Source organism: Pinus tabuliformis, chromosome 6 (genome assembly GCF_031772625.1).
Source record: "Pinus tabuliformis cultivar Carrire ecotype Pingquan chromosome 6, CPIR1, whole genome shotgun sequence".
Classification (NCBI taxonomy): Eukaryota; Viridiplantae; Streptophyta; class Pinopsida; order Pinales; family Pinaceae; genus Pinus; species Pinus tabuliformis.
This window is the reverse complement of record NC_142292.1, coordinates 10,447,584-10,591,762: the sequence shown is the minus strand read 5'-3', so window position 1 is coordinate 10,591,762 and position 144,179 is coordinate 10,447,584.

The window sequence follows — 144,179 nt, the reverse complement described above, 5'->3', positions numbered from 1 at the left end:
CTTAGTCCTCTTATCAAACATCCTTTTGAGCTTCTCTTGCATAATTTGAGCTCTATCATAGACCTGCTCTCTTGTCTGCTGCAAATGAATTGTTTGGTTTATCCTCCTTTGTATATCATTTGGCTCAGCTTGACTTTCTTGCAGCATCTTGATAATAGGAATGCCCAGTGATGAAGCAAATCTGGCCTCCATGCCATATACTAGCTCATAAGGGCTCATCCCAATGGATTTCTTGGTTGACAATCTGTCTGCCCATAGGGCATTTGTGAGCTTTCTATGCCAGTTCTTCTTGTTTTCTTCTAAGATCTTCTTGATAATATTGATCAGGCTCTTGTTAGATGACTCAGCTAAGCCATTACCTTGGGGGTAATAGGCTGTGGAATGGCCTAAAGTGATATGGAATTTATGGCAAAAATTGATCATCTTTTTGGATTTGAAAGCAGCGGCATTGTCAGTGATGATCTTCTTAGGGCAGCCAAATCTAGAAAGGATATTGCACTCAAGGAATTGGATAATGGTGGTGTCATTGACCTGCCTGCATGGAATGGCTTCAATCTACTTGGTGAAATAGTCGGTGGCAGTTAGAATCCACTTATGCTGGTGTGAGGAAGAGGGATGGATTTCTCCAATGAAGTTGTAATGCCCGACTTAAATCTTATCCTACAAATTTTGTTAAATTTACATTATCTGAAAATATTGAGAAATATTGGTCTAATATAAATTTATGATTCCCATTATTCAAATTCGCCACTTACCTTCTCAAATTGAATATTATGTAGGATATGGTCTCCTTCCATTATTTCAAAATATATGTATTCATTTCACATTCCCCAATGTACCCTCACATTTACTTGGGAGAAGACATAGTCCTCTCCATCTTATCATCAATATATATTTATTCATTTCACATTCCTCAATGTACCCTCACATTTACTAAGGAGAAGACATGGTCCTCTCCATGTAAGTACATTTCACATTCCCCAATGTACCCTCACATTTACTTGGGAGAAGACATAGTCCTCTCCATCTTATCATCAATATATATTTATTCATTTCACATTCCCCAATGTACCCTCACATTTACTAAGGAGAAGACATGGTCCTCTCCATGTAATTACACTTCACATTCCCAAATGTACTTTTCAGATTTACTTGGGAGAAGACATGATCCTTTCCCATTAAATTCTCAATTTTATATTCATGACACAATTCCAAATGTACTCCTAGCTTACTTGGGAGAAGAGAAGTCAACTAAGGATGGATGAGAAGTTAATGACATTAATGAGAGGTGGTTGAGGAAAGAGGGTATAAAAAGGGAAGGGGGAAGGAAAAGGGGGGGGGGGGGGGGGGTGTTTGGAGTCTTGCTTAGGATTGTGGGGGTTGGTTGTGATTGTTTGGCCTTGTCATGATTTTGGGAGACCTTGGAAACCTGTGGAGGTTTCTTGGGTTTGAGAGGAGGAAAGTATCATTATCTAGTTTTGCACATTCTTCTTGAGGACACACTATATCTGGTTGGACTTGGGCACGGAGGGCTAGGAAACCTGTGGAGGTTTCCTGGGCTAGGAATTTATTTCCTAGTTGGCTGGGAGGTAAATCCAGTTGGGTCGGTCAGAAGGAGCGTTCAGCTGGAGCTATAAGACAAAGGTATCATCATCAACCGCCGGAACAGGTATTTTTCCCTGGACTACTCTTGTTAAGTTGATATCAATGGAATGCTCACCATAATTTATGTTGATTATAATGTAAATGACAAAATTTTATTTGTTTAAAAGCCGTGTAAGTAAGTAAGTTATCACCTCTTATCGCATTTAATTCAGAAAAATTAGATCTATTAGCAGACCCTAGGATAGGGTTCTTACACATGGTATCAGAGCCAAGTTCAAAATCTGAGGCCTAACAGTGGCTCTCCTTCATCTAATTAGCCATGATGCCTAACAGTGGCTCTCCTTCATCTAATCAGCCGTGAGTAGGGGGTATTTATTTTGCTAAAAGCTCTGAACTGTCCATCCAAAATGATTCTCATAGCTTCTCTATGGTCTTCACTTGAACTTTCCTTGCTTTTAAATTTGTTGTTGTTAAAACTACACAATACATCCCTCGAAATACCTGTGTCGTCATGCTTTTACTATAGACCATTGAAGGGATTAAATCTCGGCCTTTCACAATGTCAGTTAGGGGATTAAAGCATTTAGCAAAGATAGCAACAACCTCTGAAAGTAGCACCCTGTTGTTAGGGTCCCTTGTCTTTCCATGAAGAAGCTACCAAGATATATTGGCACTAGAACTTCATCGACATCTTTAGGGTATGCCCATCTCTCTCCATCCCTCACAGTTTTCTTAAGAAGGCCTCCATATTTGCAGACATCTCTAACAGTTTCCCACGAGAACATTTGCAATTCAAATTGGAGTGTGGTGTTGGTGGAATGAGGGGAGGAGACCCTGACTCTCCATACCCCAACTCTGGAGTTAATGTAAAGATGACTTTCGCCCATTTTCATACTTGCAATGCCCTGTTTCCATCCCTTTATAACTTGACCTTGGCCGAGTTGAAATCTAAAAGGGGTTGCTCTGTCTAAGCTCAAATCAAAACTCGTTCCATCCAGGAGGGTGACAACGTAAGGTATTGCAATTCAATACAAGAATCCGTATATAAACCTCAGTGCACCTTAATCATCTTCTTCTTCTGCTTCACCATATAAACCTCCTCCTCGTAAATTTCTGCTCTGTAAAAAAAAAAAAAAAAATCATTCGACAATCAACAAATTCATATGTGTGTAAGAAAGCTCACCTTCTACTTCATCTATAGAGAATGGTGTTTGCCACGGTGAAGGTCCCCTTGCTTCTATGGATTTGCCCATAGCTACAACGCAGGGGAAGTGAGTGATGTGTTTGTTCATGCAGTTAAGAGCGTGTTTCATGCATTCCTTGCATTGTTCATGCGGTGGTGGACCTGTTAGTCCATTTCTGCCTAATCTGATGCGTTAGGTTTGATCTTACACAATGAGTTCGCTTATGAGTGAACCTCTTTGCCAACACTGTGAACCTCTCTACCTCACGGTGAAAGGTGGTTCCTGTTGGATTGTGGAGCGGCCTACTTGTATGTTCATGGGTGGTGTTCTGGTGAGTTGATTTTAGAGTGGTTTGTGGAGCCGCCTGTTCGTGCCTCTGCAAGTTCTAACAGCCTATTCATGCCTCTGTAGATTTGTTTGCGTTGGTGGTGTTGTGGTTTTCCTACAACTTTGGTGGTCTGTGTCTTCCTGAAATCGATTAATTAAATTGAATATATTTCCATGGTGGAGCGTTGACTTCCAATCTGTGCCGAGTCATGCCTCTATTCGTAAGTATTGCCTCTATTTGTAAGGAATGATAACAATTTATGATCTATTTGTGCCTCTGAGCAACGTGGGAAAGTAGTGTGGCACCACCGCATCCCCTCCTAGAGACTGAGGTTTGTTTACAGTAAGGAAACTTACGAAATTAAATTTCTTGCTATGCAACGTTTCAATTCTCCTTCGAAACCTGCGGTGATATACCTTTAGGACAAACGAGTAGACTAGTCTGGCGGTGTTGGTTCTGACAGTCAAATGGGGCAAGCTTTGCTGGAAGTGGATGGAGTGAGCACATTTTTCTTATTATTCTGTCTGATTGTGGTGGTGGAGTTGCCCCATCATGGGACTTTTATTGGAGAGAAGAATTGCCGGAGGGCACTGCAAGAACTGGTTTCACATGGACCAGAAATCCTACCTTCTTTTATAACTGAAGAGCTTATGAAGAAGAGATGTGATAAGGGCATGGAAGAACTTTCTAGTGTCAATAATTTGGTATGCTTGTTGACCCAAAAGACAAAGGTATTACTCATTTACCATCATTCTCGCTTAAAACTTATCCTCTTTGGCATAACTCTGAAATTGGGTAACCAGATTATAGTCGAGCAGCCGATTACAGGAAGTAATTGATGAAGATGGCTACTGATTCTCATGTTGCAGAAACCAAAGAGTTTTTTCCTTACATGAAGGAAATCGGTCATCAGGGTCTAAGAAGTTGATCATGAGAGAAGGGGAATCGTGGCAATGTTTACCATTGTGGAGAGACGTGAGAATGTGAACTTCGAACCACCAACTGGTTATTCAATGATGGCTAGCTATTCCACACCACCAACTTTCACTGCTTTGTATGAATGTGGGCTGGTCCACAAATCCACCAAATGGAGCTCAATCCACGATCTCCCTCTTTATCAGAACGCTTGACCATACAACTCTCCTGCACTTCTCTCAAATTCTTCAATTGAACAATTCCAAAACAAATAGTCACAGCCAGCTTCTCTCATGTCTTCCACAGGTTGAAATCTTACTCTGATACCCACTAGAAAGAAATAAAGACAAAAAAAATGAATGACGTTGGAAAACCTTAGGAGAGGAATCCCTCAGGTTACCCATAGCTGAAAATACCTTATTGAATTAACATAATCGATTACAACGTTATAAAGCTGCACAGGACTGGGATAGTTAGAACTAATTCCTAGAATAAGGAGCTAATCCTTAGTTGAAGAAAACATATAAACAACAATCCTTTTCTCCATTATTTTCGAGTAGTGTACCTGATAGGTTTGATAGGTTTGATCTTTCGAGTAGTGTACCACGGTTGGAATTTGACGGGTATTTTTACCTGTGACAACGCATTTTACCCGTATCTTATGATTGATTTTGTTAAGTGACTGCCTACCTTGATGCTGGTTGAAATGTGCAAGACATATTTTTGACCGGCTAATTTTTTTTTGCAAAACGTTATTGAAACACGTTAGTTTGGGGGCAAATCTGCCATGCCTCGTTTTCTTAAACAACTGACGTGGAACTCCTTCTCACAGTGGTCTTAGAGTATAAAAGTGTGATTCCCACATGCCGTTTATCAGAATCGTGAAGCCTGCATAGTATACATCCACTTGTTGTTTTCTCTAGGGCATTGACAACATGTGTACAACGATTGGATGGCTTTTCTTGAGACCCAAAAGAGGTTGCCTTTCCATAAAGTTTTGGCTCTTTTCTAGCATACAACTTTCTTCTTGTTCTAAAATGATACTGACAATTAACGCAACACCAATCACCTACCGGAATACGTAACTCTCCAACACAATCTGTGTGGAAGGTCCTTGGACAACCATCATAGAGAAGCAGATCACCTCCATCTCCACATTCTGTATAGATATCTTCATTCTCAGCACATGATTTTTCCTTAAAACTTATTTGGTTTGCCGAAGAAAGTGCCACTTCTTGCAGGGACTGCCCATCCGGAAGTTGAGTTTGGATGACAAGAAATTGGACGAGTGGCGTGGGAATAACAACAACAATGGCTCAGGCTCTGCAAGCATCATAGATAGATGGAGCTTCATGCTTATCTTCCTATGACTTCTCAACCAAACATGTACAAATGCCTTACCACATTACTATCTACAAAGTTTCCTCCCCCCAAATTCCACCCAAATTCCTCCTCTTCTGATCATTCTAGAATAGGAAATTTCACACCAGAAGAAGCAAAAAAAATAATAATTTCTGACCAAAAATAGCTTCATTTTCAATTGTGCTCACAAGGCACCTAAATAGTTGATTGCCACATCCGCCACAGGTTTACATTCCAACGAGGTGCGGTCACCTAAAAAGGGAGAGAAGGTTGAGGAGAGGATTGTGAAGAAGTGGCTGAGGAGCTATCCCTTCAATGAGATAGAACCGCATTGGCAGTAGTACTGGGAATAGAACCAGACTCTCCACACCCCTGATGAAGTTGACACCACCGAACCCAAGTTCTATGTCTTGGAAATGTTCCCTTACCCCAGGTCGAGTATTGGATTTTCTCTTTCCTTCGACTACTTATTTAATGAAATTCCTTCATGGGAGTTGAAGCGCTAACCATCTCATTCGCAAACGAGTCATGCGTTATATGACAATTTTAACAAAAGCAAAGCGTTTTTCTTGGCTTTCAATGGGAGAAAACACAAGAAATTGTTTATTACAAAGTGTTGCAATCAAGGAAAACATCAAGAATTCAAGAATTTTAGGCTACTGCGGTTGTTGAATCTCCTCAAGTTGAGGAATTCAATATCTAAGCATTATAAAAATGTAGGATAATTATTCACCATTACTTGACACAAGTTTTGAACAATACATAGCTAGTGACTAGAGCTGGAAATTATTATGAAACAGCTTGGGTGTTGAAGAATTCTTCTTTATTTTTCTAATCCTTCTTATACTATGCTTTCCGTTATCACTATTTGCTAACTTTGACCTTTTCTTAATCATGGAATGGCTTACAGCTTTATGGAAAGATCCCTTTGGCCAAGAAGCCACTGGTGGGGGTGGGGTTATCTATTCTACCAAAGACTCCCAGGACTTGGCACCTAGTCCCGATAGTTTGACACTACCCAATTGCACTGATGAGATGGCCCACAAGAGGCAAAACGTCCTTCTGGGGATTTGAACCTGGAAGTCGCTAACATCTCTCGGTGTGAAGTATTAAACACCCCACTTCTCCCTTGGCTATATTTTTCATGAAAAAAAAAATAATAGTATCTGTACATTTGACCATAAAAAGCTAACAAATATTTCCCTACTGGAAATGTCCTCATTTCCTTGTGTCAATATATAATCTCAAATCTTACTGAAATGTTTACACAAACTCAAGTCAGTGAAATCTTACTAAAATGTTTACACAAGCTTCAAGTCACCGCAATTATTTCTTATTGACCAAATAGACTAGAAACCTATGGATACGTTACTACTCTGCATAAGGTTCTGTCCACAATTTTATTAAAGGCAGGGTTTTGTAGCTTTGACTAATTTCTGTTCTCTTTCCCCATTCATGTTGTTAATATTTTGACAAAAGAAAAAAAGAAGAAAAGAAAAAAAAGAAAAAGAAGAGAGTGATTTACCATTTTATCCATTGGATTCCATAGATGCAAAATAAAGATAGTTACAAACTACAATATTGTCTTAAATTCTAGCCAATGAACACAGTGGCATTCGTAGAGAGCTGGTATCTTATGTGGATGCCTCTTTATATGTAGTCTACTCAAATTGTTACACCTTCACGGAAACTACCTTTGGAGACACATGCATTCAGTTTGATGTGATGGACTCTTTTGCTCATCTTCTTAAATTTAGACCTTCTCTTCCACTTTCCATCAAATACATACATGAGCTCTTTTAGACAACTCTACAATGGTAATATCATCTCACTTGTAAATTTATTTGGATGGGAAAATGTACATACTACAGTGTAATTGATGTGTTTTAGGTGTTGATGAAATTTAACATCAGTGTTAAAGATGTGATAGGTTTAGAAAGAAATTAAAGATTTGGACAATGGTGGTTGACTTTAGTTCACACCATCTTTTCTGGTTCAATTTCAATTTACTTAATTCTGGTTGAATTTTGTTGAGAACTTTTGAGAAACGTGTTGTTTGTATATCTTGAAGTTTATCTAGAGCGTATTCAGAATTGTAACTATGGTTTAGTTGTGCGTTTATTTTGCACTTAAAGATCTGCCGTATAATTGGTATATGGAAACATTTAGTCATCAATTTATTCTGAACATAAGCTCTAGAGTGCAGCTAGTGTATTCTAAGTTTTGGAGAGTTTTGGCATAAAACGTTAGTTTATTTAATTCATCCCTGTTTGTAAATACCATAGATTTTCTGTATTCTATTTTTCTTTCACTTGTAGCTGCAATTCTTTTTTTGGTAAATGTTACTCATAGAAACTTGCAGCTGTCTCTTTGGCTAAGGTGCCATGCTATTAGGGATGTACCTAGGTTGCCAAGATCACCAAGGGCTTGTATCTGGCCCCATCTGCATCCACTCAAGAGATTTTAAACCTGATTCTCCACAATAATAGAAGGCAGATTGCCTCATTGGTCGCCACCAGAATAAAATCCTATGGGTTTAGCTGCAATTTCTTCCAGATTACATAATGAGATTTCTGCCAATATTTATTTGTATGGGTTCAAATTTGACTGGCCTACTTTTTCTGTGTAGCACTGGAGATCTGTTTTTAGTTTTTCATTTTAGCTTGGATCTCTATTTTGCAGAGGCACCTTTGCTTTAAAATATATATATATATATATATATATATATATATATATATAGATATATATATATATATAGATATATTTAAGGCTCCATTCTAAGTTGTAACCAATGTCCGTTTTCCATTCTTTGGACTTATTTTCTTTGAACTTGAGACATCATTTGAATTAATCTCTTCCTACTCATTCTTGTCTTTTAGTGGAGTGGTTGAAAGAGTTTTTCTTTATTTTATTTTATTTTTTAATCTTTTCCTACTCATTCTTGTCTTTTAGTGGAATGGTTGAAAGATTATTTTCTTTATTTTATTTTTTATTTTTTTTGAAAAAAAAAAAAAAAAAAACCCCTCAGCTAGACAGCGCATTTTCCCAGGATGGTAAAGGTCTCCAACATAGTTCCTAAAATCTTTGAATTTCTCCACAATTCTCTTTGAAGCCATTATTTTGCTATAGTTTGGAAAAATATTAACATTTTGGTTTATGAAACCATTGTGATATTGTTTCTTACTCTCTAGTTCGAGATTTCTGATTTCAAATTCCATCAATGGTATTGTTTCCACAATATTATTTTACTTCCAGTGAAGTTATTCCAGGAGTTTGGACACTTAAGACACCTCTTAAGCTTGTTTAACGATTGATCTATAACCCTGAAATTGGCAAGGAAACAACAAATTCTTACTCTATATTTGTTAACCTCATTATAGAATTGCAGGCTGCATATATTACTACTTTGTTGATTTTTGCATGAAATAGTAAGAAACTTCACTCCCATAATAGAATTGCCAGCTGCATCTATTATTGCTTTGTTGATTTTTGTACAATATAATAAGAAACCTTACTTATCACTGGAAATTCTTGCCAAAAATTCAAAATCTGTGTGGTATTCAAGAAGTAATAAGATCTTGATGTTGAAATGAATCAATACGTTTTCTCATAACACAGTATGTCGTCATATTATATAATGACTAGTGTGAAACATTTGAGGACTGAAAGCTAGCAAGAGCAATCTCAGTACAACTTTCGTTATGATGACACGTGTTCAGTCCTAAATTATTGTCTTCAATTAATTAGTCAGTAACATCAATATGTAGTTCAAGATTTTCAGAGCTATGTCTCATGCCGAGTCACTACTTTTAAAGTAGTATTTTCTTTTTGTTAACCAAAGCATGTTCTTTCCTAGGAAATCAACAAAAAGTTAAACTGGAATAGAAAACTTCTTGATGAATCATACAGTGGGATACAATGCCTATTTATGTCTAGGGAGATAACCTCTTCTATTCTGCCATCTCTTAAACCTATACTCTATAGGTTCTTCTTTTTCTTTTTAACCTTATCACGGTCCTTTTAGTGTAGATTGACATAGTTGGGAAATTTTTTTCCTTGTCACTTCCTACAGAAACAACTCTGTATGTAGGCATCTTGGTCCCATAAGCCAGTTCACCTAATGGACTGTTTGATCATATTTCCATTCTATTCCATTCCATTTTGACTCCATCATTTATTATTTTCATATCCACAGGTCGGGATACCTAGCTATGAAATTAATGAACATTGCAATTCATAGATGTAACTATTTTGGATTTCATCTACATTCAAGTATCATCTTTTGTTGTATATTAATTGATTGCTTTCATTCTCCACTATGTCACTTATGGTGCATGCATTTTAAGAGAGTGATAACCTCCATTGCATTCTAAAGAAACCATGATTACTCTTTCATCATCTTTTCTGAGATATCCATTTTCAAAAGCTATCCTTCTTTAAAACTCTTCTAATGGTCTTAAGAGGAGGAACAAGTTAAATTCACCATCTTCTTGAAGGTCATATCTTAATTCAATAATTTTTCAAAATCTTATTACAAGCTTCTCTGGAACAATAGATCACTTCACATCGGTGCCAACATCATGTAGCAAGGTATTCATACTATATGCTTAGTGACACCCCTACAATTGCATTAGATTGAGTGTGAATTGGATGTGATCCTTAGCAGTGGTGCTTTGATTGCCTGCATAGATAGATGGAAAATATAACACAACTTTGTTTGGAAACTTTTAAAGCCCACAATATCATGGTGAAATCCTAGAGAAAGGTTTTCTCCATTGTGCTTATACAAATTCATCAAGATCATCAACACAATGATACTAAAACTACCTTGCACATGTTTAAAAATTCATTTTAACATGAAGACAAATCCATAGCCAAAATTTCTCTCCCTTCCGAGCCTTAAGACTAGGTATACTTATTGCGATAGTATCACCATTATTGTGATAACATTACCTAAACCCCAAAGTGTCAATATTATTACTTGTATTTATCACAATAATTTGAGGTTGTGCCAAGCCAGAGCAATCTAGTCAAGTAAACATACATGACTGGTAAACTGAACCTTTGCATGAATTTTCTAGTCTCATTACATATTCTATGAAGCATGGGAATTTAGATTAGGATGTGTTGAAATATCCTATATGTCACATTAATGATTATTCTACGGGTGGTGGAATTTTCTAGTAAAAACATAGACTGAATACCATGGACTTGTGTAAGGCTTACTGTGATAGTTGTTTTTAATGATCTTAAATTGAATGAGAAGATCAATTCGTAGAGAATTTGGGATTTTAAAATCGAAGCTTATTTAGTCAATAAAAGACAAGTGAAAATATTAGAATACACTCTTACCCTTATTCTAGTGTTGAATAAAAATGCCGTGAAAAATAATGTGTTTAGTTTTGGATAAAAGGACCCTCAACTTTCTTCGCAACTTTTGTGGTCACTGGCCACTTGTGAAAGGAGTAGGCATCTTTAGAGATGCGGTGCCATTTGGAAGGGAAGTACTAATAGTAGCAGAGCAAAGGCAATTATTCCATTCATTTAATTATTTCTCATTTGTCTAGTTATATTGTGAGCTACAATATATATCATGAGATTGTTTTAGTACTAGTAAACAATGATTAAATATATAATAAATTTGAACCCTTTGACATTTAGAGGACATTCTCTCAATTTACAAAAAAAAATATGAAAATCATGTTGGAAACAATTTTTGAAGTTTTGAGCCTTTTATTTTCAAGATTAACTAAATGGGTTTGGAAGAATGAAAAAAAACCATCAAATTGGAAGAGTGGGACTTTTATATTCACTAAGGTTTTAAAGAAATTATATGCATAAAACTTATACTAACACCTTCTAGTGGAATTGATAATGCACTAATCCGTTTCTTGCCATTATTTTGGTTTGGTACCACCTTATAGGATATTCGGGTTCAAATGCTATTTTCCATGACGGATAGTTGAATCTATTTCAACTCTAATTGTTATTGAAGGGTTCCACAAGGATGTCACATGAGCATTTATGATGCCCCCTTTTTAACGTAGATAGCCACCTATGTTAAGTTCCATGTTGTTATTTATGAACATTATACACATTTGGTTGGACACATGGAAATCAATTGATGGATTCGGTATTGATGATGGAAATGTTGGATGTATGACCAAATGTGTGACTTACTTGGTTACAATTTATCTAGTGCATGACTTGTCAGAGTTATTGTTGCATCGTATAGGCTTATATAGATATTATTTATCTAATCAATGACTTAGTGAAATTATGATTTATCTGATGTAAGATTTATTTCCAATATGAACAACAAAAATTGACACGTGGACACTGGGATTAATAAACATGATGTTTAAGATCATGTATCTATATCTATTTTGTGGTTGTATATATGCATGGATGAGAACTAAACTACAGGTTGGAAAGAACCGTATGATAACCAAGATCTACTATTCCATTGGGGAAGGTCGAGACGACCAATGAGGAAAGGTACGATGTACATTGTTCTATTACATTTGGTTATCTACTTGATATGCACTCTTATGACATGAGTAAAATGCAAATGACAGGTGGCAAGATGACCTGACTGGCTTATTCGATGACAAGTCCAACCAGCTCTATAGTGTGGTCCGTGCTCTGAAGGAGGGGTGGAGGTGTTTCCCACCGTGTATCCTCCGAAACCTGGAATTGTGGGGAGGACAGCTGAATGCTCCCCCTAGACGTGTGATGACGATTGCCAGTTGCCTGTTGGGGAAGTTAGGTCGATGTATTCGACGCTTCCACCATGTTGGTTTTATTAGTGGTTAGTATGGCCGTTGCCACTGATAAAGCAGCAGAGGATGGATAGGGTGGGAATGGAAGTAGGCCAGGGTGGATAGGAAGATATAGATCAGTTGGAGACTATTGATGGGGAGTAATGTCATTGTCTGACTTATCGAAATTTAATGTTATAACTCTCTCTGGTTTGCTATGCTTTCAAACTCCTTGTATCTTTTCATTCTAACTTCGGGACGAAGTTTTCTGAAGGAGGGGTGTATGTAATGCCCCACTTAAATCTTATCCTACAAATTTTGTTAATATTTACATTATCTGAAAATATTGAGAAATATTGGTCTAATATAAATTTATGATTCCCATTATTCAAATTCCCCACTTACCTTCTCAAATTGAATATTATGTAGGATATGGTCTCCTTCCATTATTTCAAAATATATGTATTCATTTCACATTCCCCAATGTGCCCTCACATTTACTTGGGAGAAGACATAGTCCTCTCCATCTTATCATCAATATATATTTATTCATTTCACATTCCTCAATGTACCCTCACATTTACTAAGGAGAAGACATGGTCCTCTCCATGTAAGTACATTTCACATTCCCCAATGTACCCTCACATTTACTTGGGAGAAGACATAGTCCTCTCCATCTTATCATCAATATATATTTATTCATTTCACATTCCCCAATGTACCCTCACATTTACTAAGGAGAAGACATGGTCCTCTCCATGTAATTACACTTCACATTCCCAAATGTACTTTTCAGATTTACTTGGGAGAAGACATGATCCTTTCCCATTAAATTCTCAATTTTATATTCATGACACAATTCCAAATGTACTCCTAGCTTACTTGGGAGAAGAGAAGTCAACTAAGGATGGATGAGAAGTTAATGACATTAATGAGAGGTGGTTGAGGAAAGAGGGTATAAAAAGGGAAGGGGGAAGGAAGAAAGGGGGCGGGGGGGGTTTGGAGTCTTGCTTAGGATTGTGGGGGTTGGTTGTGATTGTTTGGCCTTGTCATGATTTTGGGAGACCTTGGAAACCTGTGGAGGTTTCTTGGGTTTGAGAGGAGGAAAGTATCATTATCTAGTTTTTCACATTCTTCTTGAGGACACACTATATCTGGTTGGACTTGGGCATGGAGGGCTAGGAAACCTGTGGAGGTTTCCTGGGCTAGGAATTTATTTCCTAGTTGGCTGGGAGGTAAATCCAGTTGGGTCGGTCAGAAGGAGCGTTCAGCTGGAGCTATAAGACAAAGGTATCATCATCAACCGCCGGAACAGGTATTTTTCCCTGGACTACTCTTGTTAAGTTGATATCAATGGAATGCTCACCATAATTTATGTTGATTATAATGTAAATGACAAAATTTTATTTGTTTAAAAGCCGTGTAAGTAAGTAAGTTATCACCTCTTATCGCATTTAATTCAGAAAAAATAGATCTATTAGCAGACCCTAGGATAGGGTTCTTACAGAAGTCAAGACCCCATTGTTGAAAAGGCTTTTCGGTTGAGATGGGCTTAAGAGGCAAGGGCAACAGCTTTCTTTTGCCCCAAAGATTTGGCATTTGTGACATGAGATAGAAAACTTCTTTACATCTGCAAACAAAGAGGGCCAATAGAATCCAGCCCTTAAAATTTTATCAGCAGTGGACTTCCAATATAGATGTCCTCCACAGTCCCCTGCATGGAATTCTTTCATGACATTGTTAGTTTCATTCTTGGTCAAGAAATTGAGCAATATGCCTTCATGATTTTTCCAAAATAATGCACCATATACGACATAAAAGTTCAAAGCCTTCATTCTTAAAAATCTCTTCTTGGTCCTGGACAATCCTGGGGGAGCAAACAGGTTTAACAATACAAAGCATATATCAGCATACCATGGGGATTGCAGAAAGGTTTCACTAATTTGTGGAGTCGCTAGCTCCTGTTCATTGTCCAGTTGGTTGATGTCTAAGGCTTGAAAGTTTGTTTCGGACATCAGTTTGGCTAAACCTTGTCCCTTTATTAGCTTGGTTGGTTTTATTTCAATGTCATACTCAAGAATGTTAGCAATCCACTTGCCTCTTTTGCCTTCTAACCCCTCTTGGGTTAATATGTCTTTTACAATAGCATTTGGCACATAGGCAATCACGTGTGAATATAAAATGTAAATTCTGAAGTCTTTGATTGCTTTAACAAGGGCGTAGGCCTGCTTCTCCATGATTTGGTACTTCAGGGATGCATCTCTTAAGGCTCGGCTGAAAAAAGCGATTGGCTTTTCATTTCCTTGGTCATCCTTTTGCAATAGGACAGCAGCTATGTTTTTATCAGATGCAAATGAAAATATGATAAAGTCCCTATCAAATTGAGGACTTGTGAGGACTGGGGCTTGAGTTAAGGCAACTTTGATACTTTCAAATTCTTGCTTGGTTTCAAGAGACCATTTTACCTTGGCATCCTTCTTTAACATGTTGCTCAACAGTCTTATCATCTCGGCTAGATTTGGGATAAATCTCCTTAGGAAATTGATCTTTCCTAGGAATGCTTGTAGCTCTTTTATGTTTCTAGGATATTGGATTTGGAGAATGGCTTGGATCCTTTCCGGATCAATTCTAATCCCGTCTTTTGAAATGATATGTCCAAGTAATTTGCCTTCTTCAAGGCCAAATAAAGACTTCTTGGGGTTCAAGGAAATGCCATATTTCCTACATGTTAGGAACACTTGTCTCAAATGTCTTAGGTGGTCTTGGTCAGATTTGGAGAAAGGGGTAAGATCATCAAGATAGACAACCAAGAAATCATGGATTTCCTTGGCAAATGCAATGTCCATGGCCCTTTGAAAGGTGGCACCTGCGTTCTTTAGGCCGAAAGGCATTTTCACATATTTAAATGTTCCCCACGGTGTGGTAAAGGTTGTCTTGTCTTGGTCATCTGGGTGAACCAGTATTTGATTAAAACCTGAAAAGCCATCTAGCAAAGAGATTCTAGATGACGCCACTACTCTTTGTAGGATGTGGTCCATTTTGGGCAATGGGTAGTGGTCTTTAAGGGAGACTTGGTTTAGGTTTCTCAAATCTACACAAAGCCTAATCTCACCTGTTTTCTTTCTTGTGGGAACAAGATTGGATACCCATTCAGAAAATCTAATGGGTGCTATGATACCTGCTTCAAACATTCTTTGCACTTCTTTCTCAATTAAAGGGAGAAGCACAGGATTGGTTCTCCTCAGTTTCTGTTTGAAGGGCTTTTGATTTGGCTTTAAGGGAATGGTATGTTGAATAATTGAGGTGTCATAGGACTTCAAGTCCTCATAACTCCAAGCAAATACATCTTGGAATTCTTTGAACAAATCCACATACTTTGGTTTTTGATCAGCTAGTAAGTTTTTGGACAGTTTGATCATTTTCGGGTTCTCTGCTGTCCCAATGTTGTGTTCTTCTATGGCAGTGTTTATAGGCTGCATTTTTGGCTTTTTGGGCACATCATTTGCATCAAACATATCTTCTAACGGAGTGAGGCCAGCAGGCAGAAAGTTATCCTTTAAATCAATGATTTCGGCCTCTGTTTTGGCTATTTCCTCTAAATGCATCTATTTCAGCTCTTCTATGTTTTCTCCATCAAAGATGGTTGGCTGTAGCAATTTTCTGGCTGTTTGAGCTGTTACAATTTGCTGGATTTGGTTTATTGCTTGTAGTGGATCATCCATGGCATCCATATCAATGTTTAGGCTTGAAAACTCATGCTGTAAGGTAAGAAAATTGTTGATTTGAGCATCATACTCAAACACTTGCCAATCCTTAACATTGTTAGGGACAGCAAGCCTGTGCTTTATTTCAGCAGTAAAGTGGTGATTGGGCTCAAAAGGAAGCTTGCAAGTGCTAGCAAAAGTAGCTAGGCTGTGAGCATGCATGTTATTGTTTTTAGAAACCTTAGCAAGTTTGGATTCAGTGAAGGTATCAAGTATTGCAGTGGCAGCAGTCCTATAAGCTCTTAGCCTTCTATCATTGGTAACAAAGTTTCCTTTCATTTGTTGGATTACTAGGCCTGAGTCACCTAGAATGGAAACTTTGGCAGCTCCTAAAGCTTTGAGCAGCTTAAGGCCTAAGAGGAGTGCCTCATACTCAGCCATGTTGTTGGTACATCTAAAGTTAAGTCTGTAAGCATGACCCTCTGCATGGCTATTATGTGTATTGTGAATCCATATTCCTGCCCCTGCTCCTAGCTTATTAACAGAACCATCAAACTCTAAATGCCATGTGATTTCTTGCTTGTGGTTAATATTAAGAGTTTCAGTCATTTTAGGATTGGGCAGACCTAGGTTTTGTGCTTCATGTGGTTCTTCTTGTATGCTGGTTGCGCTGACTGTTTTGACATTTTCCTGGGTATGAGCAACCGATTCTTGATTGATGCATGTTTCTTGTTCTAAAAGCAAAGGCCTCTGATTAGTTGGAGGACTTGTTTCATCATTAAACAAAATAAAAGAATCCATATCAGAATGGATTGAATAGATAGGGAAGTTTTGGGGCTTTTCCTCACTACTTACCACATACTTCATCGATGTTTCTCTATACACTCTCTTTGGTTGCCCAAAGACTGAAATAGTGGCATAGGAGAGGTCTAATTGGAGAGACCCTTGGAGTTTTTCCGCCCAAGATCTTGACAACAGCATGTCATACTTTGGTGGTATGTCAGCAACCACCACATCCATGAGGATTGTCTTGTTTGGGTATTGGACTAAGGAGACACACAAGTCTTTGATGAGGCCTAAACATTTGACTTGACTTGAGTCAAAGGAGAATAGATATTTGTAGGGTCTTGTTACATCAAGGTTTAGCTTCTCCATTACAGCTTTGGGCATAAGGTTGTGTGAGGCACCTGAGTCAAACATTGCATTATGTAAAACTTTATCATATATGCGCAGACTGACATAAAAGGGTAGAACAGCTCCATGTGCTGATTTGCCATCAACTTCTGGACCAAAAAGAAACTCAGGTGTATCATCTAAAACATTCACATCATCCTTGACCTCTGGCATTTGAAGTGATCTTTGAATTTGTTGCCTATACACATCATGTTTGGCAAGTTCTGAGAGGGGGATGGATATTTTAAGTTTTACAATCTCTGCTTCTAAGTTAAATGGCTTTTCCAATGGAGTCTTGGTGTTGATGACGGCAGTTTTTTCTTTTTCATTTGAATTATCAGCGATTTTCTCTTGTATATCAACGTTGTGGGAGTTGATTGCTTGCGGTTTTTCAGTTTTAAGAGGGATTTTTGGAACGTTGTTCAAGTTCTCTTTCGAGGAAGAAGGTGGCAGAGGCTGATCAATAGAAGGTTGTATGTCTGTTATGTCCTCTACAGTCACTTGGTGCGGGTTTGGGACAGTTATATCAGTTGTTTCTGTTATAATAACCTTGCCTCTAATCTGGTTGGGTTGTTTGCCCTCCTTTGGTTTAACTTTTTCGGGCACATCTATGGTTCTTGTCCTCAGCTTATACTGTTTGTGGACTTCATAAACAGCTGAATCATAACCTTGTTTAAAGTCAAAAGACTCACCAGACTTAGTCTGAAATTGATTTATCTCATGGTCATCTTGGTCTTCTTGAGTTAGAAATATTTTTTTCTCACCCTTCACATCTATTAAGTTCATGTGAGTGTCTTCTATTGGTTCATTAGAAGTGGATGCCTCTGCGTAGTTTTCTTGAAAAGGAGGTCTTATATCATGGTCTGGGCTAGACCTACCAGCGTTTGGAATTTGAGTTTTTCTGAAATTTGGGTTCCTTATGGTATTGGGTTGTTGCCCTTCCCATGATGATTTCCTCTCAACACTCTCTACTCTGTCTCCCAGCCTGTGCATGCCATTGATAATAGCATCTAGATTTTGATCTATGGCTGAGGGCTCTTCCTTGAAGGTGGTTCTTCTCTCAGTTCTAGCTCTGTTTCTTTTGGCAATTAAATTTGCCTCCACAGTGACAACCACGTTTTGCATGTCTGCAAGGCTGTTAGGGGCTCTTTCTTTTAACTGGTAGGCCATATCTGGGTCGAATCCATCAGGGAGTTTATATAAGGCAAGGTCAGGTGGAGGCCTTAAGTTTTGTGGGATAGCATTATAAACGGTATTGAATCTTGCACAGTAGTCCAAAACAGTCTCTTGAGGGCCTCTTTTGATTGTATCATATTCAGCTAGTATGTGCAAGGGGTCTTTCTTTTTCTCCCATCTGTTGATAAATGACTGGTATAAGGCTTCTGGGTCCGCTATGGAATTAGCTGGGAGTGCTCTAAACCAAGTCCTGACATCGCCTGTCAAACTTTGGACAAAGATCTTCATTCTCACACTATCATCGTCAATCTCATAGCTTTCAAAGTAATCCTGCATTTTCTTTCTATGTTGAAGGGTTGTGCAGGCACTTGTGCCATCAAAATATGTGATTTTAGTTTGGTAATCCTGAGGCATAGCTCCAGGATTAGCAGGTAATTGCAAAGGTGCATATCGGTTATCCATATTCACAGGGATAAGAGGGACAATAGGAACAACTGGGATAATAGGAGTAGTAGTGGTATTATGTGCAGTGAATGGAGGTGTGGAAGGAGTGATTTGAGAGGTGGATGAAGAACAAGGGGAACTAGGGGTTGAACGAAATAAAACTTTGACAGGGGTTGGGCCACAGTGTGGGTGAACTGCTTCAAGACTATTATCAGCAAAATCCTCTCTTCGCTCTAGCTTCCTGAGGTTCTTTGGGATTATATTGGGATTTTCAAAAGGTGCTGGGGGATTTGGGTCTGGAATTGACCTTGTATAACGTGAATTCTTTTTGGGAGCCAGCTTCTAGCTTGTTTTTTGGGGATTTTCTAAGAATGTATGGGTTAGAAAGAAACTTTTGAAGGTCTGGTTCTTTCCCAGTGGAGCTTTCCAACTTGATTTATGAAATTATCTGAGGATGGTCCCCAGCGGAGTCGCCATTATGTTATCACTCAGGTTTTCCTTAAAGCTCCTTAAACGATACGGCCGAGGTAACCACAGACCAACTTTGGACTGCAGGTTCTAGCCAACCCGCAATCAGAGAGGGCTCTCTCTTTATGATTTAGCTTTGTTTGAAAAGGATTTTAGGCTAGGTCTGATTTTCTTGGGTTTTGTTTTGATTTTGGTGGGATGGAGGATTCTTTCAAACAGAGTTGGGATGCATAGTGTGAGAAGTTCAAACCATTGGGCATGGAGTCGTGGATTAGGCTTGTTGTTGCGTTTTCTTGGTCACAAGAGGAATACAGAGCAGGATAGCTACACATAAAACAATATCTCGCTAGAATAGACATGGAACGAAGGTCAGTGAATGAAAGGCAACTAAGTAGCTCTCATTATGCTAACAGAGGGAAGGTGAATGAACATTTATATAGGAGCAATCAAGGATTCCTAAACAACATTCATATATGAAGGGACTAGTGTAAATATGAGCAAATCAGTATTCATATTTAGGACTAATTCAGAGGAAAACATAGATAAATGACAGAAATTGAGAACAGAATACAACTAAGTGAGCTCTGAACTATTCTTTCTTTCTCCTATTTAGATAGTGAAAAAATGATGACATAAACACATATAAACTGTAAACAAAGATAAGAAACACTTATTGGGCTATGTAGAAGCGTTAGGATTCCATAGTCACTCTTCAGACATTAAAACACAACAGTCAGTTCATCTCCCCAACATTCTAGCGATCTTTGATTATAGAGACTCTCAGAAAATACAGTGCAAGTCTAGAGAGGAAGTTATCGATCAACCAACCCTTAAAACAATGCAGAGGGTGGTTTAAATAGAAAATATTTACAAACTTCCCTTGAACATGTGTCAAGGGAGAAAATATCTCAAAATATCTATCAAAATAGATTCAAAAGAGATCTATGCAATAACTGCTTCTAATGCTACGTTGTGCTGGAAATAAATGCAATAAAATATCTAAAACAGGTGTTCATGAGGGAGCAGCCTCATCAAAATGGCTCTTTAGGGCTGCGCATGGTCCTACAGCTTCAAAAATGGACTAAAAGAGTTCCTTGAGCCACGCGCTGTCCTCTGTGTGATAACTGCGTAATTAAGGAAGCAGCGCTGCTCCAAAATGCGACTAGGATCATTGTACTTGTCATAAATCTGCGTTGAAATCCTTTAATCTACCTTCAAGTGGTCCTGTTGCCTTAAATGGCCAAAATCTGTGAGTTGGTAAGCTATTACAGCTCAATGATGCTTTGTTAGATCTGCTGGGGCCATTTTGAATTCATCTGCTTTGAACTGCAATACTGATACTCTCTGCCACTTTCCTGATACTCTTTGACATGCACTTGAGCCTTCTCTGTCCTCTGATACACTTTACGCTGTCAAATCGCCCCTTTTCTTCCTTTTAATGCAAAAATAACTACTGCTAATGTCCTCCGTGGCCTTTGGGTGCAATCGGCGCTTGGTCGATCAAAAATAGCATTTAAACCTTGCAAAAAATGTCGCAAAAGGAGGATTTGTATGCTGCTAACTGTACTGAGGCCGAAACTGGCTATCTGAAGCAAAACTGGGCCTTGGAGCAATCTCAGAAAGCTTAGGGATGCATGAATTCCCTTATCGGGAGCCGGGCGCGGGCATATATGTGAAAATATGAACAAATGTCGCCTTTTCTTTTACACAGAAAAAGACCAATTTCTATGTAAAATTCGTGAAAAACATAGGCGGGAGCAGCACTGTAGCGGAGATTAAATCCTGGCCGTTGGATCGCGCGAAGGCAGATCCAACGGCTGGTGCTAAATTGCATCGGGGCGGACCATTGGTCCCAACACATAAAACCTCCGAATAGCGATGAACCTGGCGGACCCGAAATGCTTATAGGCTCTTTCTTTATGGAGATCGGGTCCGGCCCATCGGAGCTTTCATATCGGCGGATTTGGTAAAAATGGGTGAGCGGACCCGATATACTATATGCTGCACTTTATTACTTTTCGGCTCCGCTAGTCGGAGCCATATAGGAGTGATGCGATTAAATATGGGCCGTTGATCTGGGGGCCTGAATGGGCGGCTGAGATTAACTCAGCAATTCGCTATCGGCGAGGTCATGGGTTGCCACATAGAAACGCCGAAACCCATCGGACCCGATATGCTATATAGGCCCTCTTTATTTTATTTCGGGTCCGACCCATCGGTGGAACCCAAATCAGCGGTTTTAACAGTGGAATGGGTCCGCGGACCCGAAAACCCTTAACACTGCATTTGATAACTCATCGGCTCCGCCAAATCGGAGCAGTATATGGGGCGATGCGAAGTGGGGGGCCGCGCGACAAGATCTGGACTGTCAGATCTGGGGCCCGATCCAACGGTCCTGGATCCGTCGGCGAATCGGTAGTCGGAGGGACCAGAGGGCGGCACATATGGAATCGTCGAACTGCGCGGACCCGATATACTATTACCGGTCCACTTTATATGTTTTCGGGTCCGGCCCATCGGCACTATGCCCCATGCCTTGAGACTTAGCCATTTTCGCTTATATATGCCACTGCCCCCTCCCGATAGTGATATCGCATCGGAGGGGGATCAAACAGATCTTTATCTCTTCGGAGCACGCTTTTTATGAAAAGGCAAGGCAAATGAATTCAGAGGGGTTATATATGATGTTTTAAACATATGATTGCCCCCTCCCGATAGCGATATCGCATCGGAGGGGGTCCAAATGAAACTTTATTATATCGGACCCATGTTTTTGTGAACTTCCAAGCCTTTTGGGAAATTGGAAGGGTTCCTTTATAGTTTGGCATGGATTCTAAGGCATCGGAAGGGGTCCGATAGCCAAAAAAGGGAGGATTTTATCCTTTTTTGAAGGTTTTTCATGGTTTTTGTATTCTTATGCCTTGGAAGGAGTCCAAAGGCACTTAGGGGGAAAGTGATGTGGTTTTGAGAGGGGTTTAGTGGCCAAAGAGGGTTTCATGCCTTATAAAGTCAAACCAAGGCCAAAGAGATTATTTTTATACATATGAAGGGAAACTATGCAAAGGAATGAGTCCTTATGCATTTGGAAAGTAGTTAGGGGGGTGATGAAGGGTTCTATGCATCGGAAAGGGTCCAAAATGCATGAGAAGATGGTTTGAGGGGAGAAGTGAGGATTCTTACTGAGTTTCAGATAAACTTAGCAATTTCCAAGGATGTATATGGTTATTTTCAACCAGGGGGAGGGATAAATATATAGGGGAGTTATATACATAGTTTTAGTAGGGGGAGGGGAAATAGATAGGGAGCTACATATTAGTGTTAGTAGTTAATATGACAATGATGAGAAAAAACGCTAACTATGATGTCTTAAGCTATCAATGGGGGAAAATGACTGATAGAAGAAGTGTGAACATTCCTTGAGTGAAGCAGATCTCCACCAAGGCAAATGATGTGGAGAATGATGAATTTAAGAGGTATCAAGTAGATCTTGACCTCTTTAGGGGAAGTTAGTGAGTGATTTGGGAAAGAGGGAGAAGGGGAAGTTAGACATGCATTTCTTGAAGTCCTCTAACTGAAAAATCACCTTCAACTTGTGATATGATAGATATAACACTTGACAATATGAAATGGATCACAAGCCATGGTTCTGCAACCACAAAGCTACTTACCTGGCCTATTCACCTAGCATTTTCTCTTCCTTTTGGTTTGGGTGCACTTGAACTAGCATACCCAGCTTTTTGTTCTTTTCTTCTTGCTGTCCTCCTATCTACAACTACACTTATTGCATCCAGGGGCTCAGATTAAGCTGTTAAGCACCCTTGTTTCTCTACCTATCTACAAATCTGCCAAGATTAAGCTGTTTGGATAGATGTTTATTCTCTATATTCTAAAACAGGAAATTGAAACCTAGAGAGACCAAGATTAAGCTGTTTGGACCTCCCTTAGCTGAAAACTCATGAAAATGGATCAACTCATCAAAAATGGAACACAACAGTGGCATTTAGACTAGCACACTCTCATGGATACTTCTCTGGCCATCTGTAGCAAATATGGAGCAATGCAGCAAGCAAAGTATGACAAATTTGGCATGTAAAAATGTCGATCATGAAAGATGATTAACTCACTGCAGCAGGAGGCTAACAGAAGGTTTGAAGGGAGGTGGGACAAAGCTGCTACAAGAAAGGCCCCCTAATGGTGAAAAGGTAGTAGAGGAAACTCATGATGACAACAAAAGTAATGTTAATCATGATTTCATAGAATCTAACATTGGATTGAAGACCCAGAATATTCCAAAAATAGATTTGAGGAAGTTTGATGGCAAGGATCCCGTAACATGGATACTACAGATGGAGAAATATTTTGATCTACATAATGTACAAAACACACAAAAGGTATGTATTGCATCTTTATATTTAGAACCGAATCAGTTTGTATGGTATAGAGGGATTTGTTCTCATAAACAACTTGTCACCTAGTCAATTTTCATGGAGGAAATGATAGCACATTATGAGGATACAAAGAGCAACATCTTCTTTAGCCAATTGATAAATCTCAAACAAAAGGGTTCAAAGGTAGAGCACATTGAGGACTTCCAAAATTTGAATATAAGGGTAAATTATATTCCAGAGAAGCATAGGATTGAAGTCTTCATATGGAATTTAAATGATAACATCCAACATGAGGTTTTCCTTTGGGAACTTGATTCATTGGAGAAAGAATACAGGTTGGCAAGAAAAATTGAAAGAAAAATTATGGCAACAAGGAAGCCTACCACTCATAACTATAAATATGGAAGTGTTGATGCTCCTAGCATTTCACCACATACAAGGTTGACACCAAAACAATTGGAATAAAAAAGAGCAAAATGGCTTTGTTACAATTGTGATAGAAAATACACTAAAGGTCATAAGTGTGATGAGAAGAAATTAATATACATAGATGGGGAAGAGGAGCAAGAAAAGGAACAAGAAACGTCAAAAGAAGAGCATATAGACTAGGAACCAATCCCAGAGAAAGAAGAAATGAATATGACCATATCTTGTAATGCATTGGCATGAATTATCACTCCTAAAACTCTCAATATAGAAGTACATATCAAGAAGAAAAAGGATAACCTCACTTTCATGCAGAATCGAATGAAACAACTGGTAGATCAACATCGCAGCGAAAGAAGTTTTGATATAGGCGACTGGGTATCTTTACAAATACAACCATACAAACAAATGTTCCTCAAGCAAGCTAAGAACGATAATAAATTATCACCAAAGTAATATGGTTCTTACAAGGTGCTGCAAAATATTGGTACTATGGCATACAAATTGGAGCTTCCTGCATCTTCCCGAGTGCCCCCATTTTTCCATGTTTCATGCTTAAAGAAGGTTATAGGTGACAAGCTCCCAATTTAAACAATATTGTCAAAACTTGGCAAGGAAGGAAAAATCATATTGGAACCTAAAGTATTCATGGAAACAAGAACCCGATAGCTACGAAATTGATCAATTTCAAAGTATCTCATCAAGTGGAAGAACTTACCCACTAAAGATTCCACATGGGAGGATGATAATTTTTATACAAAAGCATACAAAACTACTCAATCATTGAGGAAAACACTTTTTGGAGGAGAGGGGCATGTCAGGTCCCTATACTACTAGTGTAACCCCTTATTGTTATTAGTGCAAACCCCTTATTATATTGTTGTGCCCATGTAGTCCCCATATTGTTATGATTGTGCCCCATAGAAGCCCACTCTTGTTATTGTTGTACCCTTACATTCTTATTGTTATGTCAGCTCTGATTATATTATGACCCCTTAGAATCATATATATATAAATGAGGTCTTGTCATTTGTATCATCCAAGAATTTTTTATTTGTGTAATGTAAAGGAGGTTGCCCCCTCGAAGAGCCTGATTTTTAAATCATTGTTCTACCTTTTCTATCTTTTTGTGAGCTAGTTTCATAACATATTGGACATAGGTTACCGAGGGGCCTATGCAAAGATTACTGAACACTTTATTTTAGTGTTGTATTAGATGTTATTTGATACTAAAGCACCATGTATGTCTAACAAAGCAAGAGAATCCCTTCTAGATATTGCATATTAGTTCACTCCTCAATATGGCACATTCATCTAAGTCTTTGGTGCATATAGAATTCCACATTTATTACATGTATTTGTGACAAATAAGGTGTTAATGCAGGGAGTGGCCAACTAACTTTTGTAGCAGCTACAACACCCTCCAAAATTTTGGCCTGCATCCAAATTTCAAAGCCTTCCTTGGTTTTTCCCCTTGATGGTCACAAACACTCGGTCTCATCCCATGAGCTCTTGTCAAGTATTCACACCCTCTTTGCCTGATCAAACATCGGTCATCTTTGGCATTTTGATCGTTATGTCATGCTTACGAGTTTGTTCTGGCATTTTTGAAGGTTTGTCTTTGTGTGCATTAGTTTTTTTCGCTCTATCGACATCGATCTCACTCACACACAAAGTTGTAAACATTGTCGCGCAAGTCTCATCACGGTCGTTCGAAGACATATCTCAATTGTCACACTTGTCACTCTTAACCTTTCAGTCAGTCGCATTGAGCACATATTCATCTTTTTGGTTTGAGGTGTCTTGTCGTCGAGTCGTGCTAAGTATGTGAACACATTGTCATGTATGCACAAGTACACTTGCTTTCACACTTAGTCATTCTCCTAAAAATTTGTAGACCGGACAACACTCCATCAACCGAACACCAATCTCAGTGACCTTGCACTGATTCCCAAAATTGCGCAGAGCTTAAGGCTATCCTTTGGGCAGTCTTTACTGTGCAATTCTGGAAATGAGCCAATTAACTATCTCCCAGAACTGCACAAAATTTGTCCCAGAAACCGATCCAATCTGTGCTTCCCGCAATATCACCCATCAAGCCTCCCACTGGTCAACCAAAAAAATTGACTTGAGTTGTGACCCAAGGCTACACTAATCTCCAAAACTGCGTAGAACTGTCCAACCTGACTTCCTTGCATTGCCTAGGAAAATTGCACAGATATGTGGGACATGCCTTTATTGCCTGTCACTTCACTATCCTAGGAAAATGTGCAAATCTGACGGGCAGGCTTCCCTACTAGCCTGCTCTGTCATCAGCCTAGAAATTACACAAAGTTGTCTAACACTTGCCCTTTTTCCCCGTTCTGCAATCAACCAGAAATTGTACAGATCTAACATGCAGGCTTCCTTACTAGCCTACTCTGCTCTCACTCAAAAAATTGTGCAAATCTATCTGTCACCTACCCTTTTGTTCCACTCTATAATCAACCCAAAAAATGTGTAGTTTATGTCCGGGCCCGGACTGCCTCCCAGAATGCACAATGTTTATTAGCAGCTCCTACATACCGATCTTTTCCTCCTTTGGAAAACTGCACAAATTTTCCTGCCACTACTTCCTGCTGCCTGCACTGTCTTCCCCGGACAAACTATGCAGATCCCAGCTAGATGACCTGCCCAGTGCTCCCCTTGAAAATTGAGTAGATTGGCCCAACAGTTCCCCAGCACCCTGCCTGGTCTTCCTCTTGAAAACTGCACAATTCTTCCTCCCAACAGGGTTTTGCCTCACAATTGTCACTACTGTGCTAGATTGCACAAATCTACCTCCCAATGACATCTACGCAATTTTTCCTGACAATGCTCTGGAGCCTCACATCTCGGCCTGAGTTGTGCTCTACACAGTTTCAGTTCCTTGTCCCTCTCCCGATCACCTACATAAAAACAGAAAACAATGGATCAAGTTAGACTATGAGGTTTTTGGATTTGATTTTGTCTCATCATGAGTGATTTCAGGAACAAGTACATCAATTAAAAATGGCGCAACGACAAACGAAATAGAGAAGGAGTGCATGCTAGAAGACTTGTTCACATTTGAATGAATGCACGAATCACATCGAGCAAGCGAGCGAAAGGGACACATACACATGAACCATCTAGAAAATACCAAGACCATCAAAGAGCCCACGCGCTTTGCCATGTCGAAGGGAAGACATGTTACACCAAGAGAATACCATCACTCAGTAGCACAATAGCTCGACACAGACACCATAATTAACCAGTACATGTCAGCAGTGTCATGTCGAGTTGTGTCATGAATTATCTCAGCCACATCACTATTATGGGCCATACTTATTGTAATCAATGTAATGTAAAGTGGAAGTCCAAGAGACCCACATATGAAGTTGAAGAGTCATGTAAAGTTGAAAATTCATAGGAATTCAAACAGTCATGAGGGAAGGCGAAGAGTCACAAGGGGTCAGTTATTCCCCCTTGGCTATATATACCCCCTAATTGTATGAGCAAAGGACTTTTCACCTTGGCTTCTCCCACATAGCCATGAGAGTCTATAGTGTGTTCTTTGAGGAGCAAGGAGTCGCTCATTGTTCCACTCCTGGGGCTAGTGATGTATGGTGTATAGATGTGTCTTGGAACTTTTGCTTAATTCAGAAACATGTCTCAAGCCAACATGTTTTCATGTATGTTTTGTATCTATTTGTAAGACTATTCTTTAAACGTTTGTAATGTATGTTTGTTGAACCTGTACTAAGATACTTGAACTACTTCGGTTATTTTAGTACTTACATTGTTGAATATGTGTTTTATTATTTATCATTGTTGTCTTTCCCGTGTGGAATACTTCATCGGACACTAGATAGACCATCCTTGTGATTTCTTGTTTTTAATGACTGTCACCCCCGTGTGGACTATTCCATTGGATAGTGTACATTTTTTCCCTTGAACTTTGATTTTAACGACTACCGCATCCACTGTGGACTATTCCACTGGATGCTGGATAGACCCTTGTTGTTCTCACATGCGTTTCTTCTTGGTTTGGAACTACTCCCTCTCATTAAGAGGTTCACTTCACTCTCCCCTTTTATAGTAAGAGAACCTAGACACAAGTTACATTACTCATTCACTAGGCACACGTACTTTGTTGTTTGAAGATACTAGTGTAACACTCTCACAAGCTAATAGCTAGAGCCAAGGCAGATATTTAAGACAATGGCAAATGGGTCATCATACCAAATGGGACTCCTACACCAAATGGTGTGAGGTCCAGTTGGAACTTCATACTAGGTAGATCGCCTTTGTTGGCGGTTCGAGCACCGTCAACAAAATGGCACTAGAAGGAGGGTCAGATGATAAGTTGAGCCTGTTGCATCTAGTTTGAATCTCTTATCTAAAATGGCTCATTTACCAATCGTGCTCCCGGGGTGTTTCTCCAATTTTTCCCTTGATAAAATTTCACTCCCTGATGAGCTTCTCATTCACTTTCCCCAATTAAAGTTTGATGGTGAGGACAAAACGTCTATATCCAAGCACATTTATAATTTTCTTCAATTTTTCCAACCTTATGAAATTTATAATGAAGAGTCTTCTTGTGTGCTTCTCTTCCTCACCCTTGAAGATCATGCTAATCGGTGGTGGCATACCTTGCCATCTGATTCCGTCCATTCCCTTCTCCCTTTCCTCAAGGAGCTCCATCAAGCCTTCGGTAAGTATAACTACTGAGATGTTTGTGGAAGAATCAACCTATTAAGAATGGAGCCTAATGAATTAGTTGAGAAATTTTTGATTGATTTCTTCACCTTTGCTATGAAATTCCAGAAGAAGATTTGAACTAGGATTCCTTGAAACAAGAGTTCGAGCGCTTGGTCCATGTTTCTTCATACAGTGAACCTAAACCTCCTAATTTTTTTTCTTCCCCAACTCTTGCGGATCATGAGGCACCTCAAATTGTAGAGGAGGAGCCCAACACCACGTTTGTTCCTTTTCCTCCTTCTTTTATGGTCCCAATGTGGGTTCCCCCTTGCGATGATTGCAAAGGTGAGTAATTTGAGCAGCATGTCCCCAACCCATCTTATCATTTGTCTCCTACTTCAATGGAGGAAGTTCTAGAATGGCTCAGAAATCCTATAGCCAAGACTCACTCCTCCATTCCACAAGAGGACATCACCATTCACAACTCAAGTCTCGAAGTTGATCTGCCTCTCTGCCATCATCCATCATTCACAAGCCATGACTCCTTGTACCATGATTCGCTTGATCAATCTGTTTCACCAACCAACTGTGCACATTCTCTCGATTCTCAAGTTGTTGGCTCAAATTGCGATCATGTGCAAGGCAATCACATGATACTAGCAGAGGAGTAGAAAGGTGAGGGCACTATCAATTCCCCCTATCTAATTCAAAATTGTCTACATCAAAATAATGGGCTTCCATTCTCTAAAAATTATCAATTTTCTAATCTCGGTGAAACATCTTGTATAATTAATTCTTTTGATCAACCACCAATCTTAGGTAGTCATCACTCCCATGCTTCCATATGTCGTGATGAACGCCCAAGCACATCATGTGATCTTCCATTTTATCATGAATACTCTAACTCAGATCTATAATTTCCTTCGGTCAAAGAAGATGTTCATATTGAAACTTCCTCTTCACCTCACTTTCCTGTGTGTCCTACAATTCAAAACACACCCACATGCACCGAAGATACTCCATGTTCTCTTACTTCTTCATCCGATGAGTTATCTCTTCAATTAACACAACGTAGTGAGGTTGTCCATGATGAATTTGAAAACAGTTTAATCGTAGAGTGTAATTTTCATTCCCCGTCATCTCTTCTCTTGCATGATGACATCTCTTCAAGTCAGCTTGCTGAAGCTAAAAAAATCTGGTGAAACCTATGAGAGAGATGGTTTCCATCCTGAGAGAAATTCCAAAATTAGCAATAGTAGCCACCCTTAATCCATGCACGATCTGGTTCAAGCTTCAAAATATGATTATGAAATTCTGGAAAGTTCTGGGACATGCCATGGAGTCGAGGCACTTCAACGTCTATTGATGGTTATGTTAGGACCTCACAACACTCGTAAGCTCCCAGAACCCAATCATATCTGGTTTATCACACACAATTTTTCTATCTACGTGTTTGCACTCGATGTGAATTCACATGTAAAAAAATTGGTATTCCAAATGTGATCTCTCAAATTTTCAAAATTTCACTTATCGTCGAATTCGAAAATTTGTCACAGCGCATATGTCTTCATGCACATCCCTTGCATCAAACTCAGGGCGGGAATGTCCATCCCTCTTGAAATCATGGAATTATGAAGTTGATCATCTCAAATATTGTATTTTCCTGTGATCATACATATCAAATTTTTCATCTCATGATCAGCTCCTCAATTTCCTCGCGAACCTTGTACTTCAAATCTTCTCGCTCATCACACCAACAATCCCATTGTGTGATGATGAGCGCACAAGCTATCATGTGACTCAAGTTCCTTTCATTTCACCGTTTGTAGGAGGGTGGCTTGCCATGTCTATTTCACAGGGAACTTGGTTCCATTTATCAATGCGTTCGCAAGATTGTTCAAATGAATTTGTCTTTGTTCATTTCAAACTGGAAATCTGATATTTCAACAAACTCATCTGATCATTTCCCCATCTCGGGTGACTATCATGTAACTTATCATTTTCCCAACATCACATTCAATGACAGTTACTTCATGCTCTCCGATCTTCACTGTTTAGAATCCTTCTCCTCAGATTTCTGTCAAGTGAGTGAGGCACTTCAGCTTGAGTTGGTCTCATCTCTCAAATCAAAAAGACATATTTTCACAGGTCACGAGACCTTCCAAATAGCCATTATGAATTTCACAATTCAGTCACTCAATGGCTGGAGCAATCTTAATTGGCAAGCCATGTTGTAGGCAACAAGCTTCAATCCTTCATCGTGCTCGCTAAGCAGCTCATTGCAGGTGAACACATGCTCACAAGAGGCTTCCGAGGTTTGTTGGATAATAGTATCCATCGAAAAGGTAAGCATGTGTATTGGGTGGTCGTGACACATTTTTCTACCCACATGCAAGACCTTCCTTTCCGTGTGCAAGATTTTCAAGGTTTTGTATTTTCTGTTGCACATTATTTGTTATTTGTTTTATCGCTTGTACCTTTGTGGTTGCAGGTTGGGAATGACCACAGTGGCTTCATTGGAAATTTCATGTCATGTAATCCCAACTGTTCAACTGTTATGATAGGAGTAGGATTAGCTGCATCTTAGTTTTCCTTCCTTGCACTTATATTCCTTCATGGTTTTCTTATTTTCATTATGCTTTCTTTAATCATTTTGCTTTCTTTTCTTTTGGTTTTGTTTACTGTTGTGTACTCATTTCCTTGTCTTGTTTTTCCATTTTGTGTTGAGTTTTCCTTTTGTTTTCACTACGTGCATCTATACTTTGTTCTAGCTTTGGGAACAAGTATGTGGCTAAAGTACAGGAGTCTTGTGACATTGCAGCGCTTGGCCTGTCCTATGTTCGTCTTCTCTATGCTTCGTTGTAACTTTTGGTAGATGAAGCCTTGACAAAAAATATGATATGTCTATAAGGGAAGCTTTGGTCAAACCATGAACCTATGTCCAAACTGGGAAACCTCGTGCCTGTACTTAGTCTTCTGCTCTGTGTGTTCAAGCTTGTCCAACTAGTAGAAACAAAGAAGGGGAAAAATCTAAACGACCAAACCTAAATCAAAGGTCTTACATGCTTCTCTTAAGGAACAACCTCTTATGTTCTAAATATGTTGGGATCCCTCTTTCGCCCCAAAAATAAATAAGTGCCTATGCACAATCCTCTTTCAAAAAAATAAAAAGGCGAAAGAAGAGAAAGGATTCCTACGTAGAGAGGTGAAGCAGGCAACTCCACTGGGGTACTAACTAGGGTCGCTGGCAGTGGAGCGATGCTTGTATTCCTACGTGACTCCATCGGGGTACTGTATGGGCCTGCTAGAAGTGGAGCAACACCAAATATGAAAACTTATACTCTGCAAATTTTTAAGCTCGTGAACTAAACTACCCTTCCCAATTTTGAAAGATTGTTATCTAGCTGAAAATTTTGTGGTGTTTGACTAAGTTGGTACAAGGTGAACCATGTTTTTCCATGGGGTAAGTGGGGAAGCCAAAGTAACCTACACAATGAATCAATACTCCATGAAAGGCCAAGGCTCTATGCTATAAATGAACTGAAACAAAGAAGCTGGTATTCAACCAGTGTGTTGCCAAGTGTTGTAGTGGCTGCAACACCCTCCAAAATTTTGGCCTACTCCAAATTTTGAGAGCCTTCCTTGGTTTTCCCCCTTGATGGTCGCAAACAATCGATCTCATCCCATGAGATCTTATTGAGTCTTCACACCCTTTTTTCTTAATCAACCACAGGTCATATTTTGGCATGTTGATCACTATGTCATGCTTATGACTTTGTTCTGGCATTTTTGAAGGTTTGTCTTTCTGTGCATGAGTTGTTTTCACTTTGTTGACATCAACCGCACTCACACACAAAGTTTCAAACACTGTCACGAAAGTGTTGTCGCTGTCATTCGAAGACATATCTCAATTGTCACACTTATCGCTCTTAACCTTTAAGTCAGTCACATTGAGCACATGTTCATCTTGTTAGTTTGAGGTGTCTTGTCATCGATCTATGCTAAGTATATGATCACATTGTCATGTATACACAAGTACACTTTCTTTCACACTTAATCATTTTCCTGAAAATCTGTCGACCAGACAACCCTCCGTCAACCGGACCCCAATCTTAGTGACCTTGCACTACTTCCTAGAACTGTGTAGAGCTTGAGGTTTTCCTCCAGGAAGCCTGCACTGAGAAAATGAGCCAGTTAACTATCTCCCAGAACTGCGCAGAATTTTCCCTAGAACCCGATCTAGTCTGTGCTTCCCACAAGATCACCCATCAATCCTCCCGCTGGTCAACCAGGAAAATTGACTTGAGTTGTGACCTAGGGATGCACTGATATCCAAAACTGCGCAGAACTTGTCCAGCCTGATTGCCTTGTATTGCATGTAGAAATTGCGCAGACATGTGGGATAGGCCACTACTGCCTATCACTGCACTGTCCCAGGAAATTGTGCAGATCTAACAAACAAGCTTCCATGCTAGCCTACTCTGTCATCAACCCAGAAATTGTACAGATTTGTTTGTCACCTTCCCTTCTACCCCATTGTGCAATCAACCCAGAAATTGCGCAGATCTAATAGGCAGGCTTCCCTGCTGGCATGCTCTTCTTTCACTCAGAAAATTTTATATATTTGTACGTCACCTGCCCTTTTTTTCCACTATGCAATAAGCACAGAAATTGTGCAGTTATGTGCAAGATTGAACTATCTCCCAGAATTGCGCAATGTTTATCAGCAACTCCTACAGCTCGATCTTGTCCTCCTTTGGAAAAATTCACAAATTTTCCTACCAATGCTTCTTTTTTCTCGCACTATCTTCCTCAAAGAAACTACGTAGATCCTAGCTAGATGACTTGCCCAGTACTCCCCTTGAAAATTGTGCAGATTGGTCGAACACTTCCCTGACACCCTGCTTGGTCTTCCTCCCAGAAACTAGGTAATTCTACCTCAGAGCTGGGTTTTGCCCCGCAACTATCACTATTGTCCTGAATTGTGCAAATCTGCCTCCTAATGACATCTACGCAGATTTTCTCGACAACGCTCTAGAGCCTCGCATCTCGGCTTGAGTTGTGCTCTGCACAATTTTAGTACCTTGTCCCTCTCTCAGTCACCTGCATCGAAATGGAAAACAATGCATCATGTTAGACTATGATATGTTTGTATTTGATGGCGTCTCATCATGAGTGATTAGAGGAAAAGGTACATTGATGAAACATGGCATGACGACGAACGGGATGGAGAAGGAGTGCATGTTAGAAGAATTACTCACATTTGAATGAATGCACGAAGCACATCGAGCAAGTGAGCGAAAGGGACACGTATAGATACACCATCAAGAAAATGCCAAGACCATTGAAGACCCCTCGCACTTTGCCATGTGGAGGGGAAGACATGTTACACCGAGAGCATACCATCACTCAGCAACACTGTAGCTCAACACAGACACCACATTTAGCCAATACACTTCAGCAGTTTCATGTAGAGTTGTGTCATGATTTGTCTTAGCCACATCACTACTATGGGCCATAATTATTGTAATCAATGTAATGTAAAGTGGAAGTCCAAGAGACCCACATATGAAGTTGAAAGGTCATGTAAAGTCAAAAAGTCATAGGAAGTCAAACAATCATGAGGGAAGGTGAAGAGTCACAAGGGTCAGTTATTCCCCCTTGGCTATATATACCCCCTCATTGAATGAGAAAAGGACTTTTCACCTTGGCTCCTCCCACATAGCCTTCAGAGTTTGTATTTTGTTCTTTGAGGAGCGAGGAGTGGCTCCAATGTCCCACAACTGGGGCTAGTGATATATCGTGTATAGATGTGTCTTGGAACTTTTTCTTAATTCAGAAGCCTATCTCATGCCAGCATGTTTTCACACATGTTTTGTATATGTTTGTAATACTATTCTTTAAACGTTTGTAATGCATGTTTGTTGACCCTATACTAAGATAGTTGAACTGCTTTGGTTATTTTAGTACTTACATTGTTGAATATGTGTTGTATTATTTATCACTATTGTCTTAATCGTGTGGACTACTCCATCGGACACTAGACAAACCATCCTTGTATTTTCTTGGTTTTAATGACCGTCATTCCCGTGTGGACTATTCCGCTGGATAGTGTACGTGTTTTCCCTTGAACTTTGGATTTAACAACTGCCACATCCGTTGTGGACTATTCTGCTAGATATTGGACAAACCCTTGTTGTTCTCGCAAATGTTTCTTCTTTGGTTGGGACTACTCCATCTCATCAAGAGGGTCACTTCATTGTCCCCTTTTATGTAGGAATTTACAGGGTAAGTTCCTCAGAAAGAATACCAAAAGGACACCGCTCACAACCAGATCTCAAATCAATACACCAGTATTTTTGACGTGGTTAAAACCCTCAGAGTGCAAGGAGGGAAACAGTCCACGGCCTGTCCCAACGTGGGTACAGACAATTTATTAATCAAAGAATGAAAATTTACATAAGCTTCTCTCATGCACGGATTACCCGAACAATGACCCTCCATGCGCTTTAAATAGAACTCATGGACCAATCGGGTGTCAAGCCACGGATCAAGTGTCGATAATACCGAGGTGAGAGTGAACCGTCGGATCACTACATATCGTGACCGTCGGATTGTAAGTTACAATATGTACAACGGTAAAGAAAGACACTTTACCTAACTCTATACCTAACTCTAAACTAGACCAAGTTGATCTTAACTATATCCTATGTGTCGGAATATCCTAACATCCCCCCTTAAGAACAACTTGGGATAGGATTGAAGGATTTACAAATATGACACAATAGGAGAAGGAAGGAGGCACTAGAGCCTATCCCCCCTTAGTGACAACTTCCTGAACTCTAAGCATATATCGAAGTTTAGTGAACTTCGCCTCTGTGAGAGCCTTTGTGAAGATGTCTGCAACCTGATCATCTGTTGGACAATATTGCACTTCAAGAGCATGGTCATGAATGAGTTTTCTGATGAAGTGCATGTGTAGTTCGATGTGTTTGCTGCGCTGATGCTGGACTGGATCTTTGCATAGCTGAATGGCACTTTGATTATCACACCAAAGGGAGGTTGGATGCTGCTGCTCAAAGCCAAACTCTGATAGGATCTGACGAAGCCACAAGGCTTCCTTACTAGCTTCCACGGCACCACGATACTCTGCTTCTGCTGACGAAAGAGAAATGGCAGCCTGTTTCTTACAAGCCCATGTAATAGGTCCTGAACCAAGAGTGAAGACATAACCGGCAGTAGACTTCCGATCATCAGGGTCACCAGCCCAATCAGAATCAGTGAAACCAACTAACAGAGGAGCTGCTTTGGCACTGTAATGAATCCCAAACTGTACTGTACCTCGAACATAACGAAGTATTCTTTTGGCTGCTTTCCAATGACTTTCACAGGGGTTTTGCATAAAACGAGCAACAAGGCCAACAGCAAAGGAAAGATCAGGACGAGTATGGGTTAAGTACAAGAGTTTTCCTACAAGTTGACGGTATAAGGTAGCATCAACTTCAGGAGAAGAACAAGAGACTGAAAGTTTGACTCCAGACTGAAAGGGAGAAGGGGCTGGCTTACAGTCTTCCATGTGAAAATGACGAAGAATATCACAAGCATACTTGGACTGGGAAAGGGAAATACCCTCCTTGGATTGCAAGACTTGAAGACCGAGAAAATAGTGTAAGTGTCCTAAGTCTGTCATTTCAAATTTCTTTTTAAGGATAGACTTCACATGGTTTATAAGGTTGGGATCACTACCAGTAAGGATAAGATCATCAACATAAAGAACAAGGATGATAAGAGAGTCACCCACTTTCTTGGTGTAGACAGTATTGTCAGAATGACACCTAGAAAAGCCAGATTCTAAAAGAAAGCTATCCATTTTGGCATACCAAGCCTAAGGAGCCTGCTTGAGACCATAAAGGGATTTCTTAAGTCGACACACAAGGCTTGAGTCTGTTTGTATGAAGCCAATGGGTTGTTCCATATAGATTTCTTCCTGCAAGTCCCCATGCAAGAAGGCAGATTTAACATCCATTTGATGGACTTCCCATTTTAAAGAGGCAGCAAGGGAAAGAACAAGGCGGATAGAGTTCATTTTGGCAACAGGGGCGAAGGTTTCAGTGTAGTCAATTCCTTCAACCTGTGAAAAGCCCTTAGCAACAAGACGAGCTTTATGTTTATCAATTTTGCCATCTGGTCCATACTTGGTTCTGTAAACCCATTTACATCTTACAAGTTTTCGTCCCGTTGGTAGAGGAACAAGATCCCATGTATCATTTGTCATCAATGACTGATATTCTTCATTCATAGCTGCTTCCCAATGTGGATGGCCTGAAGCTTCTGCAAAAGTGTCAGGATCATGATTTACTGGAGCTTGAGCCAGTAAAGAAGAGGCTCTTTCAAACTGAGAACGTGTACGTCGCTGATCTGTAGGATCACCGGCAAGATCACCTGCTGCATCTCGAGTAGCACGGACCCATCTTGGAAGTTGAGGATCCTGAGGAGGTGGGGGAGGATTGTCATCCTCACTTTCATCATCTGAAGAAGAAATGTTTTCAAAAGTAGAAGAGATAGGAAGAGGTGGCACATCCGCCGGACTAGGCTCGCAGGCCGATTTATTTTCATCAAATTTTACATCTCTTCTAATGATAACATTTTTGGACTTAAATGGAATAAGTCTATAACCTTTTACATCTTCAGAATATCCAACAAAAGTACATTTCTCACTCTTAGGTTCTAAAGCTTTATGCTTTTCATCTGGAATATGGGCCCATGCTTCACTTCCAAACACACGAAAGTGACTTACATCTGGTTTAATGGAACTCCAAGCTTCTTCTGGAGTGATATTCTCTAGAACCTTAGTAGGAGTGCGATTGATTATATAATTTGCACAATTAATTGCTTCGGCCCAAAAACTAAGACTGAGTCCTTTAGATTGCAGCATACAATTAGCCATTTCCTTTAAGGTGCGATTTTTCCTTTCAGCTACACCATTTTGTTGTGGAGTGTATGGAACAGTATGTTGCATTTGAATTCCATTTTCAGTGCAAAAGTTGATGAATGTGTTTTTAACATATTCTCCACCATTATCAGTTCGTAGCTTAAGAATTTGATGTCCAGATTGTTTTTCAACAAAGGCTTTGAAGGCCAAAAAAGTGTTAAATACTTCGCTCTTGAGTTTTAAGAAGTATACCCAAGTGCGTCTGGAGAAATCATCAATGAAGGTTAAGAAGTACTTGCAGCCAGAGAATGAAGCAACAGGAAGAGGACCACATAAATCACTGTGCACAAGCTGTAAAGGGGCTGAGGCGTGCCAAGAGGCACGTTTGTCAAAACTGTCCCGATGATGTTTTCCGAGTACACATCCGGAACAAACACCATCTCTGCAAGATACCATAGGAAGACCTGTCACCATATTTTCTTTACATAGATGCTGAAGGGAGCGATAGTTTAAGTGACCAAATCGCTCATGCCAAAGTTTGCTCACTTCATCATTATGAGCAACAAATACTGAGGGAAGATTTGATGACCCAAAGTTGTGAAACTTATACAACCTTGTGGAATCATCAGCAAGACCAGTAGCTAGAATCTGTTTAGGATCTTTTAGATCCTTGATTACAACATCATGAGGTGAAAATTCAACAATTTTACCTTCACCTGAATGAGTTATCTGATAGACAGATAGAAGGTTGCAGGATAAGGTTGGAACACATAATACATCATTAAACTGACCATTGTCTAGATGAACAGTTCCAGTCCCTACAACACTAAGAGATCTATCATCACCAACATATATATTTTTGGTGTTACAATCATTTAAAGAAGAAAACATGGCTTGGTTTTTGGCCATGTGATAAGAGGCTCCAGAATCAATGAGCCACTCATGAGAATGAGAAGAAGAAGAAGATACATTTAAAGCATAACCAGACTGAGATGATTGACAACGACATGCAGAAAGTGCCATTCCGGAAGTTGAAGTTGAAGTAGGCTCCACATGGATGTTATGTTTCTTCATTGCGGCTTCCAAGGCTTCCATCTTCTTAAAGCATTTAGATTCTAAGTGGCCATCTCGATTACAAAAGTTACAATGTCTGTCAGTCCTCTTCCATTTGTTTTTATTGGTCTTGTCATTTTGCTGAAATGATCTTTCATCTTGAGGCTGAGTTGGTTTAGGACCATTCCTTTGAGGATAAGACTTCTTAGGATTCTTTGAATTTGGTTGCTGCTGGGCGGCTAACGCTTTCGAGGAAGAGTTTCCAAGATTAAGAAGACCAAGGTGTAAGAGTTTTTCTTGTTCTCTTATTAAGGAATCACAAAAGGAGTCAAAGGAAGGGGGTTTGTAGTCTTTGCCTTGACAAATGAAAGCTTCCCTTGTAGAATGGAAAGTGGAAACAAATACAGAGTAGGCTGGTCCCAACTTAGTAAGGATGGAATAAATAAGGTTACCATCTTCTTTCTTAACTTTAACACCTTCCAAGAGATATCTAAGGGTCTTGAATTTGGACAAGAAATCTTCAATGCAAGAAAAATTATTAGGATCCAAAGTAAGCAACTCATTCTCAAGTTGATGGGCTCTAATTTCATTTTTAATCCCAAAAACTTTAGCAAGTTTTTCTAATGCTTCATGAGGAGTTTCAATTTCTGCAATGTGGAATCTAAGATCAGGAGAAACAGACATTCCTATCAAACCACGTGCTTGATCTTGTCTATTTTCCCATTTTTCGGCCTTGTCTTCATCTTTGGGTTTCTTCTCTTTGTCTGTGGCTATTCTGAAGAGACCTTTACTTCTAAGTAAATCTCCCATGTGGGCTACCCATTGGAAGTAGTTAGTGCTGTCAAGAATGACTTGGCATGGACTTTCCATTTTTTGAAAAAAAACTGAAGCTGAAGATGCTGAAAGTAAGTGGTCCAATGGATAGATCTCGAAAAAATAGGCGGTTTTAAAAAAAACGGCTCTGAAAAAGGCTTCCGGATGAAGAAGTTATGGCTTTTTGAAAAAAAATTGTTGACGTTGCCGGCAAAGTGCGCGAATGTGCGGGAATGAAAAAATCCGCCCCCACAAAATGGAGACTTGAACCCAAGACCTCTACTCTCTTAAAAAGTCTTTGAACCAATTGATCTATACAAAATATTTGAGAGAGAGAGAGAGAGAGAGAGAGAGAGAGAGAGAGAGGGGGGGGCCTCGATTTGCGTGCTTGCCTTGGGAAGGCTCTTTTCCCCTACAAAACACAAAACACAAAACCCAACACGAATATGCAAAGAAAAACGAACCTTACGGCTCGAAGTTAGCTTTAGCCAAAAAACTAGAATTTTAAAAAAAATCTCAAAGTTAGCTTTTAACCGAAAAACTAAATATTTTTCTCAATGTTTCTGATTTTCCAAGATCACACTAAGGTGCAGGGAAAAGAGCATACGCATGAGAAAAATCCTTTCTTTCTGTTTCTGATTTGCCCAGATCGCACAGAGTCGCAGGGCAAAGAGCATACGCAGAAATGAAAGGTATAGATCCGGGAAAAAAAAAGGCTAAATAAACCGAAACCGAAATAAGCAGAGAGAAAATGACAGTAAACTGCAAAAAACACTGTATACCTCCCGATCTGAAAAATGACGCAGCTAGGGCTACCGGAAACCTTTTCGCGTGAAACGAAAGGGGTTCCTCACTGAAACAGATGCTCCGAACGCAACAGAGCAGTCCTCTCGGCCCGAAAGCAGTCAGAAACAGCAGATCTAGGAAACGACAGCCGCATGCAGTTCTACCGGCTTCAGATTTGGATCACCAACGGACGCGGCCCTCAAATAGCTCCGATACCATGTAGGAATTTACAGGGTAAGTTCCTCAGAAAGAATACCAAAAGGACACCGCTCACAACCAGATCTCAAATCAATACACCAGTATTTTTGACGTGGTTAAAACCCTCAGAGTGCAAGGAGGGAAACAGTCCACGGCCTGTCCCAACGTGGGTACAGACAATTTATTAATCAAAGAATGAAAATTTACATAAGCTTCTCTCATGCACGGATTATCCGAACAATGACCCTCCATGCGCTTTAAATAGAACTCATGGACCAATCGGGTGTCAAGCCACGGATCAAGTGTCGATAATACCGAGGTGAGAGTGAACCGTCGGATCACTACATATCGTGACCGTCGGATTGTAAGTTACAATATGTACAACGGTAAAGAAAGACACTTTACCTAACTCTATACCTAACTCTAAACTAGACCAAGTTGATCTTAACTATATCCTATGTGTCGGAATATCCTAACATTTTACAGCAAGAGAACCTAGACACGAGTTACATTGTGCATTCACCAAGAACATGTACCTTTTTGTTTGAAGATACCAATGTAACAATCTCATGTGCTGATAGTTAGAGCCAAGGCAGATCTTAAGATAATGGAAACCAAGCCATCGTACCAAATATGACTCCTACACCAAACAGTGTGAGTTTCAATTGGGACTTCATACCGAGGAGATCCCCTTTGTTGACAGGTCCAGCATCGTCAATGCTAACTTTCCACGGGGTTGTCTAATTCACTTAAAAAGGCTAAGAAGTCACCATGTCCGATCTTTCCACTATGTATAGGGTCATATAGTTTAAATAATTTGAAGGAAGCAAAAAACAAGTCACAAGAACTAGAGAAGTTCAAGTTCAGTGAGGATCTTATAGGTGTGACCACTCAACATTGTGCGAGAATAAGGTATAGTTTGATGTATGCTTCGACCTTCTAGGTAGATGAAGAAAATATTAAGAATTTATACAATGTTACTAAAGCGATTGAAGCAGACAAAGGTGGAGGTCCATCCAAGGTTACATATTATTAAAATGATTAGGAAGAAGAAGCTCAGGAGGACATACTTCTGTTATTGGTCCATTCCACACCATGTGTACAACATCAGGACCCCATGTGCCATGTTGTCTGTTGGATTTTGTCCTTGGAAATAAAAAATTGTGTTCCTTTGGAAATTTCTAAGATTTAACTGTCAAGGTTATGTGTCCTGGGTTGAGCCACACTATATCTCTCCTAAGCTTCGATTGGTTTGTTTCAAAAGCTCTTTCAGTCCCATGTGCCATCTCATCTCGGTGACCCTGTCCTTGAGACTTTGGACATGGGTGCACTTTGGAAATTTATGAGATTTAATCATTGAGATTATGTGTCCCAGGTGGACTCGTGCGATCCTCTTGAGCTTGCCCCACACCGATATAATTTTTCCACTGGTGCACCATGTTTCTTTCACTAACTAGTCCATGTTGTCAAGGGTACTACAGAAGGAGGGGTCCTTGCCTTTTTTTTTCAATTAATTTCTTCAAAAAAAAATTATAAGGGTTAGGACATAGATTTCAAATGCTTGAACGATAATTTCCTTCAGTGATAGACATGGATTTTCTCATTTCTCGGGGTTTTCCTCCTCATACTTTTACAATGAAGCTACCTTTGAAACTTATAGGGAAATTCCTCTAGGGTGATGTGTCCCATGGGGTCCCCTACTCTCCCTCCTAAGCTTTTCATTTGACTAAGACTATGTGCCACTTACTACATCAATGTGCCATCTCACCACAGAATGGTTTCTCTGGGACTTTGACCATGAGCCAGTCTTAGAAACTTCCCGGGATTAAACAACTAGAGCGGAACATTGAGCCTATGGAACCCTTCCTTGGTTGACCATTGTATTCCTTCTCACCTACAAGCTTTGACTGCAAATAAATTTTGATCGTGGAATCCTTTTTAGGACTTAAACATACCATTATAAAGATCTTTCCCAACATTATCCAACTATACTGATTCTAGGAGCCTCTGAGTTAATCTCTTGAGGATGAAATTCCTTCAAAGCCTCGGACTCCCAACTACAATTGTTATAAGATTGTATAGATTTCTCCATTTAACCTGCTACTGTGATGGTTTTGTACCATGTGTCTTTCACTAACTAGTTCATGTTGTCAAGGGTACTACAGAAGGAAGGGTCCTCGCCTTGGTTTTTCAATTAATTTCTTCACAAAAATTATAAGGGTTAGGACATAGATTTCAAATACCTGAACAATAATTTCCTCTGATAATAGACATGGATTTTCTCATTTCTTGGGGTTTTTCTCCTCATAATTTTACAATGAAGCTACCTTTGAAACTTCTAGGAAAGACATCTAGGGTGATGTGTCCCATGGGGTCCCTTGCTCTCCCTCCTAAGCTTTTCATTTGACTAAGACTATGTGCCACTTACTTCATCAATGTGCCATCTCACCACAGAACAATTTCCCTGGGACTTTGACCATGAGCCACTCTTAGAAACTTCCCATGATTAAATGACTGGAGTGGAACATTAAGCCTATGGAGCCCTTCCTTGGTTGACCATTGTATTCCTTCTCACCTACAAGCTTTGACTGCACATAAATTTTGATCATGGAAGCCTTTTTAGGACTTCAACATACCATGAGAAAGATCTTTCCCAACACTATCCAACTATACTGATTCCAGGAGCCTATGAGTTAATCTCTTGAGGATGAAATTCCTTCAAACCCTGGGACTCCCAACTACAAATGTTATAATATTGTATAGCTTTCTTCATTTAACCTGCTACTATGGTGGTTTTGTACTGAATACTGCAGCTACTAGAAGACTCCCCCTAAACTCGATACACCATGCATCTACGATCCTTACCCATTGGACATCAATGTCAACATTATTCTCAACAGTTTTAGAGCCATTTATGTTTTCATGAATTTAGAAATTATCATATGTATTTCATTATATGGCTTAAGTGATAGTACATGCATGGAATATGGGTATAAATGTCCTTGGGAAACTTGGATAATTTATTTTGTATTCTCTTTCAATAAGATAACATCCAAACTATTACTAAGTTGAAGTGTGTGAAGACCTATCAAAATATTGGAAGAAGTTAAGGCTTAAAGTGCCATAAATGGGGTCATTTTTGTTGCAGTATGGAAGGAAGTGTTATACCACCATTCAGCTAGAGGCAAACATTTGACTCATTGTGTCTGTTTATCATATACAAAGCAACGAAGATATCCTTCCAAACATTTGTTTACTATCTCCATTTGCCCATCAGATTGAGTATGATAAGATGAGCTATGAGCTAACTGAGTACCAAGACAAGAAAATAATTCTGTCCAAAAATTTCCTGTAAAATGGGATCTCTGTCACTTACAATAATTTTTGGGTTTCCATGTAGCTTTTGAATTGTTTCCATAAATGCTGTAGAAACTGCACTGCCTTTAAATGGATGTGATAATGCACAAAAGTGTGCATACTTGGTAAGTTTGTCAATTACCACCATGATGACACTCTTTCCCTCAAACTTGCGTAAACCTGTGATAAAATCCATTGAAGCCTCCTCCCAACATTGGCCTGGAATGGATAAAGGTTGTAATAGACCTGGTGTCTTAATTGTTTCAACTTTATTTTGTTGGCATACCAAACATTCCGCCACAAACTTTTGAATATCCGATTTAAGGCCATCCCAAAAAAATTCCTTCTTAACCCTATGGTAAGTTTTTAAAAATCCTGAGTGCCCTCCTAAGGGAGAAGCGTGCAATTCCAGAAGAATATTTTGTTTGATTTGGGAATTCTTACAGAGGTATAAGCAATCTCTGTACCATAACGAATCATTTTTCCAGCGAAATGTATCAGATGTACTGGAATCTTGTTGTAATTTTCGAATAAGTTCCCACACTTCTTCATCATTCTTCCATTCCTCCCTTGCTTCGCTTATCCAATCTGGTTGGATAATAGAAATGGCACACAACAATGCTTCCACATCCTCATCCTTTCTTGAGAGTGTATCTGCCACAACATTTTTCTTCCCTTTTTTGTATATGATTTCAAAGTCATAACCCAACATCTTTGTGACCCATTTTTTTTGTTCTTCAAAGGATAATCTTTATTCTAAAAAGTATTTAAGGCTATCATGATCCGTTTTTACCTTGAAGTGTCTTCCCATTAGGTAGGGTCGCTATTTCTTAAGTGCATGTAATATTGCCAACATTTCCTTCTCATAAATAGCTTTGTGTAAATACTTTCCCTTGATTGGATGACTTTTGAAAGCAATGGGTCTTTCATCTTGCATTAAAATAGCACCAATTCCATTTCTAGAAGCATCACATTCCACAATAAAGGTTTTTGTGAAGTCTGGTGTAGCTAAGACCGGTGCTTGGCACATTGCCTCTTTAAGATCTTCGAAGGCCTTTGTTGCTTCTAGAGTCCATGAAAATACATATTTCTTCAACAATTGTTGTTAGAGGTGCTGCTATTTTCCCATAATTCTTAACAAACTTGCGCTAATACCCTATCAACCCGAGAAATCCTCGCAAATTCTTTATGGATGTGGGGATTTCCCATTCCTTAATGGCTTTAATTTTGCTAGGATCTACCTTAACTCCTTCATGAGATACAATATGACCCAAATATTCCACCTCTTGTACTCCAAAGAAACATTTGGATCTTTTTTCATATAATTGTTTCTCCTCCAATAGTTGTAGCACCCTGTCAACATGTTCAACATGATCCTTCCAAGACTTGTTGTAGATTAGTATATCATCAAAAAATACTAACACAAATTTTCTAAGGAAGGGTTTGAAAATGGAATTCATCAAACCTTGAAATGTAGAAGTTGCATTGGTAAGGCCAAAAGGCATGACTAAAAACTCATAGTGACCCTCATGAGTTCTAAATGTTGTTTTCATAATGCCTTGAGTCTTCATTCTGATTTGATGATATCCTGAACGAAGATCTAACTTGGTGAAGTAAATTGATCCATGCAATTCATCCAATAATTCATCAATGATAGGAATGGGAAACTTATCTTTAATAGTGAGCTTGTTGAGCTCCCTATAATCCAGACACATGTGCCATGATCCATCCTTCTTGTGCACCAATACTACTGGAGCAGAGAAAGAACTTTGGCTAGGTTGAATTATACCAACCTCAAGCATTTCTGCAACCATACGTTCAATTTCACTCTTTTTTGCATAGGGATATCTGTACGGCCTGATGTTTGGAGGAACACTTCCTGGAATCAAATGAATGGCATGATCATGATCATGAATAGGTGGGAGACCTTTGGGAGTCTCAAATACCTTGGAATGATTGTCCAAGACTTTTTAGAGATCTATAGCAATAGATGAATTCGATGTGGAAACATCTAGCGAACATAATTGTGCAATTACACCTCGTTGTTCCTTTTTTAGAATCTTTTTCATACCGTTAGAGCTTATTATCTTTCCTGGTTTCCTTGCAATATCGCTTAATTCAAATTTCATTCCTTCCGCATAAAATTTCATTAAAATTTCTTGAAAGTTAAAATCTATTGTACCCAAGGATTGTAGCCATTGGACTCCTAGTACAACATCAGCACCTCCCATTGGAATGGAAAGCATTGGGCTTTTCAATACATATTCTCCCATGGATAGCTTGATATTATGGCACTTTCCAGAGCAATTTATCGTTCCTCCATTTGCAACCATCACTTGACACTCTGGTGCTAGATATAGGAAGAAATTCAATTCTTTTCTATCTTACAATGAATAAAATCGTGGGTACTTCTTGAATCAATCAACAATATTACCTTTTTCTTCTTGATTTGTCCTTCTATATTGATGGTTTGAGGAGTGGAAATTCCAAACAATGCATTACAAGATATGGTCGGATTCATTTCTTCTTTATCTAGGCTTTGTTCCTGGAGTATATCCTCTTCTTTTGACCTTTCTTGCTCCTTTTCTTCTTCCTCTTCACAATATATGTAGAATAATTTCTTCTCAGCACACTTATGACCTTTAGTGTATTTTCTATCAAAACTATAATGCAACCCTTTTTCTCTTTTTTCTTCCAATTGTTGTGGTGTCAACCTTATAGGTTGTGGAAGGCTAGGGGAAACAACACTTCCATCTTTATAGTTGTGAGTGGTATGCTTCCTGGTTGCCATAATTTTCCTTTCCATTTTCCTTGCTAACCTGAATTCCTTCTCTAATGAATAAGGTTCCCAAAGGCGAACATCATGTTGGATATTATCCTTTAAAGTCCCTATGAACACATCAATCCTATGCTCCTCTAGAATATTTTTTACACTTATGTTCAATTTTTGGAACTCCTCAATGTGCTCCATTATTGAACCCTTTTATTTGAGACTTATCAATTGGCTAAAAAAAGTGTTGCTTTTTCTATCCTCATAATGTGCTGTCAATTCTTCCGTAAAAATTTCCCAAGTGATAATTTGTTTACGAGAGCAAAGCCATTGATACCATACAAACTGATTTTGTTCCAAATATAAAGTTGCAATACGTACCTTTTGTGTGTTTTGCACATTATTGAGATCGAAAAATTGCTCCATCTGTAATATCCATGTTGCGGGATCCTTGCCATCAAACTTCCTCATATCGATTTTTGGAATATGGTGGGTCTTTTATCCAACATTAGAGTCTATGGAATCATGATTAACATTTCTTTTGTTTTCATCATGAGTTTCCTTTACTACCCTTTCACCATTAGTGACCATTTCTTGTAGCAACTTATTCATATTTATCTTCAATTCTTCCATCTTATCATCCATGCCATCTATTTTAATGTCCATGCCATTCATCTTAGCTTCTATTCCTTTCTTTAAAAAATCCATCTTAGCTTCTACACCTTTCTTTAAACCATCCATCTTAGCTCTACATCTTTCTTTAAACCATCCATCTTAGATTCTGTTACTTTTTGTGCAAGTGACACTTGTTACACTTGGTCTCGTAATTTTGATATATCATGTTGCATTTCTTCCTCTTCTTCATGAGTCATGCTAGAGCTTTCAGGTTGCTTACTAGGTGTTTTCATTTTCTTTCCTTGGGGCATCAATTATCGATAATAATGCTTTACTATGCCCTTTTAATTCCTTTAAACTAATTTTTCAAACCAAGCTTATGCAAAAATTTAAAAAAAACTACACACCTTTTTCACTTTGTAGGAGCTTGATATTGAATCTAATGTATCTCTGTAATTTCGAATCATCCAGTTCTGAAATTGAGACTTGTAGTAGTCCTCTGTGTCCTCTTTCCAATGCCACCAGTCTGATTGAAATTAGATTCTCCAAGAAATAGTTATGCACAATCTCCCAAGATGACCTGATTATACACCTTTTCAGAATAGCGAACTTGTATGACTTGCCACGTGTCACTGTTTTGACCTTTGGATCTGAAAAATACATACAAAAAACTACACTCCGTCCTGTTTTTATAACTTCTTACGAAATTTCAATTTGATGCCCAGAGAGAAAGTTATGACAATTTTCCCTAGGTCACCTGTTTGGAATGTAATTGAGGAGTCTGCAAAAATACCAACTTCCTCGGATCATATCTCCACAAATATAGCTCGACAAGCTTTGAAATTTAGAACCAAGGTTCAAAAGGATTTCGACCCAATTGGGTTTTTTTGTTAGCAACTAAAACGTCACAAAGAAAAATTTATAGCACAAATGTCACGATAACCTGTTTGGAGCAGCAAAACCCTAGAATCCAAAGCTCTGCTACCAAATGTTATGAAACTAGCTCACAAAAAGATAGAAAAGATAGATCAACGCCTTGTAATTCAGCCTCTTCCAGGGGATAACCTCCTTTACATTACATGAATGAACAATTCTTGGATGATTCAAATGACAAAACCTCCTTTCTATATATAGGAGTCTAAGGGGTCAAAATATAACCAATGCCGACCTAACAATAATAATATAAAGACACAAAAATAACAATAGAGGGATTCTATGGGGCACAGTAATAACAATATAGGGACAATAGGGGCACAACAGTACTAATAAGAGATACAACTACAATATTAATTGGGGCATCACTAGTATTATAGGGACCTAACACATAGACTCTAATGTTGGATGGAAGACCCACCATGTTCCAAAAATCAATATGAGGAAGTTTGATGGCAAGGATCCTGAAACATGGATACTACAGATGGAGCAATTTTTTGATCTCCATAATGTGCAAAACACACAAAAGGTACGTATTGCAACTTTATATTTGGAACCAAATCAGTTTTTATGGTATCGATGGATTTTCTCTCGTAAACAAATTGTCACTTGGGCAATTTTTACGAAAGAAATGATAACACATTATGAGGATACAAAAAGCAACACCTTTTTTAGCCAATTGATAAATCTCAAACAAAAGGGTTCAATGATGGAGCCCATTGAGGACTTCCAGAAATTGAACATAAGGGTAAAAGATATTCCAGAGGAGCATAGGATTGATGTGTTCATAGGGACTTTAAAGGATAATATCCAACATGAGGTTTGCCTTTGGGAACCTGATTCATTAGAGAAGGCATTCAGGTTAGCAAGAAAAATGGAAAGCAAAATTATGGCAACCAAGAAACCTACGACTCACAACTATAAAGATGGAAGTGTTGTTGCCCCTAGCCTTCCACAACATACAAGGTTGACACCACAACAATTGGAAGAAAAAAGAGAAAAAGGGCTTTGTTATAGTTGTGATAGCAAATACACTAAAGGTCATAATCATGCCGAGAAGAAATTATTCTACATAGATTGTGAAGAGGAGGAATAAAAGGAACAAGAAATGTCAAAAGAAGAGGATATACTCCAAGAACAAACCCTAGATAAAGAAGAAACGAATCTGACCATATATTGTAATGCATTGGCTAGAATTACAACTACTCAAACTATCAAGATAGAAGGAAATATCAAGAAGAAAAAGGTAATAGTGTTGATTGATTCAGGAAGTACCCATAATTTTATTCATTGTAAGATAGCTAAGGAATCAAATTGCTTCCTATATCCAGCACTAGAGAGTCAAGTGATGGTTGCAAGTGGAGGAACCATAAATTGCTCTGGAAAGTGCCATAATATCAAGCTATCCATGGTAGAATATGTATTAAATAGCCGAATGCTTTCCATTCGAATGGGTGGTGTTGGTGTTGTACTAGGAGTCCAATGGCTACAATCCTTGGGTACAATAGCTTTTAATTTTCAAGAACTTTTCATGAAATTTTGTGCAGAAGGAAAGGAAGTTGAATTAAGGGGCATTGCAAGGAAACCGGGAAAGATAATCATTTCTAACGGTATGACAAAGCTTCTAAATAAGGAACAACCATGCGTAATTGCACAATTATGTTCGCTAGAGGTTCCCATATCAAAATCATCTATTTCTCGAGATCTCCAAAAGGTCCTGGACAATCATTCCAAGGTATTTGAGAGTCCCAAAGGCCTCCCACCTATTCATGATTGTGATCATATTATTCATTTGATTCCGGGAAGTGTTCCTCCAAACATTAGTCCGTACAGATATCCCTATGCCCAAAAGAGTGAAATTGAACGTATGGTTGTAGAAATGCTAGAGGTTGGTATAATTCAACCTTGTCAAAGTTCTTTCTCTGCTCCAATAGTATTGGTGCACAAGAAGGATGGATCATGGTGCATGTGTCTGGATTATAGGGAGCTCAACAAGCCCACTATTAAAGATAAATTTCCCATTCCTGTCATTGATGAATTATTGGATGAATTGCATGGATCAATTTACTTCACGAAGTTGGATCTTCATTTAGGATATCATCAAATCGGTATGAAGATGAAAGGTATTCTGAAAACAACATTTAGAACTCATGAGGGTGATTATGAATTTTTGGTCATGCCTTTTGGCATTACCAATGCACCTTCTACATTTCAAGGTTTGATGAATTCCATTTTCAAACCCTTCCTTAGAAAATTTGTATTAGTATTTTTTTGATGATATAATAATCTACAGCAAGTCTTGGAAGGATCATGTTTAACATGCTGACAGGGTGCTCAAACTATTGTAGGAGAAAAAATTATATGCGAAAAGCTCCAAATGATTATTTGGAGTAGAAGAGGTGGAATATCTAGGTCATATTGTATCTCATGAAGGTGTTAAGGTAGACCCTAGAAAAATTAAAGCCATTAAGGAATGGAAAATCACCACATCCATAAAGCATCTGTGAGGATTTCTTGGGTTGACAGGGTATTATCGCAAGTTTGTTAAGAATTATGGGAGAATAGCAGCACCTCCAACAACATTATTGAAGAAAGATGCATTTTCATGGACTCCAGAAGCAACAAAGGCCTTCGAACATCTTAAAGAGGAAATTTCCCAAGCACCAGTCTTAGCTACGTCAAACTTCATAAAAACTTTATTGTGGAATGTGATGCTTCAGGAAATGGAATTCGTGTTGTTTTAATGCAAGATGAAAGACTCATTGCTTTCAAAAGTAGTCAAATCAAAGGAAAGTATTTACACAAAGATATTTATGAGAAGGAAATGTTGGCAATACTACATGCACTTAAGAAATGGCGACTCTACCTAATGGGAATACACTTCAAGGTAAAAACGGATCGTGATAGTCTTAAATACTTTTTAGAACAAATATTATCCTCTGAAGAGCAAAAAAATGGGTCACAAAGATGTTGGTTTATGACTTTGAAATCATCTACAAAAAAGGGAAGAAAAATGTAGTGGCAGATGCACTCTCAAGAAAGGATGAGGATGTGGAAGCATTTTTTTGTGCTATTTCTATTATCCAACCAAATTGGATAAACGAAGCAATGGATGAATGGAAGAAGGATGAAGAAGTATGGACACTCATTCAAAAGTTGTAGAAGATCCCAGTTCAAATAATATTGCTAGAACTTAACGAGGAAGGAAAAATCATATTGGAACCTAGAGAAGTTATAGAAACAAGAACTCGACAGCTACGAAATCAATCAATTTCAGAGTATCTCATCAAGTGGAAGAACTTACTCACTGAATATTCCACATGGGAGGACAAGAATTTTATACATAAGCATCAAGAACTACTCAAGCGTTGAGGACAACAGTTTTTGAAGGAGAGGGGCATGTTGGGTCCCTATACTACTAGTGTAACCCCTTATTGTTATTAGTACAACCCCCTTTATTATATTGGTGTGCCCATGTAGTCCCCATATTCTTATTATTGTGCTCCATAGAAGCCCACTATTGTTATTATTGTGCCCTTACATTATTATTTTTAGGTTGGCTCTGATTATATTATGACCCCTTAGACTCCTATATATAGAAAGGAGGTCTTGTCATTTGTATGATCCAAGAATTGTTCATTTGTGTAATGTAAAGGAGGTTGCCCCCTCGAAGACACTAAATTCTAAGGTGTTTATCTATCTTTTCTATCTTTTTTGTGAGTTGGTTTCATAACATAGAGACAAGGAGTTTGTATGGGGTATTGATATCGAGATTGAAGTTGCTCATATTGAGAACAAAAATCTCACCCATAAAGAGTAATCATTTCCTTTGCTGGAAGAATTAGGGGTCTTTTATGAGTTTTATAGTGGCTAAATCCATGTTATAGTCAATGAATTCATAGTACAGCATAGTAAAATCTTTGAATAGTTTCCATCACTCCATCATGATTTTGTTGGCAAGGTGTAATGTTCCAAATTTGAAATTTATAACAAATAACAAAGACATGTACAAGGAAATGGCAGCAATAAACAAATTCCAAACATGAACATCGAAATACACAAGAAAGTGAGCCAAACAACTGAACCATTTTATTAACATAGAAATCTAAGTACATAAATGGCAAGGAATGATATAACTTGGATCTACTATGCAAACCAAACAAACCCTAGGTGACATCTCATTAATCCAAATACTGGAAATGGCTCCCACAAAATCTACGTATTGCCCAGAAATTTTGCCAACAACTACTGGAAGGACACTGAAATTTTGACCTCAATAATAGCTAGATCTACCTAAAATTGCAGCCACGGTCTCCTCTCCTATAATCCAAAAATACCCATAAAAGGTTTGGCCTAACTCCAAGCCAAATTTGAAACCACAATGTGATGCAAAATGCCAGCTAACTAGCAATACGACCTACTATAAGAATGTATGACTTTGGCCCGAATACTGCCCAGAAAAGTCTATAAAATTAGTTATAGGCTCCTCACACTCAAACCAACCAAACCTATAAATTGTTTGGGCTAATTCCAACTGACTCATAATGCCCAATATAGAGCAAATTTCCATCTACATAGTTTTCCGCCCAACTAGAGAGGAACTGTTGAGAAATGTTAGAACTCTCCTACAAATGGCTGAGAAATTGTGAACTTATATTCCGCTGCAAATAGCTATCACTCCCAGCAAATACCAACACCAAACACCATCAAACATTTCTTTCTCCAACCCCTGAGTAGACTTTCTAAGAGAAAATTAGGCTGAGCCAAAAGATATAGGAACAACTTTGGAAAATGGTGTCAAACACCTCTAGCCAATAGAAAATCTCCTACAAATACCTAGAACCAGTAATATAAATATGTTGGTCGAAATAACCTTCAGGGTTTGTCTTCTGTGCCCATATATATCAGATTTTTGAGTGAATATTTTGCAATGAATTCCAATCAAAGTCTTAAAATAGACTCCCCCAAATCCTCACTAGGGAGACAGTCGAAGTTCTATGAAAAGATGATGAGTTTAAATTGAAACTCTTGAGCTAAACAACTATGATTTTCTTGTACTAAACAACCTCCAAGAGAGAGTTCGATGTTTAGAAAATAATTAGAAAATGAAGCGAAATTGGAGCCCTAATGTGCTATTTATAAATGTTGGTCATTTTTCCCTTAGAGGTCCCCTCTCTCCATAAGTTCAAACTCCCCTTCTTTTCTCTTTCCTTATCCTAGTGTGAATTTGAAAAAGGGGCCAGATTTACCTCTTTGGTGGTCCCCATATTTCACTTAACAAAAAATATTTATTTTTCCTCTAATGTTTATTTCTCCTTTTCCTCCAAAAAATAAGTGGGGCCTCCATAACCCACTTTTCCTAAGTTTTATTTGTCAAAATATTCCCTAACGCCAAAATTTAAAAAATGAATATTTTACTTAGAAAACTTATTTATTGGAGACATAATAGCCCTTCCCGCCAAAAATTACTTGTCCTCAAGCAATGCCTAAACAAGCACCTTCTATAGCATCTGACACAAATGTATACTGCAATTGGCCTCGGGGTCCCAAATATACCACTAAATCTATCCCTGTCCCCAACATTATCCTATCATAAAGGAACTTCCCGACACTAGGGTCCCGAGCCATCTAGTTCAATGTGAAGCACCCCTTGCTCCTCTCACTATCCAACCTGGTATAGGCACCTGAAGCCATATGCATATCATTAGTAAGTAGAGCATCATGATAATATAAAGTCTTGGCTAAATCCTCGTGCAAATACTCTACTAAGTCACCCATCTCATGGTCTCCAAGGGTGGACTCCTCAAGATACATTCCAACCCTTGTGGAGATGAATCTTCACCCACATGAGCTCCCCCTGATCTCCTCCTATTGATCATCTTTCCATGCTGGTGAAGTTCCCCATGCCAACAACAAACCACTAAAACCCAATGGAAGATATGAATGATATCTCTCTATAAGTACCAGCTCATCCCTAAGGGTAGCTGAAATTTTGAATCTTGTGATGCCGGGATCCAATGCCCATTGTAGTATGATACTGCCCTGCTCACACCACAATACACTAGTCATGAATGAATATCCAATATGCTCGTACTAGACCCTCCTCCCTTGTAACTCTCGGGAACAATATTTGTCATGATCAAAGTTATGCCCATCCTGCAAGGACAACTCACTAACACCAGAGTCTACCACTCCTTGGCTAGTCTCGATCCTGAGCAACAACTAGCCTCGCCATATGATGAAGGCCGCAACAATTCCCCATGTGTCAACCAGAGAATGAATTGAATCACCTACTATCATGGGCATACTCACCACAAAGTGGAGCGATCCATCAGTCAATTGGATCCCTGGATCCCATAGACACATTGGAAGTTCACAACTCCCACTCCTCACTAGCTTCCACTGTGAAGCCCTATTATCTGCTAGAACCCATTTGTGCCTCATCTCTGACTCATGTATGTAATCAGATGACCACCAGTCATCAAGAACTAGTCTTGTACATGCCAGACTGCCCTGGTCCTACCAAACCACATAGAGAACTCTATTATCCCAACTCCTGATGATGCACCCGAACACTTCCTAGAGTTTGGACACTCTCCTATATATGAATTTTACGCCCTTTGTACCTTATGCTTATATATTGCCTCAGTTTTTCTTGCTAAAATTGTATCATGTGGATCCCTCGCGATCATCTCCCTAAGTGTGGGCTCAGAGGCAAAACATATGATACCTCTTCTGCAAACACAATCCCTGAGCTTATATCTATCAGCTCACACCCTTACCAAAGGCCATTGTTGAGAAGTCTCCCTATAGATACATTGTGTCCCATCCAAATGTCTCAAGTAAGCCTCTCGTATTTTGTCGCTTTTTACTGAGAGAATCAAGGGGAAACAACCAAACTCTATGTAACCGTGAGAAATACTGGAGAGTGATATTTGTATAGGTACCCAAGGGTAGGATCAACATCCCTTATGGATACTATTGAATTGGCTACAACACCTTCAAAATTTTGTCCTACATCCAATTTCAGAGCCTTCCTTGGTTTTTTCCTTGATTTTTACAAGCACTCGAGCTCATCCCATGAGCTCGTGTCGAGTCTTTACAACCTCTCCACTTAACCACTGACCGATCGTCTTTTAGCATGTTGGTTGTAATGTAATGCTTGTGGTCTTGTTCTGGCTATGTTGAAGTTTTGTCTTCATGTGTACAAGTTATGTTCACTATGTAAGCATCTGCCACACTCACACACAAAGTTGTATGCAATGTCACACAAGTGTCATCATGATCATTCAACGATCTATCTCAAGTATCGCACTTGTCGCTCACACCCTTTAGTCAACCATACTGAGCACGTGGTGTCTAGTTAGTTCGAGGTGTGTTGTCGTTGAGTCATGTTGAGTGTGTGTTTGCAAGGTCATGTATACATGAGTTCACTCACTCACACACTTAACTAGCTTTCCGAAGATATGTCAACCGGACCACCCTCCATCATTCGAACCTCCATTGAGCTTCATTACACAGTATCAACCCTCGATGACCAAGCATTGTTGCCCAGAATTGCGCAAAGCTTGAGGCTACCTCTAGGCAGTATGCACTGCGCAATCCTGGAATCAACCTAGCTGAATTTCACCCATAATAGTGTAGAATTTTCCCAAGAATCTATCTTAATATGTGCTTCTCGCAAGCCTATCCATTAAGCTTCCCACTGGTTAACCGGAGAATTTGACTAGGCAATGACCCCAAGCTTCGCTCCTCCCAAAAATTGCATAGAAGCTGTCAACATGCCTGCCTCCACTGACTGAAGAAATTGTGTCGACATGAGGGATAGGCACCTACTGCCTATCACTACACTGCCTCAGGAAATTGGGCAGTTTTGTCAATTAGTCCCCCTGTCAGCCTGCTTGCCACTCCTCCTAAAAATTGTGCAGTTTTCTTGGAGAGTCTATATTCTGCTCGGCAACCTGCTCGGCCCAAAAACTGTGCAAATATGTCCTGTACGACTACCTCCCAAATCTGTGCAATTTTGGCTCTCAAGCTCCTGCGACCCTCTCCCGACCTCCTCTGAAAATCTGCGCAATTTTTACTGTGAGTGACTCATGCTACCCGCACTGCCTTCCTAGGTAAAATTGCACAGTTCTACCTCCCAGCTAAGCTAGATCTCACAGATGCCACTATATTTCGGAATACTCAACCCAGCCTCTCAGTGACCTCTACACAATTTTTCTTGACAGTGCCCCAAAGCCTCACATACTGGCCTGAAATATGCTTTGCACAGTTTCAGAACCTTGTCCTCTCTCCCAATCACCTACACCTGAAAGCGAAAGATGATGCATCATGGTAAACTAGAGGATTTTTTGATTTGATGTCATCTTGTCATGAGTGATTGCAGATACATGTACATGGATGAGACATGACGCGACGATGAACGGGATGAGCAAGGAGCACATGATAGGAGACTCATTCGCAAATTGATGAACACATGAAGCATGTCAAGTACTAGAGAAGGGGATACATGCACATGAAAAATCAAGCAAACACCAAGACCATCGAAGCCTCTGCACACCTTGCCATGCAAAGGTGAAGCTATGATACACCAAGAACATACTCATCATTCATTAGCACTGCATCTCGACATGGACAAAACCATCAGCATGAACATACCAGCACTATCATGAGTCATCTCAGCCACATCACTATTATGGGCCATACTACTATAATCAATGTAATATAACGTGGAAGTCCAAGAGACCCACATACAAAGTTGAAGAGTCATGTCAGTTGAAGAGTTATGTGAGTCAAACAGTCATGAGGGAAGTCGAAGAGTCACAAGGGTCAAGTTCACCCTTGGCTATATATACCCCTCATTTGTACATGCAAAGGAATTTTCACCTTGGTTCCTCCCACTTAGCCTTGAGAGTCTGTAGACTTTTCTTTGAGGAGCGAGTAGTGGCTACAATGCCCTGCTATCGAGGTTAGTGATGTATGGTGAAATGTCTTGGAATTTTCGCTTAATTCACAAGCCTATTAACAAGCCAACATGTTTTCACACATGTATTGTATTTGTTTGTAAGACTATTCTTTGGACGCTTGTAATGCATGTTACTTTAACTTGTACTAAGATAGTTGAACTATTTTGGTTGTTTTAGTGCATGTGTTTTTTGAAATGTGTTGTATCAATTGTTAACATTGTCTCACCCGTGTGGAAAATTCCGTCAAACACTCGACAGATTCATTCTTGTAAACTTGTTATAACAACCGTCGCACTCGTGTGGACTATTCCGATGGGTGGTGTATGTGCTATATGTCCACTTTATGTTTGTGACTGCTGCATCTGTGTGGACTGCTCCACCGGAAGTTGTGCATGTCCCGTTGTGTTGTGTGTCTCTAACAGAGTTAGGACTATTCCATTTCGACTTGAGACTCACTCTCACCCTCTCCCTCTACAATTAAAGAACTTAGACACAAGTTACACTAAGCACTCACTAGGCACACGAACCTCGTTGTTTAAAGATTAAGTATACCACTCTCATGTTCTGACAAGAAGGAGCTAAGGCATATATTTAAGATAATGGAAATCGGGCCATCATACTGGATGGGACTCCTACACCAAATGGTGTGAGGTCTAGTTGGGACTTCATACCGGGGAGATCCCCTGAATGTTGGCAGGTCCAGCACCGTCAACATTTCTGACGCTAGAAATAGGGCCTCTAGTTGTTTATGGTTGAATGTCCTCTCACCCCCACTCATCAATCATCTAGTAAAGGCAGTAAATCACACTCCCTCTCACCTACGCATAACTCTAAAATTTGTTACTCCTCACCTCCCAGACGTGAAGACAAAATTTCATATCAGCACCTCCACTCTGTCCATCCCATCACTCGTAAATTTTCCAAAGCAATCGAACTGATCCCAAGAATACAAGATATTCCATACCCATCAAAGAAGCCAAAGACCACTCCCACCAGAGTTTTTGTCTCATCAGTGCAAGAAGCAGCTCTTGCCACTCTCGAAGCTCTGGCGGAAGTTCCTGAGAATAGAGAGGAACCTCCAGTCTTCCAACAGGGATAACAGGACACCCTCATGATCTTGGGCTCAGACTCCGGTATAGGCGGCGGATGGGAAAGTAGCGAAGGAGGTGGAGGCAGAGACGAACCAACAAACTAAGAGGTGGAACCATCAGATTCTGAAGAAGAGGAGGAGGATGAAGAAGAAGAATACATGGCTGACCAAAATTTGGAATGAATGACTTAGGGACCATTGGCTCTCTCGGTTGCTTTGCATAGGATGCCAAAGCATTCAGAGAGGATGTTGACAAAGTATGACCCCAACAAAAAAGTGAAGGCAGAATACCACTTAGACAACTTCTACCTACAACTACAGACACTCAAGGTATGGTACAATGACGTTGCATGCAGATTGGTTTTGTGTACCTTGGATGGTCGAGTAGCAGTATGGTATCACATCCTTCCTGTCAACTCCATCCAAAACTAGGGTATGTTAAAGAGAATGTTTTTGGAAAAAAATGCTAATGACAAGACCCTTGCCATGTTTCTCAAAGAGTTAGGTAGTCTCAAGATGGAGTCGAAAGAGAAATTGAAAGAATTTAATTAGAGTCTTTTACACATCTTGAACAAGTTTGCAACAGACACAAAACCTCATGACTCCATCACTGTCGACTATTACACGTCTGCACTGCCAACCAGTATTGTGTAGTTCATCAAGCAAGTTGTGAAACCAACATTACTTGAAAATTGTGAAGAGGCGATCATTGTGGAAAAGGACCTGCGCGTGATTGGAGTCATCAAGGATGATGAACCAGCAAAGGACTCCAAATATGTGAGCAGGAAGCCCCAAGCTATTTTGAGTAAGGGGAAAGACAAGGAAGCAAGTGAAATCGAAACCCTTACTCATCTTGTCAAGAAATTGAAAACAAAGGTGTTTGAACTAAAGCAACAAATGGTCGAGACATCTACTAGTAGCTAGCCTCCAAACCAACAGAAGAGGAGAATGTCATCAGGCAGCAACAAATTCCCAGCCAAAACTGCACAAACCTCCAACTCAGTGTTCCAAACAAAAATGTGCGTGAACTCCAAGTTTTTCTCATTCCATGAAGAGCGTCACCTAGAAGGGACTTTCCGGAATGGAAATGGGTTGCAGACTCAATGTGCAACAATTTGAAAAACGTGGTAAACAATGCACAATGTCAACCAAAAGACGAATATGATGACGAAGATGTTGCATCTGATGAGGCATCGGGTACTAAGAAATTGATCAATATGTATCAATGCTCGCACACAACATAGAAAAATAACACTGAGAAGAAACCACCAAAGAAAAGTGGTTGATACGATATCAAAATTCAAGGGGCTCCCCCTACTGTTGGGGAGATGAAAGAAAAGCTTGAACTGTTGAGGAAGGTTGATCCACCAACAATCCCAAAGCAGAAAGCACAAAGAAATCCTAGGAAGACAACTAAAAACAAGAGTACGTCCATGAGAAGTAAACTTAAGAACACTCCATCAGACAATACAAACACGATTCTAACCCCAAACACCTCAGTGAGTTTACCCGCTTTTGATTACAATATTGTGGAAGATATGAAGAAAAATCGCCCAAACATCTATTTGTTCGAGTTAGCTAAGCTCAAGGGTCAGTGAGATATGTTGATGCATGCATTAGGGTAAACATCTGCAGACAGTACATCCTCTACCAGCAAGGGAGCAAGCACATCTCCTGGTTCACTCACAATTGTGCTCAACACACTCTGAATGGAAGAAGCAAACTTTGTTTTCCCTCCATTCTTGCTCTCATTTGAAATTTTTAACTGCAATGTTCATAACTGTTTGGTTGACTATGGCACATCAACTAACGTCATGCCACTTTCCATGGTTAAGAGAATCAATGCGCAATGGTGCAAGACATTTGCGCAGATCATCCAACTAGATCAAACATGTGTACTAACCATTGCTGAACTTCGGGATGTGATCATCTGATTATCTCATGACGGTCGTGTTCACCAATGCCTCAACATTCTCATTGTGAACATACTGGAAGCATATGGCTTACTTCTTAGCAGAGACTAGTCCAACAAGTTGAATGGATACTTCGCCATAGACTGGTCACACTTATGGCTTTCATACTAGGGCAAAAGCAATCAAATCTGGGTGTTATTCGAGAGATACATGAAACATAATGTCACTCCCATCAATGGGCAAAACGAACCATTGGCTTTCACGGAACTCATGTTTGGAAACTGCCTGTTGGAAATCGAGTTGCGATGTTATCTCGCACAACAAGCTCCAACCCCACCAGACATGCAGTTGGGTTTCCTTCCTTGCCCAACTGATGGAAATGAAACATTATAGTACATTGTAACATTAGTAGCAGTAGCAGTAGTAATATTAGTGCATCAAGCGGTCTGTGTACAAATGAGTTGTGGACCATGTATTTTGATGAATCGAAGACATAGGATGGCTTTGGAGCCGGGTGTGTCTTGATAGACCCAAAGCATAGGAAACACTTGATCTCAAGCTGCTTGGAGGTTGAGTGCTTGAACAACATTTCTAAATGTGAAGCACTCGTATTGGGCTTACACAAAGCCCTCAGCCTCAATGTTGGCGTGCTCAAAGTGGTAGGTGATTCAGAAATAGCAGTACGGTAGGTACATAACACCATACATTGTTTGTCACCTCATCTCAAAATTTATCAACGAGAGGTATGGTGACTGATCTCTAACTTCCAAGCTTTCAATATCATTGTTGTTCCAAGAATGTGTAATACAGTTGTCGATGCCCTAGCTAACACAGCTGCAAGGATGACACCTCTTAGGGGTAGGTTTACTATTGAAATTTTGTATAAGCCTTCTATCCCTGATAACATGACTAATTTATGTGATTTTGGCAATGATCAATAGATACTGCACTTCATGGCCAACTTTGATGTCTTCAAGGACGCAATGATTGACAAAGATGAGCACAAGCAGTCTCTGCAAGCCATAGTTTATGACAAGAAAGGCAATCTCATCCCCAAGGGTGTGGTATCTCTCGAAAAGCTATATGACTTGCAGAACCATTTTCAAGGGCCAAGGAACAACAAAACCCACAGTGCCACCATGAGGCACGAACAGATCAACTTGGGAACAGAACAAGATCCAAAGTTTGTTAATCTCGGTACGAGTTGCACACCACAGGTGTTGGAAATAATACTGAGAGGGGGGGGTGAATCAGTATTATCAGATCAATCAAACTTTTCAATTTCATACTCAGAAACATATACGCTACTTTAATTAAGTGAACCCGCGTGTACACGCTACTGTATCTAATGAAACTCGCGTATATCCAGAGATCTTATAATTCAGTTAGCTTAATCTTCAGTAAATGCATCAGATCATTATTAAGCATATTAACAGTAAACAGGTGCAGAATAACAGAACAGAACATCACACAAGAGCCACACACATGAACACAAAGATATAAGGTGGAAACCCAATGTGGGTGAAAACCACCTGCTGCAAGTCATCTCAATCTTCTTCTTAATAAGAAAATCCTTTTACAATATTTGTACTGGTGCAGTCTTATACCAGTACGGGAGCTACAACCCCCTTTGCTCTTGTACTAGTTGATCCATTTACTAGTACGCAGGCTGCTACCTGCTACAATGCTCCAAAGATCTCCTTTAGCTTTTGTACTAGCTTAGATACTAGTACGTAGGTGCTTGCCTACAATCTTCTCACCTCCAGGTACCACGTTTCATCAATTTTCAGACTGGATACACTGAAGCACAACACATAATCTGTAAGGCCACTTTTCATCCAATTTTCATACTGGACCCATAACTATCATTGAAGCTCAAAACAATCATCAAACTCTGAATCACTGAAACCCTGTTAACAACAGTCACCAGAACACAGAGCAGACACAGAACTCTGTAATAACCATCAGATCCATCTGCAACTTCAAATATTAAGATTTACAAGGTATACGCTACTTCGATGAATCAAACCCGCGTGTATACGCGCTTTTATCAAAGACAACCCGCGTACAGATCTAAAAATAATTTCTCATAACTTGCAGCTGTACCAGACATCAGTCATACTCATAACACTTATAGAACAATACATGCGTCAGTATGTGGATCTAGAATAAGCATCATAAAGATAGTTCATTTCAAACCATTTGATCCCGATCTCTCCTTAGATCTAGTTCTCCATCAACAGGTGAGATCTCTCCTTAGCTCAGATCAAGCAATGCATCATCAACCCATAACCCTGCATACTGGATCTAATGCTTCATCAGATATTCAAGACATTTCCTTCCCTTTATATAGCCTTAGGCCTTGTTCAATACCAAGAGCCAAAACCATAGAAATCCAATACCATCAACTTCAAAACTAGGGATCAACACGTCCGCCGAGACGCCAAGGTCCAAAACCATAGGCACAACTTCCAAGGAATAACCGCCATGGACCAAAGGTACTTTTCCACATACACGCGCTTTTGCTGAAGCCAACCAGCGTGTACACGCGACTTGGGCTTAACGAACCTGCGTGTATGAACTTTCTCTTCTTCTTATAGTCTGATCATCAATTCCTTGCTGCTGACCTTCTGCACTATGATTTGTCATCAGTGTGGTTTGCCATCAAGGACAACACTTATCTCATAATGCCAACAATCTCCCCCTTTGGACTTGATGGCAAAGCTAACTTGTCATACTTAGAATTAGCATCTGATTCCTTTGAGCTGTCCTCCATCAGTCACATCTGATATCTCTTCTGAAGATTCATCATCTGATTCCTTTGAGCTATCCTCCATCAGTCACATCTGATATCTCGTCTGAAGATTCATCCAGTTATACATAAGTGAGATATTCTTCCATCAGTCACATCTGATATCTCTTCTGAAGATTCATCATCTGATTCCTTTGAGCTATCCTCCATCAGTTACATCTGATATCTCGTCTGAAGATTCATCCAGTTATACATAAGTGAGATATTCTTCTATGAGAGGGTTGCCATCAAGTACAACACATGCATCATAATGCCAACAATCTCCCCCTTTGGACTTGATGGCAACAACACCAAATCACTCTCCCCCTTTGACATCAAGGGCAAAGGGTGGACCAAGATATTCTCTTCCTTTGCTGAATCATTCCACTGTCCATACTCCCCCTGAGTACCTGCTGAAATCTCTGAATAGTCTCCCCCTTTGTATATGCCAAGGTGTACCAATCTGTCCATGCTCCCCCTGAGTACATGCTGAATCTCTATACCGCTGAAGTGTGTTGTACATGCTCTTCCTGACTGTAGGCAAGATCTGCAAAAGATGTTCTTCAAGAAGAACATGACTCTATACATCATAAAAGACCTTCCTATCACCAAAGACTCATACATACATCCATCTCTCAACTAAGTGAGGATATACAAAAATTGACTCATCCACCCAACCAAGTGGGGATACATCAAAAGTTTACATATGACAACCAATCATATTGCATCAATCATCCCAGGCATAGTGGGGAAACCAAAATAGGTCGTTACATGACCTTGACACCATAAAAGAGATATCACAAATGAGATACATGACATAGCGACAATAGATCTAGACCAAGACTTATGAAAGTCACAAATAACTGATATCGCCAGCATCTTGTCAATCAGCATTCAGATCAGCAACCAAGAGATCCTTTTGTTCTTCCTCTGACTTTGATTCACCTGAAATCAACAACAACTTGTGAACTAGAACCAAAGGCTTCTAAGATAATGCCAACAATGCATCATTGGAAGATTATCTGCTCCCCCTGAACCTGTGCCAGATGATCTCTGTCAGACCTATATCAGACTTTCTGCAACCAACATCTGTCCCTGCTGATTTCCTTCAAATCTCCATATACGCGTCTGTATACACATAAACAAGCGTATATACGCAGATATCCCTTACGCAATACGCGTACACCATATACGCGACTATCCCCTTGTAAAACGGCGTATGCACGCGGATATCCTTTAAACAACACGCGTACACAAATTTCCATATCAGCAACCTGTAAATGTCCTGTAGAGAATAGGTCATCAACCTATAACAAGGTATGTCTACATCAATTCATCCCTTTGAACAGAATTCAGAGTCATTCACATTGTATCATGTGTGAAACCACCATAGCCATTTCATCAAGCTCTACATGATCCAAGTATCATTACTTGGGGACATCTGCATCAATTAACATATGTAAGTATAAACCTATCATCATATAGATAAGAACTCATCACCATGTCTCCAATAAAGCAACTTTGAGTAGTCATCCATGTATCAGCATTATGTATCTTGAGCTCAAGCTTATTTGACAAAACTTCTTGATATCATCAACAGCAACAATCCTTATCCACAAGAGTGCCTGCATCATAACTGTATGATTTTTATGCATATGACAACAGCAGTATATGAGTGACCCATCATCAAGTGAAGATGTATATTCAAGCTTTGTACTTCTCCTTGTCCTTATGAAGATCACCATGTAAGCACCATATATGCATCATCAAAGAATCAACCATAAATCTGATCTGATCATCAATTATGTAACCTCAAGAATCATATGAGATTTTATCATAGACAACTCACAACCACATCATAGCAAGATATATCATTTAGCCATATAAGAATCATCACCAAGAATTATAAGCCATAATGCCAACAATGAATTACTAAAGGCATATGCTCCCCCTCAACCTGTGCCATCTGTTAGATTTGATCATGCATATATCAGCATCAAGACATCATCATCATCATCATCATCAAGTTAGGATCAAAACACTTCTAGACTTCATACAAGTAACAAAACATTTCCACATATCCTCAGCAGACTGTAACCAATAAAGCAAATAATAGACTGAATCATATCAGATCCTTTTTCTGATCCTGTTCCCACTGCTTTTCCTCAGACTGACATATACGCGACTTTGCAGTGTCTAACTCGCGTATATACGCGACTTCCCTTTAAGTAACTTGCGTATGAGATTCAGGACACTGAAGTTTTACACTTTCAGCTCCCCCTGAGTCTGATATGTCTGTGCTGTGCTGTGTCTCAGTACATTGTGCTGACTGTACTTCCTTCTTTCTCCATATCTTCAAGTGTGATGAGGTTTTCTTCTTTTGGTGTGATGTCCATCCTTTGTTCCTGCATTCCTTTGCTATATGTCCAAGCTTGTTACATGCATAACATCTTACATGTTTCATATTTTTCCTGTAGCAATCAGCAGCTTTGTGACCATACATATTGCAAGCAAAGCAATATCCATTAAAGTACCTTGATTGAGATGACCTGTCCGCATAATAGTCTTGAACTCTTCTTCTTCTACATCTAGCTGCAACATGTCCAAGATTATGACATACATAACATTCAACATTATTTATAGGAGGAGTAAAAGATTTTCTTTGAAGACTTTCTTTCCTTGGTTGATGATGAGATTGACCTTTCATCTCCTTGTTGATCATTTTGGATTTCTCTTTAGAGTTCCTTGCCTCACCTTGTGAACTAGATTCACCTTCAACAGATTCATGGAAACCAAGACCAGTCTTGATTGCAGGAGACCTTTGACTACTAAGAATATCATCCAAGGCTTTAGTACTATCTTGAAATCTCAAAAGTTTATCCTTTTCTTCTAATTTACCTTTCAAGATATTTACCTCAATTTGAAGTTGTTCCTCCTTTTCTAGACATTGCTTCTTCATGTCTTCTCCATCTTTTCTTCCTTCTTCCAACTGATGCCTTAGTTTGAGAATCTCCTTTTCTTGTTCTTCATTCAGATCCTGCTGCATTTGACGAACTCGGAAGGCACATTCTAGTTGAGATTTTAAGCTGGTGACTTCGTTTTCTTGTTTTGCAGTAGCTTGGAGTAGATCTGTATTCTGCTTCTTTGATTCTTCAAGATCTCCTTTTAGTGAGAGGATTGTAGCTTCAAGATTTTCATAGTAGCTGGATCTATCTTTGAGTTTCTTGATGGTTGTGTTTTTGTCATTGACTTCATTTCTTAGAGAAGTTGCTTCAACCTGCAACTTTTGATATTTCTCCTTGAATAACTCTCGTTGATCCTTAGCAGTATTATCCTTTATGTTCAGAAGATCTTCTTGAGTTCTAATTTTGCTTCTTAGTCTTCTAAATTCTTCTTCTATCTCATTTCCTTCTTGTTCACCCATAAGAGCAAGTTCAGTAGTTTCACTATCACTTCCATCTGTCTCACAAGGAAATATGGCTGGAACATCAGAGGATAACACATTCATACCTGATAATGATTCTGAATCTGATTCTGAATCTGAAGAGCTTCTTATTCCTAATCCCCAATCGACTCTCCCACTGTCATAGATCTTCTGAGATGTCTTCTTCTTCTTATGAGCTTTCTTCTTAAGCTTCTTTCCCATTGTTCCACGGATCTCCTTCAAGCGATCAAGCTTCTACCAAAGGACCTGCTCTGATACCAATTGTTGGAAATAATACTGAGAGGGGGGGGTGAATCAGTATTATCAGATCAATCAAACTTTTCAATTTCATACTCAGAAACATATACGCTACTTCAATTAAGTGAACCCGCGTGTACACGCTACTGTATCTAATGAAACTCACGTATATCCAGAGATCTTATAATTCAGTTAGCTTAATCTTCAGTAAATGCATCAGATCATTATTAAGCATATTAACAGTAAACAGGTGTAGAATAACAGAACAGAACATCACACAAGAGCCACACACATGAACACAAAGATATAAGGTGGAAACCCAATGTGGGTGAAAACCACCTGCTGCAAGTCATCTCAATCTTCTTCTTAATAAGAAAATCCTTTTACAATATTTGTACTGGTGCAGTCTTATACCAGTACGGGAGCTACAACCCCCTTTGCTCTTGTACTAGCTAATCCATTTACTAGTACGCAGGCTGCTACCTGCTACAATGCTCCAAAGATCTCCTTTAGCTTTTGTACTAGCTTAGATACTAGTACGTAGGTGCTTGCCTACAATCTTCTCACCTCCAGGTACCACGTTTCATCAATTTTCAGACTGGATACACTGAAGCACAACACATAATCTGTAAGGCCACTTTTCATCCAATTTTCATACTGGACCCATAACTATCATTGAAGCTCAAAACAATCATCAAACTCTGAATCACTGAAACCCTGTTAACAACAGTCACCAGAACACAGAGCAGACACAGAACTCTGTAATAACCATCAGATCCATCTGCAACTTCAAATATTAAGATTTACAAGGTATACGCTACTTCGATGAATCAAACCCGCGTGTATACGCGCTTTTATCAAAGACAACCCGCGTACAGATCTAAAAATAATTTCTCATAACTTGCAGCTGTACCAGACATCAGTCATACTCATAACACTTATAGAACAATACATGCGTCAGTATGTGGATCTAGAATAAGCATCATAAAGATAGTTCATTTCAAACCATTTGATCCCGATCTCTCCTTAGATCTAGTTCTCCATCAACAGGTGAGATCTCTCCTTAGCTCAGATCAAGCAATGCATCATCAACCCATAACCCTGCATACTGGATCTAATGCTTCATCAGATATTCAAGACATTTCCTTCCCTTTATATAGCCTTAGGCCTTGTTCAATACCAAGAGCCAAAACCATAGAAATCCAATACCATCAACTTCAAAACTAGGGATCAACACGTCCGCCGAGACGCCAAGGTCCAAAACCATAGGCACAACTTCCAAGGAATAACCGCCATGGACCAAAGGTACTTTTCCACATACACGCGCTTTTGCTGAAGCCAACCAGCGTGTACACGCGACTTGGGCTTAACGAACCTGCGTGTATGAACTTTCTCTTCTTCTTATAGTCTGATCATCAATTCCTTGCTGCTGACCTTCTGCACTATGATTTGTCATCAGTGTGGTTTGCCATCAAGGACAACACTTATCTCATAATGCCAACAATCTCCCCCTTTGGACTTGATGGCAAAGCTAACTTGTCATACTTAGAATTAGCATCTGATTCCTTTGAGCTGTCCTCCATCAGTCACATCTGATATCTCTTCTGAAGATTCATCATCTGATTCCTTTGAGCTATCCTCCATCAGTCACATCTGATATCTCGTCTGAAGATTCATCCAGTTATACATAAGTGAGATATTCTTCCATCAGTCACATCTGATATCTCTTCTGAAGATTCATCATCTGATTCCTTTGAGCTATCCTCCATCAGTTACATCTGATATCTCGTCTGAAGATTCATCCAGTTATACATAAGTGAGATATTCTTCTATGAGAGGGTTGCCATCAAGTACAACACATGCATCATAATGCCAACAATCTCCCCCTTTGGACTTGATGGCAACAACACCAAATCACTCTCCCCCTTTGACATCAAGGGCAAAGGGTGGACCAAGATATTCTCTTCCTTTGCTGAATCATTCCACTGTCCATACTCCCCCTGAGTACCTGCTGAAATCTCTGAATAGTCTCCCCCTTTGTATATGCCAAGGTGTACCAATCTGTCCATGCTCCCCCTGAGTACATGCTGAATCTCTATACCGCTGAAGTGTGTTGTACATGCTCTTCCTGACTGTAGGCAAGATCTGCAAAAGATGTTCTTCAAGAAGAACATGACTCTATACATCATAAAAGACCTTCCTATCACCAAAGACTCATACATACATCCATCTCTCAACTAAGTGAGGATATACAAAAATTGACTCATCCACCCAACCAAGTGGGGATACATCAAAAGTTTACATATGACAACCAATCATATTGCATCAATCATCCCAGGCATAGTGGGGAAACCAAAATAGGCCGTTACATGACCTTGACACCATAAAAGAGATATCACAAATGAGATACATGACATAGCGACAATAGATCTAGACCAAGACTTATGAAAGTCACAAATAACTGATATCGCCAGCATCTTGTCAATCAGCATTCAGATCAGCAACCAAGAGATCCTTTTGTTCTTCCTCTGACTTTGATTCACCTGAAATCAACAACAACTTGTGAACTAGAACCAAAGGCTTCTAAGATAATGCCAACAATGCATCATTGGAAGATTATCTGCTCCCCCTGAACCTGTGCCAGATGATCTCTGTCAGACCTATATCAGACTTTCTGCAACCAACATCTGTCCCTGCTGATTTCCTTCAAATCTCCATATACGCGTCTGTATACACATAAACAAGCGTATATACGCAGATATCCCTTACGCAATACGCGTACACCATATACGCGACTATCCCCTTGTAAAACGGCGTATGCACGCGGATATCCTTTAAACAACACGCGTACACAAATTTCCATATCAGCAACCTGTAAATGTCCTGTAGAGAATAGGTCATCAACCTATAACAAGGTATGTCTACATCAATTCATCCCTTTGAACAGAATTCAGAGTCATTCACATTGTATCAAAAATCGATATTTGTTTGCCCACCTTCATGTGTCTTGTTGAGCATACATTGACTATAATGGCTCATTTCGTCATGTTTTGTGTCAGTCAAGTCCACCTGGAGTCCAGTCATTCAAGGTCCCATTAGGTCCAATAAAACACCATTTCACTGCATAAGGCCAGCAAAGTATGAGAGTGAACAAAATAATATCCCTTTTTCAGTTAAATAAGGATTTACAAGCATGTAACCATGGTTGCTAAAGTTATAATTTTGATTAAGTAAGAATTTCATTACAGTTTGTAATTTTATTCCAAAAACAGAGATGTAATCCTATTTTATATATATATATATATATTTATGTAATTTTATGTCAATGTGTGTAATAAGTGACTTGTCTCAAGCTGTAAACTCAGTTCCAAAATGCCAAAGGACTAAAAGTCAAAGGTCAAAGTATGCCAATGTATACCAAGTGATCAATATGTACAAGAAAATGCCAAATGTAAAGATATAGTTTCTATTAGTGTCAGTCTTTCCAGCCTTCCTCCAGTGATCAAACATGCTCTTACAAAGTGATTTTAAAGTGTCGAGGTCAAATTTTGTCATTTCAGTGAGTCTTCAAGCAAAATTTGGTCACTAGGTACTAGGTCTATGGTTTGCTTTTACTCCTGTCAAAGTTGTCCAAATGTCAGTCCGTGTCACCATTCAGCTGATTGTACCATCATTAAAATGGTTGTCATCATCACGTCAGGGTCTAATGGGTCATTTTACACCTTGTTCATGCTTCAGTTGTGCCTAGGTAATGTCATTTCCCTCTCCTAGGGTTTTGAAGGCAATTTCTCTTGGACGGTCAAATCATTAGCAAAACTCGTATCATGATGTTCAAACACCTTCCCCTATCCTTAATGTACCTTATTAAACACTTCCCATCACTGAAATCCCCCAAATTCCTCATTTTCGCACAAACTCTAGTTTCTTGCTACAACTTGGCAATTTTCTAGGTTAGGCCTGTGTTTCGCCCTTTTGGACCCCTTCTCCTCACTCAATTTCTAAGATTCAACTTTCCCCTACTTCTTAACATCCCTCCCTACTTCCCAAAATTTCCTCAAGAATTTAGAAGCTCCCTATCCCCTTCAGTTCGCTTCATTTCAACAAATCCTTTGTTCCACACATCGGGATAGGTTTTACTCCAACGATGTTTCTAAGCAAGGAAAGATGAATTTGGAAAACATGAGAGAGGTTTTTTTCCACAACAGGACAAGAAAGAAAAACCTCCTTCACTTTTTACATAGGTTTCATGGTTTTATAGAAATGTAAAAAATACAATTGCCTTGGGAGAATTGATGCACCTTTGAAGTGACCTTGGGAAAATCAAGTTTTCTCCTAGCTTGGTCAGCCAAATGACTTGCTTGATGAGTAAAATGATAACTAGACACAAATATATTTCCAATGAGCTATCATGAGCTCAATTTGGAGTTGAGGAAGGCATTCAAAAGTTGACTGTAACAGCACTCTGCCTTGAGGCAGCCTCATTTGGCACATTTTGACTAGTCTTGGGAGATTTGATTTTTGACAGGGAAAATTAACTCCAAATTGAAAAATTCTAGTTGCGTTAGAAATTATACTCAAATACCTTTCCAACTAGCTATCTTGTGCAAAATTTGGACACCTGGAAGGCCTCCAAAGGTCTCCTGCAAAAAGCACTATGCACAGGCTCTATGCGCTGCGCCTCAAGCCCAGTGCGCAACGCCTTCCCTGTGCGCTGCGCCACGTGGTGCGCGCTTATGTTAGGAGGCTCCAAATGAAAAAAAAAAAAAAAAAATTGGATTTTTCCTGAAAAATCATGACTGTTGGTGCATGGCCAAAAATTTTGGGCAAGGTTTGTGTCTCAGGAGGTCAAAAACACCCTAAAAATGACCTCTCTGCCCCTAATTTCACACACAGGAAGCAGTCTTGGGAGATTGAGGTTTTGGAGGGGTAAATGGGCACCAAATTCAGAAATTCCACTTGGGTTGGAAATTAGAAAAGAAGGGCTTTCCAAGAAGCATAGTTGAGATCATTTTGGACTTCAGGAAGTGCCTCAAAATCAGCTCCAAAGTGGCACGATGCACAGAGAAATTGGTGCAGCGCACAGAGGATTGCTCAATTTTTCGCCTTCCAGCTCAGAAATTCGGCCAGTTTGACTAGTTTTGCTTTGTGATGTAATTTTTTATCTATCTTGATATAATTGGATAAACATGATGTAATTTTGGCACTTATTTACTTGTTCTAGAAGATTCATTCACCAAAAGGTGAAATGTGAGTGAATGAATCAGTTTCCTAGCATATAGGGGTAAGTTGTTTGACTACCTAGTTTTCAGTTCCTTGTTTAGAATTGGTTCAAACAACTCCTAGAACGATGAGCTCGACCCCTAGAGGCAAGGGAATGGGTTGGGATAGTCTATATCATGTAATTTCTAAGTAATTCTCAGGGTTGGACACTTGGGATTGCTTTGGCATATCATTGTACATTCTATCTCTGCATTTTTTGCTAAGGAAAGACCAGGGTTTTGCAACATTGTTTGGGATCCATGTGGCTTTATGTTTTGATGGTGTTTTTCTCTAAGTAATTGTAAGTTCATTAGTGTTATGTGTATCATTTTCTTGTCTCTTCTTCTGAATTTGAACAAATGAGTGATTAAGGTAGAATCCATAACTGTTATGCTCTGCCTTTGAATTTATTTAAATTTTCATGTTTTTATCTGTTTAAGGAGAATTCTTGAGACTCTCTTGCTCTCCTTAGCTCCTCACCAGTCTGATCTATCCATCTCACTCACTTTAAAGCATCAAAATGATTGCCTTCCTTGCCCCAATCAGAACTCTATAGAAACTGTGCCTCATCCCCGAGCCCAAATTTGCCTTTCCCATTTTTTCAACAAAGCTCACAAAAAACCAAATCAAATCCCTGCACTTAATACCTAGCCTAAAATTAGTTGCAAAATTAGTCATCTAGAGCCCCAATGCTTGTCTTTTCCCGAGATCAACTCGGAGAGAGCCCTCTCCTGTCCTCGTAGGGCTAGCTACGAGGCTGAGCGTGGTTTGATGTGGACCTAGAACCTTGTCTTTTCAGCCTGAGACAAATCTAGGCTCTAACATAGTGGTGACCATACTGGGGAAGAAAATGGTTTGCTTGTTGATGTCATTTGTTTTATAGCTATAGACGGAGCCTGAAGTTATGTCAGGTAACCTTCGAAACGCTTTTTCTTTGCATTAGCGGAAGTAGATAAACGTTGCTTCAGTCAATCTCCGGTCTAGCTTGTAAACGTGACATCTAACTTGTTAATTGCCCCAGTACATGTATCAAGTTCAGATCTGATTGTTGATGGTGGACAACGATCAGACACTGGAAAGGCTGAAATCATTCACCTGGCGATTCCAAATCATTTTCGAGATCAAATCCAAAGACTGGGATGAACCTGGCGAGCAGAAACATGAAAAGACAATATGGACAGATCAGGTATTCAAGTTGGAATTGCATCCAAGACATTTTGTTCTTTGTTCTAAATTATTTCTTCTCTTTTCCTGAGAATGTAAAGAAGGTTTTGCAAAGTATACTATGCTTGAGAAAATATCCTAGGCCTGCAGTTGATTCTTTCCCTTTGAAGATTGTGAATACCAAAGATTTGCATGCCTTTGAGCTTGATCAAGACCTTTCTTCTGAATTTGGTGATGACTCTCTTCAGAGTGATGAACCTAAAGAAACCAAAACTGATCCTGTAGCTCTTGTATATACTCCTACACCTTTTATAGTCCCGAATAGGTATAAACCTCTTGTTTTACCTTCTATTCTTCATGCTTTCCCAAAAACTATGATCTATACTTGCCGAGGTTTGATGGTGAAAGTAAGAATGTCAATGCTAAGCAACATCTGCAAAATTTTGAGTCTTTTCTAGACCATTTTGAGGTTGATGAAGAAGATGTCAATATAAGGCTCTTTCTTTGCAAGGCAAAGTGAAGAGTTGGTTCAAAGCCCTGCTTGATGCGAGCATCTCAGATTTCCAGCAATTCGTCAAAGTTTTTCTCGACAGGTGGATGATCAGACAGAACCTTTTCCTTATTTTGGAAGAGTATAACTAGCTGAAAAGACTACCAGGGGAGACAGTACAACAGTTTTCTACCAGATTTAACCAATTTTATTATTCAATGACGGTTGATATAAGACCTCCTCCTAGATCTGCTCTCTTGCACTATCTGGGTGCCTTTGATCCAGAAATGGAGTTTCAGCTGAGAGAAAGGAACCTTGCAACACTTGAAGCGATGCAGAACAATGCAGTAAATGTAGAGGCTCACTTGTTGATCCGAAGGGCAAGGTTGAAAGAAGAAGAGATGAAAATATAGATCCGGAGGAATCGACATCTCTAGAGGTAAAGCTTGACAGTAAGTGCAATGGAAGACATGATGCAAAAGATCACCGCAAGGATTGAGAATAATGTTAAACCCATGGCTCGCTGATTGAAGAAGAACAAGTTGCTGATCCAAAACATTTTCTTTCTTATCCCAGTTGTCATAGATCTGATAATGATTGTCTTATAGATCATCTTGGAGAAGAGAGATCTATTGGTATGACATGTATGCTTGATGATGTGTTTTATACTGATGATTTGCCTCAGTTTGATTAGTATGATGATGATTATGTTCTCCAAACAGAAGCTAATCTTGCAAACAAACAAGCAGCTAGTTTGTGGGAGGAAGAAATTCACTTTCAGCAGCTCAAGTACAGTGATCAAACGATGCATATCAGCTATGACAATGACGAGGAAAGTGAAGAAAATTTTGAAGTGAAGGATCTTTGCCTTTTTGTTTTGATTCATGTCAGTTCATCAGAGATAATTTCCATGCAATCAGAAATCAGCTGTCAACAAGTCTTGATTTGGACCATCTTGAGGGAAATGAAAACCTTGTTCAAGACTTTTCATATCCAGATTTGCAGCCCCCGAATGCCTTTGATTGTCAAGTTGCAAATAAAGACTTGGAAGATGGAACATATGCTCAGATGATGCAAGATGATTCCATACCATTTTGTTTCGAATCATTTCAGTTTTTGAAGGGAAAATCGCATAGTACATCTTCAGTAAAGAATGAGCAGCATGTAGGCAATCATGTAATCACATTGGAACCAATAGAAAATGGGTTGCAGCAGTTTTTTCAAGTTTTACATGATCCACTAGCTGATATTTTGGATGATGTCTGCAGTCCAAGTCCTCCATTGACTATATGTGAGCTTGAAACGTGTATTGATACAAAGTTGATATGGCAGTCGGTTTCTTTATCATTTTCAGCAGGAGTCTCGGTAAAAAACTCAGATCAAAGTTTGCATTCATGGTATGAAGAGAAGAGAAGTAATCCATTGGATGAGATAAGTCCCAGTGTGCATGAATTTCAAGATCCTTATGCAGTGTTTTTGGAGGCAAATAGAGAATCCATAGCATTCAACGGATCTGTTTCCAAGTTGTCATGGGAGTTTCCTTTCAGTAGTTCTCTCTTATCATTCATAAGTGAGCAGTTGCGGAGAATTAAAATAGCAGACGGAATACTTACTTGGTTGCATTGGTTGTTTCATTTCACTTGATCAGGTGATGAATGAAACTGTTAGAGTAGGTTTTGATGAATAAGCTCTACTTTGAGCATCATTTCCAGTTTATCGGTTGTGTTTAAGTATCGAGTCAGTTTGAGTCATGAGTCATTTGTGAGTCAGTTTTTATTCTTGTTGTTAAGTTAGTTGTGTCGGTTTTCAGTCATGCATTTTAGCTTGAGTTTTGACTCCATTGCCCAATGGATGAAGGCACTTGTCTGCTCTCCCAAAGATCTGTAGTTCTTGGCACCTCCAAGGAGCTACCATCCCCATTGGAGCCAATGTTAGTGTCAGTATTTCCAGCCTTCCTCTAGTGATCAAACATGCTCTTACAAAGTTATTTTAAAGTGTCGAGGTCAAATTTTGTCATTTCAGTGAGTCTTCAAGCAAAATTTGGTCACTAGGTACTAGGTCTAGGGTTTGCTTTTACTCCTGTCAAAGTTGTCCAAATGTCGGTACGTGTCACCATTCAGCTGAGTGTACCATCACTTAGATGGTTTTCATCATCACGTCAGGGTCTAATGGGTCATTTTACACCTTGTTCATGCTTCAATTGCGCCTAGGTAAGGTCATTTCCCTCTCCTAGGGTTTTGAAGGAAATTTCTCTTGGACGGTCAAATCATTAGCAAAACTTGTATCCTGATGTTCATACACCTTGCCCTATCCTTAATTTACCTTATTAAACACTTCCCATCACTGAAATCCCCCAAATTCCTCATTTTCGCACAAACCCTAGTTTCTTGCTACAACTTGGCAATTTTCTAGGTTAGGCCTGTGTTTCGCCCTTTTGGACCCCTTCCCCTCACTCAATTTCTGAGATTCCACTTTCCCCTACTTCTTAACATCCCTCCCTACTTCCCAAAATTTCCTCAAGAATTTAGAAGCTCCCTATCCCCTTCAGTTCGCTTCATTTCAACAAATCCCCTGTTCCACACATCGGGATAGGTTTTACTCCAAAGATGTTTTTGAGCAAAGAAAGATGAATTTCAAAAAATTGAGAGAGGTTTTTGTCCACAACAGGCCAAGGAAGAAAAAACTCCTTCACGTTTTACACAGGTATCATGGTTTTAGAGAAATGTCAAAAATACAATTGCCTCAGGAGAATTGATGCACCTTTGAAGTGACCTTGGGAAAATCAAGTTTTCTCCTAGATTTGTCAGCCAAATGACTTGCTTGATGAGAAAAATAATAAATAGACACAAATATATTTCCAATGAGCTATCATGAGCTCAATTTGGAGTTTATGAAGGCATTCAAAAGTTGACTGTAACAGCACTCTGCCTTGAGGCAGCCTCATTTGGCACAAATTGACCAGTCTTGGGAGATTTGATTTTTGATAGGGAAAATGAACTCCAAATTGAAAAATTCAAGCTTGGTTGAAAATTAGACTCAAATACTTTTCCAAAGAGCTATCATGCGCCCAATTTCTACACCAGGAAGGCCTCCAAAGGTCTCCTGAAAAAAGTGTTATGCACGGGCTCTATGCGCCGCGCCTCAAGCCCAGTGCTCTGCGCCTTCCCTATGCGCTCGCCATGTGGCGCGCGCTTATGATAGGAGGCTCAAAATGAAAAAAAAAATATATTTTTGGATTTTTCATGAAAAATCATGACTTTTTGTGCATGGCCAAGAAGTTTTGGCAAGTTTTGTGTCCTCAGGAGGTCAAAAACACCCTAAAAATGACCTCTCTACCCCTAATTTCACACACAGGAAGCAGTCTTGGGAGATTGAGGTTTTGCAGGGAAAAATGGGAACCAAATTCAAAAATTCCACTTGGGTTGGAAATTAGACAGGCAGGGCTTTCCAACAAGCACACTTGGGCTCAATTTGGACTTCAGGAAGTGCCTCAAAATCAGCTCCAAAGTGGCGCCATGCACAGAGAAATTGGCGCGGCGCATAGAGGATTTTTGCTCAATTTTTCGCCTTCCAGCTCAAAAATTTGGCCAGTTTGACTAGTTTTTCTTTGTGATGTAATTTTTGATCTATCTTGATGTAATTGGATAAACATGATGTAATTTTGGCACTTAGTTAATTGTTCTAGAATATTCATTCACCAAAAGGTGAAATGTGAGTGAATGAATCAGTTTCCTAGCATATAGGGGTAAGTTGTTTGACTACCTAGTTTTCAATTCCTTGTTTAGAATTGGTTCAAACAACTCCTAGAATGATGAGCTCGACCCCTAGAGGCAAGGGAATGGGTTGGGCTAGTCTATATCATGTAATTTCTAAGTCATTCTCAGGGTTGGACACTAGGGATTGCTTTGGCATATCATTGTACATTCTATCTCTGCATTTTTGGCTAAGGAAAGACCAAGGTTTTGCAGCACTATTTGGGATCCATGTGGCTTTATGTTTTTATGGTGTTCTTCTCTAATTAATTGTAATTTCATTAGTGTTATGTGTATCATTTTCTTGTCTCTTCTTCTGAATTTGAACAAATGAGTGATTAAGGTAGGATCCATAACTGTTATGCTCTGCCTTTGAATTTGTTTAAATTTTCATGTTTTCATCTGTTTAAGGAGAATTCTTGAGACTCTCTTTCTCTCCTTAGCTCCTCACCAGTCTGATCTATCCATCTCACTCACTTTAAAGAATCAAAACGATTTCCTTCCTTGCCCCAATCAGAACTCTGCAGAAACTGTGCCTCATCCCCGAGCCCAAATTTGCCTTTCCCATTTTTTCAACAAACCTCACAAAAAACCAAATCAGTCATCTCAAGCCCCAACGCTTGTCTTTTGTCGAGATCAACCTGGAGAGAGCCCTCTCTTGTCCTCATAGGGCTAGCTACGAGGCTGAGCGTGGTTTGATGTGGACCTAGAACCTTGTCTTTTCAGCCTGAGAAAAATCTAGGCTCTAACAGTTTCCAAGAGTAATTGAATGACAAAAGGAAGAAAGTGGGTCCCAAGGCCCCAAACATCAATTTCATGAAATATAAAAGCCACCAAGACATCAAAAGCAAACACATTTTCACCCTCAAAGATTGAGCTCACACTCCCTTGGCTCAAAAAGCTGGTTTTACAGGTTCAGAGGAGAAAAATTTCTTGGCGCTGTGCTTAGAAGCCATGCGCTACACTTAGAGATTTGGGCACTGTGTTTCTTAACACTGGCATTGCGCTTCTGGGTTAGGCATTGCACTTTTGCCCAGTAAGACTCCAAAGCACCAAAAACACCTCCAAATCCTCTCAAAGCTCAACAACACTGGGTTTTCCTCCTCTACCAAGTAAGTAACCCTATTTTCCACTCATTTTCTCTTCCAAACAACACTTCTTCTTAGTGTTTGATTCCTAAGAAAAATTGGTCCCTAAGCAAGGAACAGAACCCTAAATTCGTTCCTATCTTAAAAATTGTTTCACACCAGACCCTAGAACAACTTCCTACATGTTGTGGCTAGCAACAACCCCCCTCCTTATTTAGTTTTATTACTAATAATAAATAAGTGGGGACCCTTATCTAAAAAAGATAAAAAATAAATTAGAACTTGTATTCCCTTTTTGAATAAATTTTTCTATCATAAACTTAGGATAACACCCGCAAAAATCCAAAAGGACTTAAGTTTTATGATAATATCAAACAAAATCATTCTCTCAATAATAAAGCGTCGCATCGCAAAAAGGTAATGGATGACACCATATAAGCAAACTCCTAAGATTGAGAAATTGCGATGCAAGATTGCACATCGAAGAAGCTCATCGCGCGTCACAGTTTTCATATGCCTCAAGTATCACTTAAGGTGAAGTACCTCAAACCGGCGATATGCGATAACGCGTGTCGGAAATCGCATCTCACAGAAACTTGTGGTGATAGATGATTGTTAAACACAACGGATTAGCGATATTGCAATCTGCGATATTACGAAGCAAATCGAAAAATCGCATTATCGCAGATCTGCAGGGCTCATCATTCAAAAAAAATTTCGTAATCCGATGCTAAGTTATGTCCATTAATGTTAATTTAATGAGTTAGTTGATGATCATTAATGAGATACAGTTTAGATCTGATCAAAAGGTCATTTCACGTAGGGTGCTATATTTTATATGATTTCGGCATTTAAAGCTTTCTCGTCACCTTATTTCTTATCATTACCCTTTCCTTGTTTGTAAATTTCAGGAGCAGAAAGCAGAAAGGTATACGTAGTAGTATTCAGAGTATAATGGAAAAGAAGGGAAAAGTTCTGACTTCTGAAGACAAATAAATGACGCCCTTATACACAGACACCACCTGTAACAGAGACACCGGCATCACTACTTGGGAAGGCATGTACAGTCTACTCGAGGAAGAAAATCCCAGAGTAATGGAGGTTGCAGCAACTGCAGACTCACGTGGGTCGTCTGAAGCATCAATTACAGAACTTGAATGTTCATTCATTCACCGAATAGTGGCGAGACCCAAAATTCTTCCATACACGGACATGATCAAATGGGTATTGGATAGTTCTGATATAACAGACATACAATCTAAGACTCAGAGCCAAGAACTCATTGGGTCATTCACTTTACAAAAGTTAAGGTTTATATATCATCTAACAAAATCCGCAAGAGGCGAAAATTGGCACCAGGTAAGCCCGGATCGAGAAATAGAGGCAGTTTCTGATGCACAATTAGCACTTAGCTGGGAAAAACCCCTTGAGAAGGAAAGCCTCTGAGAACTCAGTTGCCTAAAAGCTAGGAAAATTATAGGAAAAAGTGCTAAAGGCTAAAAGCAAAACCCGAGCTCTAAAAACCAATGGTATTTATCAGAAATATCTTTAAGTGGTATGTAAATTGCTAATCATTTGATTTAGCATCTACACACCAGCTGGAGACAAAAGGTTGAAGAAAGAGCAGAGTCTATCAAGAAGTTAACCAAGTTGAATTGGGATTCTTACTGGCAGTACTTGGTTAAACCACATAGTCAATGCATGACTCTCAAATGCCTCACTAACTCTGCCGAAAAGATAGCACCAGCACTTGCCGATTCTGTTTTCGCAGGGCAACTAAAATCAGAGGTCGGCGAACCAACTCTCCTCAAGTCGATGTTGAATGCTTGCGACCATAGAGAACAGATGCATAGATAGTTAATTTCCAGTTTCAGTTTTAGTTTTAGTTTTGATTTATTTTTGCCTTAGATAAGGACGATCATTTAAACCTCCTCCTATATTTTTGTAATAGACTATTTTTAGAATTTAGCTAGTAGTATTTCAACCCTTCTCATGCATTTAGAAAAGGGTCCTGAAATTTGTCAAAAACGTTTCCTCAAAACATGCACTTCTGCACCCTCGGAGTAGGTTTTGATGAATGAATGAATGGAACAAGATTTATTGATATCTGTGTTTAATATCTGCTACTGAAATGCACTTTTGTACTCTTAGTAGATGTTGAATTAAGAAGAGATAAATCATTATTGTTGAAACTCATGAGTATAACTTGTTATCAATGGTACTTTTATCTCTTAACGATTTTTGCTTATGTGTTGAAGTGATATTTATGTTCAGTTATTTATATATGAATGCTTGAATGTTCGAGTTATCATTTCACACTTTTGTACGGTGATGGCGATTCTATTTATGCTTAATATATGAATGACTTATTATGTGATATGCTTCTCACAATTGTTTCAGCTAACTTTTTATACGAAAGGGTTCATTTTTATTGAATTCTTTTCTCATAGCAATTGAATGATCTTTATTACCAATTGTTGTTAGAAATTATTTTAGATCGCATAATTGAAAGATTAAATCCCGGGTTAGTTTTAGAATTAGATATTTCTATTCATTAGAATACAATTGCATGTTGCTAAAATAGATTTAGAATAAAAGCATTTTACTTAGGAATTATTATAAAGGAAATATCGATTCCCAACACACACACACAAATTGGGAAACTGGTCCCATTATCCCCAGTCAGACCCACCATCCCAAATGCAAAAGGAGCTGCTTTCAAGGTCCGGACCGGGTGGGTATCCCCCTTGTTGTAGACCCGATTTTCGGGGCTTCAACATATTTGGCGCCAGAAGGAGGACGCGAACTGTGAATGGCTAGTAAATCTAAATCTAAATACCATTCTAAGAGTAAATTGCCCTCAACATCTCCCCCGACTTCTCCATCGCACTTGGAATCTTTAAATCTTGAGCGAGAAGTCAATAAAATAACAACCACTGCCACAAACCCGAACATTTCAGAGAAATCTACTATTGAACCTCCTGAAGTTGAATCTTTGATCCATAAACTTCAAGGATTTTCTAGATCACCCCAAAAATATAAAATATCTCAAGGTAGTGTGACTTCGCAATATAACCCTTCTCATCCTCTTACCAGATTGCAGAGTGAAAAGTTTGGTATCGAACCAACTGAATTACCTCTACCTAAAAGGAAAAGAGCAAGGAAGTCACCTAAAGGGTTCGATAGTGAGACTCTTTCGTCATCATCATCCATCTCGACCTCTCCACTATGAAGTCAACCATCCACCCCTGTTGTCCACTAGACTACTGGAACTTCAACATTTGCTTCACCATCATCTGGAACTGTAATATCCTCATCATCCCAACCACAAGTAACATCTTATGTGCTTTCCTCTGTTAGTAGTTCAACGAAGGCCCAAAACCCATGGAATAATCCAGGGGCAGTCTTAATCCCTGCACCCTTGATTCAATTACTGGCCCATCTTGAAAAATGGTTGCCTAAGTTTAATCTTGAAACAAGCATGCTAGCAGAAGAACACATAAACAACTTTATGTTATCTATAAATCTCAATGGAGTTACTAATGAAGATGTTGTTTTCCATCTCTTTCCTTACACTTTGCAAGGAGCAGCGGGATCTTGGCATTTTTCATTACCATCAGGATCCATCACTAGTTGGGATATTTTTCAAGAGCAATTCTTGACTAAGTTCGGTGATGATAGGTCTACTATGACATTGATCAATGATCTATTGAATCTTAAAACTGAATCAAGGGAACCTATCAAAGATTTTAACTCGCGTTTCAATAAACTTTTGAATAAAATTCCTACCGCTTCCAAGCCTAGCGAAGAAGTTCGAAGTGAATGGTACATATCTGCTCTACCATCAAACATAGCGATCTTTGTTGATAGGGCTGCCAAAACAACTTTGGCTGATAATATGAAGGAAGCAATAGCGGTAGAAAAACGTATCATAGCCTTAGAAAATAAAAACGTTGTCGATGAACGAAAATCTAAGAAGGTCACTTTTAAAGAAGATCCCAAGAAAAAACAATCAAAAGACCCATTTGATTTAGAAGGATTGCAGAAAGTTTTGAAAACCATGTCTAACGAAATGGTTGACATTAAGAAACAAGTAGCAGAGACTTCTTCTAAAAATCCTTACAGGCCTTATAGAAAAAATCCTTCAACCGATTCAAAGCCTCCCAATGCTATTACAAATGCAGAATCAGAAGAAGAAGAAGAGGAAGTTTCTAACGAAGAACCTACTGATGAAGAAGAAGTTGTAGAAGTACAAGGAATGTGGGACTTCATTCTCCCAGATGAAGAGGATCAAGAGGCATCACCAGTCAGTACCAGAAGTAGAAATCAACTCGATCCTCCACAACCAACTCCTAAACAGAAGAGCGCAAGCTCGATATCTAAAGATAAAGTTGCAAGTAAGAAATCATCACCCAAAGCGACTCAAACAAGCCCAGTCCAATCCGATTCACCAACTCCATCTAAAACATTGATTGTTTCTGATGAGATGGAGTATAATATCATAGAAGACATGAAGAATACTAGGGCTAACATTACTTTTCATGAATTGAGCAAATTAAAACATCAACAAAAGCTGCTTTTGAAAGAGTTACACACAATACCTGTTGCACCTCTGCCTGTCGCTGTAATCTCGCAAGCTTCTCATGAGATGGGAAGACCTCCAACTAATGTGACTAATAAAGTTGATCCAAACGATATCGCTTTAATTGGAGGAAGGTCAAGATCTCACACTCCCCCATTTCTTCTTACTTATGAAGTTTTCAACAAAAACTTGCATAACTGTTTGCTAGATTTAAGAGCTTCATCTAATATCTTACCTAAATCCATATGTGCAAAGTTGAACGTTCAACCTCAAAAATATGCAGGACACATAGTTCAGCTGGACCAGTCGCAGGTTGAAGTGATCGGTGAACTAAATCAGGTTACCATAAGGTTGTCATCTAATCTAAAGGTATGTCAAGTTATTGATATTTTAGTTGCAGACATTCCAGAATTTTATGGCTTAATTCTTAGTAGGGATTGGTCTGAAAAGCTTCACGGATACTTTGCAACCGATTGGTCACATATGTGGCTCCCTTATAATGGTAAACCGAATCAGATAAAGGTTGAGCGAGAAAGACATCAAAAATACATAGTGACGGAATTGGAAGGAGAAAATGAACCTGTAGCATACAGCAACAATATAATTGGCAACTATTCTGTTGACTCTTTCTTAGGAAATTTTAATGCTCATACTTCGCCTTACTTATAACATTATGTTTTGTCTCAAGTAGAAAAGTTTTCTCAAACAGATACTTCTAAATGTATTAATTTTATAGATAGTCCTATAAATAAATCTTTATTTTGGAAGTTATTTTTTTTATGGTTCTAAGTCTAACGATGGAGCAGGAGCAGGATGCGTATTAGTTAGTCCAGAGGGAAACAAAACTATGCTAACTTGTAGACTCGAGTTCGATTGCACCAATAACACTGCAGAATATGAGGCTTTAGTCCAAGGATTATACAAGGCAATCGGATTAGATATCAAGTATCTACAAGTCTTCGGAGATTCTGAAATTGTTATTAGACAGGTACGAAATACTATACATTGTCTATCAGGTCATTTAAAGCATTATCAATCTTTAGTGCAAGATCTGACTGAACATTTTATAGCATTCAATATTTCACCAATTCCCAGACTCCAAAATGCTAGTGGTAACCTCTTGGCAAACATAGCTTCCAAGCTCATTCTCTCATAAGACTATAGCCCCGACAGATTCTCAATTGAATTAATCTTTAGACCCGCGATTGCTGACAATGTTACAAATTGGAGAATTTTCAACGATGATCCTTATATTGTAAGCTTCCTCACATCAAAGGGATCTTACACTAATCAGATAATTGATGAGGACCAACATGACAAATAGTTGCAACAAGAAATCACTAATAATGATATGCCAAAATCAGTAGGCAAGTTGGAAGACCTATATGATTTGAAAGACTAATTCAAGAGATCTACCAATTCAAAACTTCAGAGTTCAACTCTGAACTATGAATTAGTAAATCTAGGAATTGATACCAAGCCGCGGAATATCAACCTAGGTCTTGGCCTAACCCCTAAAGAAAGATTAGCTTATGTTCATCTCCTGAAACAATACAAAAGTGTCTTTGCCTGGAATTACGATGACCTTAACACTTACAACACTTCTATCATTCAGCATACTATCCCAATGATAACCGATGAAAAACCTATCCACCAAAAGCTGAGGAAGATTCATCCTAATCTGGAAAGCCAGATTAAGTCTGAGCTCAATAAATTATTGAAAGCCAAAATTATTTTTCCCGTTCAACATTCTAGATGGGTTTCCAACCTGGTTCCTGTCAAAAAGGAAAAAGGAGACATTAGAATTTGTATCGACTTTCAAAACCTTAACAAAGCCTACCAAAAGGATAATTTTCCCATGCCTCCTATGGAGCAAATATTGCAAGCAGTTGCAGGATCAGAATTAATGTCCTTTTTAGATGGTTTCTCTGGCTACAACCAAATTTTGGTCCATCCTGACGATCAACTAAAGACCACATTAAGAACCAAATGGGGTACTTAGACATATCAAAAGATGCCTTTTGGTCTTATCAACGCTGGCACCACATTTCAAAGGGCCATGGACATCGCATTTAAGGGATTAGTAAACAAATCAGTGGTAATATACTTGGATGATATAATTGTATATTCTAAAAAGCGTGGTAATCATCTCAGAGACTTAAAGCAGATCTTCCAACGTTGCCAAAGGTATGGGATTTCACTTAATCCAAAAAAGTCCTTATTTGCATTAAGTGAAGGAAAAATTCTTGGATTTATAGTGTCAAAATCTGGAATCCATATTGATCCCGATAGAATTAAGGAGATTTCCGAAATACCCTTGCCTCACAACAAGAAAGCCATGCAATCCTTCCTTGGCCAAATTAATTTTGTTAAGAGATTTGTTCCTGACTTCTCAAGGATTGTATCTCCCTTACAAGCAATGATGAAAAAGAATTCAATCTTCAAATGGGGCCAAGAGGAATATGAAGCATTCAATCTGATTAAGAAAGAGATTGTAAACGCCCCATCCTTAGCAACTCCAAATTTTTCCGATCCTTTCATTTTGTATACATTTTCCTCCGATAGATCATATGTTGTGATACTCACTCAAGAAAATCAAGACAAGGCGGAAGCCCCAATTGCCTTTTTCAGTTCAAATCTACAAGGGGCTTAATTAAATTATTTGGCATCAAGAAACAAGCTTATGTTGTTTTCAAAGCGATCAAGCACTTCAGACCCTTCCTGCTTAAAACTCATACAAAAATAATAGTACCATTTCCAGCGGTAAGAAATCTCTTAGTACAGAAAGACGTGGCTGAGAAAAGAGCAAATTGGGTTACTGCCTTACAAGAATACGACACTGAAATTAAACCAGCAAATATTGTAAAAGGTCAAGGCTTTTGCAAAATGCTAGCTAGAGCATCGCTTATTTCCGAAATACCATCTCCAGAAGTACAAATGTATGAGGTAAGCCTAAACGATATTGAATCATTATATGTTGATATCATATTTTATATAAAGAACAGATATGCTCCTTCAAACCTGGATCATACAAAGAAAAGAGCCCTAAGATTGAAGGCTAAGCAATGTCAACTCGTAAACGATGTACTTTTTAGGATGAATTATGATTCTATTCTCCTTCGATGTCTTGATAAATCTAAAGCTGAAAAAGTGTTGTAGGAACTCTATGATGGACTGGCAGGTGGACATTATGCTGGAGATGCTACAGCACATAAGATCTTGCGCGTAGGATACTATTGGCCTACACTATTTAAAGATGTGCATAGCTATGTAAGGAAATGTCAAGTTTGTCAAACCACTGCTGGAAGACAAAAGAAACCAGCATTGCCTTTGCAACCAGTCAATATTGATCAACCCTTTGATCAATGGAGATTGGATATAATAGGTGAGATCGTTCCTCACTCTTCTAAAGAGAATAGGTATATCCTTATAGCTACAGATTATTTTACTAAATGGGTAGAAGTATTTCCTCTCAAGACAGCTAATGCTGAACACATCATTGATTTCATAGATCAGTTCATAATCACCAGGTTTGGTTTACCCTCTACTTTAATGTTTGATAATGCATCATATTTTTCTGGCAATGCTATGACTGAATTTGCGCTCAAAAGAGGTTTTAAGCTTAAATACTCTGTCAATTATTACCCACAGGGGAACGGGTAGTTGAATCAACGAATAAAAACTTGATCAGAATCATTAAGCAAACTATCGATCAAAATAATAAGAATTGGCACAAATCTTTGATGTATGCTCTATGGGCAGACCGAATAATGCAGAAAGCCTCCATTGGCACTTCTCCCTTTAATTTAGTTTATGGGAAAGAAGTGGTTCTCCCAACTCACCTAGCAATTCCTTCTTTGGCCTTAGTTCATTTTATTGACGAAACACCAACTTCATCCTTACAGCTCAAACAACTGCAAATTCTTAAGCTAGAAGAGCAACGAGAACAGGCTAAAATAACTCACGCTCATCATCAAGCATTAGTAAAGGCTTCTTTTGATTCAAACATGGTATCCAGAAAAGACTTTCAAATTGGAGATTTAGTTTTAAAATGGGATAAGGCTCACGAAGAAAAAGGCAAACATACAAAATTCCAACGAATGTGGCTTTTCCCATTCCAAATTGCAGAAATCATAGGTCCATCCACTTTTATGTTGCGGGATTTAGCAGGGAAAAAAGAATCTTTACTTGTTAATGGGCAGATCCTCAAAAAATACTTTCCATATAAGATCATTTCGTCTATTTTTTGTAAATTAGTTTTTCCTTTTATTTTGATAATAAAACCAATTGTAAATGGTTACGCTTGGAATTCACGAAAAATACTAATATTTATTTTAGATTTTGTTTTTCGCTTGTATAAATAGCACTGATTTGGAAAATTAGTCATTATTATTGAAAGCTACAGTCAAAGGCTATAAGCCTAGAAATGATACTAGTTTCAACCTTGTGAATTTTGATAAAAAACAACCTTTAGTGGGAATTTGTTTTATATCAGTCAATGAAAAGCATCAATAATAAAAAACGAGGATTCTCTATAGAAAATATCTTTCCAAAAACTCTACCATTGTCGTCCAGAGCTATTCTTAAGGAACCAATGACTTCCTCCCCACCTAGAGAATTACGAGCTTCAAGGAATAATCCAGTGATACACTTTAAACTTAAATAATAAGAGGTCTCATCACGAGCCGACTTATCATGATCATAGATATTATAGCTTGTTGAATTTGCCAAAACTGCATACCACAACAGGGAAATGACTCAAGATTGTTGCAATCAAAAGACAAGGGGTCTCATCACGAGCCAGCTTGTTCAGCAAAGTTATAAATCAAGTGAGTGGCACTATCATAATTTGGCTACCAAACCAAGACATTGTTCTTTAAGAATTAAAAGACAATAAAAGCAATAAGTGTGGATATGGGTTTCCCTTTGAAAATCAAATATTTCTCCAAGTAGGATACAGGATCATTGTTGGGTAACAGGTAACTCTATCGAGGCTATAAATGCCTGCTGGCAGCAGAGGCTCTACCTACAACAAATGAGCATATTTAAAACTGATTTACAGAGGAGACTTTGTTTTTATCTTTACAAACCAAGTAGTGGCTGATGTAAATACGATGACTAGCTTTAGGAAGTAAATAATCAAAGTTAAAATAGAAGAAACAAACTAGCATTAATATCTGAAAGCATGATGTACTTTATCTTTCTATAATAAAGTTTGATTTTCCAAAAAACCCTTCTGTTTTGGAAGTTTAGAAAATTCAAAAGAAAATCAAAGATAACTGGTTCTTCCAAGTGGATCGCCAATTGTTGTGGCCAGCAACAACCCCCCTTCTTATTTAGTTTTATTACTAATACTAAATAAGTGGGGACCCTTATCTAAAAAAAATAAAAAATAAATTAGAACTTGTATTCCCTTTTTGAATAAATCTTGCTATCATAAACTTAGGATAACACCTGCAAAAATCCAAAAGAACTTAATTTTTATGATAAGATCAAACAAAATCATTCTCTCAATAATAATAAAGCATCGCATCGCAAATTGGTAATGTATGACACGATATAAGTAAACTCCTAAGATTGCGAAATCGTGATGCAATATCGCACACCGAAGAAGCTCATCGCGCGTCGTAGTTTTCATATGCCTCAAGTATCACTTAAGGTGAAGTACCTCAAACAGGAAATATGCGATAACGAGTCTCGCAAATCGCATCTCGCAGAAACATGTGGTGATAGATGATTGTTAAACACAATGAATTAGCGATATTGTGATCTGTGATATTGCAAAGCAAATCGCATTATCGCAAATCTACAGGGCTCATCATTCAAAAAAAAATTCGTAATCTGATGCCAGGTTATGCGCATTAATGTTAATTTAATGAGTTAGTTGATGATCATTAATGAGATAAGGTTTAGATCTGATCAAAAGGTCATTTCACGTAGGGTGGTATATTTTATATGATTTCAGCATTTAAATCTTTCCTGTCACCTTATTTCTTATCATTACCCTTTCCTTGTTTGTAAATTGCAGGAGCAAAAAGCAAAAAGGTATATGCAGCAATATTCAGAGTATAATGGGAAAGAAGGGAAAAGTTCCGACTTCTAAAGACAAAGAAATGATGCCCTTATACACAGACACCACCTGTAACAAAGACGTTGGCATCACTACTTGGGAAGGTATACAGTCTACTCGAGGAAGAAAATCCCAGAGTAATATACTCACGTGGGGCATCTAAAGCGTCAATTATAGAACTTGCATGTTCATTCTTGCACCGGATAGCGGCGAAACCCAAAGTTCTTCCATACACGGACATGATCAAATGGGTACTGGATAGTGCTGATATAATAGAGAGACAATTTAAGACTCAAAGCCAATAACTCATTGGGTCATTCACTTTAAAAAAGTTAAGGTTTATATATCACTTAACAAAATGCGCAAGAGGCGAAAATTGGCACCAGGTAAGCTCGGATCGAGAAACGGAGGCAGTCTTCAATGCGCGATTAGCGCTTAGCTGGGAAAAACCCCTTGAGAAGGAAATCCTCTGAGCACTCAGTTGCCTGAAAGCCCGGAAAATTATAGGAAAAAGTGCTAAAGGCTAAAAGCAAAACCCGATCTCTAAAAACCAGTGGTATTTATCAAAAATATCCTTAAGTGGTATGTAAATTATTGATCATTTGATTTAGCATCTACACAACAGCTAGAGACAAAAGGCTGAAGAAAGAGCAGAGTCTATCAAGAAGTTAACCAAGTTGAATTGGGATTCTTACTGGTAATACTTGGTTAAACCACACAGTCAATGCATGACTCTCAAATGCCTCACTAACTCTGCCAAAACGATAGTGCCAGCACTTGCCGATTCTTCTTTCGCAGGGCAACTAAAATCAAAGGTCAGCCAACCAACTCTCCTCAAGTCGATGCTGAATTCTTGTGACCACAGAGAACAGATACATAGATAGTTAATTTCTAGATTCAGTTTTAGTTTTAGTTTTAGTTTTAGTTTTGATTTATTTTTGCCTTATATGAGGACAGTCATTTAACCTCCTCCTATATTTTTGTAATAAACTATTTTTAGAATTTAGCTAGTAGTATTTCAACCCTTCTCATGCATTTAGAGAAGGGTCCTAAAATTTGTCAAAAACGTTTCCTCAGAACATGCACTTCTACACCCTCGGAGGAGGTTTTGATGAATGAATGGAACAAGATTTATTGATATTTGTGTTTAATATCTGCTACTGAAATGCACTTTTGTACTCTTAGTAGATGTTGAATTAAGAAGAGATAAATCATTATTGTTGAAGCTCATGAGTAGAACTTGTTATCAATGGTACTTTTATCTCTTAACGATTTCTGCTTATGTGTTAAAGTGATATTTATGTTCAGTTATTTATATATGAATGCTTGAATGTTTGAGTTATCATTTGGCACTTTTGTATGGTGATGGCTATTCTATTTATGCTTAATATATGAATGACTTATTATGCGATATGCTTCTCACAATTGTTTCGGCTAACTTTTTATATGAAACGGTTCATTTTTATTGAATTCTTTTCTCATAGCAATTGAATGATCTTTATTACCAATTGCTGTTAGAAATTATTTTAGATCGCATAATTGAAAGATTAAATCCTGGGTTAGTTTTAGAATTAGATATTTCTATTCATTAGAATACAATTGCATGTTGCTAAAATAGATTTAGAATAAAATAATTTTACTTGGGAATTATTATAAAGGAAATATCAATTCTCAACACACACACACACAAATTGGGAAACTGGTCCCATTATCCCCAGTCGAACCCACCATCCCAAACGGAAAAGGAACTATTTTCAAGGTCTAGACCGGGTGGGTATCCCCCTTATTGTAGACCCGATTTTCGGGGCTTCAACATATTTGGCGCTATAAGGAGGGCCTGAACTGTGAATGGCTAGTAAATATAAATCTAAATACCATTCTAAGAGTAAATGGCCCTCAACATCTCCCCCGACTTCTCCATCGCACTTGGAATCTTTAAATCTTGAGCGAGAAGTCAATAAAATAATAACCATTGCCACAAACCCAAACATTTCAAAGAAATCTGCTATTCAACCTCCTGAAGTTGAATCTTTGATCCATAAACTTCAAGGATTTTCTATATCACCCCAAAAATTTGAAATATCTCAAGCTAGTGTGACTTCGCAATATAACCCTTCTCATCCTCTTACCAGATTGCAGAGTGAAAAGTTTGGTATCAACCAACTGAGTTACCTCTACCTAAAAGGAAAAGAGCAAGGAAGTCACCTAAAGGGTCTAATAGTGAGACTCTTTCGTCATCATCATCCATCTCGACCTCTCCACTGTGAAGTCAACCATCCACCTCTGTTGTCCACCAGACTACTGGAACTTCAACATCTGCTTCACAATCATCTGGAACTGTAATATCCTCATCTTCCCAACCGCAATGAACATCTTCTTCACTTTCCTCTGTTAGTAGTTCAACGATGGCCCAAAACCCATGGAATAATCCAGGGGCAGTCTTAATGCCTGCACCCTTGAGTCAATTACTGACCCATCCTGAAAAATGGCTGCCTAAGTTTAATCCTGAAACAGGCATGCTAGCAGAAGAACACATAAACTACTTTATGTTATCTATAAATCTCAATGGAGTTACTAATGAAGATGTTGTTGTCTGACTCTTTCCTTACACTTTGCAAGGAGCAGCCAGATCCTAGTATTTTTCATTACCATCAGGATCCATCACTAGTTGGGATATTTTTCAAGAGCAATTCTTAACTAAGTTTGGTGATGATAGGTCTACTGCGACATTGATCAATGATCTGTATAATCTTAAAATTGAATCAAGGGAACCTATCAAATATTTTAACTCATGTTTCAATAAAATTCCTACCGCTTCCAAGCCTAGCGAAGCAGTTCGAAGTGAATGGTACATATCTTCTCTACCATCAAACATAGCGATCTTTGTTGATAGGGCTGCCAAAACAACTTTGGCTGATAATATGAAGGAAGCAATAGCAGTAGAAAAACGTATCATAGCCTTAGAAAACAAAAACGTTGTTGATGAACGAAAATCTAAGGTCAATTTTAAAAAACATCCCAAGAAAAAACAATCAAAAGACCCATTTGATTTAGAAGGATTGCAGAAAGTTTTGAAAACCATGTTTAATTAAATGGTTGACATTAAGAAACAAGTAGCAGAGACTTCTTCTAAAAATCCTTACAGGCCTTATAGAAAAATTCCTTCAACCGATTCAAAGCCTCCCATTGCTATTAGAAATACGGAATCTAAAGAAGAAGAAGAGGAAGTTTCTAACGAAGAACCTACTGATGAAGAAGAAGTTGTAGAAGTACAAGGAATGTGGGACTTCATTCTCCCAAATGAAGAGGATCAAGAGGCATCACCAGTCAGTACTTGAAGTAGAAATCAAATCGTTCCTCCACAACCAACTCCTAAACAGAACAGTGCAAGCTCAATATCTAAAGATAAATTCGCAGGTAAGAAATCATCGCCCAAAGCGACTCAAACAAACCCAATCCAATTCGATTCACAAACTCCATCTAAAACATTGATTGTTTCTGATGAGATTGAATATACTATCACAGAAGACATGAAGAAGACTAGGGCTAACATTACTTTTCATGAATTGAGCAAATTAAAACATCAACAAAAGCTACTTTTGAAAGAGTTACATGCAATACCTGTTGCACCTCTGCATGTCGTTGTAATCTCACAAGCTTCTCATGAGATGGGAAGACCTCCAACTAATGTGACTAATAAAGTTGATCCAAACGATATCGCTTTAATTGGAGGAAGGTCAAGATCTCACACTCCCCCATTTCTTCTTACTTATGAAGTTTTCAACAAAAACTTGCATAATTGTTTGGTAGATTCAGGAGCTTCATCTAATATCTTACCTAAATCCATATGTGCAAAGTTGAACGTTCAACCTCAAAAATCTGCAGTACGCATAGTTCAGCTGGACCGATCGCAAGTTGAAGTGATCAGTGAACTAAATCAGGTTACCATAAGGTTGTCATCTAATCCAAAGGTATGTCAAGTTATTGATATTTTAGTTGCAGACATTCCAGAATTTTATGGCTTAATTCTTAGTAGGGATTGGTCTGAAAAGCTTCACGGATACTTTGCAACCGATTGATCACATATGTGGCTCCCTTACCATGGTAAACCGAATTAGATAAAGGTTGAGCAAGAAACACATCAAAAATACATAGTGATGGAATTGGAAGGATAAAATGAACCTGTAGCATACAGCAACAATATGATTGGCAACTATTCTATTGACTCTTTCTTAATAAATTTTAATGCTCATACTTTGCCTTACTTAGAACATTCTATTTTGTCTCAAGTAGAAAACTTTTCTCAAACAAATAGCTCTAAATGTATTAATTTTATAGATATTCTTGTAAATAAATCTTTATTTTGGAAGTTGTTTCTTGATGGTTCTAAGTCTAACGATGGTGCTGGAGCAGGATGCGTATTAGTTAGTCCAGAGGGAAACAAAACTATGCTAACTTGTATACTTGAGTTTGATTTCACCAATAACATTGCAGAATACAAGGCTTTAGTCCAAGGATTATACAAGGCAATCGGATTAGGTATCAAGTATCTACAAGTCTTCGGAGATTCTGAAATCGTTATTAGGTAGGTATGAAATACTATACATTGTCTATCAAGTCATTTAAAGCATTATCAATCTTTAGTGCAAGATCTGACTGAACATTTTATAGCTTTCATTATTTCACCAATTCCCAGACTTGAAAATGCTAGTGATGACCTCTTGGCAAACGTAGCTTCCAAGGTCATTGATCTGATATTCACCCTATGAGTGCCATCAGTTAAAGATTTATTAAACTAAGGTATTACAGACTCATGTGCTGGTGTGTGTTATGTGTTATTGAAACAACGGATCGATCAGATTGCCAATACATAGACAAATAAAATGGAAAGACAGCAGAGAAATACAGTAAGCAATCATAAAGACACAAGCAATTTTAATAAGGAGTTCACCCTATTCTCCAGGGCTACGTCTCCGGTCCAACTTTAATGGTGGCCTTGTTTTATTGTGTCTTTTAGTAGAGAAATTACAATACAGGGACTCAATATGAGTTCTCCTGAAGCAGATTTTGCTTGGCAGGGTGGTTCTTGGATTCCCCAAGCCACTTGGAGTACACAGACTCTTCTTCTTCCTACCAGCTTTGTGACCCTTGGTCTACAGTGGAAAGAGCCAAATGTGATGCTCAGTCCAGACAGATTCCTCTATGGGAAGGCTTGAATCTTCAAGCTCTTTGGTGCTCGATGTTGCCTCTAGTAAGCTCAGCCCTCTGTCTCTTCTGCTTAGCTTTACTGTTCTCTGTGTTCAATCCTCCTCTCAGGGTTCACTATTCACTGTCTCTCTTGGTCGCTTGGACTCTTCTCAATTATGACTCCAAATGTAACTGATTCGACTATCTTTGTTCATGGCTTTAGCCATTCAATCTCTATGCCTGTTCGGTTCCTCTTCTGCCTGTGCCCATTCAACTTCTGCAGCTGTGCTTGGAGTTCCTTGCATTCGGCATCATCATGAACACTCAAGGAGTGGCCACTTGTCCTCCTCTAAATGGCGCCAGCATGCTTCGTCGGTTCGTTTCTTCAGTTACGCCGTGGATGTGTTCTTCCTCCACCGTGGTAGTCAAACAGATTCCAAATCCCTTTAGAACGCGGCTTAATTCCCTGTCGATTCTGCTTCTTTCCATCAGGTGCAATCTCAGCCGTCCGATCTGGGCCCTCCAAATCTGACGCCAGATGCACGTTTCACGCGGTTGACTTGCTCGACCGATAGTGCACGATCAACGGTGGTTTTCTTTCACCTCCACCTGCCATGCATCAATCGGTGTATGGAATTGCTCCGCTCCTATCCAAAACCTCTTACCATTTAAGGGCACCCCGATCAATACTACCGGTTTTCCAACGCACGGGTCCTGCCTTCGTACGTTAGCGTTTTTCACTTTTTCCGCCCGTGGTTTCCTGGCTCCCGATGTGACCGAGTGCTCAGGCTTCCCCTTCAGGGCCCTATTCACCTAGCGCTAATCGCGCATCAAAAACCTCGTCCTTTTCCCATTCCGGGGCTCCCAGGGGCTACTTTGGCCTCCTGCACCGTCTCCATGGGCCTCGGTCAGCGTGCTTTGACCGAGGTCCTCGTTGTTCCACGGCAGCTTCCATGGCCACTCGTTCAGGGTGTTTTTGATACTGTGTTGGATTTCTTTAGAGATTTGTTCGACCTGATTCAGTCATGGTTCTCGATAGTCTTTCTATGGATCCAATTCGGAGCACGGCCTCCCTACTGAAAAAGCTTTTGGACCACCAAAAGTTGGTTTTCAAGCATCGACTAAGTGAGGATATTGTTTCTTCACTTGTCCAATCTCAATCCACTTTGCGTTGCTTGGCTTTGAACCTTTGAGCCTGTTGAGGCCCCGAAAATCGGGTCGACAACAAGGGGGATACCCGCCCAGTCCGGACCTTGGTTGGCAGCTCCTTATCTGTTTGGTATAGCGGGTCCGACTGGGGATAATGGGACCAATTTCCCAATCTATGAGTGTGTGTGTGTAGAATTTGTTGTTGTTGATCTAACAGTTCCTATCTAAGATATTCTAATTCAAACTTTAATCTAATTCTATGCTATTTTAATCTAATAAACAGCACATCTAAATCTATACTAACATGGGATGTAATTCTTCTATTATGCGATCTAAAGAGATTTCAAATACCAACTGGTAATAAAGATCATTCAGCGATTATAAGAAAGGAAATCAATCAAGATGAACCACTTCACATAAAAGGTTAGACGAAACAGTTGTGAAAAGCATATCGCATAATGAGCTATTCATACATTAAGCATAAATAAATAGCTATCACCGTACAAAAGTGCCAAATGATAACTCAAGCATTCATGCAATAATACATAAACAACTAAAACTGTATATCACTTTAACATATAAGCAGAAATGGTCAAGAGATAAAAGTACCATTTATGACTAGTCCTACTCATAAGCTTCAAGCAACAATGATTTATCTCTCCTTGCTCTAACATCCACTAAGAGTACAGAAGTGCAATATCAGTAGCATATATCAAATGCAAACATCAACAAATCTTGATCCATTCATTCACCAAAACCTCCTCTGAGGGTGCAAAAGTGCATGTTCTGAGGACAAGTTTTTGATAAATTTCTAGACCCTTCTCTAAATGGATGAGAAGGGTTTAAATACTACTAACTAAATAACTTAATTACACAGATTCAGGATACGGTTTAAATGACCGCCCTTTTTCTTAGCAAAACTATTTATAAAAATTAAATATAATATCTAACTATTTCTGCATTTGCTCCTTAATTTTGCGAGCGTTCAATATTTGCCTAGGTAGAGTCGGCTAACTGTCTTCTGCTTTTGGTTGAGCTAAGCAAACAGAAATGGTAAGAGCTGGCACCATCTTTTCAGTAAAATCGATGATATACTCGAGAGTCATCCTCTGGCTATGTGGATTTACTGTGTATGCCCAGTAATAATCCAAGTTCCACTTGGTTAATCCTCGAATTGCTTCTACCTCTTCTTCCAGCTTTATGTTTCCAGTTTGTTCTTTACCATTGCTTTGTTGCATTTTCCGGGCTTACAAGTGACTGAGCAGTTAGAGGCTTTTCTTTTTGAGCAATTTTCTCAGCGATGCGCGATTAGCGCCAGGTGTTAATCCCGAATTGGAAACTGCCTCCGTTCTTTGATCTGGGCCTCTCTGATGCGTTTTTTGCCTTTAGCGCCTTTTCCTTCACCGGGTATAAGCTTCAAAATTTGTAAAAATACTGCTTTCGTGAGCTTCTGACCTTGAGCGTTAAACCGCCTGTTGATATCAGCATTGTTCAATTACTCATTCAACCACGGCTGTGAATGAAAGATCTGTAATGGATAGCTCAGCAGCGTTCTGTGAATCTGCGGCTCTGTTGCATGCGGTATCCATTTATGATGGCATCTTTTCTCTGTCTCTGAGCATTGGAGCTTTACCCTTTTGATGCAGGCCTAAACCTGCAATACCCAGGATCTTCAACATCTGTGCCTATAAGAATGCATGCTCAGTAATACTCAAATCCAAATATCAATCTCTGGCAAATTCATTTATGCGGAAACTCATTTAACTTCAATCATAAACATCATTCATGCACATGTGTTTATACACATCATCCCAATTTACATATTTGTATTTCCAATCCCAGTTTACCTGCCTTCAAATCACATAAACATCATTCATTCTAAAGCCCAATCTTGTACATGAGCCTTTTAAGATCAGATTTCTTTTTATGATCAGATTTCAACCAAACAAATGCGCCATGTTCTAATATTCCATTAGACACTATTTTAAACCAAACCAACCAAACTCATAGAATTTCATGCTTACCCAACGCTGCCTTCAGCGAATTTACCCGACTTGTATTTCCCCAATTCTCCAGCGCTGACACAATTCTTTGACACTGCTTCCAAACTGGATCTTTAAATATTCGAACTGTCGCTTCAAACTGACATTCGATTCCTCTGAATCTAAATTACACAGACCTGAAATCGACTTCAATGGTATTCACTCGTCTACAACATATTTAATCGAACAGAATTCCTCCAATCGATGCCACTAGTGGAATCAATTTCAGCAACATATCCACAAAGTTCAGAAATTGACTTACTGCGTCCCTTAGACACCAGTAATTCGTGTAAAACCCAGATTCAATATTGACTTCTTCAACATGCCAACGCTCTAATTCAAAGTCTAATAACTCAACACATCAATACAATTGCTAATTGAATGTTGTGCCTACCTGTGTTACCTTGTTCACATCTGGCGCTTCAACATCTGCATTGGATTCGAACTGGTTTGTCTCAATACCAGTGCTTCTGATTTATACAACCTATCATCAATCCGTTCTGACACCTTTGATAATAAACTCGTCCTCTGCACCAGCGTTTTCACTCCACGCTTTTGTTGCCACTGAATTGTAATTAAATCTGCGCTTTATTTAAAACTTTCAACAAGCTGCAAACAATTATAATCCCATCGATTTCTATAATTAACAATTACAATATTGATCCACATAGAACAGCGCATCCAAATTCTCCATAGATGAGATCTATTTAAAACTGCTACTATTCTACATTATCGCACAGTCATATAGCAGTTGGATTTTTTTTTTAATCAATGCGTATAAAAGTACCCTGTTCCTATACAGCTTAACGCTTTCCATTCAGTTCAACAATGGTCTCAACGCACCAACGAATAGCAATTTCTGCTATCGATCACTCAGAAATATATAAGCCTGACATAACAAAGTTTTGCGTACAAGATTCCTCACCAAACTGTAAACCTAAAATGTATTAAAATACCCCCTTACGCAGAGGTTTAACGCCTTTTATACTCACCAAGTATGCATAATGGTTTTCACATTTACTGGCGCTCTCCTCTTTCCATTATCAATCAAATTCAGATCGATTTAACATAACCACTCATTCGACATAGATAAGCTCATTTATTTAACACAGATGACAATTGTTATATGAATATCGATCCTTTTAGCTTGTACGCATAAATCAACCTCACAAATTCTTTTATTGCACCTTCCTTTGGTCGATCTTTCCAACAATCAATTCCTCAACCATATATATACATTTAACCAGAAATAAATATAACTTTCACAATCAATCACCGAATGTATATATATAATCTGAAATCAAAACAAATTACTTACAAACTCTTATTGGCCTGATATTCCAGATTGATGGCCTTACAATTGCCCAGAGGCTTTCAAGCTTTGGCTGTCCAAGCTTCACTTTCTCCTCTCTATTCTATCCTATCTACCCTAATTTTCCTTTGAGGCTCATAAATTTATACAATTTGAATTGAACCAATTCTGGTTCATATCCCTTTGATCACTCAACAAAATCCCCAAATATCTCAACAAATCCTAAAATCACTTTTGAATCCCTAAGGATCCTCTCTCACCCAAAATTAATGAAACTAATTTCTAAATTAAAATCTCTCATCCCTTTACATCCTCAACTGACCAAATTCTCTCATATTTGAGAATTATTTACAAAATCCTCACTTTTAGAATTTATCTCCTATTTTATTTAAAAATACCAAATTAATTAATAAAACAATTAAAATGTCACACCCCCCTTTATTACATAAATAAAAAATGAAAGTTGGCCTTGATGCTCCTGCATCAGACTCCCAAATTTGAAATTAATCATGATCGCCTGATCATGTGTTCAGATCTTTGTTTGCCTGGATCCCATATCTTGTGCTGCAACTTTCCATTTGTCGTTGCTTCTGTCTGTTGTTCTCCTCCAGGTCTCCATATCTTATGTTGTCTTGCTCCACTAGCTGCACTTTCACAATCTGCCTCTGTCTTTATTTTGCTGCTGCTTCTGCTACTTCTCTTCCTCGTTGATGTCTTCCTCTGAGATACTTCCAACATGATTCTTCTGATTAATTCAATTTCTTGGTCCAATAAATCTTCAAGCTATTGATTTCTTGCTGCTTGCTGAGCTAAGACAGCTTGCTCAGTTCTTACTCGCTTTATTTGCACTGCCACTTGCTGACTTCTTGCTCCTGTTCTTACTGCCACCCAATCATCCATGCCCTCTTGTTTTCTGAAGCAGAAAACTTCTTCTCTGTCTTCTCCTATCAACAACTTATGGGTCTGATACGTGTACTCCTTTTTGCTATCTTCATCACTCTGCATCTGCAATTCCCAATTTTGCAACTGAGATTCTTCTTGCACTGAATCTTGATTATTCAACATCATCTCCAGCAACATAACGTCCTCATCCCATGGATTTGAAATTTCCACAGAATTTTCGTCTTTCTCCTTCATTTGACTGCTCAACTGAGTCAAATGTCCTTCAACACCTGTAATAATACCTGCATTCACAAAACATTTGTTAAAACAAAAATCATAAGGCCTCAGTGCCTTACATCCCTCTGCCAGCACTTCAGTATGTTGTTCTGAATTCTCCTTCTCAATCAGCACATCAGTATGCTGATCCAAGCTTTTCAAAGAATTCTCTGTAGAATTCCCAAGACTATCAACTAGTCTTCCTTTCACATCATCTGTCTCCATGATGTCTTTCTGCTCTCGTTCACTGTACTGAACTCTTTCGTCTGCTGCAACCTTTCTATCATACTTTGAATTTATCAACAAATATTCCAACAATGCAATTTTTCTGTAGCATTGTTGAAGCATATCATCATCACCTGCATTCATACATAAACTTTCAGTTTACACAAAATATTCAACAGTATCAGCTGTTACTTCCCTTATCTACGCTTCAGATTGCTTCTCTTCTTCAACATCCACAAGAATTTTCTCTTGTACTGTAACAGCAAAAGCATCACTGCTTTCTTTTCCAGAGTACTTATCATTTTTTGCTTCCTCTGTCTTCATTCCCTTCTGAGATCTTGCTATCTCAGCATCAATATGAACAGCCTTCAGATTCAACTCTTCTCTCTCCTGAACAAACTCTAAAGCTTACTCATCTCCCTGTATTGTACCTGCAAACATACACAACTCATTAGTTTTAAAACCACAAGACTTTTCAGTCTTGACTGCTTCCTCCAATACTTCCTTCCGAACAGATCTGCATGTGGAATTTTCAAATTCCAACTCTGGCTCAAGACCTCTAAGTCCTTTCTTCAATAAGGCAATCACACTTTTCCTCAACTTCACCTGCAATTGTCGCCAAATCACTCTCTTTCCCTTCAGTGGAAAGACCCATCCTCTATTCTGATTTTCCTGCTCTTGCAGCCATTCCTTTAGTACCTGCAATTGTACCTTCATTACTGCAATCTCTCTTTCTCGGACTTCTGCAGTCATCTCACCTCTATGGCATTTCTCTGAACCTCTTCTCTGATCCTCCATGATCATCTTCTCTATGAGTTTCTCACTCATCATGAGTTGCACTAGCCTCTGCAACAACAATCTCTTCTGTTGCCCCCGCTTACCTCACCAAGCTCTCCTCACTCAGTCTTTTGGTAAGTACTGGTTCACTGCCTCTGGAACCTCTTGAGCACTCTCCTCTGCTCACTCTCTAGGCTATCTCTTCAACTCACCTTCTTCTTCAGGACACTGCAATTGTCCTCTCTATTCAGCCTTTAGCTGAATGCCAGGTTCACTGCCATCATCTTCTCTGCAACTATAAACTTCAATTCATAAATTTCAAATCAGGAAATCATCTCACCTTTAAGATCTTGCATGATCTTGTCCTCCCTTTGTTTCTGCAATCCTGTTCACTTGTGTAGTTTTCATATCAGATTTATAAATCTAATCTTCCTTTCAATCATTCATCATACATTCAAAAATGCATTTCAGTTCTTCAACAAAACCTTCTGTCCTCATTCAAAAAAAAAAAACCAAAACAAAAAAACAAAAAACAAAACAAAACAAAAACAAAACAAAACAAAAAAAAAACAAAAAACAAAAAACAAAAAAAACAAAACAAAAAAAACAAACAAACAAACAAACTCTCTTCAATTTCAACAGAGCCAAGCTCTGATACCAAAAATGATGCAGGGCTAAACCTGCAATACCCAGGATCTTCAACATTTGTGCCTATAATAATGCATGCTCAGTAATACTCAAATCCAAATAACAATCTTTGGCAAATTCATTTCTGCGGAAACTCATTTAACTTCAATCATAAACATCATTCATGCACATGTGTTTATACACATCATCCCAATTTACATATTTGTATTTCCCCAATTCTCCAGCGCTGACACAATTCTTTGACACTGCTTCCAAACTGGATCTTTAAGTATTCGAACTGCCGCTTCAAACTGACATTCGATTCCTCTGAATCTAAATTACACGGACCTGAAATCGACTTCAATGGTATTCACTCATCTACAACATATTTAATCGAACAGAATTCCTCCAATCGATGCCACTAGTGGAATCGATTTCAGCAACATATCCACAAAGTTTAGAAATTGACTTATTGCGTCCCTCAGACACCAGTAATTCGTGTAAAACCCAGATTCAATATTGACTTCTTCAACATGCCAGCGCTCTAATTCAAAGTCTAATACAAAACTCAACACATCAATACAATTGCTAATTGAATGTTGTGCCTACCTGCGTTACCTTGTTCACATCTGGCGCTTCAACATCTGCATTGGATTCGAACTGGTTTGTCTCAATACCAGTGCTTCTGATTTATACAACCTATCATCAATCCGTCCTGACACCTTTGATAATAAACTCGTCCTCTGCACCAGCGTTTTCACTCCACGCTTTTGTTGCCACTGAATTGTAATTAAATCTGCGCTTTATTTAAAACTTTCAACAAGCTGCAAACAATTATAATCCCATCGATTTCTGCAATTAACAATTACAATATTGATCCACATAGAACAGCGCATCCAAATTCTCCATAGATGAGATCGATTTAAAACTGCTACTGTTCTACATTACCGCACAGTCATATAGCAGTTGGATTTTTTTTTAATCAATGCATATAAAAGTACCCTGTTCCTATACAGCTTAACGCTTTCCATTCAGTTCAACAATGGTCTCAACGCACCAACGAATAGCAATTTCTGCTATCGATCACTCAGAAATATATAAGCCTGACATAACAGAGTTTTGCATACAAGATTCCTCACCAAACTGTAAACCTAAAATGTATTAAAATACCCCCTTACGCAGAGGTTTAACGCCTTTTATACTCACCAAGTATGCATAACGGTTTTCACATTTACTGGCGCTCTCCTCTTACCATTATCAATCAAATTCAGGTCAATTTAACATAACCACTCATTCGACATAAATAAGCTCATTTATTTAACACGGATGACAATTGTTATATGAATATCGATCCGTTTAGCTTGTACGCATAAATCAACCTCACAAATTCTTTTATTGCACCTTCCTTTGGTCGATCTTTCCAACAATCAATTCCTCAAACATATATATACATTTAACCAGAAATAAATATAACTTTCACAATCAATCACCGAATGTATATATATAATCTGAAATCAAAACAAATTACTTACAAACTCTTATTGGCCCGATATTCCAAATTGATTGCCTTACAATTGCCCAGAGGCTTTCAAGCTTTGGTTGTCCAAGCTTCACTTTCTCCTCTCTATTCTATCCTATCTATCCTAATTTTCCTTTGAGGATCATAAATTTATACAATTTGAATTGAACCAATTCGGGTTCATATCCCTTTGATCACTCAACAAAATCCCCAAATATCTCAACAAATCCTAAAATCACTTTTGAATCCCTAAGGATCCTCTCTCACCCAAAATTAATTAAACTAATTTCTAAATTAAAATCTCTCATCCCTTTACATCCTCAACTGACCAAATTCTCTCATATTTGAGAATTATTTACAAAATCCTCACTTTTATAATTTATCTCCTATTTTATTTAAAAATACCAAATTAATTAATAAAACAATTAAAATGTCACACCCCCCTTTATTACATAAATAAAAAATGAAAGTTGGTCTTGATGCTCCTGCATCACCTTTTCCTTCATGGCTTCCTGCACATTGCTTTGTGTTACTTCTGTTTTTCGTTCCTGCTGTTCACACATGAGGAGAGAGTAATGATAATAAAAATCGAGAAGAAATATTTAAGCTCTATGGATGTACAAAAACATGCCACCTTACGTAACTTGACTCTTTGAACAACACAGAACCGTCTTTCATTAACAATTGTCGTATAATTCATTAATTATCATTAAAGCGCGTATCCAGTTCTTGGTTTATGGAAAGCTTTTCTTGAATGTTGAGCCGGGGAAAATCTGCGATGGAATGTTTCTACGATTCGAATCGCAGTATCGCATTACCGCAAATTTCATTATGATGTGTTATCGCAAGGTTACTCGATCGCGCTATCCAAAGATCGCTGATCGCAGTATCGCGCTATCGCAAAATCGCAAATCGTCGCAATCATTAAATTGTTATGTGTTTTTTATGCGACATTGCGATATGCGATATGCAATATCGCATATCGGATATCGACGATTTTTTAAGGTTTTCCAATGTGAGTGTTTCTTAATGCATGCGATGCGATGGAATTCGCGTCGCACTCTCGCAGTTTATCATTTTTACTCATAAGGAAATGTCCTATCATTCTTCGCGCGATGTGATGTTTCTTAAGGAGTAAAATACATGAGCCTTAATTTGAATTTTTTGAATTTTTACTAAGGGTCCCCACTTACCTAGTGTTATTGCTAATACTAAATAAGGAGGGGGGTTGTTGGTGGCCACAACAATTGGCGATTCACTTGGAAGAACCAGTTATCTCTGTTTTTCTATTAAATTTTTCAAACTTCCAAAACTGAAAATTTTTCAGAAAATTAAACTTTATTATGGAAAGATAAAGTACATTATGCTCTAAACCGTCAATGATATTTTGTTTCAACCTTTTTCTACTTTGATTATTTGCTTCCTCGGGCTAGATCTTGTATTTACATAAGCCATTACTTGGTATTGTAAAGATAAAACAAAGTCTCCTCTATAAACCAGTTTTAAATATGCTCATTTGTCATAGGTAGAGCCTCTGCTGCCAGCAAGCGTTTATAGCCTCAACAGGGTTACATGTTACCCAGCAATGATCCTGTATCCTACTTAAGGCGGCCTACAACTTTCAAAGAAAAATCCATATCCACACTTATTTCTTTGATTTTATTTTATTCTTAAAGAACAATGTCTTGGTTTGGTAGCCAAATTATGACACATTCATTCACTTGATTTATAACTTTGCTGAACAAGCTGGCTCGTGATGAGACCCCTTGTCTTTTTATTGCAACAATCTTGAGTCATTGCCCTGTTGTGGTGTGCAGTATTGGCAAAGTCAGCAAGTTATAATATTTGTGATAATGATAAGCCGGCTCGTGATGAGACCTCTCATTCTTCAAGATAAAGTGTATCCTTGGATCATTTCTCTGAAAGTTGCGATTTCCTTAGCAGGGAGGAAGTCACTGTTTCCTTAAGATAGCTCTGGACGACAATAATAGAGTTTTTGGAAACAGCTGTTCTATAGAGAATCTTTATTTTGTTATTGATACCTTTCATTGTACTGAGATAAAACAATTTCTTCACTAAAAGCTTTTTTCATCAAACTTTGTTTGAAGTTGAAACTAGTATCATATCTAGGCTAAAGTTTTTAACTATATCTATCAATAATAAAGATCAGTTTTCCAAAAGATTTGCTATTTATACAAGTGAAAAGTTCAGAATATGAAAGATAATTGGTGTCTTTTTCGTAAATGCCTAATGTAACCACTCACAACTGGTTTTATTATGAAAAACAACTATTCTACAAAAATAGAAGAATAATCTTCTATGGAAAATATTTCTTGAGAACTTGTCCATTAACAGGCAAAGGATCCCTCTTACCTGCTAAATCCTATAACATAAACGTTGATGGACCTATGACTTCTACAATCTGAAAAGGACCAAGCCACATCCTTTGAAATTTTGTATGTTTGCCCTTTTCTTCATGAGCCTTGTCCCACTTTAAAACTAAATCTCCCATCTAAAAATCTTTTATGGTCATTATGTTTGAATCAAAAGAGGATTTTACTAATGCTTAATGATGAGCATGTGTTTTCCTAGCTTGTTCTCTTTGTTCTTCTAATTTAATTATTTCCATTTGTCTTAGCTGTAAGGATGAAGTGGGTACTTCATCAATGTATTGTACTAAAGACAAAGAGGGAATTGCTAAGTGAGTCGGAAGAACCACTTCTTTCCCATAAACTAAATTAAAGGGAGAAGTGCCGATAGAAGCTTTATGCGTTATCCGATCTGCCCATAAAGCATATATCAAAGCCTTGTGCCAATTTTTATGATTTTGATCAATTGTTCTTTTAATAATCCTGATTAGGTTTTTATTTGTTGACTCAGCTAGCCCATTACCTTGTGGGTAGTAATTGGCTGAATATTTAAGTTCGAATCCTCTTTTAAGTGTGAATTCAGTCATTGCATTTCCAGAAAAGTATGATGCATTATCAAACATTAAAGCGGATGGCAGTCCAAACCTGGTGATTATAAATTGATCTATGAACTCAATGATATTTTCAGAATTAGTCGTCTTGAGTGGAACTGCTTCTACCCACTTAGTAAAATAATCTGTTGCTGTGAGGATGCATCTATGCTTCTTAGAAGAGTGAGGAACGATCTCACCTATTATGTCCAAGCCCCACTGACTGAAAGGTTGCTCGATGTTTACCGGCTGTAGTGGCAGGGACAGCTTCTTTTGTCTTCCAGCAGTAGTTTGGCAGACTTGACATCTTCTCACGTAATTGTGCGAGTCTTTAAACAGCGTGGGCCAGTAATATCCTGCGCGTAAGATTTTATGTGCAGTAGCATCTCCAGCATAGTGTCCGCCTGCCGACCCATCGTGGAGTTCCTGCAAAACTTTTTCAGCTTCAGCTTTTTAAAGACACCTAAGAAGAACATAATCATAATTTTTTCTAAAACGAATATCATTTATGAGCTGATATTGTTTAGATTTCAACCTTAGAGCTCTTTTCTTAGTATGATCAAGGTGTGAAGGAGCATACACGTTCTTAAGATAATAAATGATATTAGCATATAATGATTCTGCATCGTTTAGGCTTACCTCACACATTTGTACCTCTTCAGATGGATTTTCATAAATTTTCGATGCTCCAGCCAGCATTTTGCAGAAGCCTTGACCTCTTACAAAGTTTGCTGGTTTGATCTCAATATCATATTCCTGTAAGGCAGTAACCCAATTGGCCCTTTTCTCACCCACATCCTTCTGTACTAAAAGATTCCTTACCGCTAGAAACGGTACTATGATCTTAGTATGGGTTTTAAGTAAGAAAGGTCGAAAGTATTTGACCGCTTTGAAAACAGCATAAGCCTATTTCTCCACGTCCGAATAATTTAGTTCAGCACCCTGTAAATTTGAGCTAAAAAACGCAATTGGAGCTTCCGCTTTTTCTTGATTTGCTTGAGTTAGAATCGTAGCATATGACTTATCTGAGGCAAATGAGTATAAAATAAAAGGCTCTGAAAAATTCGGAGTTGCTAAAGATGGAATATTAATAATAGCTTGTTTGATCAGGTTGAATGCTTCATGTTTATCTTGACCCCATTTAAAATTTGAATTCTTTTTAATCATGGTTTGTAAAGGAGACACGATTCGTGAAAAATCTGGAACGAATCTCTTTACAAAGTTGATCTGACCAAGGAAAGATTGCATGGATTTTTTGTTATGAGGTAGGGATATTTCAGAAATTTCTTTGATTCTGTCGGGATTAATGTGAATACCGGATTTTGACACTATGAATCCTAGAAGTTTCCCTTCACTTAGCGCGAAAAAAGATTTCTTTGGGTTGAGTGAAATTCCATACCTTAAACACCATTGAAAGATTTGTTTCAGGTCTTTGAGATGGTCGCCTCGCTTCTTCGAGTACACTGTTATATCATCCTGTTGTCGTCACCAACAACCCCCCTCTTCGTTTGATATTAGTAATAACATCAAGCAAAGGGGGACCCTTAGCCAAAAATCCACAAAATATTTTTGTTTAAAAATTCTTTTGTATCAGCTCCCTAAAAGTTATATCGCGTCGCAACGGAAAAAGGAGTGCTTGCCCAAAGCGCATAAATACACTAAAAAGGAGTGACGTGAGAACCCATCGCATCGCGCGCATTAAGACCGTTTGAAAAAGAAGAACCTAAAGAAACACCGACGGCCGATATGCGACGTCGCATGTCGCAATGCCACACGAGCAGCACAAAATGACAAAGTGAAAACCTTGCGATGTTGCGATTTGCGATCTGCGACCATGCGATGTTGCGATTTGCGATCTGCGACCATGCAAAGCTGCGATGTGCGATATTAGCGATCTGCGATATCTGCGATCTACGATAACACTTAATAACGTCGCAGCCATCGATACTGTGATACCAATCGCAGAAAAAACTCATCGCAAAAATTCTCCGACATACACGATAGATCCAAATTTGAAAGCGCGCCTTAAGGGAAATTAATGACTGCATGCTCGAATATCCAGAAATGATTGCATCGCATTTATCGAAGAGTCATGTTATGATGAATGTCATTAATTTCGCATTCATTAGAATTTAATGCATTCATGTCAATCTTTTCGTCATTTCCCTTCTTCTTTTCGTAAACTACAAGACATGCAACTGATATAAATCTATATGCAGGAAACATCTAAGGAGAAGGGAAGAGCGCCAATAAGACAACAGAGAGAAGATGCCTCCGCAATTGGATGCCGCATGCAGCAGAACCGCGGATTCCAGAGTATCGCCCAACAGGCACTGATGAAAACAGACTGTCCAAGACTCAGAGTCAAAGGCGCACAAAAGCAGCGTGTTTACAAAAGATCCTGAAGCTCAGACTTGGTAAAGCAGAGAAAGAAGCACAAGAGAAGAAAGACGCTCCAGAAAAGCCTGGAACAAAGAACGGAAACAGTTCTCGAAACAGGGGATTGTCCATACAGCGCGACTTCTAACTCATTGAGTCATTCGCACGACCGGAAACCGAAATAGCAACAGCAAAATTAGTTCGAAAAGAAACTGGGTTGTACTAAGTGTGCGCACAGCGAATACACCCAGCTAGCGAAAGGTTTTCGAAAATATCTTCTAATCTAACAGAAAGAGGTGCCAGCGCTTGTTGTTTCTAATTTTCAAGCTCGAACAAAAGGAAAGGACAACCAACCGAATCTTTCAGGGCGAACAACGCATTGCTTACAGCACTAAGGAGCAGATACAGAAACGGTTAGAAATTAGATTCAGTTTTTAGAAATAAATTTGTTTTTAGTAAAAGGGCGGTCATTTGAAGCCGTTCCCTGAATTTGTGTAAAGTAAAATTAGTCGGTTACTAGTATTTAACCCTTCTCGTTGCATTGGAGAAGGGTCCGAAATTTTGTCAAAAAACTTGTCCTCAGAACATGCACTTTTGCACCCTCGGAGGGGGTTTTTGATGAATGGACGGATCAAGATTTATTTATGTTTGCATTTTAATACCTACTACTGATGTTGCACTTCTGTACTCTTAGTAGGCATTAGAAGCAAGTAGAAGTAGATCATTATTGCTTAAGGTCTGTAAGTTTGAAATCAGTCATAAATGGTACTTTTATCTCTTGACTAGTTTCTGCTTGCATTCTTAGAGTAATATATAGCTGATGTTATTTATATGTTAATGTATGAATGAGTGGACTACCATTTGGCACTTTTGTACAGTGGAGTCATTGATTTGTGCTTAATACATGAATAGCTGATTATGCAATATGCTGTTCACAACCGTTTTGCTTAACTTCTTACGCAAGATGGTTCATCTTAATTGATTTATATTCTCATGATAGCTGAATAATCTTCATTACCAGTTATTCTGTGAAATCTTTCTGGATTGCATAATGGAAAAATTTTGTCCCGGGTTAGTGTAGATTAGATGTATTGTTTTTGTTAGATTAAAGTAGTATAAAGTCATTTCAGAATTTAGAATTAGATTAGTTAAGGAATAATTACAGATTTTCTACTATCATTTTCTACACACACACATCACCATTTTCTACACACACACACACCCCTTAGAACGGGAAGCTGGTCCCGTCATCCCCAGTTGGACCCGCTACACCAAACGGGCATGGAGCCGCCAACCAGGTTCCCGACCGGGTGGGTATCCCCCTTGTTGTTGACCCGATTTCGGGGCCCTCAACATATTTGGTGCTAGAAGGAGGGCACGAACTATGAATGGCACCTAAAGCAATATCCAAATACCATTCTGAGAGTAATACACCCTCATCAACTCCCTCGACTTCTCCAACACGGTTAAACCCGGAATTTGAAGTCGCTCGAGTATCCACCACTGCTACATATTCGAATATATCAGACCAACCTATTATTGAACCCCTTGAAATTCAAACTTTGATTCATAAACTCCAGGGATTCTCCATTTTTAACCAGAAGTCTGATAAATCTAAAAGCAGTGTGACTTCGCAGTACAACCCTGCTCATCCCCTTACTAGATTAAAGAGTGAAAAATTTGGCATACAACCAAGTGAACTCCCTCTTCCTACCAGAAAAAGAGCAAGGAAAACACCTCAAGATTCTGACGGAGAGACTCTCTCATCCACTTCGTCCATATCAACTCCCTCACCGCGAAGTCAACCACCCACTTTTCCATTCCAACTCACTCACCCGTCATCCACAAACCTTCCTCTTCGAACATCAAAGACCCTGATTTCTTCACCTTCTCAGCATCAGGGGTCAGTTTCTGCACTTCCATTAGCTAGCAGCTCCACGATGGCCCAGTCTCCATGGAACAATCCTGGGGCGGTTTTAATGCCTCCACCCCTGAGCCCTATACCGGCCCATCCAGAGAAGTGGCTACCTAAATTCAACCCAAAAGCAGGTATGCTAGCCGAAGAACATATCAATAATTTCATGCTTTCTGTTAATCTCAACAGAGTTACTAACGAAGACGCTGTTGTCCAGCTCTTCCCTTATACAATGCAAGGAACGGCCGGGTCATGGTACTTTTCGTTACCTTCCGGATCCATCACAAGCTGGGACATTTTTCAAAGTCAGTTCCTCACTAAGTTTGGTGATGACCGATCTACGGCGACATTGATTAATAACCTATCTAATCTTAAGGCTGAGGCTAGAGAACCCATTAAAGACTTTAACTTATGGTTCAATAAGATCCTCAACAAAATCCCCGCTGCTTCACAACCCAGCGAGGAAGTAAGATGTGAATGGTACATCACGGCTTTACCTCCAAACTTGGCTATCTTCGTAGATAGGGCAAACAATACCACATTAGTTGACAACTTGACAGAAGCATTAGCAGTGGAAAGACGCGTGGTAGCCCTAGAAAAGAGATCTGCTATAGAAGAACGCAAATCAAAGAAGATCTCTTTCAAAGCAGACACCAAGAAGAAGCAAACGAAAGATCCTTTCGATTTGGAAGGATTACAAAAAATGTTGAAAGCCATGTCCAATGAGATGGTCGATATCAAGAAACAAGTAGCAGAGACTTCTTCGAAAAAGCCCTTTAGGACTTTTAAAAGAAATCCTCCCATGGACGTAAAACCACCCAGTGTTGTCTCAAACGTTGAGTCTGAAGAAGACGAAGAAGAAGAGAATACCACTGAAGGGCAGACCGACGAGGAAGAAGTTGTAGAACTTCAAGGAATGTGGGATTTCATCCTCCCACAGGAAGAGGATCATGAAGCATTTCCTGTTAGCACGAGAAGCAAAAATCAGCTTGATCCTCCCCAAACTACCCCAAAACAAAAGGGCGCAAGCCCTGCAACAAAAGAAAGGGTCGTAACCAAAAAGACAACTGCTAAAGCGACCCAATTTAGCCCAGTCCAATCTGAACAAGCACCTTCATCAAGAACACTAATAGTGTCAGATGAAATGGATTATAACATCATTGACGACATGAAGAAGACTAGGGCTAATATCACTCTGTATGAATTGAGTAAACTGAAACACCAGCAGAAAATCATGATGAAAGAATTACATGTTGTGCCTACTACATCTTTACCTATAGCTGTGGCTTCCCACAATCTGGGAAGACCTCCAACCAATACGATAAATAAAATTGATCCAAATGACATCGCCTTGATTGGAGGAAGATCAAGGTCTCATACTCCTCCTTTTCTTCTCACATATGAAATCTTCAACAAAAACGTGCACAATTGCTTGGTCGATTCTGGTGCTTCAACGAATATTTTACCCAGGTCAATATGTGCCAAATTGAATGTGCAACCTCAAAAATCTGCAGTACGTATAGTTCAACTTGATCGATCCCAGGTCGAAGTGATTGGTGAACTTAATCAGGTGACCATAAGATTGTCGTCTAACCCAAAAGTGTGTCAGGTTATCGACATTCTGGTAGCCGATATCCCTGAGTTCTATGGCTTGATTCTTAGCAGGGATTGGTCGGAAAAACTCCACGGATATTTCTCAACCGACTGGTCGCACATGTGGTTACCATCCAACGGTAAACCAAATCAGATAAAGGTTGAACGAGAGTTGCACCAAAAATACATAGTGACAGAACTAGAAGGAGAAAATGAAGCCATCACATACAATAGCAGCATTGTAGGCAATTACGCAATAGATTCTTTCCTAGGCAATTTCAATGCTCATATTTCGCCATACTTAGAGAATTCAGTTTTATCCCAAGTTGAAAATTTCTCCCAAACTGATGACTCAAAATGTTTTAGTTTTTTAGATAATTCTGTAAATACGTCTTTATTTTGGAAATTATATTTTGACGGATCTAAATCCAACGAGGGGGCAGGAGTAGGATGCGTTCTGATCAACCCAGACGGGAACAAGATTATGCTCACATGCAGACTTGAGTTCGATTGCACGAACAACACAGCAGAGTACGAAGCCTTGGTTCAAGGCCTATACAAAGCAATCGGATTGAATGTTAAGTATCTTCAAGTCTTTGGAGATTCTGAGATCGTCGTAAAAAAGGTACGTAACACCATACATTGCCTGTCTAGTCATTTAAAGCATTATCAATCATTAGTGCAAGATCTCACTGCACATTTCATAGCATTTAACATCTCGTCAATTCCAAGAATTCAAAACGCAAGCGCAGACCTGTTAGCTAACGTAGCCTCTCGACTTATCCCTTCCGAAGATTTTAGTCCTGATAGGTTTTCAATAGAATTAATTTTTAAACCTTCCATTCCTGACAATATCACCAACTGGAGAGTGTTCAACGACGACCCAGACATCGTAAGTTTCCTCACCTCTGAAGGATCCTACACAAACCAGATAATTGACGAAGACTGTCATGATCACCAAATACAACAAAGTAGCACTGATAATGCTATACCCAAATCGGTGGTCAAATTAGAAGACTTATATGACTTGAAAAGTCGGTTCAAAAGGTCGGCTAATGCCAAGCTTTATAGTTCAACTCTGAACTACGAATAAGTCAACCTAGGAACCGACGAAAAGCTGCAAAACGTTAATCTAGGCCAGGGCTTAGCCCCTGAAGAAAAATCAGCATATATCCGCCTTCTGAGACAGTACAAAAACGTTTTTGCCTGGAACTACGATGAGCTGAAGACTTACAACACTTCCATCATTCAGCATGTTATCCCTATGACTGACAACGAGAAACCTGTCCAGCAGAAGCTCAGAAAAATACACCCTAACCTAGAAAACCAGATAAAAACTGAGCTTAATAAGTTGTTGAGAGCCAGAATAATCTTCCCCGTTAGGCATTCCAAATGGGTATCCAATATGGTGCCCGTTAGGAAGAAAAACGGAGACATTAGAATCCGTATCGACTTCTGAAATCTCAACAAAGCCTGTCAGAAAGATAACTTTCCCCTCCCACCTATGGAGCAAATTCTACAGGCAGTAGCAGGCTCAGAATTAATGTCATTCCTGGATGGATTTTCAGGATACAATCAAGTACTGGTGCATCCCGATGATCAGTTAAAGACTACGTTCCGAACCAAGTGGGGCACTTATGCATATCGGAAGATGCCATTTGGTCTGATCAACGCCGGAGCTACCTTTCAGAGAGCCATGGACATCGCGTTTAAAGGATTGGTCAATAAATCAGTAGTGATTTATCTGGATGATATAACAGTGTACTCCAAAAAACGAAAAAACCATCTCCAAGATTTGAAGCAAATCTTTCAAAGATGCTTGAGGTATGGGATTTCGCTCAATCCAAAGAAATCTTTCTTTGCATTAAGCGAAGGGAAATTGCTCGGATTCATAGTATCGAAATCTGGTATTCACATAGAACCCGACAGAATCAAGGAAATTTCCGAAATATCCATACCTCATAACAAGAAAGCCATGCAATCCTTCCTTGGACAGATCAATTTTGTCAAAAGATTTGTCCCGGATTTTTCACGTATTATTTCACCCTTACAAAATATGATTAAAAAGAATTAAAATTTCAAATGGGGTCTAGACGAGCACAAAGCATTCAACTTAATCAAACAAGCCATCATCAACGCTCCATCTTTGGCTGCCCCAAATTTTTCAGAACTGTTCATCTTATACACGTTTGCCTCAGAAAAATCTTATGCTGCGATTTTAACTCAAGCAAATCACGAAAAGGTAGAAGCCCCAATCGCATTCTTTAGCTCGAACTTACAAGGTGCTGAACTCAATTATTCTGACGTCGAGAAACAGGCATATGCCATTTTTAAAGCAATCAAATATTTCAGACCTTTCTTGCTAAAAGCCCACACCAAAGTCATAGTACCGTTTCCAGTGGTAAGAAACCTCCTGATACAGAAGGATGTGGGCGAAAAGAGAGCGAATTGGATCACCGCCTTACAAGAATACGACCTTGATATCAAACCGACACACATCGTAAGAGGCCAAGGATTCTGCAAGATGTTAGCTGGAGCATCGCAAATCCCTGAGAACTCGTCTGAAGAAGTACACGCGTATGAGGTAAGCCTAAACGACTCAGAATCATTATATGCTGACACCATTTATTTTCTTAAGAATGGGTATGCTCCATCACATCTGGATCATACCAAGAAAAGAGCTCTGAGATTAAAAGCTAAGCAATACCAGCTCATAAATGATGTCCTGTTTAAAAGGAATTATGATTTTGTACTTCTTAGGTGTCTTGAGAAACCTGAAGCCGAAAAGGTTTTGCAGGAACTTCATGATGGACCAGCAGGTAGACACTATGTTGGAGATGCGACTGCACACAAAATCTTGCGTGCAGGATATTATTGGCCCACGCTGTTCAAAGACTCATACAATCACGTAAGGAAATGCCAAGTCTGCCAGACTACTGCAGGAAAACAAAGGAAAGCGTCCATGCCGCTACAACCGGTCAACATCGACCAACCATTTAGTCAATGGGGCTTGGACATAATAGGTGAGATCGTTCCTCACTCTTCTAAGCATCATAAGTATATCCTTACGGCAACTGATTATTTTACCAAATGGGTAGAAGCAGTTCCTCTCAAGACAGCTCATTCTGAAAACATTATTGAATTCATAGACCAATTTATCATAACTAGGTTTAGATTGCCAATGGCCTTAATGTTTGATAATGCTTCATATTTTTCTGGAAATGCTATGACTGAGTTTGCGCTTAAAAGAGGGTTCAAACTGAAATATTCTGCCAACTACTATCCGCAAGGTAATGGATTGGCTGAATCAACAAACAAGAACCTAATCAGAATTATCAAAAGAACAGTCGACCAAAACCAAAAGAATTGGCACAAAGCACTGGTAAATGCTTTATGGGCTGATAGAATCACAAAGAAAGCTTCGATCGGCACTTCTCCCTTTAATTTAGTTTACGGGCGGGAAGTGGTTCTTCCGACTCACTTAGTCATTCCCTCTTTGTCTTTAGTGTAGTACATTGATGAAGTACCTACTTCCTCATTACAATTAAGACAAATGGAAATAATCAAACTAGAAGAACAAAGAGAACAAGCTAGGAAAACCCATGCACATCACCAAGCGCTAATAAAATCTTCTTTTGACTCAAGCATCATAACCAGAAAAAACTTTCAGATGGGTGATTTAGTTTTGAAATGGGATAAGGCACATGAAGAAAAGGGCAAACATACGAAATTCCAGAAGCTGTGGCTCGGCCCTTTTCAGATTGTAGAAGTCGTAGGCCCGTCCACATTCGTGTTGCAGGATCTGGCAGGTAGGAGAGATTCTTTACCTGTCAATGGATTGATTCTTAAATTATATTTTCCATAGAAGAAGAAATTCTTCTAATTTTTGTAGGATAGATTTAGTTTTTATATTTTGTTTTGTCTTTCTCTTTTATGAATAAAACCCGTTGTAGATGATCATGTGAAAAGGATCCATGAAAAGAGCACGCCAATTCTCTATCAGATTTTGATTTCGCTTGTACAAATAGCAAAATTTTTGAAAAATCTGAATTTTATTATTAACAAATAGATTCAACTTCACCTTGATTACGATATTAGTTTCAACCTCAAAGAACTTTGACGAAGGCAACCTTTGGTGAAATAATTGTTTTGTATCAGCACCATGAAAGGTATCATCAATAATAAAATAAGTACTCTCTGCAAAGCTGTTGTTTTCAAAAAACTCTATTATTGTCGTCCAGAGCTTTCTTAAGGAAAAACAATGACTTCCTCCCTACTAAAAGGGAATTGCAGTATTCAGAGAAATAATCCAAGCAAAACACTATATCTCAAAGAATAATAGGTCTCATCACGAGCCGGCTTATCATGATCACAGATATTATAACTTGCTGACTTTTCCAATACTGTCTATCAAAACAGGGCAACGACTTAATATTGTTGCAATCAAAAGACAAGAGGTCTCATCACGAGCCGGCTTGTTCAGCAAAAGTGTAAATCAAGTGAATGACTGTGTCATAATTTGGCCACCAAACCAAGACATTGTTCTTTAGAGAATTAAAAAAAAAAAAAAGGAAAAGTGTGTCAAAAAGGATTTTTTTTTTCTGGAATGTTGCGAGTAACCTCAAGCAGGAAAAAGGATCATTGATGGATAACATGGTAACCCTGTCGAGGCTATGGATGCTTGCGGGAAGCAGAGGCTCTACCTACGACAAATGAGTATACTTTTAAGCCAGTACGCAGAGAAGACCTTATTTTATCTTTAATCAAGACCAAGTAATGTCTGGTGCGAATGGAAGAAAAAAGCCTGAGGAAGCAAGCAATTGAGATTAAAAAAGGTTGAGACAAAGTATCGTTGACAAGGTGAGGGGTAGTCTACTCTATCTGTTCATAACAAAATTTAGACATATAAGAATTTTGTTGTTTCGGAAGTGAACGGTCAATAGAAATGCAGAGATAACTGGTTCTTCACAGTGAATCGCCATTGTTGTGGTCACCAACAACCCCCCTATTCGTTTGATATTAGTAATAACATCAAGCAAAGGGGGACCCTTAGCCAAAAATCCACAAAATATTTTTGTTTAAAAATTCTTTTGTATCAGCTCCCTAAAAGCTATATCGCGTCGCAACGGAAAAAGGAGCGCTTGCCCAAAGCGCATAAATACACTAAAAAGGAGCGACGCAAGAACCCATCGCATCGCGCGCATTAAGAGCGTTTGAAAAAGAAGAACCTAAAGAAACGCCGACGGCCGATATTCGACGTCGCACGTCGCAATGCCACACGAGCAGTACAAAATGACAAAGTGAAAACCTTGCAATGTTGCGATTTGCGATCTGCGACCATGCAATGTTGCGATTTGCGATCTGCGACCATGCAAAGCTGCGATGTGCGATATTAGCGATCTGCGATATCTGCGATCTACGATAACACTTAATAACGTCACATCCATCGATACTGTGATACCAATCGCAGAAAAAACTCATCGCAAGAATTCTCCGACATACACGGTAAATCCAAATTTGAAAGCGCGCCTTAAGGGAAATTAATGACCGCATGCTCAAATATCCAGAAATGATTGCATCGCATTTATCGAAGAGTCAAGTTATGATGAATGTCATTAATTTCACATTCATTAGAATTTAATGCTTTCATGTCAATCTTTTCGTCATTTCCCTTCTTCTTTGCGTAAACTGCAAGACATGCAACTGATATAAATCTATATGCAGGAAACATCTAAGGAGAAGGGAAGAGCGCCAATAAGACAACAGAGAGAAGATGCCTCCGCAATTGGATGCCGCATGCAGCAGAACCGCGGATTCCAGAGTATCGCCCAACAGGCACTGATGAAAATAGACTGTCCAAGACTCAGAGTCAAAGGCGCACAAAAGCAGCGTGTTTACAAAAGATCCTGAAGCTCAGACTTGGTAAAGTAGAGAAAGAAGCGCAAGAGAAGAAAGACGCTCCAGAAAATCCTGGAACAAAGAACGGAAACAGTTCTCGAAACAGGGGATTGTCCATACAGCGCGACTTCTAACTCATTGAGTCATTCGCACGACCGGAAACCGAAATAGCAACAGCAAAATCAGTTCGAAAAGAAACTGGGTTGTACTAAGTGTGCGCACAGCGAATACACCCAGCTAGAGAAAGGTTTTCGAAAATATCTTCTAATCTAACAGAAAGAGGTGCCAGCGCTTGTTGTTTCTAATTTTCAAGCTCGAACAAAAGGAAAGGACAACCAGCTGACTCTTTCAGGGCGAACAACGCATTGCTTACAGCACTAAGGAGCAGATACAGAAACGGTTAGAAATTAGATTCAGTTTTTAGAAATAAATTTGTTTTTAGTAAAAGGGCGGTCATTTGAAGTCGTTCCCTGAATTTGTGTAAAGTAAAATTAGTCGGTTACTAGTATTTAACCCTTCTCGTTGCATTGGAGAAGGGCCCGAAATTTTGTCAAAAAACTTGTCCTCAGAACATGCACTTTTGCACCCTTGGAGGGGGTTTTTGATGAATGGATGGATCAAGATTTATTTATGTTTGCATTTTAATACCTGCTACTGATGTTGCACTTTTGTACTCTTAGTAGGCATTAGAAGCAAGTAGAAGTAGATCATTATTGCTTAAGGTCTGTAAGTTTGAAATCAGTCATAAATGGTACTTTTATCTCTTGACTAGTTTCTGCTTGCATTCTTAGAGTAATATATAGCTGATGTTATTTATATGTTAATGTATGAATGAGTGGACTACCATTTGGCACTTTTGTACGGTGGAGTCATTGATTTGTGCTTAATACATGAATAGCTGATTATGCAATATGTTGTTCACAACCGTTTTGCTTAACTTCTTACGCAAGATGGTTCATCTTAATTGATTTATATTCTCATGATAGCTGAATAATCTTTATTACCAGTTATTCTGTGAAATCTTTCTAGATTGCATAATGGAAAAATTCTGTCCCGGGTTAGTGTAGATTAGATGTATTGTTTTTGTTAGATTAAAGTAGTATAAAGTCATTTCAGAATTTAGAATTAGATTAGTTAAGGAATAATTACAGATTTTCTACTATCATTTTCTACACACACACATCACCATTTTCTACACACACACACACCCCTTAGAACGGGAAGCTGGTCCCGTCATCCCCAGTCGGACCCGCTACACCAAACGGACACGGAGCCTCCAACCAGGTTCCCGACTGGGTGGGTATCCCCCTTGTTGTTGACCCGATTTCGGGGCCCTCAACACATCCAAATAAATTACTACAGATTTATTGACTAAACCTTTGAATGCGATGTCCATGGCTCTCTGAAATGTGGCACCAGCATTAATCAAACCAAATGGCATCTTTCGATATGCATATGTGCCCCATTTAGTTCTGAATGTGGTTTTCAATTGATCATCAGGATGTACCAACACTTGATTGTATCCTGAAAATCCATCCAAGAAAGACATTAATTCTGAGCCTGCCACTGCCTGCAGTATCTGTACCATAGGTGGTAGAGGAAAATTATCTTTTTGACGGGTTTTGTTAAGGTTCCGAAAGTCAATGCAAATCCTAATATCTTCATTTTTCTTTCTAACAGGTACCATATTGGGGACCCATTTGGAATGTCTGACGGGAAAGATTATTTTGGCTTTCAATAACTTATTGAGCTCAGTTTTTATCTGATTTGCTAAATTGGGGTGGATCTTTCTCAGCTTTTGTTGGATAGGTTTCTCATTATCGATCATGGGAATAGTATGTTGGATGATGGAAGTGTTGTATGTTTTCAGCTCATCATAATTCCAGGCAAAAACATTTTTATATTGTCTCAAAAGACGAATATACGCTAGTTTCTCTTCAGGGGCTAGGCCGAGGCCTAGATTAATGTTTTGTGGTTTAGCATCGGTCCCTAGGTTTACTAATTCGTAGTTCAAGGTTTAACTTTGGAGTTTTGAATTGGTAGACATCTTAAACCGATCTTTCAAATCGTACAAGTCTTCTAACTTGACCACCGACTTAGGTATAGCATTATTAGTGCTATTTTGTTGCAATTGTCGATCGTGCTGGTCTTCGTCAATTATTTGATTGGAGTAGGATCCTTCAGATGTGAGGAAATTTACGATATCAGGATCATCATTGAATACTCTCCAATTTGTGATGTTGTCAGGAATGGATGGTCTAAAGATTAATTCTATTGAGAATCTATCTGGACTAAAATCTTCGGATGGAATAAGCTTAGAAGCTACGTTAGCCAAAAGGTCTACACTTGTGTTTTGGAGTCTGGGGATTGAAGAAATATTAAACGCTATGAAATGCTCAGTCAGATCTTGTACTAAGGATTGATAATGTTTTAAATGACCTGATAAGCAATGTATAGTGTTACGTACATGTTTAACCACAATCTCAGAGTCTCCAAAAACTTGAAGATGCTTGACGTCTAACCCGATTGCTTTGTACAGGCCTTGAACCAAACCCTCATATTCTGCTGTATTGTTTGTGCAATCGAATTCGAGTCTACATGTGAGCATGATTTTATCTCCTTCTGGACTAATCATAACGCATCCTGCTCCTGCTCCTTCGTTAGATCTAGAACCATCAAAAAATAATTTCCAAAACAAAGATTTATTTATAGGTTTATCTAAAAAATTGATACATTTTGAACTATCAGTTCGAGAAAAATTTTTGACTTGGGACAAAATAGAGTGTTCTAAATAGGGTGACGCATGAACATTGAAATTTCCGAGGAAATAATCTACCGAGTAATTGCCAATAATGTTGTTGTTATACACTACTGGTTCATTTTCTCCCTCTAATTCCGTTACTACATACTTCTGATGTAACTCTCGTTCAACTTTTATTTGATTCGGTTTACCGTTGTAGGGAAGCCACATGTGCGACCAGTCGGTTGCGAAGTATCCATGCAGTTTTTCTGACCAATCCCTGCTAATAATTAAGCCATAGAATTTTGGGATATCGGCAACTAGAATGTCAATAACCTGACATACCTTCGGGTTGGATGACAGCCTTATGGTTACTTGATTTAGTTCACCAATCACTTCGACTTGAGATCGATCTAGCTGAACTATGCGCACTGCGGATTTCTGTGGTTGAACATTTAACTTGGCACATATAGATTTGGGTAAAATATTCGATGAAGCACCAGAATCTACCAAACAAGTTTGCACATTTTTATTGAAGATTTTATTAGTAAGGAGAAACAGGGGAGTGTGAGATCTTGATCTCCCTCCAATTAGAGCGATGTCATTTGGATCAATCTTATTGATCGTGTTAGTTGGAGGTCTTCCCATGTTATGGGAAGCTTGAGAAAGTACAGCGGCAGGCAAAGGTGCAATTGGCACGGCATGTAATTCTTTCATCATTATCTTCTATTGATGTTTCAACTTCCTCAGTTCATAAAGGGTGATGTTAGCCCTAGTCTTCTTCATGTCTTCAATAATATTGTACTCCATTTCATCCGACACTATCAGTGTTTTAGATGGGATTGTTTCATCTATTTGGACTGGGCTGGTTTGAGTCACTTTAGATGTCGTTTTCTCTGTTGCGACTTTATCCTTTGTTGCAGAGCTTGCGCTCTTCGGCTTAGGGGTAGTTTGGGGTAGTGTGCTAACCAGAAATACTTCTTGATCTTCTTCTTGTGGGAGGATGAAATCCCACATTCCTTGTAATTCCACAACTTCTTCGTCATCAGTCTGCCCTTTAGTGGCAATTTCCTCTTCCTCTTCCTCGGATTCAACATTTGAAATGGCATTGGGTGGCTTTGAATCTATTGAAGGACCTCTTTTAAAAGCTCTGTAGGGCTTTTTGAAGAATTTTCTGCTACTTGCTTTTTTATGTCGACCATTTCATTGGACATGGTCTTTATAACTTTCTGCAATCTTTCCAAATCAAATGGATCTCTTGCTTGTTTCTTCTTGGAGTTTTCCTTGAATGTGACTTTTTTGGATTTACGTTCCTCTATCGCGGATTTCTTTTCCAGGGCTATTATTCGTTTCTCTGCTGCTATTGCTTCTTTCATGTTCTCAGCTAAGGTTGTTTTATTGGCTCTGTCCACGAAGATTGCTATGTTCAATGGTAGAGTGGTGATATACCATTCACATCGTACTTCTTCGCTAGGCTGGGAAGCAGTAGGAATTTTGTTGAAAATTTTGTTGAAACGTAAATTGAAATCCTTGATAGGCTCTCTAATTTTGGCTTTAAGATTGGATAGGTCATTGATTAACGTTGCCGTAGACCTGTCATCACCAAAATTGGTTAGGAATTGCTCCTGGAAGATGTCCCATCTTGTGATGGATCCGGAGGGTAATGAAAAGTACCATGACCCGGTTGTTCCTTGCAGTGTATAGGGAAAAAGCCGAACAACAGCATCTTCATTAGTAACCCCATTGAGATCAATGGAAAGCATGAAGTTGTTTATGTGCTCTTCTGCTAGCATGCTTGCCTCGGGATTGAATTTAGGTAGCCATTTCTCAGGATGGGTCGGTATTTGACTCAAGGGTGCAGGCATTAAGATTGCCCCAGGGTTATTCCATGGAGACTGGGCCATTGTTGAACTTCTAACAGAGGAAAGTGCAGAAGATGATCCCTGCGGCTGCGAGGATGAGGATACTATGATTGTAGATGATTGAAGAGGGGTTGTGGGGGTTCCAGTGGATGGATGGACAATGATTTGGAGTGGAGGTGTGGATGGTTGACTTCGCGGTGAAGTAGTTGAGATGGACGATGTTGACGAAAGAGTCTCACTGTCAGACTCTTTAGGTGATTTCCTCGCTCTTTTCCTGGTGGGAAGAGGTAATTCGGTTGGCTGGATGCCAAAATTTTCACTCTTTAGGCTAGTCAGGGGATGAGCAGGGTCGTACTGCGAAGTCACGCTGCCTTGAGATTTATCAGACTTCTGAGGAGAAATGGAAAATCGCTGAAGTTTGTGAATCAGGGATTCGACTTCAGGAAGTTCAACGGTAGATTGTTCTGAAATATCAGGGTGTGTAGAAGCAGTTGATACTCGAGAAACTTCTGACTCTGGATTTAAATGTAATGGAAAAGTCGGGGGAGATGATGAGGGCGATTTACTCTCAGAATGGTATTCAGATTTGGATTTACTTGCCATTCATAGTTCAGGCCCTCCTTCTAGCGCCAAATATGTCGAGGCCCCGAAAATCGGGTCGACTATAAGGGGGATACCCGCCCGGTCCAGACCTTGGTTGGCAGCTCCTTATCCGTTTGGTATAGCGGGTCCGACTGGGGATAATGGGACCAGTTTCCCAATCTATGAGTGTGTGTGTGTAGAATTTGATGTTGTTGATCTAACAGTTCCTATCTAAGATATTCTAATTCAAACTTTAATCTAATTCTATGATATTGTAATCTAATAAACAGCACATCTAAATCTATACTAACCCAGGATGTAATTCTTCTATTATGCGATCTAAAGAGATTTCAAATAACAACTGGTAATAAAGATCATTCAGCGATTATAAGAAAGGAAATCAATCAAGATGAACCACTTCGCATAAAAAGTTAGACGAAACAGTTGTGAAAAGCATATCGCATAATGAGCTATTCATACATTAAGCATAAATAAATAGCTATCACCGTACAAAAGTGCCAAATGATAACTCAAGAATTCATGCAATAATACATAAATAACTAAAACTATATATCACTTTAACATATAAGCAGAAATGGTCAAGAGATAAAAGTACCATTTATGACTAGTCCCACTCATAAGCTTCAAGCAACAATGATTTATCTCTCCTTGCTCTAACATCCACTAAGAGTACAGAAGTGCAACATCAGTAGTAGATATCAAAGGCAAACATCAACAAATCTTGATCCATTCATTCACCAAAACCTCCTCTGAGGGTGAAAAAGTGCATGCTCTGAGGACAAGTTTTTGATAAATTTCTGGACCCTTCTCTAAATGCATGAGAATGGTTTAAATACTACTAACTAAATAACTTAATTACACATATTCAGGATACGGTTTAAATGACCGCCCTTTTTCTTAGCAAAACTATTTCTAAAAATTAAATCTAATATCTAACTATTTCTGCATTTGCTCCTTAATGTTACGAGCATTCAATATTTGCCTGGGTAGAGTCGGTTGACTGTCTTCCGCTTTTGGTTGAGCTAAGCAAACAGAAATGGTAAGAGCTGGCACCATCTTTTCAGCAAAATCGATGATATACTCGAGAGTCATCCTCTGGCTATGTGGATTTACTGTGTATGCCTAGTAATAATCCAAGTTCCACTTGGTTAATCCTCGAATTGCTTCTGCCTCTTCTTTTAGCTTTATGTTTCCAGTTTTTTCTTTACCATTGCTTTGTTGCGTTTTCCGGGCTTACAAGTGACTGAGCAGTTAGAGGCTTTGCTTTTTGAGCAATTTTTCTCGGCGATGCGCGATTAGCGCCATCAGAAACTTCCTCCGTTCTTTGATCTGGGCCTCTCTGATGCGTTTTTTTTCCTTTAGCGCCTTTTCCTTCACCGGGTATAAGCTTCAAAATTTGTAAAAATACTGCTTTCGTGAGCTTCTGACCTTGAGCGTTAAACTGCCTGTTGATATCAGCATTGTTCAATTACTCATTCAACCATGGCTATGAATGAAAGACCTGTAATGGATAGCTCAGCAGCGTGCTGTGAATCTGTGGCTCTGTTGCATGCGGTATCTGTTTATGATGGCATCTTTTCTCTATCTCTGAGCATTGGATCTTTACCCTTTTCCTTCATGGCTTCCTGCACATTGCTTTGTGTTACTTCTGTTTTTTGTTCCTGCAGTTCACACATGAGGAGAGAGTAATGATAATAAAAATCGACAAGAAAGCTTTAAGCTCTACGGATGTACAAAAACATGCCACCTGACGTAACCTGACTCTTCGAACAACACAGAATCGTCTTTCATTAACAACTGTCGTATAATTCATTAATTATCATTAAAGCGCGTATCCAGTTCTTGGTTTATGGAAAGCTTTTCTTGAATGTTGAACCAGGGAAAATCTGTGATGGAATGTTTCTGCGATTCGCATCGCAGTATCGCATTACCGCAAATTTCATTATGATGTGTTATCGCAAGGTTACTCGATCGCACTATTGCAAGATCGCGGATCGCAGTATTGCGCTATCGCAAAATCGCAGATCGTCACAATCGTTAAATGGTTATGTGTTTTTTATGCGACATTGCGATATGCAATATGCGATATCGCATATCGGATATCGGCGATTTTTTAAGGTTTTCCAATGTGAGCATTTCTTAATGCATGCGATGCGATGGAATTCACGTCGCACTCTCGCAGTTTATCATTTTTACTCATAAGGAAATGTCCTATCATTCTTCGCGCGATGTGATGTTCCTTAAGGAGTAAAATACATGAGCCTTAATTTGAATTTTTTGAATTTTTACTAAGGGTCCCCACTTACCTAGTGTTATTGCTAATACTAAATGAGGGGGGTTGTTGGTGGCCACAACAGAGCCCAATCCTAAGGTACTTAACATCTCCCCTGCGCGTTGTCCTCACCTTCTTGTCCAACACGGTGTCTTCCTACAATTCATTGAGGTATTCAAGTAGCAGGTCATCAATAGAAGGCAATTGACTTTACTCATCAGGGTCCTCAATCATTGAAGGTTCAAACGATCTCAAGCAATCTACATTTACGACTGAGTAGATGTGCATGTAAGCTGGTAGATCAAGGCGAAACACATTTTCACCAATGTTCTCAAGTATCCTAAAAGGTCCATACCTGATAGGCTTTAGCTTTTTACCTTCACCTTGCATCCTGTCCTTGCTGATACACAGCCAGACTTGGTCTCCAACTTGAAAACTATGCTCCATCTGATGCTTATCATGCCTAGCCTTGTACTTGGCCTGGCTCTTTTCCAGTTGTTCCTGTACTGACTGATGGATCTCCTGAATCTGTTCAATGAACCTAGTTGCCTTGTCCACATCACTGTGTCCATCAAGCATGGTATCTTTATCAAAGACAAAATCCAAAGGAGACCTTGGTGTGAAACCAAAGCAGGTCTCAAAAGGAGATCTCTATGTAGAAGAGTGTTTGGCTCTGTTGTAAACATGTTGCACATAACATAAGTGTTCATCCCAAAGCTTAGGATGTTTACTACAATATCCTATCAGTAACTGGATCACAGTCCTATTTACTACTTCTGTCTGGCCATCTGTTTGTGGATGAAAAGTTGTGCTTTTCTTTAATTTGGTGTCCATCAGTTCCCACAGACTAGACCAAAACTTCCCCACAAATCGGGTGTCTCGATCAGATACAATGGAAGTGGGTAATCCAAAATGAACCTGTTAGTGTCGATGTCTTCCTCCCTCCATCTGTGAGCAAACACTCTTGTTTCATTGCATGTTAGGTGTCTCACCCGATCAGCTCCATTCCATTAGGGTCATGGATCATCTGACAGTAGTGGCTTATTATACATTTTCCCTCATGTGCTGGCCTATTTTCATTTATTTAGAACTACTGCAGTCAATTTTTGTCTTTAAATATGTAAAAGTCATTTTTAGGGTTTTAGGTATTTTTAGGTCTAGTTTTTTCGTCAATAAGGTCTCAAAGTGGTCAGTGATGGTCAGCAAGCACATGGGAGGTCGAATAAAGTTCCAGTAACAATAATTTTCATGATCACTCACTCAGTGATTGATTTTTCAAGAGTATTTTATATTTTTATGCATAAATCTGATGTAATTTCAATTTTTTCATATGTAAGCAACTTCAATGGCAACCCTGGTCACCTTACCAAGCTTCTGCAACTCCATCCCCTGCAAGGCAAACAAAAAAATAAAATCATTCAGTTCACCAAAGGCAAAAATAAAGAAAACTGCTTAAAAACAGAGTTTGAAAGGCAATGTCAAATGTAAACATTACAAAAGTGGGTTCTATGAGTGAAAAATCAAAATCTTTTGTATAAAAACCATTTCTTGTGTTTAAAGAACTCATTTGCATCCAAAAGAGAAAGTGGAACTTAGAGCAAAGTCGTGGAGAGAAAATCGCAGCAAACGGTTCAAGTTTCAGGGGCGCAGCGCATTGGGTCGTGGGCGCAACGCATAGAGCTGGCGTGGCGCATTGGGCCACCCTCCACAGTGCAGAAAATACACTAGCGTGGCGCATAGAGCAGGCGCGGCATGTTGGGTTTGTGGCACGGCGCATAGAGCTGCAAGCCTAATTTCACCCACGAAATTCATCCAAACACTAAATTTGCTTGATTGCCACCTCTCCAAGTAAGTCAAACGTTCTTCCAATGCCAATGAATGTGTGTCTCTAGATGTTTATAGAGATTAGTGAGAAATTTTTCAAACCCTACCTCCTTGCAATTTTGCTCAAAAATAATTGCTTAGGGTTTACAGTTTGAGTTTTTGTTGTCAAGTCCATTTCATCACTCCCTCACCTTTTGATTCCTTGAGTTATTTTTCACTTTCATCCACTCATTCCCTAATTCCCATATTCCAAAAGTTCCCTAATCCCCATATCCCTAATTCTCATTATCCCAAACCCTAGCTACAAATTCCTAAACCCTAATTTCTATCCCTAAGCCTACATACTATTCCCTAAACCCCCTATTCCCAAAAAAAACTTGTCAATATCATTCCCAAAACCCCTCATACCCTCTCCCTCCACAATCCCTCATACATTTTCATACATTTGGCAGCAAAATCTAAAGACACCTAAAATCTCTTCATACTCATCTAAGAGAAACTCAAATATTTGGCAAACATGGAATCTGATCCTTCCTATGACCGAGATGAGGAGACACACAATGACTCTCCTAGAGAAATGCATGCACCAAGAAGACCTCACAAGGGTGGAAAACATATAAGAGAGGAACCTACTTCACTTGCCGAGCTGTAGGCCTGTCCTCTTGCTGTCACATGTTTTCAGCACCAATCCTATTATCGATTATGTGAGATGGCTGAGAGAGTCTAGTACCATCATGAATTAGGTTGTTTGTCCTCCATCTTCAAAATGGCCGAGTCACTCTGGCAGGTGTAACATTCACCTTGACACCAAAGTCTATTTCTCTACCAACTGGCATTCCCAACATCGGTGAGCAGTGGAATAAGAAGAAGCAGATTGAAAGGGAACATTATGAGCCTTACATTAAGGCTGGCTATTTGAGACATCTCAGCAGAGTTTTTCCTTTCCGGTATCTGAAAGACTCATATGCTCCCTTGATGAAACTCATAATCAAGTATTTCAGTTGTGAGGGCTGGTTTTCTCACCTATATGCCTACCATATCAGACTGTTGATGCACTTCACTAGGATGAGAATGATGAACCTCCCCTATTTTATTTGTCGAAACATTGAGAAGATGACCACCATAGTACACAAGAAGACTCCTCAGCAGTAGTATAACAGCATATATCATTTTGCACTAATCAAGATTGTGGTCAGGCATCAACTTGGTTTACAGAACATCTCATGGGAGGATTTCATTTTGCATGAGGTCTTCACTGCTCCTCAAGTACCTCCAGTAGCTTTTCATGAGATAGGTGAACCTTCACATCAGCAAGAGCTTCATGAGACACAAACCGCTAGTGTTCCAGTATATGTCACCTACCAAAAGGGCACTAGAAGGTTGTTTACAGCAGAAAAGTGAGTATTATCTCCACCCAGGGTGGAAGGGGTCTCACTTCCTCCATTAGCAGAGCAGGTATAGGACAAGGGCAAGTAGCCATTACAGGATGAGGGGCCTTCAGGAGAGCAGGAGATAGATTTTATTCTTATTCAGGATGATGACACCGATTTGGGCTCACAAAGCTCAAAGCTTACAGAGATCATCCAGGAGCAACAAGTCGACATTCAGCATTTGTCTCTCAACCTACAAAGAGCCAAGTGGATCGTCAAATATTTGGAGCAAAGAAACAAATGATTAGAGGATCAGCAAACCATAATGGAGCTAAGAAACATATGAGAAAACCGGCAAGCTGCCAAAAGGAGGAAAGTCAAGTTCACAACACTTGAGCAAGAAATCAATGCTAATTGTGAGTCTTGGTTGGATAGGACTAATATCCACTTGGAGAGGATGCTAGAGAAGGCCATCAATGAGAAAAATATGTTGATAAACATGGCATATCACTATTTTTCAAGAAATATGGTGTGCCAAGCAAGAATCAGGAACTTGAAGGCCAAGTTGAAGAAGAGATCGAGGAGGCAAGAAACACAAGATAAACTTCAAATCTTGGTTGAGGCTTCCTTGGCCCAGCATAGCACCTAATGGAGGACACTCAACCCAAATTTCAAAAAATTTGGGGCACTTTTTGTAATTTTGGAAATTTTGCCTTAAAAAACAGAGTTTTCTACCCAATGCATCGCGCCACCCAGCGCTCGCTTTTGATGGAGGCATAATTTTGAGGAAAAATTAACATATTTGAATTTTTCATGAAAAAATATGCATGCTCACAAATGGCCAAGAAATTTTTACAAGTTTTGGGCTTCCAAAAAGGTCAAAAACTCCCCAAAAATGCCTTTCTGCCCCTTCTTTGACACACAAGAAGAAGTCTTGGGAAAACTAACTTTTTGAGGGGAAAATGGAGGCCAAATTAAAAAATTCCACTTGTGCTAGAAATTAGACAGGTAGACCTTTCCAACAAGCCCACTTGGAGAAAATTTGGACATCATGAAGGCCTCAAAAATCAGCTGCAAAAAGGGGTTATGCATAGGGAATCGGCGTGGTGCATTGGAGGAATTTTACTCAGTTTGACCAAAAATACTCTGTTTTTCGCCTAGTTGCTTAACAGTTTGAATTTTCTTCTTCTAAATGTCAAACTCATAATGTAATTTAATATGAATTGATGAATTTTGACGTAATTATGCTAAATTTTCACTCTTGGAGGTAGATTCATCCATCAAAAGGTAGTTTGCAACTGAATGAATCAGTTTCCTAGTTTTTAGAGTCAAGTTGTTCCACTGCCTGCTTTTTAGTTCTCAGTTTAGATTTTGTTGGAACAACTCCTAATATTATGAGCTCGACTCCTAGAGGCTAGGATGAGTTGTTGGTTGCCTATATCTTTTAATTTTTCAGTCATTAGCATGGTTGGACTTTTGGGAAAGCTTGGAGCTTCATTGTATACTCATTTCAGCAGTTTGGCTAAGGAATAGACCAGTGTTTTGTAGCACTTTATGGGATTCATGTGGCATCTTGCTTTGGTATTGTGTTTTCCTTTGTAATTGTAAGTTTACCTGTGTTTTATGTATGCCATATCTCTCTTTATTTCATCTTAACTAAATCAAACAAGGATAAAGGTAGAATACATTGAAAGTGTAGTGCTCTACCTAGGGTTTGCTTAGTTATCTATGTTTTCAGCTGATTGAAAAGGATCCCTGAGTTTTCATGCCCTTTTCAACTCCTCACTTGTCTAAAACCTCTCCATCTCATTCAATTTGAAGTACCAAATCACTTGCTTACCTTGCCCCATAGAGATCTCTACAAAACTGAGCCTCATTCCCCAGGCTCAAATTTTCCTTTCACATTTGAGCCAACAAAACATCATCAAATTCAATCAAACACCTTTGTACACATACCTAGCCTAAAATCAATCATTACATCAGTTATCTCAAGCTTTCATTGGCCATCTTTTCTGAGATTGATAAAGAGAGAGCCCTCTCCCGATTTGGTAGGGCTAGCTACCAGGTTAAGCGTGGTTTGATGTTACCCTAGATCCTACCTTTCTTAGCCTGAGGTAGATTTAGGCACTAACAAAACCCATACATGTTCAAAGAACAATTTTTCAGTCAGTTCAACTGTGTTCTGTTTACTACAAGGTATCAAAATACACATTTTGTTGAACCTATCCACAACAACATATAGATAATCATGACCTTTCCTAGATTTAGGCAGTCCTCCAACAAAATCCATGGAAACACTTTCCCAGGGGTCAGAAGGAACTGGCATTGGAGTGTACAAGCCTAGTTTTCTATTGTTGGGCTTGCTTTAGCACACATGGCACACCCTCTTACATATCTAGAAATTGTCTCATTCATTTTCGGCCAATAGCAGAATCTTTGCAACTGTGCAACTATTTTGCTTACTCCAAAGTGGCCTGATATCAGAGAAGTATGTGCTTCCCTAATTATCTTTATCCTCTCAGTTTGTGGAATACAGAGTTTCCCACAATGGTATAAGAGTCGTTCCTTTAAATGATATTCCAATTCTTCTATTCTTTTGCCTTGACTCAAAGTTGCATATACATCTTTAAAATCCATATCATGAGCATATTGTTCTATGTAGCTATCATGTAGCACAGAATTATGCTTAAGTATGGTAGATGCATTTATAATGGGTCTAGATAACATGTATGCAACCTTGTTATGTATGCCTTTTTTATATCTGATGACTAAGTGAAACTGTTGTAGAAAACCCATCCATTTGTAATGTCTTGATTGTTGCAACTTAGTTTGGGAGTGTAGATATTGAAGTGGTTGATGATCAGTATGTATTATTGTCTCATTTTCCATTAAATAATGTTTCCACTTTTCCAGACTCTGAACTAATGCATACAATTCTTTATCATATGTAGGATAGTTAACTATTGCAGGATTAAAAGTCTCAGAATGATAACATATGGGTTTGCCATGTTGTGTCAACACTGCTCCCATGGCATAGTCACTGGCATCAGTTTGGATCTCAAATGGTCTTTGTAAATCTGGCAGTGCTAGTATAGGTGTTGTACTTATTTTCTCTTTCAAGGTGTCGAAGGCTTTCTGATGTTTTCCTCCACATTGAAACACCTTATTCAATCCTGTTAAAGCATGTAAAGGAGTTGCAATCGAAGAGAAGTTAGAAATGAACTTCCTCCAATATTGTGCTGCTCCTAGGAAGCTTCTCACTTCTATTGCAGACCTGGGTTTAGGCCAGTTCACAATGACTGCCACTTTAGAGGGATTTATTTTCAATTCACCTCCCTCCTACTATATGACCCAAGTAGTTTAGAGATGTTTTGCCAAATTCACATTTTGAGAGTTTAACATAAATTTTTTCTCTTTTCAAAACATCTAATGTCTGTTTAACATGCTTTAAATGTTCTTCCCATGTTTTACTAAAAATCAGAATGTCATCTAGATACACAATAACAAAATCATCAAGAAAAGGTTTGAGCACATCATTCATTAATCTCATGAAAGTAGCAGGAGCATTAGTTAAGCCAAAAGGCATAACCAGCCATTCATACAATCCCTGCTTTGTTTTGAAAGCAGTGTTCCATGCATCTTGCTCTGCAACTCTGACCTGATGGTATCCACTGTGCAAATCCAGCTTGGTGAAATAAACAGCTTCTTTTAATTGATCTAAAAGATCATCTATGCGAGGAAGGGGATAACGATTTTTTATTGTTATCTTATTCAGTGCTCGGTAATCAATGCACATTCTCCACAAGCCATCTTTCTTTCTCACCAAAATGATTGGTGACCCACATGGTGATGTGCTAGGCCTGATGAAGCCCTTCTCGAGCAACTCCTGCACTTGCTTCTTGATTTCAGCATTCTCTAAATCAAACAACCTATACATCCCAATGTTAGGCAATGGAACATCTTGCTGCAAAATAATATCATGTACTATTCCCTTTTTGGGTGGCAGACCTTTAGGTTCTTGAAACAAGACATCATACTCTGAAACAAACTTTTCTATATAAGCATGTTGTTCAGCATTACAGCCTCAAATACATTGGTTTTATCATGTTTCTTTTCCTTTTACAACCATCAGTAAGAATTGTTTGCATGAATTAATCATTATTTTCATCTGTCCTGAGTTTATGAGAGCATAATTATTCTTGAGCTTATGAGCTCTTACAAAGTATTTGATTCCATCTTGAACCAGTAGATACTTGTTCTTAGCTCTATAGAAAATAGCCTTTCTATCATACAAGTAAGGACTTCCTAAAACAATTCCACATATATCCAAAGGAATTATGTCTAACTCAACCTCATCTACAAATGCTAACCCAAAAGAAAACTTGAGTTTGCACTGTCTAGTCACTTGTAGTTGTGCTTTATCATTCAACCATCCTAATGTGTATGGTTTCTTGTGAGGTGTAGTTGCTAATCCCAATTTCTTTACAATTTCTTCAGAAATCAAATTTACTTGAGAGCCACTATCAAACAAAGTATCAATCTTTTGATTTTTGGAAATAACTTGAATATGGAAAAGCCCATGTGTTTTTCTCCCATTTTCTTCATCAATAACAGATTGAGCAGAATTACTAGTAGATGCTTCAGAATTCTTACCTCTTATACCTGTGGCTGCTATAGTTGTTTCATCTCCCGATTCTAACCCCAAATCTCTCTGAATAGATGTAGTTTTCTTCTTCTTCTTTCCCTTGTACTTCTTAGGTCTCAGCTCTGGATGTAGAATCCAACAATGCTCATCATCATGCCCCTCCTTTTTACAATGAGTGCATGAAGCTTTGGCTTTTTGTGCAGTGTTAGCCTTCCTTTCCTTCCATTTCTGTTTTCTTTTCTCCTTGCTCTTGCTTACAGTGGGTTGGGATGGTCCCCCAACTTCTGGATTGCCATTCTTTCCTCTAGCCTCTAGATGAGTAGCTTGTACAGATACCTCATCTATACTAGTGGGATTAAACATGAGGATGGTATGCCTCATGTAGCTGTGTAGACCACCAATGTACTTAAAAAGAGTCTCTGGTGAGTCTAGTGAGATACCCAACGTCAATGTTCTCTTTTTAAACTCTTGAGTATACCCTTGTACACTTTGCCCCTTCAACTGCGAAGAGTTTGCCAACTCATCATGGCTTGTTGCATGTAGTCCAATGGATATAATTGTTTTTTGATTGCAGAAAAAAAGTCACTCCAGACAGAGATGGTCTTACCATGTCTTTTCATATCAGTTTGGGTTCTACCTTCCCACCAAACCAAGGCAGTGCCTCCTAGGCGTAGGCTTGTTAGCTGAATCTTACTCTTGTCTGAGTTTATGTTCTGTACCCTGCAATACATATCAATTTGTATAATCCAATTGTCCAATTTTTCAGCATTTAGCTCTCCATCATATATGGGCAAATCAAATTTAACATCTAACTTAATCAAAGATGCTTTCTTATTATGTACAGGGCTATGAGGAGGTGTGAGAAAGTTTTCGTCTTTCCCCTTTCCTTTGGAGTTGTCATGGAAGTGAGACTCATCTTCTTCTTTCTCTTGCTTGGAGCCTGATGCATCTTCCACCTTTTTCTTTCTAAAGGCTCTGTACATTTCTTCAACCATAGACTTTATAGCCAGGAAACTCTTTATAAATTGAGGGTTTGGCCCCATAGAACCTTCTTCTGACATGGTCTTTCGAGGATAGACTCTTCCAATTTCAGGATTAGTTTCCACCAACTCTCCTTCTCCTAATTTGAGCTTTGATCTTGTGACATTCACAGCTATACAACACAAGCTTGTCTAACCTTACAACCTTGAGCTCTGATACCACTTGATCTGATATTCACACTATGAGTGCCATCAATTAAATATTTATTAAACTAAGGTATTATAGACTCATGTGTTGGTGTGTGTTTTGTGTTATTGGAACAACAGATCGATCAGATTGCCAATACATAGACAAATAAAATGGAAAGACAGCAGAGAAATGCAGTAAGCAATCATAAAGACACAAGCAATTTTAATAAGGAGTACACCCTATTCTCTAGGGCTACGCCTCCGGTCTAGCTTAAATGGTGGCCTTGTTTTATTGTGTCTTTCAGCGGAGGAATTACAATACTGGGACTCAATATGAGTTCTCCTGAAGAAGATTTTGCTTGGCAGAGTGGTTCTTGGATTCCCCAAGCCACTTAGAGTACACAGAATCTTATTCTTCCTACCAGCTCTGTGACCCTTGGTCTATAGTGGAAACAGCCAAATGTGATGCTCAGTCCAGACAGATTCCTCTATGGGAAGGCTTGAATCTTCAAGCTCTCTGGTGCTCGGCCCTCTGTCTCTTATGCTTAGCTTACTGTTCTCTGCGTTTAGTCCTCCTCTCAGGGTTCACTATTCACTGCCTCTCTTGGTCACTTGGACTCTTCTCAATTCTAACTCCAAATCTAATTGATTCGACTGTCTCTGTTCATGGCTTTAGCCATTCGATCTCTATGCCTATTCGGTTCCTCTTCCGCCTGTGCCGATTCACCTTCTACAGCTGCGCTTGGAGTTCCCTGTGTTCGGCGTCATCATGAATGCTCAGGGAGTGGCCACTTGTCCTCCTCTAAATGGCGCCAGCATGCTTCGTCGTTTCATTTCTTCAGTTATGTCGTGGATTCGTTCTTCCTCCACCGTGGCAGTCAAACAGATTCCAAATCCCTTTAGAACGCGGCTTAATTCCCTGTCGATTCCACTTCTTTCCATCAGGTGCAATCTCAGCCGTCCGATCTGGGCCCTCTAGATCTGATGCCATACGCACGTTTCGCGCGGTTGACTTGCTCGACCAATAGCACGCAATCAACGGCGGTTTTCTCTCACCTCCACCTACCACGCATCGATCAATGTATGGAATCGCTCCGCTCCTATCCAAAACCTCTTACCATTCAAGGGCACCTCGATCAATACTGTCGATTTTCCAGCGCGTGGGTCCTACCTTCGTACGTTAGCGTTTTTCGATTTTTCCACTCGCGGTTTCCTGGCTCCCAATGTGACCGAGTGCTCGGGCTTCCCCTTGAGGGCCCTGTTCACCTAGCGATGCATGATTAAAAAACCTCATCCTTTTCCCATTTTGGGGCTCCCAGGGGATACTTTGGCCTCTTGCGCAGTCTCCATGGGCCTTGGTCAACGCGCTTTGACCGAAGTCCTCTTCGTTCCACCCCGACTTCCATGGCCACTGGTTCAGGGTGTTTTTTATAGTATTTTGGATTTCTTTAGAGATTTGTTCGACCTGATTCATTCATGGTTCTCGACAGTCTTTCTATGGATCCAATTCGGATCACTCATTCCCTCAGAAGACTATAGCCTAGACAAATTCTCAATCGAATTGATCTTTAGACCCTCGATTCCTGACAATGTTACAAACTGGAGAATTTTCAACGATGATCATGATATTGTAAGCTTCCTCACATTAGAGGGATCTTACACTAATCAGATAATTGATGAGGACCAACATGAAAAATAGTTGCAACAAGAAAGCACTAATAATGCTATGCCAAAATCAGTAGTCAAGTTGGAAGACCTATATGATTTGAAAGACCGATTCAAGAGATCTACCAATTCAAAACTTCAGAGTTCAACTCTGAACTATGAATTAGTAAATCTAGGAACTGATACCAAGCCGCAGAATATCAACCTAGGTCTTGGCCTAGCCCCTGAAGAAAGATTAGCTTATGTTCGTCTCCTGAAACAATACAAAAGTGTCTTTGCCTGGAACTACGATGACCTTAAGACTTACGACACTTCTATCATTCAGCATACTATCCCAATGATAACCGATGAAAAACCTATCCAACAAAAGCTGAGGAAGATCCATCCTAATCTGGAAAGCCAGATTAAGTCTGAGCTCAATAAATTATTGAAAGCCAAAATTATTTTTCCCGTTCGACATTCTAGATGGGTTTCCAACTTGGTTCCTATCAGAAAGAAAAATGGAGACATTAGAATTTGTATTGACTTTCAAAACCTTAACAAAGCCTGCCAAAAGGATAATTTTCCCCTGCCTCCTATGGAGCAAATATTGCAAGCAGTTGCAAGATTAGAATTAATGTCCTTTTTAGATGGTTTCTCTGGCTACAACCAAATTTTGGTCCATCCTGACGATCAACTAAAGACCACATTCATAACCAAATAGGGTACTTACACATATCAAAATATGCCTTTTGTTCTGATCAACACTGGTGCCACATTTCAAAGGGCTATGGACATCGAATTTAAGGGATTAGTAAACAAATCAGTAGTAATCTACTTGGATGTGTTGAAAATGCAACAAGATGATGGAGCTTAGTGAAAAGAAGTCGCCTTCACTAAGTGGGCCCGCAGGCTATTTTTGGCGCAAAGTCTATTTTTAGACTATGTCTATTTTTAGACATATGGATCATGGTCTATGAGTTACAGGATGCTATTTTTGGATGATTGGTCATGTTGGTAAAAATAGATGGACTTCTATTTTTAGACATATGGGCGGAGTCTATTTTTAGACTGTCAGGCTAAAAATAGAACAGTCGAATATTATTAGCTCTTAATAATATTTGGACTATAAACATTATCTTATCCTCTTGGAGCACTTCAGTTCGAACTACGGATGTGGCACATGCAACTACCAGAATGAAATACGCTTTTCTTATGGGTTAGTTGAGCTATTGCATGATGGACTTCAGTTAGAACTCGAGTGATTGAGTTTGGTGGAGTTGATTGAGGAGTTGATGGAGTTGTGTTCAGTTTGACTTAGTTGAACTAGTTGTGTTTAGTCTAACTGCCTAATACACTAGTGATGAGTGATGTGAATTAATTATTAATTAATTCACTAATTATTAACTCATAAAGCAACTAAAGAATACATCAGTTAACTCAGTGCATGGACAGTTCAGTGGAGACAGGTGTTAGAGGTGGAGACTACTATCAGTTGTGACTATATCTGTGCATGAGATTTGCATAATGATTGATTGAGATTGTCAATGAGGATTGCGCAGTACAAGCCAAGGGAAAATGATCTTGGATCATTCTATTCTCACATTGGATTGCGCAGTAGAGGCAGGCAAACAGCAGAGGAGATTTGAACCTGTGACTTGATTCAGATCTGAGCTAGTTTGTGTGTAGCAAGTGGAGATAGTATTGAGTACTTGTGAAGAGTATTGTACTATGTATTTTTACATGTTCTCTATCATTATAATATACATATAGTTGGGGGTTTTCAGCTGTATGCTTTCCCATTACATACTGTGTTGACATGTGTGATTGATGTTTCAATGTGCACATGTGATTGTTTTTGATTCCGCAAATTGATGATCAACGTAGAGGAGGTTATGTATTATGCATGCATTCCGAAAATAGTGTGTAATCAGGATAATCTCTGTGAATAAGTGTTATATTATTCAAAAATTCTACATGGTATCGGAGCAGAGTTGATCATCAGATCTATTATTCAGAAAGTGATTACATTTTATTTCTTCAGGCAGAGTCTGTAATCGGGCCAGCTAGCCTCTGGATTCATCCTTCTTTTGGAAGGTGAGATATCCGGTAAAAGCCCATACAGTCAATCTCTGTATGAGAAATACTTTGTTCTCACGAATTTTAGATCAAAAGCAGTTGAGTTTTGAGCTGGTGGAATTCGAATTTGCAGTAGTGTTTCCTTGGTGTCAAAGTTGAAATGTCTTTCAACGAATTGCGATTGGAGTATGCCCTTGAAGGCAGCTCGAATTATATTGCATGGAAAGACAGGATGGAGGCGGTGTTAGACGACAATGGGTTGAAGGATTTCATAGAGGCTGAGGTACCAAAGCCTACTGATGTTGCTCATGTTGAGGCTTGGAAAAAGAAGACAACAAAGTGTCGAAGGATTCTATTGGAGGGCGTGAAGGATCACATTGTATCCAGCCTGCATGGAAAGGCTTCTCCATACTTGATGTGGAAAGCGTTGACAGATTTATTCCAAAACAAGAGTGACCAGAGGAAGTTGGCACTCAAGGATAAACTCAGAAACATTAAGTGTGAGAATGGAGACAGTATGCCCAAGTATCTCACGAAGTTCACCCAATGCTAGGATGAGCTGGGAAGTGTGGGGGTGACTATCGATGATGAGGACTTGGTGAGCTTGGCTCTCCTTGGTCTTCCGAAGAGTTGGCATTCCTATCAAGACTCTATCAATGATCGGGAGAAATTGCCAGGATGGGAGAGACTTTGGTCGGATCTTGTGCAAGAGGAGATCAGGCGGAATACCAGGGACAGATCTTCATCAAAGGCATCTGATGAAGAAAATTGCACTTTGGATGCCAAAGAAAATAAGGGGAAGGAAAAGGGTTCTCTTTCCGAATCCATTTCTTCCAATGATGGGAAGAAGGTTGACAAATCGAAATTGCAATGCTTTCATTTTCATGAGGTGGGCCATTATGTTGCAAATTGTCCACAGAGGAAATCCAAGAAGGGATCCGGGGAAGGATCTGAAGGTGAGGCACTTGCTTCATAGTTTGAGTTGGATTTCACACTCTTTGCATGCATGGTTTCATCCATGGTGGGAAGTGGTTGGTTTCTTGACAAGTGGATCTTCTTTCCACATGACCGTTGACAAGAGTTTGTTCAGTACTTTGGAGGAGAAAGATCTCCAGATACTCATAGCAATGGATAATGATGAGAAGTATAGTGTCTCATGTGTAGGCACAGTTATTTTTCAGAGGGATCATGGAGCTCGCCTTACCTTGACCGATGTCAAGTATGTACCAGGACTAGAGAGAAACTTGGTGTCAATCACGATGCTGGAAGACAGAGGCTATGGTGTAGTCTTCAGTAAGGGAAAGGTTTTCCTTAGACAAATCATCACTAGACAGGTGAAGCAGATTGGTTCATGGGTCAAGAACCTTTATGCTCTTGAGGTTCAAGATGCATGCAAAGCCTTGAGCAGCGAGGCAACTGATGGAGACTTGGTGGTTGAGAGGGAGCATATATTACCTCTCAACATGCAGAGCCAGAAGAAGTCTCAGACGATTGTGGAGGAGCCACGATTGGTGCAGCAGCTTCAAGAGGTTGTGGAGTAGCCACAACAAGGGAAGCTGAGAGGAGATCGAGTAGAGACATCTACTCATGCAAAGACCTTCAGTAGGGGGAAACTTCGAGCCAGGTGGGTTGAGGGATCACATGCAGCCATACCTCTAGGTAGGAGGTGGGGCGATATAGAGTGATCGTCCCAAGGAGGAGGGACAGGATCCTTGAGGTACCCAACCTCTTGGATGAGACCTTGCTACGGGAGCCCCGATGTGAAGTAGCAGGAACTGACTGATTGGGTAGAGACAGATGCGGATAGAGCAGCAAAGAGAGCGACAATGCAGGGAATCCCAGGACAGTGCATAGCTAGCAGGCTGCAGCAATGCGAGAGGCACAAGTGTTTTTCACAGTGCTAGGTGGCACAGAGAAGTGTGCAATTGTGCGAGATGCATCGAGATGTTGCAGTAGCGCAGATGTCAGAGAGGGAGCACTTGTCAGCAGCAGGTAGAGCTTCAGCATCAGAGTATGTTCCTAGCCCAACAGAGTGGTCACTTTGGAGTGTTTTTGTTCCAAGTGTTGTTGGAGCAAGTGGACCGGCCAAATGTGTTGCATGCAGAACATTCCAGAGTTGCAGGATAGGGGTTGAAGATAATCCATATCTTGTTGAGAGGGAGTGTTGAAAATGCAACAAGATGATGGAGCTTAGTGAAAAGAAGTCGCCTTCACTAAGTGGGCCCGCAGGCTATTTTTGGCGCAAAGTCTATTTTTAGACTATGTCTATTTTTAGACATATGGATCATGGTCTATGAGTTGCAGGATGCTATTTGTGGATGATTGGTCATGTTGGTAAAAATAGATGGACTTGTATTTTTAGACACATGGGCGGAGTCTATTTTTAGACTGCCAGGCTAAAAATAGAACAGTCAAATATTATTAGCTCCTAATAATATTTGGACTATAAACATTATCTTATCCTCTTGGAGCACTTCAGTTCAAGATACGGATTTGGCACATGTAACTGCCAGAAGGAAATACGCTTTTCTTATGGGTTAGTTGAGCTATTGCATGATGGACTTCAGTTAGAACTCAAGTGATTGAGTTTGGTGGAGTTGATTGAGGAGTTAATGGAGTTGTGTTCAGTTTGACTTAGTTGAACTAGTTGTATTTAGTCTAACTGCCTAATACACTAGTGATGAGTGATGTGAATTAATTATTAATTAATTCACTAATTATTAACTCATAAAGCAACTAAATAATACATCAGTTAACTCAGTGCATGGATAGCTCAGTGGAGACAAGTGTTAGAGGTGGAGACTACTATCAGTTGTGACTATAGATGTGCATGAGATTTGCACAATCATTGATTGAGATTGCTAATGAGGATTGCGCAGTACAATCCAAGGGAAAACAAGCTTGGATAATTCTATTCTCACATTGGATTACACAGTAGAGGCATGCAAACAGCCGAGGAGATTTGAACCTGTGACTTGATTCAGATCTGAGCTAGTTTGTGTGTAGCAGGTGGAGATAGTACTGAGTACTTGTGAAGAGTATTGTACTATGTATTGTTACATGTTCTCTATCATTATAATATATAGATAGTTTGGGGTTTTCAGCTGCATGCTTTCCCCATTACATACTGTGTTGATATGTGTGATTGATGTTTCAATGTGCGCATGTGATTGTTTTTTATTCCGCAAATTGATGATCAATGTAGAGGAGGTTATGTATTATGCATGCATTCCGCAAATAGTGTGTAATCAGGATAATGTCTGTGAATAAGTGTTATATTATTCAAAATTTCTACAGGATGATATAACTGTATATTCTAAAAAATGTGGTAATCATCTCATAGACTTAAAGCAGATCTTCCAACATTGCCAAAGGTATGGGATTTCACTTAATCCTAAAAAGTCTTTTTTTGCATTAAGTGAAGGAAAATTTCTTGGATTTATAGTGTCAAAATCTGAAATCCATATTGATCCTGATAGAATTAAGGAGATTTCCAAAATACCCTTGCCTCACAACAAGAAAGCCATGCAATCCTTCCTTGGCCAAATTAATTTTGTTAAGAGATTTGTTCTTGACTTCTCAAGGATTGTATCTCCCTTACAAGCAATGACTAAAAAGAATTCAATCTTCAAATGGGGCCAAGAGGAATATGAAGCATTCAATTTGATTAAGCAAGCGATTCTAAATGCCCCATCCTTAGCAACTCCAAATTTTTCGATGCTTTCATTTTGTATACATTTTCCTCTGATAGATCATATGTTGTGATACTCACTCAAGCAAATCAAGACAAGGCGGAAGCCCCAATTGCCTTTTTCAGTTCAAATCTACAAGGGGCCGAATTAAATTATTCTGATGTCAAGAAACAAGCTTATGTTGTTTCAAGGCGATCAAGCACTTCAGACCCTTCCTGCTTAAAACCCATACAAAAATCATAGTACCGTTTCCAGCAGTAAGAAATCTCTTAGTACAGAAAGACGTGGGTGAGAAAAGAGAAAATTGGGTTACTGCCTTACAAGAATATGACGTTGAAATTAAACCAGCAAACATTGTAAAAGGTCAAGGCTTTTGCAAAATGTTGGCTGGAGCATCGCTTATTTCCGAAATACCATCTCGAGAAGTACAAATGTATGAGGTAAGCCTAAACGATATTGAGTCATTATATGTTGATATCATATTTTATCTAAAGAACTGATATGCTCCTTCAAACCTAGATCATACAAAGAAAAGAGCCCTAAGATTGAAGGCTAAGAAATATCAACTCGTAAATGATGTAATTTTTAGGATGAATTATGATTCTGTTCTCCTTCGATGTCTTGATAAATCTGAAGCTGAAAAAGTGTTACAGGAACTCCATGATGGACCCGCAGGTGGACATTATTCTGGAGATGCTACAGCACATAAGATCTTGCGCGCAGGATACTATTGGCCTACATTATTTAAAGATGCGCATAGCTATGTAAGGAAATGTCAAGTTTGTCAAACTGCTGCTGGAAGACAAAAGAAACTGTCATTACCTTTGCAACCAGTCAATATCGATCAACCCTTTGATCAATGGGGATTGGATATAATAGGTGAGATCATTCCTCACTCTTATAAACAGCATAGGTATATCCTTACAACGACAGATTATTTTACTAAATGGGTAGAAGCAGTTCCTCTCAAGACAGCTAATGCTGAACACATCATTGATTTCATAGATCAGTTCATAATCATCATGTTTGGTTTACCCTCTGCTTTAATGTTTCATAATGCATCATATTTTTCTGGCAATGCTATGACTGAATTTGCGCTTAAAAGAGGTTTTAAGCTTAAATACTCTGCCAATTATTACCCACAAGGGAAAGGGTTAGCCGAATCAACGAATAAAACTTGATCAAAATCATTAAGTGAACTATCGATCAAAATCATAAGAATTGGCACAAACCTTTGATGTATGCTCTATGGGTAGACTGAGTAACGCAGAAAGCCTACATTGGAAATTCTCCCTTTAATTTAGTTTATGGGAAAGAAGTGTTTCTCCCAACTCGCCTAGCAATTCCTTCTTTAGCCTTAGTTCAATTTATTGACGAAACACCAACTTCATCCTTACAGCTAAGACAACTGCAAATTCTTAAGCTAGAAGAGCAACGAGAACAGGCTAAAATAACTCACGCTCATCATCAAGCATTAGTAAAGGCTTCTTTTGATTCAAACATGGTATCGAGAAAGGACTTTCAAATTGGAGATTTAGTTTTAAAATGGGATAAGGCTCACGAAAAAAAGGCAAACATACAAAATTCCAACGAATTTGGCTTGGCCCATTCCAAATTGCAGAAATCATAGGTCCATCCACTTTTATGTCGCAGGATTTAGCAGGGAAAAAAGAATATTTACCTATTCATGGGCAGATCCTCAAAAAATACTTTTCATAGAAGAATATTTCTTCTATTTTTTGTAAATTAGTTTTTCCTTTTATTTTGATAATAAAACCAGTTGTAAACGGTTACGCTTGGAATTCACGAAAAAGACTAATATTTCTTTTAGATTTTGTTTTTCGCTTTTATAAATAGAACTGATTTGGAAAATTGATCATTATTATTGAAAGCTACAGTCAAAGGCTATAAGCCTGTAAATGATACTAGTTTCAACCTTGTGAATTTTGATAAAAAGCAACCTTTAGTGGGAATTTGTTTTATATCAATCAATGAAAAGCATCAATAATAAAAAACGAGGATTCTCTGTAGAAAAGCTCTTTCCAAAAACTCTACCATTGTCATCCAGAGCTATTCTTAAGGAACCAATGACTTCCTCCCCACCTAGAGAATTACGAGCTTCAAGGAATAATCCAATGATACACTTTAAACTTAAAGAATAAGAGGTCTCATCACAAGCCGACTTATCACAGTCATAGATATTATAGCTTGCTGACTTTGCCAAAACTACATACCACAATAGGGCAATGACTCAAGATTGTTGCAATCAAAAGACAAGGGGTCTCATCACGAGCCAGTTTGTTCAGCAAAGTTATAAATCAAGTGAGTGGAACTGTCATAATTTGGCTACCAAACCAAGACATTGTTCTTTAAGAATTAAAGGAAAATAAAAGCAATAAGTGTGGATATGGATTTCCCTTTGAAAATCGTATATTTCTCCAAGTAGGATACAGGATCATTACTGGGTAACAGGTAACCCTGTCGAGGCTATAAACGCCTGCTGGAAGCAGAGGCTCTACCTATGACAAATGAGCATATTTAAAACTGATTTATAGACGAGAATTTGTTTTTATCTTTACAAACCAAGTAGTGGCTGA